The sequence below is a fragment of the Arvicola amphibius genome, chromosome 11 (assembly GCF_903992535.2).
Source record: "Arvicola amphibius chromosome 11, mArvAmp1.2, whole genome shotgun sequence".
NCBI lineage: Eukaryota > Metazoa > Chordata > Mammalia > Rodentia > Cricetidae > Arvicola > Arvicola amphibius.
Genome location: NC_052057.2, coordinates 26750300 through 26893809, shown reverse-complemented (window position 1 = coordinate 26893809; position 143510 = coordinate 26750300). Strand labels below are relative to the sequence as shown.

The 143510-nt window shown below is 41.7% G+C and overlaps 4 protein-coding genes and 1 non-coding gene across 5 annotated transcripts; 3 read left to right on the top strand and 2 right to left on the bottom strand.

The window, feature by feature from the left end:
• The first annotated feature begins 260 nt into the window (after window positions 1-260).
• Trnap-agg lies at window positions 261-332 on the top strand. Its single transcript has one exon. It is a non-coding gene; the product is annotated as a tRNA-Pro (tRNA).
• A 25725-nt stretch (window positions 333-26057) lies between these two features.
• On the bottom strand, window positions 26058-33674 carry LOC119825997 (mitochondria localized glutamic acid rich protein). The gene is made up of 4 exons (XM_038347051.1): window positions 33593-33674; window positions 28607-28710; window positions 28211-28304; window positions 26058-26761 (listed from the first exon to the last, which is right to left on the bottom strand). Exons 1-4 carry the CDS (start codon window positions 33672-33674, stop codon window positions 26058-26060), a joined length of 984 nt encoding a protein of 327 aa, XP_038202979.1.
• Window positions 33675-38236: 4562 nt separating this feature from the next.
• On the bottom strand, window positions 38237-41974 carry Ndufc1 (NADH:ubiquinone oxidoreductase subunit C1). Its single transcript, XM_038347773.1, has 4 exons — window positions 41849-41974; window positions 41110-41213; window positions 40154-40233; window positions 38237-38387 (listed from the first exon to the last, which is right to left on the bottom strand). Exons 1-3 carry the CDS (start codon window positions 41913-41915, stop codon window positions 40174-40176), a joined length of 231 nt encoding a protein of 76 aa, XP_038203701.1. The 5' UTR covers window positions 41916-41974; the 3' UTR covers window positions 38237-38387; window positions 40154-40173.
• A 6225-nt stretch (window positions 41975-48199) lies between these two features.
• Naa15 (N-alpha-acetyltransferase 15, NatA auxiliary subunit) lies at window positions 48200-115843 on the top strand. Its single transcript, XM_038347493.2, has 20 exons — window positions 48200-48550; window positions 75033-75117; window positions 78212-78316; window positions 80265-80422; window positions 81320-81454; window positions 82884-83037; window positions 84528-84647; window positions 87657-87752; window positions 87870-87976; window positions 90610-90682; window positions 95022-95191; window positions 96666-96818; window positions 98017-98145; window positions 99224-99437; window positions 103161-103354; window positions 106149-106257; window positions 108855-108953; window positions 109597-109740; window positions 110961-111058; window positions 114417-115843. The coding sequence occupies exons 1-20, from the start codon at window positions 48497-48499 to the stop codon at window positions 114615-114617; spliced, it is 2598 nt and encodes an 865-aa protein (XP_038203421.1). The 5' UTR covers window positions 48200-48496; the 3' UTR covers window positions 114618-115843.
• A 12196-nt stretch (window positions 115844-128039) lies between these two features.
• On the top strand, window positions 128040-137914 carry Rab33b (RAB33B, member RAS oncogene family). The gene is made up of 2 exons (XM_038348207.1): window positions 128040-128474; window positions 136776-137914. Exons 1-2 carry the CDS (start codon window positions 128226-128228, stop codon window positions 137214-137216), a joined length of 690 nt encoding a protein of 229 aa, XP_038204135.1. The 5' UTR covers window positions 128040-128225; the 3' UTR covers window positions 137217-137914.
• The last annotated feature ends 5596 nt before the right edge of the window (window positions 137915-143510 follow it).

Sequence of the window (143510 nt, the reverse complement as noted above, 5' to 3'; positions counted from 1 at the left end):
GGCAGCGTGAACTTGCCCGCCAAGTGCCGAGTAGCATCCGCCTGCAAAGACCAAGGGGAAGTCGCACTTGCAGGCTAGGGCTCCTAACTTTGTCTGTGATGGAGAGGGACCAGAATGGATGGAGTCTTTCGGCAACCACGGTCTGAATTCACCCTTTCAGGGCGGGTCTGAAATCCGATTCCCCTTCCAACTCAGTCCCTCAGGTCCCGCCCTAAAACGCCTGAATGGTCATAAAATGGATCAAGGACACTACTTTACGTGGCTCGTTGGTCTAGGGGTATGATTCTCGCTTAGGGTGCGAGAGGTCCCGGGTTCAAATCCCGGACGAGCCCAAATTTATGTTTCATGCAACTAAAAATCGTGCCAGGATATAGTTTGCTGTTATACAAGCTCCGTATCTTTAGGAAGACTAGGACTTTTAAAGACCTAAAACTCTGCTACCCCCTGTTACTTGTTAGAAAAGAGCAAAGTCTTACCACGTGTTGGTGGTGCATTCCATACCCACACTAGATAAAGGCTGGCTCATCTCCTAAAAGTTTGAGGCTGACCTGGTTCAAGTGTTCAAGGACGGGGGAGAAAAACAATAACTCAGAAGCCAAAGATCTAACTTTTTCTTGGTTCGGTTTTGTTTTTGTTTTTCGAGACAGGATTTCTCCGTATAACAGTTCCGGCTACCCTGGAACTCAACTGTAGACTAGTCGGGTCTCGAACTCACAGCGATCCACCCGCCTCTGCCTCTCAAGTGCTAGGATTGAAGGCGTGTGCCACCACCGCCCAACTTCAGATTTTTTTTTTTTTTAATTGTGTTCTGTCTTACTATTTATCGGGGGTCGGGGTTGACGCCACTGGAGAGGTCAAAGAACACCTCATAGAAGTCGGTTTTCCGTTTCCACCACGTGAGTCCTTGGGGATGGAACTCAGGTGGTCTTCCCAGGGAGGCAGAGTCAATGAGCCTGGAGCCTGAATAGAAAGAGTGGCCTGTTAGAACACCTGAGTCTAGGGCTCCAACCCTACAGGAGAGTTTATTTAGGTTTAGTCATAGCGGAGAAAACGAGCTGGGGAAAGCTCTTTGTTGTTAGTTTATTTCTTTATTTTGCGGCTATCGGACATGGAATCCGGGTACTCAAGTGAGCTGGTCAATTGCTGCCTCCTCCGCAGCTTTTTGTTGTTGTTACATTTATCTGTCACACGTGTGTGCGTGCATGTGCATGTGCGCGCGCCTGTGTGTGTGTGTGGGGGGGGTGTGTTTACATGTGTGGAAGTCAGAGGAAACTATCGCGTGCGGCCTAGGGATTGAACTCAATCAGCTTGGCAGCAAACTCCTTTAACCAAAGAGCCATTTCCAAGGCCCTACCTTTTTTGTTTTTGTTTTGTTTTTTGGTTTTTTTTTTCTTTTTTTTTTTTTTTTGTTTTTTTTTTTTTTGTTTTTCGAGACAGGGTTTCACTGCAGCTTTTTTAGAGCCTGTCCTGGAACTAGCTCTTGTAGACCAGGCTGGCCTCGAACTCACAGAGATCCGCCTGCCTCTGCCTCCCGAGTGCTGGGATTAAAGGCGTGCGCCACCACCGCCCGGCTTATTTTTTGGTTTTTTGAGACAGGGTGTCTCTATGTAGCCCTAGCAACCTGGAACTCGCTCTGTAGACCAGGCCTCGAATTCAGAGTTCTGTCTGTCTCTACCTCCCATGTGCTGGGATTTAAGGTGAACCACTGCATACAGGCTCTATTTTTTTAAACAGTACAATAAACTATCGCCTGGTACATTTGGGAGTCAGAAAAGTGATTAACTAATAAGTCATTAAATATATTTTCTTGAAGAAAGGAAAAGGTTCTTTGGATGTCAAAGCTTTTGCCCGGTATTCTAGCTATGTAATTTGTAAGGCTTGGTGTAAGGTGAATAACAAGGCCCTTCATATAATAACTTAGAGATTAGAAAATGTTTTGCTGTTTCTTTTGTTTTGATTTTAGGTTTCTCATGACAGGGTTTCTCTGTGTAGTACAAGCTGGCCTTGAACTAAAAAAAAATTCACCTCGGGACTGGAGAGATGGCTCAGAGGGTAAGAGCACTGGCTGTTCTCCCAGAGGTCCCGAGTTCAATTCCCAGCAACCACATGGTGGCTCATATCTATAATGAGACCTGGTGCCTTCCTTGCCAGCAGTACATTATATGCTTAATAAATAAATAAATCTTAAAAAAAAGATTCACCTGTCTCTGCCTGAGTGCTGGAATCAAGACATGTGCCACCATGCCTGGCTTATTTGTTTATTTTTTTAAAAAGAGTTATTTTTTATTTTTATTTATGCATGTGTATCTGCCAGAGTGTGTGTGCACATGAGTGCCGGTGGCCCCAGAAGCCCGAAGAGGCTGGCCTGATCCCCTGGAACTAGTCTTACAGGTGGTTATAAGTCACCCAACAATGCTACAAACTGAATTTAGATCCTCTGGAAGAGCAGCAATTGTTCACTGAACCATCTCTCCAACCTTTAGAAGTTTTCAGCCACACCAGAGTAATAAGCCAATCAGTGAGCCTTCCCAAGCATGAAGACCTTTGTACCTGCATAGGCTGCATACCCTTGAGCTATCTCAAAAGGGAGTAACGTCAAGCTGGAGTTTGAATCACCATACTGGTCTTTGCAAGATGATTTGCTTGTGCAAGTTTGTAGCTGGAGGCTTTTCTCGTCCTACTCAGTCACACTGAACCTGTTTCTCTCCCACCCGCTTGCTGCTCCCCGCAGCCACTTATAAAATAATCATTCAGAGGCTTAATATTGATTGTAATTGCTTGGCCAGTTGCTCAGACATATTACTGGCTAGCTCTTAGATATAAATTGACCTAGTTCTAATAATCTGTGTATTGCCACATGACTTTATGGAATTACCTATTCCCTAGTGCATCTTGCTGCTCCAGTGACTTGCTGCCACCCCTTTGACTCTGCCCTCTTTCTCCCTATATTTCTGCTTGGATTTTAAAATTCTGCCCTGTTATAGACCAAAGCAGCCTACAGGACATCCCACATCATAGTTCCATAGCTAGTTCCTCTGGATTGAAACATTCTCTACTAGATGACAGAAAGATAGACAGAGAGTCATAAAACTCAAGAAACCGCCTGGCAGTGATGGCCTTAAATCCCAGCATTTGGGAGGCACAGGCAGGTGGATCTCTGTGATTCAAGGCCACCCTGGTCTACAAAAGTGAGTTCCAGGATAGGCTCCAGACCTACTGAGAAACCCTGTCTCAAAAATTAATAAAATAATAATAATAATCCCTTGAGCTCTAGTGCAGATGGCTGGGTATGAGGAGCTGCAGGTGAAAATCAAAGTTCAGCCCACCAAGAGGAAACTCTCTGATGGGTCAGTCTTGGACAGGCAAGGCCCCAGACCACAGACCAAAGGCTTCTGCTGTGCCTTTAAACATTTGCTGTTATTATGTTTCTCTAATATCTGGCATGGTGTGAATGGGTACCTGTAATGTAGTGTGTTTATCGAATGGAAACATCCAGTTCTACTGAGCATTTTACCTGTGGGTTATTATAAAGATGATTCCTCCCTAAGCTGTACAGTCTAACTGATAATAATAATGTTGGTTTGTACAGAGTTTTGATAAACAAAAATAAATACAAGGAAATGCTACACAGCAAGGACCTATGAGTTTCGTCTAAGGAGCTGCATAGACCGTAACTCAAGTTAATGATTAAGAAAAATAATTGAGGGCTGGAGAGATGGCTCAGAGGTTAAGAGCATTGCCTGTTCTTCCAAAGGTCCTGAGTTCAATTCCCAGCAACCACATGGTGGCTCACAACCATCTGTAATGGGGTTTGGTGCCCTCTTCTGGCCTGCAGGCATACACACAGACAGAATATTGTATACAAATATTGTATGAATAATAAATAAATAAATATTTTACAAAAAAAAAAAAAAAAAAAAAAAAAAAAAAAAAAAAAATAATTGAGGCCGGGCGGTGGTGGCGCACGCCTTTAATCCCAGCACTCGGGAGGCAGAGGCAGGCGGATCTCTGTGAGTTCGAGGCCAGCCTGGTCTACAAGAGCTAGTTCCAGGACAGGCGCTAGAAACTACAGGGAAACCCTGTCTCGAAAAACCAAAAAAAAAAAAAAAAAAAAAAAAAGAAAAATAATTGAGCTGGGTGGTGGTGGCACACATCTTTAATCCCAGCACTCAGGAGGCAGAGGCAGGTGAATCTCTGTGAGTTCGAGGCCAGCCTGGTCTACAGAGTGAGTTCCAGGACTAGCTCCATAGAAAAATAATTGAGTCCCAGGAACCAAGGTGACTCTAATTCTCTTAATGCTGAAAGATGCAGCCACAGTGTTTGGTGCATCCTTAGCTGAAACAAAGCTTTAAAATAACTTCACATTGGATCAGATGTTTCAATAATAGCTTTCAGGTGGAAAACCCTAGAAAACAACCTAAAGTTGCCAAGGACACATAGCTGAGGTCAAAAACACAAAGCAGTCCAATTGTTACTAGCTGATATACTTTCCTTGCTAGGGTTGGTTGATGCTCAAAGGTGATGATTAATTCCTTGTACCCATTTCTGCCCTCAATCTCCCGATATAAAAGCTATTGATGAATGGGTTTGCACCCTAAGGATTTCAAGTAGATCTGACTGATTCTTTTTCATATATAAAAGTTTAGGTTTGTGATTCCTTTAAGATTCTGTATAAGATTACCTTTCCAGGTAAGTAATAAAGTAATTGCTCTTTTCTTTGTAACTGTAAATGTGAAATGGAAAAGCAGCCATTTGTGAACGGGCAAGATGGGATCCTGTAAACTTTCTGCCCCATAGACCTTGAAACATCAAGCAGTATGACTGCCCACAGTCTGTGCTGAAATTACCGAAACTTTCAAAAAGCTGGAAAGATTAGAAGTTAGCCCAACCCAAAGGCCTTCCTACAGCTTGGTACATGGCCTGTGCATACAGAGAACTAAGTCAGGCAGTCACCCAATCTACACCACTATACCCAACATTGTTCTTTTAACAGGACAGCTGAAAAAATAGTGGGACCTTTTCCTGTCATGTTGGACCTTGTTAATACTTTATTATTGTTATTGTTGTTTTGTATTCTCTTGGTTGCTGAATTCCCAAGGTCAATTTGCATTCAGAGGAGCTTCAGAATACTCACGCAAAATTCCCCCCACATATTGTCTATTTGGCAAGGGAAGGAGGCTCCAGGACTTCGTTTTCTTCTCATGCATCCTCCTCTTTGTGAAAAAAGTTTCAATACATATAGTGCTCTGAAAGACTTATGGGTGTGCACCTCAAGGAACCAGGATGGGGGGGGGGTCAGCCCACACTGCACAGGTACTGAGCTCAGCTGTGAAATTCCTAGGAGTGTTGTTCTCTGGTGGAACACACATCACAACCAACAGCTTAGTTAAAAGATATCGTGTGCGGTTGGTAGCAAAATAAAGAAATAAATGGCTCAAGAGGTTACTGAGTAAGCTAAGATCTTTGCCAGATCATTTGTGTTAGAAGTCACCAGAAGTTCAGGAGACTACAGATAAAACTAACCTGAGCTGTTTGCTTCCCATGGCTTCTAAAAGGGTTTGAGTCCCAGTCATGGAAAGGAAAGGGAGCAGTATACTGTACTAGAGCAGCAATTACTGATGAATGTGAGACATTTCTTTTTTAATTTTTTTGCTGTTTTTATTGAGCTATATATTTTTTTCTTCACCCCTCCCCCCCCCCCATGATCCCCAAGCTACGAATTTACTTAGGAGATCTCATCTTTTTCCAGTTCCCATGTAGGTTAGATCCACGTATGTCTAGGTTCTCCTTGAGTGTGAATTGTAGGCTGGCTTTTCTTTGCTCTGTGTCTAAAAGCCACTTATGAGGTAATACATATTATATTTGTCTTTCTGTGTCTGGGTTACCTCACTCAATGTGATGTTTTCTAGACCCATCCATTTGCCTGCAAATTTCAAGATGGCATTATTTTTCTCTGCTGTGTAGTACTCCACTGTATAAATGTACCACATTTTCCTTATCCATTCTTTGGTCAAAGGGCATCTAGGTTGTTTCCAGGTTCTGGCTATGACAAACAATGCTGCTATGAACATAATTGAGTACATGTCCTTGTGGTATGACTGAGCATCCTTTGGGTCTTGAGGTAGGATGTTTCCTAATTTTCTAAGAAATTGCCACACCGATTTCCAAAGCTGCTGTACCAGTTTACACTCAAATGTGAGACATTTCAAAAGGTGGGACCTGCCATCTCAATAACAGTGAAGGCTGCTTATCCGACTGAAAGTCATGGCTCTTTCTTCAGCGGCACAGAATCAAGCTTGCACAAGGTGGCAGGCATATTTCCAGCGGTATGCGTGTGGTGTTTGCAAGTCCTGAGGCTGACGCCATGTGAACTGCGCTAAGGCCAGTGTTCTTTCCCGTTTCTGAACCTCCGCCGGTAACTGATCCGAGAGTTAAGACAGATAAAGTGCGAAGAGAAGATGTCTGCTACATGCACGGCCTAAGTGCGGGCACCCAACAGGACCGGGCAGCTGCTGAAATGCAAATGAACACTGACCCCGTGTGGCTGGAGAGAGCGACAGAGAGCATAGTCAGTGTCCTGAGAGAAGAACCGCAGGGAAAGTGCCAGTTCGAGAGGTTTACCCTGTGACCATCTGTATCTACAGCTGTTGGGCTATAGTCGGTCTGACTTTATGGATGGCCCAGTGGGAAAAGAACCGGCAGGTGCTGGTTCCACCACCGTGGGGACAGCAGATGTCGGAGGAACTACATAACAAGTTCAACCCGAGTCAGTAGTCTTCCATATGGCAGCCTATAGCTCACTGAGTTTTGGAAAGCAGGAAGTAGATATACTTACCAAACTATAAACCATCTCCCCCCACAGACCGCTGGAGGCTCATTACTACGCTTATCTAAAGTCTGGGAGCCGACACAGGCTGGAAAGTAGCAAAAGCTACCAACATTGCCACCAAGTGTTCTGATATGGTAACCCAAAATGTGAGGCATGTTCCAAATTACAGCATTGAGAGATTAGACGGGGCCTGTACAGGTCAGTAAGGATGCAAATGCATGCTCACCTGTGGACACTGCCACAAGCCCATTGAAAACGTTTTTATTTATATTGTGCAAGCAGTCAATGGGTGAAGCCCGTGGGGTCGTGTCCAAATCAGTATTTCATACAGATACCCCCGTGCCGGAGAATGGAGAGCAATTAGGGACACTCATTTCACAGCCACTGGTGCAAAGGACTGCATTAAGGACCTCAGGACTAATTGCACTTCTGTTCATTTTACAACTCTACTCAGGCTATATTGGTTGAAATAAATAACGGGTAATTGAAGCAGAGGTTAAACGGGGCTGGAAAGATGGCTCAGTGGTTAAGGGCGCTTGCTGCTCTTTCAGAGGACCTGGGTCACTTCATAAAACCAACCTCATGCAGTTCACAACTGCTTGTAACTCCAGCTCCATGGACCCAATGCCTTCTCTGGTCTATGCAGGCACTGAATACACATGATGCCCATACATACACTCAGGCACACACATACATACACGCACACACACACATTAAATAAACAAACATACAAATAAATACAGGTTTTTCCTTTCTTTCTTTCTTTCTTTCTTTCTTTCTTTCTTTCTTTCTTTCTTTAGTTTGGTTTTTAGAGACAGATTTCTCTGTGTTACAGCTCTGTCTGTTCTGGGCCTCACTTTGTAGACCAGGCTGGCCTCGAACTCACAGAGATCTGCCTGCCTCTGCTGGGATTAGAGGCATGCACCACCACCACCTGGCCATAAATAAATATTATTTACTTATTTATTTGCTTTGCTGAGACAGGGCTTCTTTGTGGAACAATACTGGCTGTCCTGGAACTAGCTTTGTAGACCAGGGTGGCCTCAAATTCACTGAGATCCACCTGTCTCTGCCTCCCAAGTGCTGTGATTAAAGGTGTGTGCCACCACCACCTGGCAAATAGATATTTTTTTTAATCCAACAACTAGAGTGTGAACAAAGGTGTCCTGTACAGGAGGGGAAAGGCTCTCCTCAGGGCTGATGAGATGGTTCGTGTTTAAAACACTTGCACTAAGCCTGACGACCTGAGTTTCACCTGCTCCTCTGCCCCCACCCCCGAGTCATATGATGGAGGGAGAGACTTGACTCTTACAAATTGTCCTCTGCTCTCTACCCTCATGCACAAACATAAAAATAAATAAATATGTAATTTGGGGGGATATAAGACCTCACTATGTAGTCCTGGCTAGTCTGAAACTCTCTCTGTAGACCAGGCTGGCTTCAAACTTGCAAAGATCCTCCTGCTTCAGCCTCCTGAACGGTGGGACTAAAGACATGAGCCCGACCATGCCCACCTCATGTCTTCTTTTGTGGGGAGGGGCAGGGTCTTACTGTATAGCCCTGGCTGACTTGGCACTGGTTATACAGACCACACAGCCCTTGCACTGGAGAGCTGCCTGTCTCTATAGCCCTGGCTGACTTGGAACTGGCTATACAGACCACACAGCCCTTGCACTGGAGAGTTGCCTGTCTCTATAGCCTTGGCTGACTTGGAACTGGTTATACAGACCACACAGCTTTTGCACTAGAGAGCTGCCTGTCTCTATAGCCCTGGCTGACATGGAACTGGTTATACAGACCACACAGCCCTTGCACTGGAGAGCTGCCTGTCTCTATAGCCCTGGCTGACTTGGAACTGGTTATACAGACCACACAGCCCTTGCACTGGAGAGCTGCCTGTCTCTATAGCCCTGACTGACTTGGAACTGGTTATATAGACCACACAGCTTTTGCACTGGAGAGCTGCCTGCCTCTCCTCTCTAGTGCTAGCGTGAAAAGTGTACAGGTTCAGTGCACACTCTTTGTTTTTTTTTTTAAATACTTATTTATTTATTATGTATACAATATTCTGTCTGTGTGTATGCCTGAAGGCCAGAAGAGGGCACCAGACCCCATTACAGATGGTTGTAAGCCACCATGTGATTGCTGGGAATTGAACTCAAGACCTTTGGAAGAGCAGGCAATGCTCTTAACCTCTGAGCCATCTCTCTAGCCCCTCAGTGCACACTCTTAACTGTTGGACCATCTCACCACCCTGTAGACAAAAGTGGCTTTTGAGGGGCTGGAGAGATTGCTCAGTGGTTAAGAGCACTGCCTGCTCTTCCAAAGGTCCTGAGTTCAATTCCCAGCAACCACATGGTGGCTCACAACCATTTGTAATGGGGTCTGGTGCCCTCTTCTGGCCTGCAGACATACAGACAGAATATTGTATACATAATAAATAAATATTTTTTAAAAAGTGGCTTTTGAAAGAAGGCACTCCTGGAAGCTATGAGGTTACTGAATGAAAAATGAAAAATCCCTGTACCAGAAGTGGACTTACTGAAAAAAATAAAAAGTAGACTTCCCTGTGGGTTGTCGACCTCTGAGACTCCACATTCTGTAAAGCCATTGATATTGATTGCATGCCAGAACTAGGTGTTAAGGCCCCATTGCAGAAGACAGCGCACACTTTTGCTGCAGAGCAAGGAGAAATCAAGCTAAGATGGAGCTGGAGGCTTTCCTGGTTCTGGAAGGCACTACACAGGCTGCGGATCAAAACTGGTTGTTGACAGTTCAACCAACTTAATAATGGACGCTATGTGCTACACTATTGTCTTACGTTGGGTTTCTATTTGGTTTGTTTGCTGTGACAAAACATCACAGCCAGAAACAAGTTGGAGAGGAGAGGGTTTATTTCATCTTACATCATCCAGGGAAGTCAGGGCAGGAACTCAGAGCAAGAGCTGATGCAGAGGTCATGGAGGGGTGCTGCTTACTGGATTGCTCCTCCTGGCTTGCTCAGCCTGCTTTCTTATACACCCCGGCACCACCTGCCAGGGGTGGCACCAGGTGAAATGAACTGGGCCTACCCAAGGCAATCATTAATTAAGAAAATGTCCTGGGGCTGGAGAAATGGCTTAGTGGTTCAAGAGCACTACTGATGGCTCTTCCAGAGGATGACGGTTCAAATCCCAGCACCCACATGGCAGCTCACAATTGTCTGTAACTCCAAGATCTGACACCTTCACACAGACATACATGAAGGCAAAACATCAATGCATATAAAATTAAAAAGAAAGGAAGGACGGAAGGACGGAAGGAAGGAAGAAAGGAAGGAAGGAAGGAAAAAAATGTCCTGCAGATTTGTCTATTGGCAGATCTTATGGAGATATTTTCTTTTTTTAATATTTATTTACTTATTATGTATACAATATTCTGTGTGTATGTCTGCAGGCCAGAAGAGGGCACCAGACCTCATTACAGATAGTTGTGAGCCACCATGTGGTTGCCGGGAATTGAACTCAGGACCTTTGGAAGAGCAGGCAATGCTCTTAACCACTGAGCCATCTCTCCAGCCCCCGAGATATTTTCTTAATAGTCTCTCTTCCTGTGTCAAGTTGACATAAAACCAGCCAGCACAACTACCAACATTCCAAGCAAGATAAGCCCACTGATTCATTAGTGGCAAGATGATTGTGGTCTCAGCCAAGTGCTTTTTGATTTGATTTAAGGGCCCTCCAACAGAGGGAACTTGATACTGTGTGTGAGGCCAAAAACTTTCAGCTTGGTAGCCCATAGGCTCCAGTAAAAGGAGCCTTCGTTGTGTTGAAGAGATGTGCCTGTCAAAATGCCTTCTAATTTGTGTTCATGCTCATAGGTCGCTGCTGTTATCAGTCTTGGCTGTGGAGAAAACCTTTCTTGGAAACGAGAGATAACTGTGGAGGTATGCAGCTGGCCAACTGCTTACAATAAGTGTCTATTGCTGGGGTACAGTGGCCCAATACTCAGACAGAAACAGAGGCAAATAACCAGATGTTTGTGTCACCCCCTCTGAAGCTAGAAGAGGAACATCAGAGAGGACACAGAAGGAAGGTGAGGGCTGCAGACAAGGGTGGAGTGTCCTGTGGTTATTTCTTCCCAATTTGAACATCCCTTCCGGGAAGGAGAGGGAACTTCATAAGACTCGGGAATCTCAGGAAGCTTACAAGACTCACAAGATGCCCAACTGTAGTGAGGAAGCTGCGGGCAGGCCTGCTTTTCATCCCGCCCGGCTCCTGGCCACCGGCTAGCTTAACCCGAAATAATTACATGGAAACTGTATTCTTTTAAACACTGCCTGGCCCATTATTTTCAGCCTCTTATTCACATCTTGACTAACCCATATCTAACAATGTATGTAACACCACGAATGGTGTCTTACCCGGAAAGATTCAGCACATCTGACCTGGTGGCTGGCTTCATCACATCTCTCTCTCTCAGGAGAGGCATGGCAGTCTGTCTAACTTAGGAGAGGCGTAACATCTGACTGAGCCATCTACCTCACTTCCTTCTTCCTGTTCTGTCTACTCTGCCCACCTAAGGGCTGGCCAATCAAATGGGCCAGGCAGTTTCTTTATTAGCCAATGGGAATCCTCCATCATTTCCCCTTTTTTTGTTTAAACAAAAAAGAAAGGCTTTAACTTTAACATAGTAAAATTATATATAACAAAGCAGTTATCATGCAAAAATTACAGTTACAATATTTATATCTACTTTATCTTTTATCATAACAAAGGAAAACAACTATAACTATCTATTCTTCTTCAGCTCCATCAAAGACTCCAGAAGGACACAATATTACCTAAGTAAATAAGAAATATGCAATTTCCATACTCTAGAAATGATAGAGACATCTCACTGACTGGACAGTCACCCAAAGTTCTTTTGTACTGTTGGGGCATTCATCTTCAGCCTTCAACATGTCCACAAGGTACTCCGGATACCTCCTTGGATAAAACTGTTGTCAACTAGGATGACTTTAGAGACCCCAGTTCTGAAACTGCAGAGCCAGGCAGGAGGCCAAGGTCAAGTCTGAGGAGCAATACCAGACAGGGAAGAACAAATGGTTTTTCCAGAAGCTTTATTTTTAGATATATTTTATTTCCGTTGTTAAAAATTAAAAATAGAAGCCGGGCGGTGGTGGCGCACGCCTTTAATCCCAGCACTCGGGAGGCAGAGGCAGGCGGATCTCTGTGAGTTCGAGGCCAGCCTGGTCTACAGAGCTAGTTCCAGGACAGGCTCCAAAGCCACAGAGAAACCCTGTCTCGAAAAACCAAAAAAAAAAAAAAAAAAAAAATTAAAAATAGAAAAGAAAGAAAGAAATCTCAGCAACCTGTTGGTTCACCAAGTTACACTTGGGCAAACTGTTTCTTTGGTCCATCATTAGTGTCCTCCCTGTCAGATCTACTTAGCTGTTTGTTTACGGCTACTCAAGAAAAGTCACGTGATGCCATCCTTTAAATAATACCAGGTAGGCAAATTTCTGTATGATCCCCTATAAAACTCTGTGTTTGCCAGTAGAACTGACTGCTGCAGGAAAGTTTAGTTTGTAATTACCCGCCTATGGGGCGTGGCCTCTTAGACTACATACTGCGGAGTCCGCCCCTTCTCTCCTTCCGTCTGGTTTCCATTTGCTCATGCGTATTGTTTGGATCCCATCTCCATCCACCATTCAAGCAGAGAATCCCGATTTGTAAGGTTTCCTCCTAAATACATTACTATCTATCTCTCAGTTCTGAAATAGTGTGGGATTTCTTTTAAGCATCCGATTGCTCCGCCAACAGCTGACCTTGACGGTGTAGGTGTGGGGGACTCAGAGGCCATGGAAGCAGGAGAACTGGCCCTGCTCTTTACTCATTTCTACAAGGGGTGAACTCCAGGACAGTGAGGGAAAGCTCACCTTAGTGGCGAGGACAAGGGAGAGCTGGCAAGCTGACCAACTCTGCACCTACCCAGGCCCAGAACCAGGGTGATGTGTTGGCCCACCCTGACATTCACCCCATCTGGGATCTGCTGGAGCATGTGAAGTGTCCGGTCCTGCAGACTGTTCAGGATTTCCACAACACAAAGCAATAACAGGATATCCAAGAGAAGTTCTGGTGAGGCCCAGCATGAACAGCAGAAACTGGAGGCCTCAAACTAGACCAATGACTCTCTGCAATGAACATTTGCAAGTAAAGATATATGGGGGAAAAAACAACCAAAAAAAACCCCTCTGTGTTTGCTAGGGCAAAGAAAAAAGTTAACTTTTCCATAGATAGATAAGATGTAAGAAAATAGAAGAGTCTAACAAAGTAGAACTCAGAGAGATTATTTATTTAAAATCACATATTCACTAGTATTTTGTTGGGGTCCGGTTCTAACCTGGACCATAAATTATTTCTCTTGACCAGACCCCAACATAAACTCTCTCTGGACCGGTGTGGAGGCGCGGGAAATAATGAGACACAACTCACATGGCTTTATTGGGAGGGAGATTCTCAGTGGTCTCCCATGAAGTCCTGAGTTCACATCCTGAAGAATTCCTCTCGTTTATTCTCCAAACAGCTTTTATACCAACACATAAACTGAGGGGGGAGGAGATACACCAGCATTCTGTCTCCTAGGTAACCAGGTGAATGGCGTTTTGTGACCTCTGCTTCTACCTGCCTGCTGAGTATGCTAGCTGTTGCATAGGCCTGAATCAGCATCTCTATAAGGCAACCTCTAAATTTCAAAGAAAGGAGCAACAACATCCTGACCCTTTGTTAGGGCAGTGACAGCCTGTCTGCAGGGCTGCGTGACCACCTCAGGTGGGGCCTATGGCTTCAGAGCCTGGCTGCGATACCATGTAGAAATAATGGGACTACAGTATTTAAGCCGAGACTGTAGAACCTGTTGCTTTCTCTCCACCTCCTGACTGCATCCAACACTGCAGGGTTCACAATGCTACCAGACCTTTGAAGGCGCTTCTTGAATATTAAGATGAGGTTCAACCCCGAAAAACTCACTAGAAGTTGAAAATGTCATAAATCAAAAAGCACTTGGTAAGTTTAAACTAACCACATCACAGCATAGTAACACTGTAGATGTGGTGCCTAGCTGGGAGAGCTGGTCCCCTGATGCCACTCAGTATCTGAAGAGAATATGGTAGTGCTCTTAGATTAACTCCCCCCACAAAAGGAAAAAAAAATCAAAATTATAAATTTGAAAAATTGTTTCTCTGGGATGTGCACCGGTTTTCACGATCACAGTGGAACTGCTGTGTGTTGGGGACCATCTGTATTTCTCTTTGTTTACTTGCTGGTTCTGGTTAACGTTTGGGCTGTAGGTGTAGAGATCATTCACAGGAAAGCCTGGAGTGAAAGAAAAACATGCTGAGCATGTTATTTACAAAGGTAATTTACACTTCACTTAAAACTAGATTTATCTTAGCGGCGATGGTGGCACAACATTGTCAATGTACTTCATCAAATATTGGAAAAGACCTCGGAAAAGGCTAAGTGGTAAGCTATGTTATATATACCATTTGCTTCAACAGAAAGCTAAAGAGATAAATTACCCAAGATTTTTACACTTTTCAGATACTCAGTTCACATTTTGACACTGACATATATTCACAATTTAGTACTGAGTGAAAAATCATATTCCACATGGAGGATATGATTAATAGGTAAGAATATTAAAAAGGGGTGCTATAGAGATGCCTCAGCAGCTAATAGTGCCTACGGCTCTGGCAGAGAACTGGGCCTGGTTCCCAGAACCCACATCAGGTATGGTATTCCCGTTCCAGCGGATACACCGCCTCCTTCCGGCTTCCACCAGAACTGTACCTATGTAGACATAGAGACAAGCAGGCACACTTATATACATATAAATAAAAAGGAAAAAAATAAAATAAAGGAGAGTAGGAAAGATAAGGTTATCTCTGTTTAATTTCATACTCTTGAAAAAATCAAATAAAACAAAATTATTCATCTTTAATTGTAAAATAATATTTGTGTATGCACATTAGGTCTTATCTATATTTTATCTATAATGACATGGTAGAAAGAGTCAACCAAACTGTTTACTGTATCTTATTTTTAAGGTGAGAACATTAAGAATCTATTTTAGTAATATAGTACTAGCCACTAGGGGGAAGAGTAGAACACCAGAAATTTCAGATGTTATCCAGAGATTTGCAATGTGTCTTATAACTAACTGGTGTTAGCTTCTTCTAAAATAGTAGCTCTGTATAGAAGCTCTACTCTATTTCTTGTTATGAAAGGTCATTTTAAAACAAAGTCTATACCCATGCCTGCATATTTCTTTCTAAAAGAGGTGGATATAAGAGATTATATATTTTGTGATTTTGTTTAAACAAAACATTCAGAGATAACAAAGCTGTACAGGCATAAAGCAGATTGGCAGGTGGAAGGACCAGAGGCTCGGGAATTGGGGTTCACAGTATATGCTCTTGAGGAACCTTCCTAGTGATGAAAATGTCCTAACACTGATTTACAGTGATAGTTGCATGGGTAAAACTGTAAACATAAACATATAAGTCAGTGAATTGTGCAACGGACATTAGTGAACTATATGAAGTATAAAATAAGCTTCAATAAAGTTGAACTGGAGTAATGCAAGGATTCCTTCTCTGATGCCAGCCTGTGGTACTGGGGGCCACTCAGATCACCCCCTCACCCTAGCGAAGCTAAGGCTCATGAGAACTGTGGCTTAGACCACCCACTTATTCTCACCAGGACCATTCTCCTACCTTGAGGAGATGGCTCTGACCCCACTGCCCAGCCCCACCCCACAAGCCTATGGGAACATTTCATGCTCAAAGTACTATGGCAACGCACAGATGTTCTGAAGAAAGGGAAAGCCACAGGGAGCCAAAAGGCAGGGCAATGAGCTCTGGAAGTCAGAGCTCTCCGATCCGGAAAACAGGGCTTACTCCTTTGCCTTGATTTTTAAATTTTATTGATTTACCTTTTGGTGTGTGCATGGCCTGCAGGTGTCTGTGCACCACATGCATGCCTGTTGCCCAAGAAAGGCAGAAGAGGGTGTCTGGTCGCCTGCAGCTGGAGTTACAGACAGTTGAGACCTGCTGTGTGGGTACAGGGACTTGAAACCAGGTCCTCTGGAGGAGCAGTCAGTGTTCTTAAGCACTGAGTCATCTCTCAGTCCCAGGACTACTAACTGCTTTAAAAAAAAGTGTGTAAGTGTGTGTGTGTGTGTGTGTGTGTGTGTGTGCATGTGCGTGTCTGTGTCTGTGTCTGTGCCAGAGGGCTGGCTCAGCAATTAAGCATATTATTCCTCTTGCAGACGACGAAGGTCCAGTTTCCAGCACCCACGTGGTGGCTTACAACCATCTGCAACTCCAGTTTCAGAGAATCCAACGCCCTCTTCTGGTCTCTGCTAGGCACACAGAGTGGTGCACAGATATACATGCTTCAAAACACCCATACACATAAAATAAAACAAATAAAATGGAGTCTGGAAAGATGGTGTAGTGGTTATGAGCACCGGCTGCTCTTCCAGAGGACTGAACTCAGTTCAAGTTCTCCAACATCAGGTTCCAATCTTCTGTGAATTCAGTTCCAGGACATACAATGCCCTCTTCTGGCCTGCACAGCCACCGGCACACCCTTGGTACATAGACATGCATGCAGGCAAAATACCCATACACATAATATAAAAGTTAAACAAATTTTAAATATGTAAATAAAAATAAAAATGAATGAAAGCATGGAATTTTCTTTTGTAAGCACTTACAAAATGTGATTTGAATGTAAACCGTTCCCCGCAAGGCTTATGTGTTTGAACACTTGATCTCCAGCTGATGACGCAGTGTGGGAACATTGTGGAGCCATAGTTGGAGTCTTGGGAGAGGAAGTATATTACTGGGGCCAGGCCCTGAGGTGTTGTATAGCCCAAACCCACTTCCTACCTTTTGCTCTACACACTGATTGCTGATACAATGTGACAAGCTGGCCTGCTGTGATAGACTATCTCTCTGGAACCATAAGCCAAAATAAATCCTTTCTCCCCTATATTGCTTTAGCCAGAACATTCTATCACAGTAGAAACTAAGACACGAGAGTATTGCTTGGCCAAAACTCAGATCTCTCTTTATCCCTAGCCCATATCTTACATTCCTGATGATAAAACAGGAAATTACTTCAAGGAAATCTCTGGAGTAAAAGAGAATATGTTCAAATCAATCAAAGGAATAATTTTTTTAAAAAAAAAGTTAATTAAAATTGGCCAAAGGGCAAATAAAATCAAGTAATAACTGATTATTTAAAATCCAGGAGGGGAAAGGAAATAGTTATTCAACTATTCAACTATCCATCCCATCATGTCTGACCCTTGAAGAGCTGTTTAATATTTGTATCTGGGAGAACAACTGGGCTTCCTCTGACCTCTTGTGTCCAGGAGACCCATGAAAGGGAAGGCAGATGACTTCCTGTGGTTTTATTTTATTTACTTTTTTTTTCTTTTTAAGAGCAAGTAGGAGCCGGGCGGTGGTGGCGCACGCCTTTAATCCCAGCACTCGGGAGGCAGAGGCAGGCGGATCTCTGTGAGTTCGAGGCCAACCTGGTCTACAAGAGCTAGTTCCAGGCCAGGCTCTAAAAAAAAAAAAAGTTGCAGAGAAACCCTGTCTCGAAAAACCAAAAAAAAAAAAAAAAAAAAAAAAAAAAAAAAAAAAAAAAGAGCAAGTAGGGCACAGTTGAACTTAGAACTCCATGCTTGTACTTGCTGGGAAAGTACCCTACTACTGAACCATGGCCCCAGCTCTCCGTTAGCTTTTTATTCTGGGTCAGGGTTTTACTAAATTGTTCGGGCTGGCCTTGAACTTAGAATCCTTTTGCCCCAGCCTCCTGAGTAACTGAGCTGGCAAGCCTGCGATACCAGGCCCAGTTTCCTTGTTTCTCTGTGATCTGGCTGTGGAGTCCACTTCAGCTGTCACATTCTGCTTCCTAATAGCCACGGTGACTGAAGGCAGGCCTTGCTGCCTTAGGGTTCAAATGATGCCTTAACTCTTTGTCTCTCTCTCTCTCTCTGTCTCTCCCTCTCTGTCTCTCTGTCTCTCTCTCTGTGTCTCTCTCTCTCTCAGACACACACACATATCTAACAAATAAATGCTTTAAAAATTCAATAAATAAACAAAAATGTAATGCACTATATGGTACTTGTTAGGAAAAATCCTAAGACAAGCTGCTCGGCCTGTACAAAGATATCCAATCAGACCAGATTAAAACACATAAAATGCCCATGTTTAATAGACCGCAGTCCTGGGTGGCTGGAAGAGCCTGGCAAGGGAAAGACAGAGAGCGCACACACAAACACACACACACACACACACACACACACACACACACACACACACACAAATCACGTGTTCTTCTTTCCGGCACAAGCCTAAATACCTTGTGGGGGATTCGTCCTGACCCTTCTCAGGGAGGGGTCAGCACTTGGCAGGCTGGAAGCTGGAGTCCAAGCCAGGGCAACTGCCAGGCCAAAGGCTTCCAATCATCCCAGACTTCTTGGATATAGGGGTGTTGGAGGGCTGGGGTGATGCCCCCAGCTTAATATGACATTTCAGACTATTTGGATATAGGGGTGTGACAAGGAGCTGACGTAATATTTATGATATGGATGCCAGGGACTGGGGTGACGCTTCCAATAAGTACTTATATAATGCAAGTTTATTTTATTTATTGGGGGGACATAATAATGAAAGAGGAAAAGAAATAGATTTCGGTAGGATGAGTAACTTATTTCCAAATACTAAGAATAGCCTCTGAAAAAGGCCAAGACAGAAAAAAGGGAGGGGGATGGAGACAGACTATGGCGGGAATGGTGACTATGGAGAAAATTAAGGTTAGTCCCTTACGGCTGTGCATGTCTGTAGTAAGCACAGCATTTGGGACGTGACCGCAGGCAGGATCACAAAGGTGTTCAAGGCTATCATCAGCTGCACAGGAAGTTAAAGGCTAGCCTGGGCTATACGAAACTCTATTTCAAAAAAGAAAGAGAGAAAGGAAGGAAGAAAGAAAGAAAGAAAGAAAGAAAGAAAGAAAGAAAGAGAGAGAGAGAGAAAGAGAAAGGAAGGAAGGAAGGAAGAAAGAAAGAAAGAAAGAAAGAAAGAAAGAAAGAAAGAAAGAAAGAAAAGAAGGAAGAAAGAAAACTAAGGAAGTGGGCTGGAGGTGTAGATTAGTGGTAGAACATATATGTAGCATGTGCAAGGTCATAGATTCAACTCTTATGACTCCTTTCCCCAAGGGAAGCAAAACAGCCATTGGAACTATAGATTGTGGGTCAACAAATGAACGCTGGCTAATGGGAGCCCTCAGATGGGCAGCTGGTGAAAGCGCTGAGGCCTTCAAGCATGCTTTCATCTATTTTGTTTTTAAATTCTAATTACACTCATTTATCTGTATGTATGTGTGTGGCTGAGCATGTGCCACCGCCCATGTGTGAGGTCAGAGGACAACTTTTGGGAGTTAGCCCTTTCCTTCCACCACGGGGATGCCAGGGCTCAAACTCAGGTCCTGGACGGTGGCAGCAAGTGTCCTTCTCGGCTGAGCCATCTTGCTATCCTCACCCATGTGTTTGCCGCTAGAAAATTCTTCCACAGGAAAAAAACTGCAGACAGTTGAGACGGTGGCCAAGTCTGAGTGCCGAAAAAGGGCAGAGAGATTCTGCTTCCGATTAATACCTGCAAAGAAACAGGAAATTAAGTTTTCGAGAGAAGCCGGAAATACCCCTGCAGCCGAAACCAGTCAACAGGCAAGAAAGAATGAAGACAGTCTTAGAAACCAGGCCTCAGTGCTGTTCTCACGAAATCCTCTTTGGAAGCTGCCAGTCACTGGACCAAAACCAATGTCCTTGCAAGAACTTACGTAAGTTCTCACAGTAACTTCGTGTTGCCGATTTTTCTTGAATGAGTTTTAAGATGTGCTGTGACGCAGGCTGTCTGTTCGGCATTCAGCTTAGGAGAGGGCCAGTCACCCTGATGCGAGGAGTCAGTTTTGAAAATAGCTGGGAACATCTCTCGAGGGACAGTGAAGCTAAAGTAATTCGAGGCGGCAGATGCATTCACATTCGGCTGCGCCTAGCCCGCGGCAGGGGCAGTTCTTACGTAAGCTGATTAGGATGAGCTGCTTGGTGGACTGTTCCGAGCTCTGCTGAGCCCACGCCCTGCATTTGCCCTCTCTGGGTTAGCCGAGGCACACCAAGGGCAGTGGACGAGAGGGAGAACAGAATAATGCATCAATAAATAGCACGCTTCTTGAAAAGGAGAGAAAATCTCATTTGGTATAACAAGCGGGTTTTCTCCTAAGAAGCAAAAACATAGGCTTTCTTCTTTTCTCTGAAAGACTCATTTATTTCTAGTTTATGTGTATTGGTGTTTTGTCTGCAGGCATGACTGTTTGAGGGGGCCAGATTCCCCCTAGAACTGGAGTTACAGACTGTTGTGAGCTGCCATGTCAGTGCTGGGAATTGAACCCAGGTCCTCTGGGAGAGCCGCCCATTCACATAGCCACTGAGCCATCTCTCCAGCCCCAAACTTACTTCTTTGGGCATATATTTGTATTTGTATTTGAGAATTTTTTTAGTTGAGTACCTCTATAATCTGAGGGGTACATACCATGATGTTGGGGAGGGTGCATGTGTGCAGATCAGGAGACAACTTGATGGCATCATTTCTCTCCTACATTTTCATGGCTTCCTGGTATTGAACTTAGGTCACCAGGCTTGCTCGACAAGCACATTTATTCACCCAGTTATCTCGCTGGCTCAGATAATATTTCCAATGCTATTAAATAGGTATGGAGCCTGAATGCCACAAACTTGTAATGTTTCAGTCACATAGCGTGGAAGAGAAGTGAGGTTTTCAGCTGGGAGGTATATGACCATCTCCACACTTTAGGAAGTATTAGTTGCTTTGATATATAGTTAAAATTTGTTTTGTTCTGTGTTTTGGAGACAGGGCTTCTCTGTGTAATAGCTATGGCTGTCCTGGAACTCGATTTGTGGACCAGAATGGCCTCAAACCACTCACAGAGATGCACTTGCCTCTGTCTCCTGAGTGCTGGGATGGCAGGCGTTGGCCATCACCGCCTGGCTTAATTTTTTAAATATTTTAGTTACTTTTTTTGTAGTTGTAACAAAGTAACAATGCAGCATAGGAAAGAAGGGCTCATTTCGGCTCAGGGTTTGAGACTACAGTTTTAGGGAAGTCAGGAAGCAGAAGTTTGAGATGGCTGATCACATTGCAAAAGCGGTCAGGATGCAGAGCCAGTGAATGGTGCACAGGAGCAGCCAGAGCTCTCAAAGGCTGAGTCATCTCTCCAGCCCCATAAACATCTTAATAACACACTACAGTCACTGCAAGACGAGTCAGTCACTGCCATCTTGGTTCAGAACAAATGTAGCCATCAGGTTAACTGGTCATTCTAGTTGGTTTCTGCTTGAGATAGATTTGACTACACCTTAATAAAATTTTCTGTTCCAATGGATGAGCGAGAACATTTCTAACATGTGAAGAGAAGTTCTGGGCCAGCAAGATGACTTACTAGGTAAAGGTGTTTGCAGTCAAAGCTGAGTTCAATTCCCGGGACCCACATATAGAAGGGGAGAACAGACTCCTGCAAACTGTATCTGACCACCACGTATTTAGTGTGTATGTATATGTGTGTGCACACATGCATGTGTGTGTTGCACTACATATATGGAGGTCAGTAAATCTTTCACAGGAATGTGGGTTTTATGCCTGGCAGTGTGGCTTAGTGATAAGAGAGCCAGCCAGGCAGAAGCAAGGCTATGGGTTTGATTGCCAACACTGCAAATAACATTATACTAATTTGTTAGTGTTAGTATTTATCTCGTCAGTGATCGACTCTTTCAGCTAACCTATGAGGGGCTTCAGCTTGTGAAATGTCTCTTACAAGCTCCTGTTTGTACACTTGGTCTCTGGTCGTGGTGCTGTGGGAGGCTGTATAGCCTCTCTGGAGGAAGTGGGTCTCTGGGAAAGAGCCTCAGTGGACCTACATTTAATTGCTGCCCTTTGTACAGTGCTGGCGATTGAATGCAGCCATCCCTAGCCGAATTCTCATTATCCTGGTACATATGTAGGTTTCATTTTGTAAGTTTGACTGTAGAACCATCTTCACATCTGGTATTAGCTACAGGCAGGGCCGAAGACAGTTGAAGGCAATGGGGGAAGTATGAACACAAGGTTTACTGCACGTTTTCAGTTGGTAAAGCTTCGCGTAGGGCACATGAAGTTTTATTACACTATTCCTCTTTTGTCTGAGGTTTTTCTATAATAGAGTATTGAAAGGAGAATTCTGCATTTAAGGTTTGCTTTCTAAGACAAGAGAACTTGTTGTTGTGAACAGGACCTGGTGATGTGTCCTGTTTTACTATGAGGAAGACTTGATGTGCCCGAAGTAGTGGCTGGTCTGGAACTCAAAGAGATTATGCAGTCTCTGCCTCCCAAGTGCTGAGATTAAAGGCTTGTGCCACCGTGCCTGGCTTGCCAAGCATTCATATGTGTGTGTGTGTGTGTTTGTGTGTATGTGTATGTATATATATATATACACATATATGTATGTATGTATATGTATATATAATTTATTTGTTATTTATTTTTGTTCTTTCAAGACAGGATTTCTTTTTGTACCCTAGGCTGTCCTAGAACTCACCCTGTAGACCAGGCTGGTCTCAAACTCATAGAGATCCACCTGCCTCTGCCTCCCAGATGCTGGGACTAAAGGCGTGCAACACCACCACCTGGTTTTATATTTTATTATTCTTATGTATGTATGTATATTTGTATCTGTCTGCACGGATTACAAGCAGCTGTGAAATGCCAGATGTGGGTGCTGGGGATAGACCTCAGGTCCTCTGCAAGAACAATATGTGCTCTTCACCCCTGAACCATCTCTCCAGGCCCAGCTGCCAAACATTCTTTTTTAAAAATATTTTTTATGGTTTATTTAACTTTTATTTTATGTGCATTGGTGTGAAGGTGTTAGATCCCCTGCAACTGGATCTTCAGATAGTTGTGAGCTGCCATGTGGGTGCTGGGAATTGAACTCAGGTTCTCTGGAAGAGCAGTCAGTGCTCTTAACCACTGAGCCATCTCTCCAGCCCCTGCCAAACATTCTTGATTGGAAGCTTGATGATAAGCATCCCAGCTCTTGATGACCGAGTAGCAGAAACCTGTAGTATGGAGAACGGGTCCTTTTTGTTCCATCCTGACCGGCTAGCTTACACCTGAAATAATTACACAGAAACTGTATTCATTTAAACACTGCCTGACCCATTAGTTCTAACCTTTTTTTTTTTTTTTTTTTTTTTTTTTTTTTTTTTTTTTTTTTTTTTTTTTGGTTTTTCGAGACAGGGTTTCTCTGTGGCTTTGGAGCCTGTCCTGGAACTAGCTCTTGTAGACCAGGCTGGTCTCGAACTCCCAGAGATCCGCCTGCCTCTGCCTCCCGAGTGCTGGGATTAAAGGCGTGCGCCACCACCGCCCGGCTAGTTCTAACCTCTTATTGGCTAACTATTACATATTCATTTAACCCATCTCCATTAATGTATATCGCCACTTGACTGTGGCTTACTGGCATGAGTCTAACCAGCGTTTTGGGCAGAAGAATCATGGCGTCTGCCACACTTACCTTCTTCCCAGCATTCTGTTCTGTTTACTATGCCCAACTAAGGGCTGCCCTATCAAAAGACCAAGCCAGTCTCTTTATTTAACCAATGAAAGCAACAGAAATACAGAAGGACCTCCTACACCAGAAACCAGCCCTGAACGCCTAGTTGTGTGATGATAGCCTCTGTCCCTGAATCATTGTCAATTAGTGTCTCGCCTTTGCAGCAGAAACTATCCCAACTAAATAGTGCAAAGAGCTGGGCAGTGGAGGCACACACCTTTAGTCCCAGCATTCTGAAGATGGAGGCAGGAGGATCTCTGAGTTCAAGGCCAGCCTGGTCTACAGAGTGAGTTCCAGGACAGTTGAGACCACACAGAGAAACCTTATATTAAAAACAATAATGACAAAAATAAATTAATTATAAAATAAAGCACTGACTTCTGTGTACTGCTTCTGTGTGTATGTATGTGTGAATGAATGAAGGAGTGTTTCTCTGTATGTGTGTAGACCAAGGAGTGTGTCCCTGAGTGAGTGTGCCAAGAGGAGTGTATCCCTGAGTGTGAGTGCACTTAGGAATGTATCCCTGGGTGTGAGAGCACTAAGGAGTGTACCCCTGAGTGTGAGTACACTAAGAGGCACTTCTGTTTCATCTCAGAGGACTGGTGAGTGAGCACCTCTAATCCACCCACGAGTGTTAGATTTATCTATCTCTTGAAGAATTGATACTGAGACAAATTAGAAGCAAATACAAGGTGCCATTCTTTCCACAGAGTCCTTTAGTTTCTGTGTCTCTGCCTCTTGAATCCCACAGTCATCACCTGCTCAGTGTATTGATTTCACCCGTCTAGTCCTTCCTAATCTAGATGGTTTTACCTAATCATCCTAGGTAAAATTCCCTAGATGCAGATGTTCCGAGCACTGTCTTTGGAAGAACGTTCTCTGGAAAACAGCGAGAGGGGAGCAGGATATAGTCTCTTCCAGGGACCAGCATCAGTTCTGAACCACTAAAGCCCTGGAGCACTGTACTTCAGCTGGCCCCACTCCATGCTGCTCTGATGTCAGTCGTTGGTTATAAGCTGCCTGGACTAAGGGCCAGGCACGGTGGGGGCTGGGGAAGAATGTGAACAGTCATAGCAGCTGGGAGCAAATGCTCCCAGTTAAGGGGATCAAACCAGAATGTCATCAGCGGCCACATGCCCCAAATCTTGCATAACTCCGTGTTATCTAGGACATCTCCCCTACCCCACCTGTCTTCTCTCATGAAACAAGGATTTTCTATGTATTTAGCTAACGATGACCTTGTATTCATGAACTTCCATCCTCAGTCTCTGAGTGCTGGGGTAAAATACGCAGGTATCATTATGCCTGGCTTCACCCCCTCCCTTTCTTTTCTGAGACCGCTCCAGTTATTCTCCCTCCTTCTGACTCCTCTTCACTCATATGGACCACCTCAAAATTCTGGATCGTTCCAGCATGCTTTGCTGCAGATCATGTGTGCTTTCCTGTTCCCCCACCTGGCATGAAGTCCTCTCCAGAACCACCAGTCTTTATTAAAAGACACCTTTGTAAAAAGTCTTGCTCTATTGGGTGTGGGGGCACACATCTATAAGTTTAGCACTTAGGACACTGAGGCAGGGGGATTAGAAGTTAATGGCTAGCCTTGGAGCTATACTGAGTTTGAGGCAAGGACTGTCTCATAAAATAAAGACTTGTCTTTACTGCCATATCTAAAGTGACAATTTCACTCCCAACTAATACTTGCAAGCTCTACCTAATCCCTACGTATAATTTTATTTATCTTATTATCTAGTCCCGCTCTAAGCTATAAACAGTGGCTGGTGGGCGGAAGGCACTCTGAATGTTTGGTGCATGCATTCGTGCACGAATGAGTGCTGGCAGGGTGTGCAAATCCTCAGTAAACACTGCACTGAACCAGAAAAGCTGGGCACCCCCTCCCATCCTCTGCCCCCTTACATAACAACCAAGGAAAGGACAGAGCTCTCCAGAGCCCTGCTCTTCCTGCAGTAATGTTATAAAGCTTGGTTTCTCCATGTGAGGATGTTTGTGTGGCTGTTAATAGGTAAGGCAGTGCACATTGTGAATATAGAAACCGTAGGCCTCATGTGATTGCAGCTCAGGACTGAGCAAGGTTGCCAGGTTGCCAGCCTGGGTTTTGGTCATCCTTTTCCCAATCACGAGTCCCCCTCCCCCAACAAGAAGAAAGAATAGAAACAGTTAAGATTTTCTAATTTTACTTAAATGAGTTCACATCAAACTCAATAATCCGGTCTTACATATAATAAAGAGAAAGGTAGAGCAAAAATCAAAGGGAATACAGGCTGCATGGATACCTTAATTTCTAAAACGTAAAATTTAAATCCAAAGTTAATACTATTTAAGCTCTTTACACAGCCTGATCTTAGAGGGTAGAAAACTATTAAGACATATGAAATACCAAATCCCAATCCAAACATCTATTAGTAAAAGCCAAATTCTTTAAGGTATATTAAATTCTAGAAAGAAGGTCTAAGGTTGCTAAAAATACAAAAGCAACTCTGGAGTTTTGCAGATCAGCCTTGGGGTGAGGCTCCTTCTGCAGTGACCTCGGTGGTTCCTTCTTGTGAATCCTGCTGGGCAGAGGGCTCTGAGCCTAAGGGAGGGCTTTCTTCTAGTTCAGCACTCTCCTGGCAGCTCCGGTTCCCAGCAGTACCCTCACCCTCCTCTCTGGTACAAGCCCCGTCAGCCTGGTCCGCAGCTGCGCTCTCCGCCTCTTCCGTGGGTTCAGGAGCCGCGCTCTCCCCCTCTGCAGAGGATTCGGGAGCCGCGCTCTCCACCTCTGCTGTGGGTTCAGGAGCCGCGCTCTCCCCCTCTTCTGTGGGTTCAGGAGCCGCGCTGTCCACCTCTGCAGAGGATTCAGGAGCCGCGCTCTCCACCTCTGCTGTGGGTTCAGGAGCTGCGCTCTCCACCTCTTCTGTGGGTTCAGGAGCCGCGCTCTCCCCCTCTTCTGTGGGTTCAGGAGCCGCGCTGTCCACCTCCGCAGTGGGTTCAGGGACTCCCTCGGTGGTCTCCCCCGGAGAAGCCTCGGTTATCTTCAGATCAGGTTCCTCTCTCAGTGTGGATGTCTCCTCTAGCGCAGCCTCTGCAGGGACCGGGGAGGTCGGAGACCCTTCTGGAGGCCCTGCTGCAGCCTTGGTCACTTCCTCAGCATGCACCAATTCAGTTTCCTTTACAGAAATTTCTCCGGCCCCAGCTTCTGCCGCATGCTCCTTTTTGCCTTTACGATTTGGTTCATTAAGCAAAGTATTGATTTGAAAAACATGGGAATAAAGTGGAATAATGTAATAAATTTATTTTATTTTAATTTGGGGGAAGGGAATTTTTTTTTTTGAGACAACATTTACTACAGCCTAGGTTAACATGAATCTGCCATGTAGCCTGGGTGACCTCGAATTCCCAATCCTCCCGCGCCAATTTTGCAAGTATTGTAATTACTTTTACTCTCCTAAACCATCATGCTGGCTATAATATTCTGTTTCCTAATACCATAACAAAAAATTAAAATTGAATGCCTGGCCCTGTGGTGCACACTTGTTAGTCCCAGGACTCCAGAAGTGGAGGCCAGTGAGTTCAACCAGCCTGGCCTCCGTAGTAGATTCTGTCTCCAAAGAGCCAAATCAAACCAAAACAAGAACCCAAAGAACCACAAGGAAAAACCTCAAACCAAACCAAAACAACCTCCCGGGCAAACAAAGAAAGCTTACAAAGCAAAACCTGACTCCTGAGTTGTTAATATCCCTGTTCCTACAGTGTTGGCAGTAATTGATAATAATTGCTAATATCCTGTTGCTAAACAGTGACCACAGTGATTGATAATAATGTTAGAGTTGAGACAGAAAAAAAAAATCATTTAAAGTAATTAGCTTGGGGCTGGAGAGACAGTTTGATGTTAGGAGCGGGTCTGCCCTTATAGAGAACCCTGAGTTTGTTGCCCAGGATCTGTTTTTCTTCTCTGGGCTCTGGGGGAATCCCTCTTCTGACCTCTGGGGCTGGGGTGCAGATGGGACAGGACGGGACACTATGATGACAACCAGATATACCACCTGTACTTATTTATCTACATGCAGGCAAGACATACACAAAATAAAATAAATCTTTATAAAAAGTCAAAGTAAGCTGTTTAAGATGAGAAATGGATGTGGGGGTGCGACTGTGAAGTTTCTGTCCCCCCCAGTGTCCATTTCCCAGGCTCGTGGTCTCAGGATGCTCAACTGATTTAATTCATGGGAAGCAAACTTTGAGAAAGACACAGTGGTGGTGCTTGCCAACACTGAAAAAAAAATCAGCTTACAATTGAAAACAATGGTGGGGGAAATGAGAGGTCAAACTGCTGAGACAGATGCTAAAATTATGCTTGCATGAATGGGTGTCTACAGAGTAGAAATAATATTCTCACACAGAGGAATGAAAACTGCCTCTCAGGAGCACACACAGAAAACTCGCTCATTTATCAAAGCTCGAGGTTACCACGATCTTCCTTCCTGAGTGCACCCCTACACATAGCTGTTCTAGATAAAGAACCGAAAGAAAGACCCAAGGGTGGGGTATGTGACTGTCATCCCTGCTCAAGAAGTGGAGGCAGGGGGACCACAGTGTAGGGTCATCCTGCCTGGGATGCATGAGACCTCCTCTTTAGTAAATAAACAAAATAAGAAATTCCCTTTACCTGGAAGTGGCTGTGACTCTGCTTTTGTTTGGTCTTTCACGTCCCTTACGCGTTCTGTATGTCTGCCTTGCTTTGATGTGATAGCCTTGTAAGTCTGAAAGAAAACGCGTGTTTAGCTCTTTTTCTCCTGCTTTAAGATTCGTCATATACATTTCTCTATGCTACCACCATTAGAAGTTTCAGGAACAATTTCAATGCAGCACAGAAACCAACGCCTGCCCACCACTTCCACCAACCCCCTCTTTGGGGAGACAGGATCTGTCTCCATAAGGGACCTTTGCTGGTCTGGAACTCAGAAAGCAGACCAGACCGACCTTGTACGCAGAGTACTGGGATTAAAGGTGTGAGCCAGCAAGCAGGGCACAGGAATTCTTTAGTAGGTCCTTAAACACTTACGTAATATCCACCAGCACTGACGGTCACACCTACAACCAGGTAATAAATCATATTGGACCCAGACGTTCCAGGGAGTTTTCTGGATGACATTCGGCGAAGAGATGCTAGGAAAGCAAATTTAAAGATGGTTACCTTCACCACATAAGAACTGGCATCTTAGCCGGGTGATGGTGGCACACACCTTCAATCCCAGCACTCGGAACGCAGAGGCAGGCGGATCTCTGTGAGTTCGAGACCAGCCTGGTCTACAGAGCTAGTTCCAGGACAGGCTCCAAAGCCACAGAGAAACCCTGTCTCGAAAAACAAAAAGCAAAAAACAAAACAAAAAAAAAAAAAAAAAAAAAAGAACTGGCGTCTTAAATAATTACATCTTTTAGGCATTTTCTCCTCGGGGAACTTGGAACCTATTAACATGGTGGATTTTCACTTCAGCAAACACAGCATTAGAGACAGGGGTAGTAATTCCACCCAACAGCCTCTAGTCTGATTTGAAGAGTGCTTGAGAAGTCTGTCATCTTGCTGTTAGGCACCAGGAAGGGCAGATGTGGATGAGGGGAAAAGACAGAAGAACTAAAGAAGCTGCCCAGCCAAATGAGATGCAAAAGAAATACATTCCTCCTTATGTAGCCAAAACAGACACCATCAGAAATAAATACTTTTGTTTTGTTCTTTTTTCAGTTGTCCACTTGAGAAAGAAGGAACTGATTGCTTTAACAATTAAACACACGTATACCTAAAGATAAAATTTGCATTTAAGGGGCCAGGTGGTGGTGATGCAGAGGCAGGCAGATCTCTGTGAGTCTGAGGCCAGCCTGGCCTTCAAGAGCAAGTTCCAGAACAGCTAGGACTGTTACACAGAGAAACCCTGTCTCAAAAAAAAAAAAAAAAAAAAAAGTGCATTTAAGGATAGGTAGAAGACATGTTTAGACCCTAAACTTTTTGAGACATGATCTCACTACTTAGCTGAGTCCAGTCAAACTCCTGGCCATTCTCTTGTCTCAGCCTCCTGAACACTGGGATTACAGCCACACGACTGGTTTGCAGTGACACTTTCGTTGGTTTAAAAACATATCTGTGATCTAGATGTACATTTCCTAGTCCCAGTTGCTTAGGCTGTAGCAGGAGGGAGTCTGGAACATGCTTTCATTTAGCCTGTATGTGGAGGTCAGAGGACAACTTGTGGGAGTTAATTTTCTCCTCTACTGGGTGGGTCCTGGAGATAAGGCTCTAGTCATCAGGGTTGATGATGAACACCTGTACCTGCTGAGCCACCCCACTGACCCAAATGTCACCACTAAAATAAGCAACTTCCCCCACCAAACCCCACTCCACCTATCTTAAAGTTTGTGTCTAATATATAGGAGGCCTGAGTCCCATTCTTAGCACCAAAAATAAATCAAATCAAACCAAACCAAACAACAACAACAACAAGCCCTCACAACCCTTTCTGACATTTGTGTGTAACTATATGTTTCTTATTGGATCCAGGTTTTTTGTTTTGTTTTGATTTTTAAATACTAGGAGTGAAATCCATTGGTTTCTACCTGCTGGGGAAGCTATGCCCCATGTACTCCAGAAAATTCTTATTAAATAGGAAAAAATAAAGAAAATTATTAGCGATGGGATGTGGTGGCCCATGCTTTTAATCCCAGCATTTGGGAGGCAGAGGCAGGCAGATCAAGGCCAGCCTGGTCTACAGAGGGAGTTCCAGGACAGTCAGGGTTACACAGAGAAATCCTGTCTAGACAAAAACAAAACAAAAAGAAAACTTCAGCAATACAAGTAGACTTAAAAATTATTTCAGCTGAATTATTTAAAATAGCAATAAGAGAACCATCCAATATGAATCAATCAAACATATTTTAGGTTGGGGATTCAGCTCAGTGCTAGAGTGCTTGTTTGACAAGCATAAGGCCCCAGGTTCAGTCCTCAGCTCTGGAAAAAAAAAGATAAAATAACATAAAAATCTTTTTAAAAAAAAAAAAAGACTGTACCACCTCACAGTTTTATTTTTTAAAAATATTTATTTATTTATTATGTATACAATATTCTGTCTGTGTGTATGTCTGCAGGCCAGAAGAGGGCACCAGACCTCATTAAAGATGGTTGTGAGCCACCATGTGGGTGCCGGGAATTGAACTCAGGACCTTTAGGAAGAGCAGGCAATGCTCTTAACTGCTGAGCCACCTCTCCAGCCCCCATAAAAATCTTTTAAAAATTTTAAAAAAACCCGCATTTTAGTAGTCTCATACAATGTGAAAACTAGGATTTACTTATATGAGAAAAAATGATTTTTTTAAAGATTTATTTATTATTTTATGTGTATGAGTGCTTTGCCTGAATGTATGTACACACATATATTATATATATGTGTATATATATACACACACACACACACACACACACACACACCATGTGCATGCCTGGTGCCCTTCAAGGTCAGGGAGGGCTTCAGGTTCCCTGGTACTGGAATCACAGACTGTTTTGAGTCATCTTGTGGGTACTGAGAATTGAACCCAGATCCTTTCAAGAGCAAGAAGTGCTGTTGAGCCAGCTCTTCAGACTATGAGAAAATTCTACCACACGTTTTTTGTTTGTTTGTTTGTTTGTTTTTTGAGACAGGGTTTCTCTGTAGTTTCTAGAGCCTGTTCTGGAACTAGCTCTTGTAGACCAGGCTGGCCTCGAACTCAGAGATCCGCCTGCCTCTGCCTCCCGAGTGCTGGGATTAAAGGCGTACGCCACCACTGCCCGGCCTTCTACCACACGTTATATGAAAATCTACACAATAATCTTGTGACACAGATCTCAGATGTAAGAAGAAAAAGACCTGCAGTTATCACATGTGCTGGTACACACCATAATGCAAGTACTTGGGAGGTTGAGACAGGGGGATTTAGTGCTTCAGACAAGTTTTGGTAGTTAGTCCTGTTTCTTTAGAACAAGAACAACAAAAATCTCTAAAAGTAGACTAATTATAAACAATGATATTTACCAATAGGAAGATTATATGTGATTTATATATTATATCTTGCCTTTCTGGCATTTTCCCAATGAACTACTACAAGCCTAAACTACTCTTTGAAAAGTTACAGTTATTTTGAAAAGTCAAAAAAAGTTACATTTTGCAGCAAAAAGAACAAAATTTAATGATAGTTAAAATGTGTCTTTCAAAAAAAGAAACCACTGAAACAAATTTATTACCAAAGTAGGAAGTACCAAAAAGACATCAATCAATGCCCACAAAGGAAGACAAATTTACGATTCCAGTCAATGCTGGACTGGTTTAACACTAGCACTGGGAGGCAGAGGTGGGAGGATCTCTGAGTTTTAGGCCCCTGGTGAGTTCCAGGACAAACAGGACTACACAGAAAAACCCTGTCTTAAAAAAACGAAAAAACAAAAGCAAACAAAAGCAGTAATTATGACTGTGGCTGTAGCTTAGAACTCAGTGGAAGCAGCCTTGCCTAGAAAAATGATAGGATCGCCCTTAGATTCAACCTATGCTGTCTGTATGCCATAAAAAGTGAAAGTAATTAGGTGAAATAAAGTCAGTGCCCTTGTGCCCGGGACTTTTAACTGCAGTTTAGAAGGTTAACACTAACCACCTTTATTTTGATGGGAGGGGTCCTGGGGAGGGGGTAGAGGCATATAACCCTGTGGTGCAGAGGACTACAGGACTAGAGGGTAAAGATGTCTGCAGTCAAGCTTGAAGACCTAGTTCGGCCCTGGGACCCACTGACTCCTGCAAGCTGTCCTCTGAACACATGCAGCATGCAGGCTCTGGCGTGTGTGTGTGTGTGTGTGTGTGTGTGTGTGTGTGTGTGCGTGCGCGTGTGTGTGGTCAGTGGACTCATCTTTCTTCTTCTCTGAACATCCGAACAGCCTCAGTATCTTCAGCTTAAACTAAACGGCTTCTCCCTACCTCATCGATGGTGAAAATTGCTATCTTAAGAGTTATACAGTGAGGAGAAGACATCTTAACACGTGTGGGGAGACGTCTTTCAAATAACATTTAAAAGAACAGGAGGATAGATAGAAAGTCCTCTCACCCTCCACCACCCACATAGGCCTAATCAAAGCTGGGGAAACAAGTGGACAAACCAAACTCAAAAACCCCTGCGGCTCATGGAATTTTCTGCAGGCGTTTTCCTGTCTTCCTCACTTAAATCCTCGCTCTGGATGCTGCCGTGGATGCCTCAGGAAGTCGGGTGAAGCACAGCAAGAATTAACTTTCCAGCATCCAAGAGCTGGGATTCAGGGAGTGATGGACGAGGGGCGCGGGGCGGGGGTGGTGGTGGGGGGCTCGGAGAGGAACTGCAAACCGGTCTAGATCCGGCACCTACTAAGCACCTACTCTGTTCTAGGCGGCGTTGTTACTCGGTGCTTTCCTCTAGAAAATTCCCAAGAGCTCTTTCCTTGCGCATTCCCTAATCTAAAGGTGATGGAGCTGTAAGCTTCTCAGCAACGTCAGAAGAATGACCCGAGCCCACCCCCTTCGAAGGGATGCTCAGGGCCGGGAGATTCCGTGGTCATGACCACCAGTGTTCCCTGAACCCGGACCTTGACTGGAGCCTACCTGCTGGCGTGTGGACAACCCACGGCCACCTATCCATCCGTTTCTTTATCTCTTGGGGAGCCCAGAGGTTCATTGAATTATCTAAGTGGGACTCTAAGAGTGAGCCAGACGCTCTTAGAAGTGATTTTTCACTCCACATTTAATAATTACAGCCACTGTGATTCTCGCTTAAAAAATGAAGAGACATCACTTGCCGGAGATAAGCGCTGGAACCCAGGGAGTCTAATTTGGATTCAGAGGCGTACCTAGAAAAGCTCCCTATTTCCAAAGTTTCCAAGAACTTCGGAGTGCTTGCCTGAGACCCTCCCTCACTGTTCCTTCATCTCTGGAACAGGCTTCTGTGACTAGGTGCTGGCGGGTTCGGGGTGTTGGTTCCAGCTTGGACCCACGGAGATGTGCGGGACACTCACCGTCTTTCCCCAGTGGCACAGGTCCGGAGGGCGCCCTCCGGGGCAGCGCCAGAGTCTTAGACACAGCCCTTCGGAGATACATCGCCCGACGCGCAGAGATGCAGCCGGGGAGCAAGCAAGCCAGGCTCTGAGGGCGGAGCCTCAGGAGCGCCCCGCCCGGCGGTGGAGTTCCAGATCCCGTGCCTCCCCGGCCCGGGGCACGTGGGAAGGGGTTTGAGTTAGTGGTCTGCACCTTGGTCCGCTTATCCTGCTGTAATAGTGCTGCTGCTTTCCGGCGCCCCTTTCCAGGCAGCCGCTTAAGGGCTGCATCCCAGAAGACATAGGTAACTGAGAAGTGACTGTTACGTGCCTGACCCGCTCTGGTCCATGGAGAAACTCTCCTCCAGGTCACGCTGGACACCGGATTCAGGATTCATTGTGCAGACACGGTTTTTCCTCCAGATGGAGGCCACTTTATCCCACCCACTGCGTTAGCTTTCCTAGGAAAAGGTAGTAGGGAAACTTTACAAGCGACAGGTTTATGACTAAAGGCTGCGTAAGGTTTCCCCCTGGCGATGGCTGAATTCTAAGCGAGCCACTGTTTCCAAGACCTTAAATACAGGGTAAAGCGCTTACCTAGCATGGGATCAATACCCAGCAGCGCATAAAACCAGGCGTGCTGGCGCAAGCAGATAATCCCAACACTCAGGGGGTGGAGGCAGGAGGATCAGGAGTTCAAGATCTTTGGCAACATAGCAAGTTTAAGGACACCATAGGCTATATGAGACCCTGTCTCAAAAAAAAAAAAAAATCGCTAAGAGCATTGGTGGGGGGTGGGGGGAACAAAACTACGAACAGGAAAATTAGGTAAAGGCACTCTGGAGTAGCAAGCGCTTTTCAACACCAAGCCATCCCTCCAGCCTGAGTTGTGAATCTTGGTTTTTCGAGACAGGGTTTCTCTGGGTAGCTCTGACTGTCCTGGACCTCCTGTGTACCATGCCGGTCTCAAGCTCAGAGATCCACTTGCCTCTGCCTGGAATTAAAAGTGTGAACCACCGCCGCTGGGTCAGAGCTGTAAATCTTGCAGGACTGAGTAACGCAGCTGAGGAGAGTTCTGAGACACACTGGATGTGAAACGTTCTGAGTCAGATGGAAGAGGCAGCGCTGGCCTCAAGCTCACGATTCCTCTGCCTGCACTCGTTCAGTCTGGCATACAATCTTGGTTGTATCTGCCATGTATGGCCATCCCAACTGGGAAAGACAGTACTGACAGTACTGGGACATCGTACACCTCCTCTAGATGCTTCTCCTCAAGGCTCAGGTCTGGGGCAAAGGAATTTTCTACTTACTCTTCCACTCTTGTGGGCTTTGGTGGGTTCCTTTTATATTTTGGTGAGCTATTTTTAGAAATACACAAAATAAAACAAAAATCCAAAAAACCCATGCCCTTTGGTTGTCAGATTTGCCTCCTTTCCAGCAGCTTCCGCAGACATTTTAACATTAGCTCTTGCTGTGGCTGACCAGGCTCAGATTCTTCACTGCCCTTGAGAGAATCCTTGACATTTTTAAAACGTCTAGGGTTGGAGATATATTGGCTTAGCTCAGATGTCCTCCACCGAACCTCTGGTTGTTGATAAAGATACCAACTTTGAAAACATTGGAAGGGTCCAGTGCCAACAGTAATTATGATTTCATGGCTTATGTGCTGGGCAATTTTAAAGTATTTCGGTTCCCTGTGTGATGGTGCACACCTTTAATTCCAACACTTGAGAGGGACAGTATTATCCTGCGAGCTCAAGGTCAGCCTGGTCTACACGCTACATACGGAGACCCTGACTCAGAAAAAAAGAAGAATCCTTTCCCAAACGCTACGGAATGCTAGAAACAAGAGAAGGCTTAGTGGATAAGAGCTTGTTGTTCTTACAGAGGACTAGAGGAGGTTTGTTCCCAGATGGTTTACAACCTCTTAAATTCTGAACACACATACACACAAACATTAAAAAAAAGTTAGGAAAATTGAAAAGATTTTTGGGAGGAGGAAAAGAATTTTTTATTTTGTTTTGTTTCTCAAGACAGGGTTTCTCTGTTTAGCCCTCGCTGTCCTGAAACTTACTTTGTAGACCAGGCTGGACCCAAACTCAGAGATTTGCCACCCATCCCTTCCCCCCAGTACTGGGATTAAAGGCATGTACCACCACCACTGCCTGCCTATTTATTTATTTATTTATTTATTTATTTATTTATTTATTGAGACCAGATGTCTGAAACCACAGTGTGGGCTGAGCCATGCCCTGCATTTTCTAGTTTTGGTTGTCTTCCAGTAACCTTCGGTTTGTAGATGTCCATGATTATCACAGGTAGATCTGTGAGTGCAAGGCCAGCCTGGTCTTCAGAGGCGTTCCAGGCCAGCCTGGTCTACAGAGGAGCTCCAGGCCAGCCTGGTCTTCAGAGGAGCTCCAGGCCAGCCTGGTCTACAGAGGCACTCCAGGCCAGCCTGGTCTACAGAGGAGCTCCAGGCCAGCCTGGTCTTCAGAGGAGCTCCAGGCCAGCCTGGTCTACAGAGGCACTCCAGGCCAGCCTGGTCTACAGAGGAGCTCCAGGCCAGCCTGGTCTACAGAGGAGCTCCAGGCCAGCCAGAATTAGAGCTGCACATTAAGATTCTGCATCAAAAACAAACAAACAAACAAACAAACAAACAAGCCAATTAAAAAAATCCTTTGGGAATTTAGAACCAGAAGGATTCTTGCTCAGCCCAGCTCTTGGTTTGAGTGCAAATCCTGGCACTATTTGCTTCTCCTTACCATGTGGGTGGGGGTGGCGGTAGCACTGAGGAATGATGCAGACACATAGTTAGCAAAGCTAAAACTGAGAGTTTTTTTTTTCTTCCTGAGGCTGGGTCTCACTGGCTTCAAGTTTACAATTCTCTTGCATCCGTCTGCTAAGAGCTGGCTTCTGTAGAGTGTTCCCACTATGGTAGGTTCTTCCCTTCACCCACAGCCCAGGTTATCAGGAAGGGCTCCCCCTAGAGTTAAAACGGAGAAAGGCTCATACAAACTAACAGCAGCCTCAAAACCTGACATGCGCAGATTCTATTTACTAAAAGTAAGCTTTATTTCCAAGTTTCTAAAATTGCAGATGTTTCGGTGTTTTCTCGACTTTGTGGAGATAGGAGTTTTTTGTTGCAGGGCTATTACTTTGGACTTGACTGACTTTTTGGCCTCTCGTGTGCTAGCACCAGTTTCCTGCAGGTGTGCTAACCTGAAACACCATGCATTCAGTAACTCGAGGCTCATGGATGTATCTCACTGGGCTTACCTTCAACAGGGGCGTTCACTTTTTTCTTGTTCTTCCTTAGCTCTTATCGTCCTTCTACCTTCAAACCCAGAAGTGTTGGGGATGGAGCTAAAGGGGTGCTTGTGTGGCAGGTGCAGGGCCCTAGATTCTTCACTCATTCACTATAGCAGACACCTCAGCAACAGCAGGTTGCTGTCATACAGCCATGTGTAAAGACCCTTGTGATGACTCTGGGCCCAGCTGGATACTCCAGGGCAATTTCATCAACCCTAATTCCACCTGCGACTTTTTCACTCTCTTTGCCATTGGGTCTAACAGTTAGGCATGTCCTAGCAAGGACTTGACTTTGTTGGACTTCCTTCCTGACAGTATCCTTTTCTGTTCTTGCATTTGCATGAAATTGGTCTACGGTCTCCCGAGTTTTCCCACTCTAACAGGAATCCAAACCGACACAAGTTAAGTTACTACTATATCTGACTTTTCATAGCATTAGCGTAATTATTATCAAATACTACAATTTTGAATTTTTGTCCAGAAGTGACATCAAAAGACACTAGGCCATGCTTTTTCCAGGCCCCCAAATGCATGCCATATCAATTATAATGGACTTCAAAGCAGAAATCATTTTAAACCACATATATATAACTCCTTTTTAACATTTTCATGATACTCGTGATTAAACCCAGGGCTTCAAGAATGCCAGGCAAGGGTTTACTACTGTGCCGTCTCCAGCCTTTTGAGGCAGGACCTTGGTAAGTAGTCCTGGCTAGTTTCAAGGCCACCATATAGAGATTATCTTTACTATCTGACTTACACATCTTCATTAACAAAATATTACTTGGACTCTTTGGCATCTAAGTGTTTCAGTAAAAAAGTTGAGGGCTGGTCAATGTCTTAAAAAAAAAAAAAAAACAGGTACTGGTGGCGCACACCTTTAATCCCAGCACTTGGGAGGCAGAGGCAGGCAGATCTCTGTGACTTCGAGGCCAGCCTGGTCTACAGAATGAGTTCCAGGTCAGCCAGAACTCTGTCTGAAACTTTGTCTCAAAAACAAAAACAAAACAAAACAAAAAAATGAAAAAAAAAAAGGAAGAAATGGAGGAAGGGAAATAGGAAGGGAGGGAAAGAGGAAGATGGGGAAGGAGGGAGGGAGGGAAGAAAGTAGGCAGGCAGGAAGGAAGGTAACTTGGTGCTTTTGCAGAGGATCCAGGTTTGGTTCCCAAGGCCTTTGTCAAGCACCACAGATCCAGCATAGGGTTCTATGAGCACTGCATGTTACGGTACACACATATATACAAGCACTCATACAAACATATAAAAACAGTTAAAAGCTGAAAAGAGGCTATCAGCACTGATTAGTGAATCCATCTCTACACATGAAGAACATAAGTACTTTTATTTGTTTAATAAGTAAAATCCACGTTAACTTGACTGATACATATTTACATACACTTTCCCCTCATATCCACAACTCAGCAGATGGATGAATCCAGAGGAATGGATGCCATCATATGAAGTAGACCTACAAGGAAAAGAAAAAAAAAAATCAGTCCAAGGCACTGATTAGATGTTAAAACCAGACTTCTCTGAATAATTCACCTTAGAGCATCAGAAAAAAAATCTAGAAAATATATCTATTAAATAGAATCAGTACTTGGTTTTAAATTTATATCATTAACACTGAAATTGACAAAGTGGTATTAGTAGAAAAAAAGAGGCAATAAAAAGAGGATTTAGACAATAAACCCTAAAGTGTTACATTTGAGAATTCCTAAAGAAAATGTGTTTTGTGAGTACTATGTTTATAGTATGCTTATTACCTACTAGATTTAATCCATGGGCACCGAGATGTGTGTGTGTGCTGTGCACACATATCTGCACATGTGTGCACGTGAAGGTCTACCGATGCTGGGAGTCTCTGTCAATGGCTTTCCACCTTAGTCACCGAAGTAGGGTTTCTCAGTTGACCCCAGAGCTCACCAGTGGTTAATTAGCAATCTTATTCTGGGGATCCTCTGTTCACCTTCAGAGTTTTAGAATCACAAGTGGTCGCCAAATCATCCTTATATGGGCTCTGGGGATCTGCGCTCTGCACCTCATGGTGGTGTGGCAGTTTTAACCCCTGAGCTATCTCCTCAGCCCATAAGCTAAGTTTTTTTGTTTGTTTGTTTGTTTGTTTTTTTTGGTTTTTCGAGACAGGGTTTCTCTGTAGCTTTGGAGCCTGTCCTGGAACTAGCTCTTGTAGACCAGGCTGGTCTCGAACTCACAGAGATCCGCCTGCCTCTGCCTCCCGAGTGCTGGGATTAAAGGTGTGCGCCACCACCGCCTGGCTTGTTTGTTTGTTTTAAAATAAGGGATTTTTCACTTCATAAAGAGTAAAGGATTTCTTTCAAATAATTTTCAGGAATAGGAATAAAGTATATACATTACATGTTTATATAATACACATAGCATATGCATGTTATGTGTGATACATGTGCACGCACATACGCAGACTCACAAACATCTCTCTTTTAAATTAGAGCATGTAAAATACATTATCTCATTAATATTAGGTTTTACCTGAATTCTTCAATTGGATGCTAGCTACAGTGACAATCATAATGAAATGGGTAAGCAGAAAAATGCAGAATCCATTGCTTTCACACATTCATTCGTTCTACGAACATTAAACTCCTAGAATGACTGGGTATTCAGTGCAGTGCAGTGCAGTGTTGAGAACATAAACATTAATATGATAGATAGGAATTCTGCTCTTACAAAATCCACACTTAAGTAGAAGACATGGCAAACACACACAAATTATGCCAATTGTCCTGAGCACTATGAACACAATGGTGAAGTACTAGTAAAGAAGATATGATTTTAAGGTGATTTTGGTTTTATTTACTTTCTTTGTTTGGGACAAACAGACTCTGCAGTATTGGCATTATAGGTACGTATGACTTCACCCAGTACTAGGGTTATTCTGCAGGTCTGGAGTGCTGGCATACTCCTAAAATCCCAGCACTTAGGAGGTGGAGGCAGGTGGATCCTGGTCTACATAGAGATATACAATAAGACCTGCCTCTCTCTTTTTTGAGACAAGGTCTCTCTGCTTAGCCCTGGCTGTCGTAGAACTCACTATGTAGACCAGGCTGACCTCACAGAGATCTGCCTACTTCTCTACCTCCCTAGTGCTGGCACTACAAAAGGCATTTCTACTATGTGCAGTGGTGAGACCCTGTCACAGCCACAAACAAACATCAATTAACTTCCATAATCTATATACTTTATAAACATACTTACTATATTAATATCTCTAAAGTTTATTCCAATCCATTTCTTCTTTTATATTCCAAAACATCTTCATTATGTTGATTGATGAGCTATAAGATAATGATTAAAACTAGAAATGTAATAATTCTGGTATCTTAAAGAGGAGGAAACCAAGTAAAGATCCTTATGATTCATAAGAGAACTAGGGTAGGTTAAAACAATTACTATTTTACCAGAAATAAAAAGCGAAGAAATTCAAATAGAAAGACAATGGAAAGCATATGATGGCAGAAGAATTTCAAAACATGACACTGTCATTGTCACACATGTCCCAGGCTGGTTGATAAGTAAAATGCTATACTTTTGTGTACCTGTGTGTGTAAATCTATGGACAGGTGAGCTTGCCTGTGTACGTGTGTGTGTGTGTGTGTGTGTGTGTGTGTGTGTGTGTGAGAGAGAGAGAGAGAGAGAGAGAGAGAGAGAATCTACGGACAGGTGAGCTTGTCTGTATATGTGTGTGTATGTGTAAATCTATGGACAGGTGAGCTTGCCTGTGTGTGCTCACATAGAGGATCAGCCCACTGTATCCTTCTGTGCATGCTCTATTCCAGTCTTAGCAGCCTGCCACTGTAAGTGACCAAGCCATCCCTCACCTCTCTGTGTGTTAATTAGAAGTCAGGGAACAGCTACTTTCTTAGAACCACCGTCTGATAGATTATGTAGCTGGAACAATGATTGATACATGATGACACTCATGGGAATCAAAGACCTAATTTCAACCCTTAATGCTCTTGGCAGTAATTAAGCCTTCCATCAGGAAACATTTTTGAGAATGAATATAAAATTGGGGCTGTGGAGATGGTTTTGCAGTTAGGAGCCATGTACTGCTCGCAAAGGACCCAAGTTTGGTTCCCAAGACCAACAACTGCCAGTTCACAAACGTTTATAACTCCAGTTCCAGGGATTCCGATGGGTAGGGTACTCACATAAACCCACAGGAAAACCGAGGTGCCCAAGGTCAGCCCAACTTTCAGCCAGTTAGGTTTGGCATTGACTGGCTCCCGGACGTAGAACTTTGACCGCGTTGAAGCTGAAAAAAGAAAGAGAATATGTATCTTACTGACTTGTAGAGAGGAAAATCTAACATTTACTAGTGTGCGTGTGTACTAGTGCATGAAATTCTCTCTTCTGAGACAGGAGTTCTTGTAGCCCAGGATGGTTTTGAATTCCTGATCACCTGTCTCCACCTCCCCAAGGCTGAGATTCCAAGAGAGCCCCACCATCCCTGGCTTTATATCGTCATTTATACTATATCTGCCCAACCTCAACCTGGGCATAGTCCAGAAAACAAAAGTAACTTGTCCGGGGCCACCAGCAGAGCCACACGGCCGTCCTTGGGGCTCAGGACGACGCCTTCAAAACCTTGTTAAAAAGTCGCTGGCCTTCACAGGCTGGGGAGTGGGAGGACGAGAGGCAGCCCCGGGAGGACCTCCCTGTTTGTTGTCTCCTGGGCATGTTTGTAGAGCCGGGGGCAAAAAGACACAAAATCTACTCTCAAGAGGGCAGGTAGTTTAGAGGAGGGCTGACGGCCGAGGATGCCGAGTGGAGAACTCGGACCGCGGCCGATGAAGGTCACTGCAAGTCGGCCTGAGCCACGACCTCCCTCGAAGGTTCCAGGGTGGTCAGTGCTGGGTGGGAATAGGCAGAGAGCCTGGAGACACTCACAGCAGCTCGGGAACCTGGCCGGGGCCAGCAGCCGCGAAAACGGGCGTAGTAAGGCAGACGACGCCATCTTGCCCTACAGGGTTTGTCCTTCCTGGGCATGCGCGTCGTGTCGGGCGGGCACCGCCTTCTCACTGCGCGCGCATCGCCGGCAGGTGGCGCGCAGCGCAGCGCCCCCTGGCAGCAGAAGCGGGACTCGCAGGTGGGCTAGCGTCCTAGCTTGAGGACAAAGTTTCCTAAAACCCGGAATCAATGGACTGTCCGTAAAACAACCGGTGAAAAGAGGGCTGGGGCGGGGAAAACAGTTTGTCTGGTCCCAGAGCGCTCGTCGGACGTTTCATTGGTGAGCCACAAAACTGAAAATGGAAGTGTTTTGTTGAAGAATAAAATTTGGGCTGAATTTAGTGTTTCAGGTACAGTAAGATAATTCATTGTGTGGTTTACAGTCATTATTTTTTCACTACATTGGCTATGGGATATGCAGTGATTATTAGCATCAATTAACAGATGGACTCAAAGACAAACTTGTCGACTAAGGGAACTTTTTATTTGTAAAGGCTTCAACGGTTTCTAAGATCCATTTATCAAGACAACTTTGATGCCTCTCAATCCTGTGACATAGAAATCTGTTCTTCGGCAGGGAGGGAATACAGGGCTTCCTACATCCTAGTCAAGTGCCTAACCACTGAGCGACATAGCCCCACATAACTTTTTCACTTTTTGAGATAGGCTCCCACTAAGTTGCCCAGATGGTCATGAACTTGATCCTCCTGCCTTAGCTTTTTGAGGAGCTGGGATTATAAGACCTTTGCCACCAGGCCCTGACAAAATTCTTGTAGATGTTACATGAAAGTGCTCTGACTGTTCAGGAGGGGCATCCAGGTGGCCAAAGGATGCGTGGTCTTCGGATTCTGGGTGGAGTGGCTCTGTTAGCCTGTCTGACAAGGTGGGATTGGCTATAAGGACTTGTGTCTACGTAGAACAGGATCCAAACTGTCATGTCTCCAGTAGCATTTGTGTCTGCTACATCTCAACACTATGATCTTTAGCTGTTACTCTCTACCACAGTTTTACATCTGTAACATAAAACCTATTCTGTAGGGTTGTTGGGAAGCTTAGGAGTTATCTGGGAGTAGTAAATACCATTTGCCTATTCAAGACATTTGTAATAAGCAGCTGGAGTTTTTTTTTGTTTGTTTGTTTTGTTTTGTTGTTTTGAGATAGGGTTTCTGTGTGTATTAGCCCTAGCTGCCCTAGAGCTAGTTCTTGTAGACCAGGCTGGCCTCGAATTCACAGAGATCCACCTGCCTCTGCCTCCCGAGCTCTGGGATTAAAGGCATGCGCCTCCACTGCCCGGCTACTTTTATAATTTTATGTGTAGGTTCAAATTGTGATATGTGTGTGTTGGTGCTTGGAGGGTCACAGTGAAGGTCAGAGGCTTTGGATTACCCTGGCTGATCAGCTGGTTTAAACATCTTTATGTCTGTGTTTGGGCCTGTTTGTCAAGAGCAGGACAGTGCCTACAAATACCCTAGGAGGCCAGAAGAGGTCCCTGGATCCCCCCTGGAAGTGTAGTTATAGGCAGCTCTGAGTTGTCCAGTGTGCTCTGGGTGCTAGGAAACAAAGACAGGTCCTCTGCAAGAGAATCAAGCACTCCTAATTGCTGAGCCATCTTTCCAGATCATGATCAGCTGGTCTTTATGTTGCACAACTGACAGAGATTCTGTTTCACTGGATTCAGAATTCTACCTGGTGTCCAAAGGCCCTGTTTAAAAACAGTATAGGTAACGTGATATATTCTCCTTACTTTGTGAGATTTTATTTTTAATTATGTCTGCATATGGTGGGGGATGTATATGAATGAAACTCTTCCTTCGAGATAAGAGAGCATCGTATCCTTTGGAGTTGGATTTATAGGTGTCTGTGAGTCAACTGAAGTGGGTGCTGAGAACCAACTCGAGTGTTTGTTAGGGTAATATGCTCTCTTAACAGCTGAGCCATCTCTCCAGCCTGCAGAAGATACAAACTTGTCCTTAAAAGCCATTTGTTAGGGCTGGAGAGATGGCTCAGTGGTTAAGAGCTCTGGCTGCTCTTCCAGAGGTCCTGAGTTCAATTCCCAGCAACCACATGGTGGCTCACAACCATCTGTAATGAGATCTGGCGCCCTCTTCTGGCATGCGGGCATATATGGCGGCAGAATGTTGTGTACATAATAAATAAAATCTTTAAAAAAAAAAAGCCATTTGTTAAAACCTAAAGCTGCTTACATCCACTATAATAGCAAAATAAGTGTTAGCATTTTTCTATGTATGCTTAGCAGTATTATTTTAAAATCTTTTTATTAAAACAAGTTGTCATGAGCAGAGTGTGGTGGCTCATGTCTAATCCAGCTCTTGGGAAGCTGAGGCAGGAGTGCCTCAGTTTTGAGAGTAGTTCGAGTTTCATAGTGAGTCCTGGACCAGCCTGGGCTAGTATGAAAGACCCTGTCTCTTAGGAAAGAAAAGGTGGGCAGAGAAAGATAATGCATAGTCAAGGTACTTGCTGTCAAGCCTGGTGACTTGAGTTCAATTAGCACGTCCCATTTGATGGAAGGAAGGAACAGATTTTTAAGTTTCCTTCTGACCTCCAGATGGCTGCTCTCGCAAGCCCACATGTGTACACAAATAGATACACTCACATTAAATAGATACACGTATTTTAAAATAGAGGGGAAAGGCCGGGCAGTGGTGGCGCACGCCTTTAATCCCAGCACTCGGGAGGCAGAGGCAGGCGGATCTCTGTGAGTTCGAGACCAGCCTGGTCTACAAGAGCTAGTTCCAGGACAGGCTCCAAAGCCACAGAGAAACCCTGTCTCGAAAAACCAAAAAAAAAAAAAAGAAAAAAAAAATAGAGGGGAAAGGAAATAAATTATTGATAAAAGATAAAAGATATTGTGCTTTGTGGCTCATTTTAAAACCCAAATGATGGCTAAAATGTTACTTTACTTTAGTACTTTAGTTTGTAACCTAGTTTGAGCCTCCTGAACTCATGCTCAAGTAAGCAAACCAGCCCACTAATGCGCTGAATCAGTTGTTGGCTCCCAACTTGCTGGCTTCTTGTCCACTCAGCAGACCGTCAGTTGTATACTCTTTCTACCTCACGCCGCCAGAGCTTGTCCTGACACAACTTTTGCTAGTCTTCAGCGAGTTGAAACAGGAGCCACCGGCTGTCAGAGTGTACAGAACCAGGAAGTCCAGTACCACCTTCACAATCTATGCTAGGGAATTCAGTTTTGTTCTTTTTCAGAACTTTGATCCCTGTGTCCTTTCCTAGTGTATATTTGGGGGAAGCAATGAAGTATGAGCATAGCATTCTCAGCATATTAGGGCTCACTGGACCCCCAGAGTTGGAGGAGGCAGATGAAGATAAAACTTGTTTTGAAAAGAACATGAGCTAATAGCTAATTCTAGTTTGGCAGATGTCTTTTTAAACATCCATTTAAACCATGCTTAAATGCTAAAAACCTTACTTGTGACCTAGGCCAAGGGCGATTTGCGTTAGCAGCTGGAACACAAGTTTTGGCCCTGTTTTTTCCATAAAAAACATCTTACTTGACTGATGTGTCCAAGGAAGGTAGTAAAGAACAAGAGTTAAAATAAGAAAAAAAAACCCATTAGATACATAAGTCCATAGATCAAATTCAGGGCCCAAAGAAAGATGGGCCCTGTATACATGTAAGTTTTTATTAAACAAACATCCCCCAATTGACTATTTTTTTTTTAAGTCTAGGTGACAGGCTTCTCTAATGTTGCTTTTCGATCAAATGCAAGTACAGACTGGCCTCTGGTCTCCCATTCAAGACAATCTTCCTGAGTGCTGTGCTTACTATGGTCTTGAAGTCCTTCTGTCTTCCAGTACCAGTATTGGGATTCCACGTCTGCAGCACTACCCGCAGCTGGAGGAGGTCCTATAACCATAGTAATGGGGAAGGACGGAAGGTCCTCAGCTGCTGTGTCAGATAGCCGTGGGTGTAACTCCCTGGAAGCACACGAGGCAGGCAAAGCCTGGCTCCAGATCAGTTTCTACTGGTCAAGTAGCCATGTTTGGAGTCCGCAGTTTATTACTAGGTCCAGGCTATGTCATTGACTGTGTGGTCAGACTGTAGGTGCATTTTAACTTAGAAATGAATCAGATCAATGTTATAATCAGGCCAGTATTAATCGAACCTTAAAAACCGTTGTTTGGGCCTGGAGAGAAGACTGAGCAGCTATGAGACTCGCTGTTGTTCCAGAGGATCTAGGTGGGTGGCCTACAGCTACTCTCACTCCAGCTCCAGGGTATCTGACACCCTCTTCTGACCTCTGTGGGTACCAGTATCCACACACTTGCATGTGTGGCACACGCACACAAACAGTAAAAAAATGTTAAGACTCGGATGGGGTATTATGTCTGTAATCTCAGCATTTGGGAAGCAAAGAGGGAGGAAGTGAGTTCAGGATAAGCCAGGGCTACTTAGCAAGACAAAACAAGCAGTTGCTATTCAGTGGGAAAGGGATCAACAATAGTAGATGGAGACAGGAGACAGTAAGGGTATGTATGTGTGTGAATGAGATAGAAATATATTATGCACATATATGAAACATAATGAAAACAATTATTGTGTATGATTAACATGCTAATAAAACATTATAATTAAAAAATACGTGTACAATTTAAAAAACAAAAGTCAGTATCTAGTGCTGTGGGTGTGGCTAGCTCAGCGGTAGATGTGCTTGTGCATGAGGCGCTGGGCTAGAGCTCCGACAGGACACACTCACAGAGAAACTATTCATATGTGTCTTTGTATGTGCTGAATTTTCTTTATATGTATGGGCGTTTTGCCTGCATGTATGAATGTGCACCCTGTGCTCACCTGGTGCCTTCGGAGGGGCTGGGAGCTCTACCCAGATCCTCTGCAAGAGCAACAGGGCTCCTATTCGAGGAACCATCTCTCCAGCCCCATAACTTCATTTATTATTTAGTGTGCCAACATGGAGGGCAGGGCACAACTCTGCAGAGCCATTTTTCTTTTTCCATCTTTATGTGAGCTCAGGGATCAAACTCCCGTTACTAGGCTTGTAAAGAGCCTTTACTCCCCACGCCACCTCACCAACCTAATCTTCCTGAATCTTTAGAAAGATTACAGTTCCCTGTCTCAAAAAACCAAAAAAAAAAAAAAAAAAAAAAAAAAAAAAGATTACAGTATTCAGAGACCCTAGAGTTCGATTGCTATGATCCCTCTCTCTTTTTGGTTTTTCAAGACGGGGTTTCTCTGTGTAGCCCCGGATGTCCTGGAACTCACTCGGTAGAGCAGGGAAGTTAAAGGCTAATAATTTGAAAACTACAACGTATCTGTTAAAAAAAAAAGACGAAAAAAGCCAAACTCTCACACATCTTTATGATTCACGATGCACAGATACTACAAGGTCTGCACGAGATAATCACGGGTAAATGGCTCTTGTGACTCAATGGCATGTCACTTTGTAAAGGTTTTATTGTCAACCGTTAGTGAAATGTCTGCACGTAGAAGGGATCCTCTTCACTCTCAGGCCTGATCTCGTTCAGTGAAGTTTGGCCTCTAAGGATCTCTGGCAACAGGCAGTTGAGTTCAACAGTTATAACCCTAGGCACGAACTAGAAGCCAACTCGAGGAGTTTCGTCCCTCAGCTCCTCTACATCAAGGTGACAGCCCGCTCCTCAACCCTGCCTTGACTTCAGCAATGAAATAAACACGTAACACTTCAACCTTCAGAGGCTCCTTCGGCGGTACAAACAGGCCACTTCGGATCTGGCTAACGACCTTTCTTGGCTATCTTAACTACAGTCAACAAAATCACAGATACCCTAGCTAGGCAAGCCCATTTCGTAGGTCGAGCTCTCGGACGCTTTTCAAAGACGATTAAGCCCTCACCTCTTCGGATCGGTTCTCAAGTCCCCACCTCTGAGGCGAAAGGTTTTCTCATCTCACCCTTCGCCTCTGCTCACAATTTAGGCACTTGGGCCTTAACCGACTACAAATCTTCTTAAAACAACTCCACCGGCATTTTGGCACTCGAGGCTCAAGCTATGATTACAGCACCTGGGCGCGTCCACCCCAATGAGTGAAAGAAAGGCCGGTCTAGCGAGAAGGGGCAGAAAGGCTGTCGGCGGCGGAAGCGCCGTTGGCGGCCCTCCCAGACGCTCCGCACTGGCAGGACCGGCAGAGCCAAGCCAGGATCAGCGGTTCCGCAGGCCGACCCGGCCTCCGCCTTCCCGGCAGGCGCCGGTGCAGCGAGGGTGGGGAGAGCGGGTCACCGCGCCTGCGCGCTGGGAGGTGTGACCCGGGTGGGAAAGCCCTCGGCGTCCGCCATTTTGGCTGCCTCTGTCGGTCTTTTCAGTTACCACGTGAACCGCCGACGGAGACCCGTGAGGGGGGAGGTGGCGGCAGCGCTAAGTGAGAAAGGGGAAAGAGGGGGGAAAAAAAAGGAAGAGAAAGGGGTGTCAGGACAGGGCGGCGCGGCGACACCCGAGGCCTAGTGGCGGCGGAGCGGAGGATTCAAGGCTGAAGCGAGCTTGGGAACGGCAGCGGCGGCGGGCGGACAAACGGACTGACCGAGCCGGGCGGTGGCGGGAGCCGCGGGAGGAGCCGGAACCATGCCGGCCGTGAGCCTCCCGCCCAAGGAGAACGCGCTCTTCAAGCGGATCTTGGTGAGTCCGAGGCGGCGGGCGGGCGGCGGGGAGCGGCTCGCTGGGAGCCGGGCCTGTCACTCCCAAGCCCGGGACGGGCGGGCGGGCGGGCACCGGGCCACCCCGCGGGGGACCCCGCCTCGGCCGTGCTGCCCGGCGGAGCGCGCTCCCTCGTCTCGCCCCGGTGGCGCCCATCTCGGTCCGCGCGGCCGCGGACCGCGGGCTTCGGAGGCCTCGGTTCCGGGCTAGGCCCCGACGCCCCGGCTTCCTCGCGGCCGCCTTTTCCCCTCCTCGAGCGAAGGGAGGAGCAGCCTGGCCTTGAGCGGGGCCAGCGGGCCGCACGGGCTTGCGAGTTGCGGCCCGCTCGGGCCAGGGATCCTGCTGGCTGCTCGGGGTGGCACCCGTCGGGAGGAACAGGTGGTGTGGTTGAGGCACGACTCATTCATTCCTTGAACGCGCTTCTCCCTCCGCGCCCGTCCCTCCCTCTTCCTCCCCACCTGGGATTCACCTGTCCCCGCCCGGCCGGGGTCACTGTATGACTCGAGCGGTGGCGGGTGGGGTGGGGATGGAAAAACGAAGGGACCTTTGCAGTCTGCCGCCTCCGTGTAATCGCTTGTGCACTTGGCCCTGCATCCCCTGGGCCTCTTTTGGGGGGAGTGGGGGGAATAAAAACATTTCTTAGTTTGAGAGCAGAGCTGTCCCACCCCGCCACCCTTCTCCGGAGGAGGTGGAACTCATATCTAGGGGGCGGTCCGGTTGGAAGTTCTCGTACAGATTTTACACTGAAGTTTTAAAAACACCGATGCGAAACTTAGCAGAAGGCAATCTCCGAGTCTTCTGAGGTGGCTCTTGTCGACGCTAGCTGTGTTTTGGATGTGTGCAGTTTGCATAAAAAATACATGCATTGTTAATTTCCAGGAGCACTGGATTGAGCCAGTTTACTTTGTAAACTGTGCCCTGAAGTCTTGGAGCTGTCATTAATACATTGTAGCACTTTCTATTGCCGTGGTAGTTTGGTGCTTAATGTGTGGGTCGCTTCTTTTGCACAAACATTTTCTTAGGAAGAAATGAAGTGCGTTGGCCAAATTTAGTACTTGAGTGGCGGTGGTGGCGCAGGCCTTTAATCCCAGCACTCGGGAGGCAGAAGCAGGCGGATCTCTGTGAGTTCGAGGCCAGCCTGGTCTGCACAGAGAACCCCTGTCTCGAAAAAACGGAGAGAGGGAGAGACTAACTTGAATTTTAGAGCGTGTGTTAGTGTTAGCCTTTTAGCTTGCAATTATAATTCACTTGCTTGACAAAGAAATATGGAGATTTAGGTTTTTTTTCTTCCCTTTCTGTGTAACTCAGCGCTTGAGAGCACTTGGACTGCCCTTCCAGAGGTCTTGAGTTTAATTCCCAGCAACAACATGGTGGCTCACAACCATCTATAGTGGAATCTGATGCCCTTTTCTGCCGTGCATGGAAATAGAGCACTCATATACATAAAATACATAATTGTAAATAACCATTTATGTCGAGGTAACTGATATTGCAGAAATATCCATTATAGATAACCAATTCATATTGAAGTAAAATATTAATGGCATTGTTTTCAGACCGTTTGAAGTGAGATTGTAGCATAGTTTTTTTCCCCTGTGTTCTGAGACATTTCTCTCCGTCTGAAAACACACACACACACACACACACAGACACACACACACACACACAGAGACTTGGCAGTAAGTGTTTTTACTCACTGTGCCATCTCATCAGCTGAAGTCTAGAATAGGTGCTATTATTATTTCTGTGCCGGTTATCTAGCCCAGGACTTTGTACATGGGAAGCAGGCGAGCCGTGGTGCCTCTCTCTCTCTCTCTCTCTCTCTCTCTCTCTCTCTCTCTCTCTCTCTCTCTCTCTCTCTCTCTCTCTCTCTAATCTATCTGTTGTTTTTCGAGACAGGGTTTCTCTGTAGCTTTGGGGAACTCACTCTGTAGACCAGGCTGACCTTGAATTTAACAGCGACCCGCCTGCCTCTGCCTCCCGAGTTCTGGGATTAAAGGCGTGCGCCACCAGGCCTGGCTACATTCAATTATTTTAAGACTAATTGATGTGTAGGTAGAACTGTAGCATAGTCTTCTTGCAACGCTTACCCACCCACCCACCCCCTTGTCCCTTTATTTTTCCTTATTTTTATTATGCTGGAGGTTGGAGCCAGGGGTTGGGTTGTCTCCCAACTGCTTCTCCCTCTGTTTATACTGACTAGGGGGAAAATATGGAGAGCACCAAAAATACACTTAAGTCTTTTACCTATATTTAACATATCACCAAGATTACTTTTTCTTTGCATACATATGAAACAAAAGAAAACTATACTTAATGCATCACTCCTTAGACATAAAGATGTTGCCTTGTATGGTTGTAATGCCATTAATAAGTTTTTTTTCTAATATTCAAGTTTTCCAACTGTTAGTGACACCTTTTTATTGTTTGTTTGTTTGTTTTTCTTTTGAGTCTTAATCTGTAGTTCAGGCAGGCCTCCATTTCTTCCGTACTTGGGCAGCAGGTGTGAGCCACCATGCTGATGGAATCAACTGTGTGGCTGTGTATATTCATGTTTTGGGGTTGATTCCCAGGTGTTGTTGCACATGCTAGGCAGATGCTATCACCGAGTAGTATATATCTCCTCTTCTAAAAATTATTTTTATTTTGAGAGAGCCATAAATTCACATGTAATTCTTTGTATATTTTACTTGCTTTTCCAAATATTAATATCTTATAAAATCTTATAGCTGATTGTAACATTGATAATGTCTACCAATTTTATTCACATTTCCCAAGTTAACTTGTAGTTATGTGTATTTAGTTTTATGCAGTGTTATTACAAGTGTAGGTTCTTCTCTATGTCCAAGATATGAGAGTTCTTTGTCAACACAAAGGAGCCTTGGGTTGCCCTTTTAGAACCACATCCACCTATATCCTTTCCATCCTCTCTCTTCCCACCCACTGTCTAGCAACCGTGACTAGTGTGTCTCCTATTTGAGTAATTTTTAAAGAGTATTTATTTACTAAAGAGAATCATAAAGTATATAACTTACAGATTGGCATTTTTTTAGTGCAGCAGAATTTCCTTCTTGGGTTATCTAAGTTTTCACTTGTATCAGTTGTCCTATTTTATTGCAAAGTAATATTCTGCAATATAGACTTAGTAGAATATGTTTAAGAATTTATAGAATTATGGTTCTTGGTTGTGATGGTGGGACAAAAAAAAACCCTTTAATTTCATTGCTAAAACCACAGTACAAAAATTTATTATTTTACAGCATTTTATTAATCGTGTGTCTGTGAATGTGTGTGCATGCCTCATGTCAACACATATATGTATAGGGCAGAGAACAGTTTTCTGGAATTGTGTGTGTGTGTGTGTGTGTGTGTGAGAGAGAGAGAGAGAGAGAGAGAGAGAGAGAGAGAGAGAGAGAGGAGAGAGTGTTTTGTTTTAGTTTTGGTTTTTTTTTTTAATATTTATTTATTATGTATACAATATTCTGACTGCATGTGTGCCTGAGGGCCAGAAGAGGGTGCCAGACCTCATTACAGATGGTTGTGAGCCACCATGTGGTTGCTGGGAATTGAACTCAGGACCTTTGGAAGAGCAGGCAATGCTCTTAACCACTGAGCCAGCTCTCCAGCCCTTGGTTTTGGTTTTTTAAGACAGGGTTTCTCTGTGTAACTGCCCCTACCCCGGTTGTCCTGGAAGTCATTCTGTAGACCATGCTGGCCTCCAACTCACAGAGAGACTTGTCTTTGCCTCCTGAATGCTGGGACTCTGTTTCAACTTTTATAGTGTCAACTCTTCTTTTTTTTTTTTCCTGAGACAGGGTAGGGTGAGGGTGGGATGAGGTCTCTCACATAGTTCTGAGTGTCCTGGACCTCACTGTATAGACCAGACTAACCTCAAATTTTCAGAGCTCTGCCTGTCTCTGCCTTCTGAGTTCTGTGATTAAAGGCGTTCACCATAGTGCTGGGAATTTTAAGCGTCTCTCCCCCACTTTTTCTTGTCAGGTAAAGGGAAAGTAGGGTGTTGTCTAGTGCTAGAATCAAGTTTTGGTAGGGTTGGTGACAGCAGCACTCCTTTCGTTGTGTGTTCCCTACTTAGTAACTGATACAGTACCAGTTCATACTAAACAGGGACTTTCACCCTCAATTTCAGAATGATGAAATGTTTCTGGCTCAGTATTTTAATGGAAAGTGGTCTAAGTATCATTTTGCACAATTTCATACTTTCTACAGTGGGTTTTCCTGGCTTAGTGTAGTTTGTTTGATACCTGCAATAACATCTGTTGCAAATCTGCCCTCCCTTTCTCCCCAGTGCTGTGTTGTGACTAGGCCTGGTTATAACCTGATAAAAGCATCTGCAGAGAATCTCTTGTCTCCAGTTCATCTAGAGAAAAAGGATAACATTTGGTGTTAGAGTCTATGTATATTGTATTATGTGAGATTGTGCTTGGTTACTTGCTAGTCCTTTTAAAGTTTCACATCATTTTAATATATTTTAAAAAATGAAGTTGTTAGAAAATTGTGGCCTCTGCATATTTTTCATGCTGTTCATCTAGATGAGTGGTTCTTAATCTTCCTAATGCTCCGACCTTTTATTGCAATTCATGTTGTGGTGATCCTCAACCATAAAATTATTTTCATTGCTACTTCATAACTGTAATTTTGTCGCTGTTATTCATTGTAATGTAAATATCTGTTTTTTCTGATAGTTTTATGCAACCAATGTGAACAAAGTCATTCAACCTCCAAAGGGGTCGTGACCCACAGGTTGAGAAACACTGATAGAGAAGTTTGCGAATTGTCCTAAAGCTTTTCATCACTCTCTTGGTTTTTTTGAGACAGGTTTTCTCTTTGTAGCTTGTCCTGGAACTCACTCTGTAGATCAGACTGGCCTCAAACCCACAAAACAGCCTGCCTCTGTCTCCAGAGTGCTAGAATTAAAGGTGTGTGGCACCAATGCCCAGCTTTACATCACTTTCTTGGGATCTAGGTTTATGGTAAGAAAGATGTGGCCAACACCCACACCTTTCAGATTTCAGCCCACTGGAAAAGTGAAACCTCCTTCATGCCTAAATAAAATCACAAGCTGGTTGTTGCTACTGCTGCATCCTTCTCTTTTACTCTTTAGATGTTAATGTGAGTCATAAGAAATAAAATCCAAAGTGGGAATACGTACCACTGTTAATAAATGTTGTTTTGGGGTTGGAGAGACAACTCAGCGGTTAAGAGTTCTGACTGCTCTTCCAGAGGACCTAGGTTCAATTCCCATCACCCACATGGCAGCTCATGCCTATGCTTCAGTTTCAGGGGATCCAACACCCTCACACAGATACATACATGAAGACAAAATACCAGTGTACATAAAATACAAATAAGTTATAAATGTTGTTTTGAACTTTAATTTGAGTGATTTGTTTTAAGTTCCAAGGGCAGAATATTTCTTAGAAAAGGGTTAGTAGGAACCGGACAGTGGTGGTGCAAGACTTTAATCCCAGCACTGGGAGCCCTCTGTGAGTTCAAGGTCAGCCTGGTCACAGAGTGAGTTCCAGGTGAGGCTCCAAAGCTATAGAGAAACCCTGCCTCGGGATGGGGAGGAATTGTGGGTTAGAGAGATGGCTCAGTTGTTGAAAACTAGACTCACAACCAAAAATAAAAGAAAGAGGTTAGGAGCTTGGTGATAGTTTGTGATTTACTGAACACCTTCCATTTTCCAGGCTGGGCTCTCAACCTTTCAGAGTAGCCTCCGATTTCTCAGTACTAGATATGGGTATGTGCTACTGTGACTTTCTCTGCAGTGCACTTTTGAGAGTTCTTTCTTAATCTCAAAATCTCAGAAGCTTGCAAAGCAGACTTTTAATTTACATACTTGTTTGTGTATGCTTGCACATGCATGCCCACATACACATGCCACAGTGAGTTGTGATCAGAGGCAGTTTGTGGGTTCCCTGCTTCCACCATGTGGGTTCTGGGGATCAAACTCAGGTCATCAGACTTGGCAGCAAGTGTCTTTACCTGCTGAGCTATCCTGCTGGCCTCAGGCAGATATTTTTATTAAGCAAACAGACTGAAGTTAAATTAGGGTTCACATCTAGAACTAAGAGTCAGGAATCAGACTTTATTTTTTCAGAGCAGTTAGATCATACTTATCTACTGTTTACTATTTGGGGGAGAGGTGTGAGAGGAAAGGAAGAAAAAGGTGTCCTTATAACTAGTGACAGGTTAGTTTAGTTGCTGTTGAAATTTTTATTAGGAATTATTAACAAGGAGATTTCCATATGCACAGGAAAGGTCACCTGCCTTTTTTCTGTTACATCTGCCCAAATTGGAGATCAAACCCATGGCACACACATGCCAGGCTCAGCTATTATTTAAATTTCAGCGTGACATTATTCTAGTTTTGTAGTTGAGTATAGGCAGTTACTTTGAAATTGGTTTCCTTTTTCTTTTTGAAATTGGTTTTAATAATATTTATGCCTATACTACATTCATGTAAACCAGGACTGCTTAAACCTTTTCCACTTGTGATCTCCTTTTACCTGAGAAATTTTATACAACCTCTTAATGGAGATACATAAAGTACATAATCAGATCAGATACTAACTGATCATGAAGAAACATTTATTTATTAAAAAATTTAATGTCATCATTAACATATATTAGCTACACAAGGTAATGGCTTTCATTAAAACAATTTAAGAAAAACCTAAAAAATTTTTACATTTATTTTGCATGTTGGAGTGCATATTACAACACTTATGTGGAGCCATAGGACAGCTTTCAGTTGTGTATTCTTTTATTATGTGGGTTCTGGGGTTCCAATTCAGGCCTTCTGGCTTGGTGTGGCAAGCACCTGTACCTGACCCTAAGCCGGCTTTTATTATTTATTTGTTTGTTTGATTTTGTTTTGAGACAAGGTCTTATATATCCTAGAACTTGCTGTGCAGACCAAGCTGGCCTTGTACTCAGAGATCTGTCTTTGTGTTGGGATTAGAGGCGTGCCAGTCAAGAAAATTAAGACAGTTCTTTGATACACATTAATCTTACCAGTTAGTGAAGAGGAAAGTAGGTTGTAAACTGTAATGACTGTATTTAATTGTGAGCATGACAGTCTAGAATCAACCTAGGAAAGGAGTGTCCCATTTACTTTCTTTTCATTTTCTTTCTCTTCTCCATGTCTGTGCTGATTAAACTCATTTGTCAATTTGTTGAGCTCTATAACCACCCAGGAGCCAGGCCTCTGGGCTTGTCTGTGGGGGATTATTTTGATTAGGTCATTTGAAGAGGGATGATCAGCCTACTGTGGTCAGAACTATTCATTAAGTTGGGATTCAGGCTGGGAAAGGAGTCTTAATGAGAAATTGTCTAGTCCCAGCATTTAGGAGGCTGAGACAGGTTGATCTCTGAGTTCGAGGCCAACCTAGTCTATAAGAGTACCAGGACAGCCAGAGAAACTCTGTCTTGTGTGTGTGTGTGTGTGTGTGTGTGTGTGTGTGTAGTTGTCTAGATCAAGTTGGTCTATGGGCAGCCAGTGGGAGATTATTTTGATTATGATAATTGAGGTGGGAATATCTGCCCACAATGGGTGACATCGTTCCTTAGGCAGGGTTAACTCCAACTTACTGCAAACATGAAAACTAATTCATTTGCTCTGTTCGTGGGTATAATGTCACCAGTGCTCTTGTGCTGCTAGGTCTACGCCAGCTTGACCCAAGCTAGAGTCATTTGGAAGAGAGAATCTCAGTAGAGAAAATGCTTTTACCAGATTGGCCTTTGGGAAATTCTGTAATATGTTTTTTTGATGAACACGGCTGATGTGAGAGGACCCAGTTCACTGGGGGTGGTGCCACCCTTGAGCAGGTGGTCCTGGGTCCTAATGGAAAGCAGGGCTGAGCAAGTCAAGCCAGAAAGCAGTACTCCTCCCTGGGCTATGCATTTGTTCCTGCCTCAGGTTCCTGCCCTAACCTGCCTGTGCCATAAATGGACATTATTTGGGGGAAAAAGATGAAATAAACTCTTTCTTCTCCAAGTTGTTTCTTGTCATGGTGTTTTATCACAGCAATAGAAACTGTGAGACAGTTCTTGCTGTGACTTCCTTGCAGTAATGCTCTGTAACCTGGAATTGTGAGTTAATCCTTTCTCCTAAATTGCTTTTGCCATATTTTATTTCAGCAACGGAATGAAATGAAGACATAACACTAAAGAAATGGATGTGTTTATTTATTTTTACATGAAGAATTAAGTCTTGACTTCTCCCCCATTTCATCCCTTCTCCCTGTTTCCCCAAACAGGGTTTCAGCCCTGAATTTCTGGAACTCACTTTGTCGACCAGGCTGGCCTTGAACTAACAGATATCTGCCTGCCTCTGCCTCCTGGGTGTTGGGATTGAAGGCGAGCGCCACCATGTCCAGCTCAGTTTTCAATAGTAAACAATACTGTATTCTTACAGAAGCAGACAATCATAGGAACTGAAATTACAGTTACATTCCATAGATATTGCAAAGCCATACAGTCCCAGGTCGTATGCACTTGATAATAAACTGCCATCCCAGCTGTTGTGAAGCACTGATGAGAGTTTTCCAGAGGGGAACACTTGGCTCCCTGCAGGATTGGAGGTCTGGAGTGCAGCTGACCAAGTAGCCTCAACTGGACGGGTTACTTTTTAGTGTGCCATCTTATTTCCTTTACTATTTCAGCTTCTGAAAATGTACATAAGATAGAGGATTGATACATACATACATACATACATATATATTGTTCATTAAAGTGTGTTTGTACTCAAAAGGTCCATATTGTCTGATAGAGCATACACGGATAACTGGGTGTTAGGAAGTTTCTCTTCCAGGAAACTGCATGGATCCATTTGCACATTTCTCTTGGCCCTATGTTTAAGTGGAGTCTTCTAAACGTTGTTTGAACCTTCTTTGATCAGGAGTATTTCTCAACCTATTTCTTTCTTACTTCCTTCGTGGTTTTTCTCCAACATAATTATGACCATTGATATATACTTAGCTGTATATTTATCACATCTTTTGCATTTAAAATGTGGATTTTATGATAGGGACTTTGTTTTGTTAATTGCTATGTTCATATTGGGTAATGTATATAGTACATGTGTGCTAAATAAATGTTGCGTAAAACAGGTGTTAAAATAGCAATTACAGTGCAAGAAAAAAGGCTCTTTGGATTGTGTTTGCATGAGTATTTTCAGAGAAGATAGTTGAGCTGGATCCTTGGCATTATAGACTGTATTATTATACAGGGTAATTGTAGGATATTGGGCAGAGCCTGTGTTATTTGTTTGGTAAGACCTTGGAAATTGCATTTATGAATGAATCATAGTATTAGTTATTTGCATGGCCTAGTTTTATAAAAGCATAATAAAAAGGAAATCTTTGTCATTGTTTCATTTTTGCTTGTTTTAGCATTAGAGAAAAAACTGGTAAAGAGGTTTGTTGTCAGGTGTTTGATAAATTAGTCTCTAAAGGGAAAGACTTGGCCATGTGTTTAAAGCTCTACTAGTGATTTTTACACAGCTAGACTGGGGGCCACTACGTGTAGTGTTACAACATGAATATAAAATAAATATAAATGTTCAAATATGTTACTTTTTTTTTCCAAGACAGGGTTTCTCTATGTAGCCCTGGCTGTCCTGGAACTCTCTTTGTAGATCAGACTGGCCTCAAACTCACAGAGATCCACCTGCCTCTATCTCTCGAGTGCTGGGATTAAAGTTGTGCATCACTGGGGCTGGAGAGATGTCCCAGCAGTTAAAGAGAATTGACTGCCAGGCAGTGGTGGCACACACCGCAGAGGCAGGCGGATCTCTGTGAGTTCGAGGCCATCTGGTCTATAAAGCAAGTTCCAGGACAGCCAGGACTATTTCACAGAGAAACCCTGTTTCAAAAAACAAACACACAAAAAAGAACATAGACTACACTGCCAGATTACCTGGGTTCAACTCCCAGTACCCACATGATGGCTTACAACTGTCTGTAACTTCAGTTCCAAGGGATCTGACACCTTCACACAGACATATATGCAGACAAAACACCAATGCACATAAAATAAAAATAAACAATTTAAAAAAAAAGGTTGTGCACTGCCACCACCACCTGACTCAGATGTTATGTTATACTTCCTTTGTGATTCTTTTTCCGGAAATTTAAAAATCAAGTTGAGGTTTTAGGATTGATCAAAGTTGTGAAGTTGATGTAGAAAAGAGAAAAAGCAGTTGATTTAACTTCGTATTGAGTTGAGCCAGTCGTCAGCATTCACATCTAACTACTGCTTTTCTCTGTAGACAGTCATGTTGATGAGTTAGGAAAGTTTGTTCTTAAAAGAACGACATTTTGTAGTTCTGGTGTTAAAAAGTGCAAGTGAAGAGGTTTTGATAGTGACATTTTTAAATGTGATATTAGGATATGGAGGACTTTAATGTTGTGGTTATAATCTTGATTTTTGGGGATTTTGTTGGAATAGCAAGCGTACAGTTAGGTATCTAAACTTTGAAGTATGCTTTGTCTTTCACATAGATTTGTATTAAGGTTGTAATTTTAAAAGACAAAACAGGACTGGAGAGGTGGCAAAGCGGTTAAGAGCATCAGCTGGCTGCTCTTCCAGAGGTCCTGAGATCAGTACCCAGCAACTGCATGGTGGTTCACAAGCTATCTGTAGTGGGATCTGATGCCCTCTTCTTGCATGTAGGCTTACATGCAGATAGAGCAGTCATGCATAAAATAAATCTTTAAAAAACAAAAACAAATTTTAAACCAGTAGTAGTGACACAGTACTGGCATTCTGGGAAGTGGAGGGAGGATTGGCAGTTATAGGCCACCCTGGAATAAATCAAAGTCATTCTAAGTCACTAAGTGAGATCCTGTCTCAAAAACCCAAAGGTTAGGGATGTTACAGAGTGTTAGAGAATTTACCTCAAATTTCCAGTGTCATGATTTCAATCTCTAGCACTACCTCCTCATTTTTTGCCAAAAAAGAATTGAATAAAACACCAAACCAGAAGCAGAACCTAGTGTAATTTGTTGTGTATAGTTCTTTCCCTCCTTGTTAAGATAAGGATTTTAGCTGAGTGGTGATGGCGTACCAAGTAATCTCAGCACTCAGGAGATAGGCAGGCGGATCTCTGAATTCAAGTCCAGAGATCAGGGCTACACAGAGAGATCCTGTCTTAACTCCCCCCCCCCAAAAAAAAGAGTTATGCCACACTTTTTCCCTTTTAAAACTTTATTATTATTATTATTAATTATTATTATTATTTATTTATTTAGGTAATGTCTCACTATGTAGTTCTGGCTGGTCTAGAACTCACAATATAGACCAGACTGGCCTTAAACTCAAAGAAATCTGCCTGCCTCTGCCTCTTGAGTGCTGTGAGTAAAGGCATGTGCTGTCATGTTTAGCCCTTTTTAAAGTTCCTATTTTTAAAGTAAAACAAAAGTTGTGCCGAAGTAAATGATGGAGCTGGTGTTTTCTAAATTTTGGTTTTTGTTTAAAAATGATTTGTTTTAAATGTTTTGTCTGCATATATGTATGAGCACCATGTGTGCATGCCTAGCCTAGTGCTCACGAAAATTAGAAGAGGGCTACAATTAGTTGTAAGTTACCAAGTAGGTGGTGGAGTTGAGGAACCCTAGTCTTTTGCAGTTGAAGCCAGTGCCCTTAGCTGCTGAATTTGGTTTTTGGGATAGTCTTCTGTAGCTCATGCTGGTCTGGAACTCACCATATAGCTCAGGCTAGCGTCACATGTGTAGCAGTCTTCCAGCTGCATCTTTCTGAGTGCTAGAATTACAAGTGTTTGCTGTGTTATGCCTGACTGAGGCTACCCACCTCTCATATTCTCTACTGTGATTATCTTTTGTTAGTATAAGATGAACAAAACTTTAGTTGAGGTAATTTGGAGTATCCATTAGATTTGCTGAGGAAACTGTAGGATGTGCGAGTTTTGATGTTTTATCTTTGTACAAAAGGAGAAATTAAAGTTTGCTTTTCTAAATGCAGAGCTGGGGTAGGGTACAACATAGTCTTAGGATGGATTTTCTACTTTCAAACACTTTGCTGTACCAAGTAACTAAATAGCAAACTTTGTTCCTTCTCCGTGATACTAGGGTCTACTTAAAATGGTATTGTTGGTTTTTCAGAGAGATTTCATTGACTATTCACAAAATCTCCTTTGATTTTCAATGTTTCAAGACTGCATCAAAATGAAGAATGAAGTAAACTGTAGTATTTATTGAATATCCTTTTTGAACCAGGATGATAGTTTTGTTTGTTTTTGTTTTTATATATTGATGGGTCTAACTTAACCTTGCAATATTCCTTTAAAAATTTGTAAGCTAGGTAGTTCTTACAATTACGTTGTTAAAAGTATCTTTCTCATTGCTTTGTATATGTTCTATTTATATCAGGGCATACATGTTCCTAAAAGACATTGTATTAGGAAAGTTCAGAATAAAAACTACAGGGTATGTGGGGAAAATGGACCTGGCACAGCATCACAAATACAAAAAAGGTGGTACATGTCTATACAGTCTTAGCAATCCACTCTGGAAGCCAAGTTCCAGACTTGCCTGGGCTACATAGAAAGACCCTATCTCAAAAATCAAGTCCCCAATAACAGCAAAATAGGACTTTAATAAAAATGATAACATATGGGGATTGATGAGATAGCTCAGCGGTTAAGATGCTTATTCTGTCAGAGGACATGAATTCACATCCAGGCACTCACTTGAGGTAGCTAACAAATTGCCTCTAATTCCAAGGAACTGTACAACAGTCATATAAGACCACGCACACATTAAAATAAAATAACTTTTAAAAAGGTAGCACAGACTTACATATGTAAAATAATTAACAGATACCTAAATACTGTAAGAAAATGGTATATTTTTTTTTCATGGAAAAACACTTCAAGCTAGCTTGTTTTGGAAGTGAGCATCCGAAGGAGTATAGTTTGCCAATTACTGTGAAGAGGTAGGTTTTTTGAAATCTGATACAAGGTAGTATCAGATGTGGGTAGATGTGGCATAGTTTGGCTCAGAGTACGCAGGGTGAACTGAGGTAGCTAGCTGGTAGATGGCTTTGCAACAGTGTGCTGTGCATGCCCACAGGACTTGTTTCAACTGGCTGTTTTCTCTGTCACTTAGTTTTCTGGAAGTTGAAATCCCACAGAAGCAAACACGAAATTTTAAGAGATTAAGACATCTCCTAATATATTAATTCTAGTGGAGCAAATGTGTATGTTCAAAACAAGCTTTAGAGTTTGCTGTTCCCTGCCTAACAACAGCGTAGTGTTGTCAGAGGCCACTAGTTTCCCAGCTGTCCTAACTCAAAGTAATCACACAGAAACTATATATTATATGCAATACTGTTTGGCCAATACCTTAAGCGTTTTTTGTTTTTTTTTTTAGCTAGCTCTTATATCCTAAATTAACATATCTACATTAATCTGTACATCATCATGAGGTTGTGGCCTAGTGGCAAAGTTTCAGCTGGCTTCAGTGGAGGCATCTGGCTCCTGTGACAGCTATATGGCTTTTCCCTGACTCCGCCTACTTTATCCCAGCATTCAGTTTAGTTTTCCCCGCCTAGCTCTATTCTGCCCTGTAACAGGCCAAAGCAGTTTCTTTATTCATTAACCAATAAAAGCAACACATATACAGAAGGACTTCTCACACCATTTTCCCTTTTCTGTTCAAATAAAAAGGAAGGTTTTAGCTTTAACATAGTTAAGTTACATATAACAAAACAGATATCAAGCAAGAATTTTAGTTGCAATATTTATATCTACTTTATCTTTTATCATAACTAAGTAAAACTATAATTATAACTATTTTTCAGCTCTGTCAGACTCCAGAAGTATATAATATTTAAATAAACAGGAAGTGCTTTGTGAGCAACTTCTAAAACTCTAGAATTAACAGAGACATCTTGCTGCCTGGATAGTAGTCACCCAAAGTTCTGTACCATTGGGGCACCTGTCTTCAGCCTGCAGGCTCATAGTATCTGGCAGACTTTTCCATGAAGCAGGAAATTTCAATGACAGTTTGGACTATATTGGCACTTTGTCAGTCACTTTCTTCTGTATCCTGAAGAATGTCTGGCAGACCTTTAATGAAGTAGGAACCCTGAAGTATTGTCTCATCTTTGGGCAAGTTCAGCAGTCATTTCTCTGTGGGTCCTGCATATCCAGTTCATACAGCATAACATCAAGCAGTCCAGGCAAGAGCAATTTCTTACTCAAATGGCTAGCAAACTCCATAAGGAGCCTCTTTGGTGCCCATCATTCTCTTGAAGTAGATTGGTGTTGCCAGGAGCAAACGTGTCTCATTGTTAAGAAAAATCCTAAGTTTTTAAAATATTTTAAATGCCATATTCGGTAGTCTTTGAAAGGTTTGAAGAATAACTATTCATCTGAAATATATCTCTGTACATCTAGAAAACCTAACTAACATGACTACAAGCTTGGCTATTATAGATGACTATTATCCTGTATTTCTTAATTATACATTACATTTTTAAATGAGATGCCCAAACACAATAACTTAATCAAGAGCAGAAATATACACATGACAAAATTGACCTAAAATTTGTATCAGTAGACCAAGACCCATACCAATGCAAAGTATTCATATCTATAGCATTGTAGAGACCATGGACTTTGTGTGGGCTCTTCTGTCTATGCTGGGCCTTGACCCTCTTGTGTGTCACTCCTGAGGCATATTCATATTCTTTGCTATTTTAATTGCTACTGCCAATGTATTTGATAATGCATTTCTCTCTTCTACCCTTCCTCTCTTCTTCTTCTTGAGTTTTAGGAAGAATTTTTCCTTCCTTTTTTTCTTCTTTTTTCTTTCTTTTGTTTTTCGTTTGCTTGTTTTTTTTTTTCATTTGTTGTTTTTTTTGTTTTTTGTTTTTTGTTTTTCAAGACAGGGTTTCTCTGTAGCTTTGGAGCCTTTCCTGGAACTAGCTCTTGTAGACCAGGCTGGCCTCAAACTCAGAAAAATCTGCCTGCCTCTGCCTCCCGAGTGCTGGGATGAAAGGTGTGCACCACTACTGCCCAGCTTTGTTTTTGTTTTTTGGTGTTTTTTTTTTCTTTTCTTTCCTTTATCTTTTTCCCTCCCTCCCTCCCTCCCTCCCTCCCTCCCTCCCTCCCTCCCTCCCTCCCTCTTTCTCTCTTTCTTTCTTTCTTTTTTTTTTTTTTTTTGAGACAGGGTTTCTTTCTGTATTCTTGACTGTCCTGGAACTCAGTCTAGATCAGGCTGGCCTCAAACTCGTAGAGATCTGCCTGCTTCTGTCACATGAGAGCTCCGATCGAAGGCATGTGCCACCACTGCACGACTTGGAAGGAGTTTTCTTATAGAAGAGAGCTTCATTGAAAGGCTGGCAGGAGGTACTCCTGTAGAGCTAGAAGGTATGAGTGGTTTGCCACTGAGGGTCAGTGCTCACGTTCTTCTTTACATGTGACTTTAATAAATTGTATCTGTTTGCTTGCTTGTTCATTTATTTATTTTTGAGATGGTTTCACTGTATAGCCCTGCTTGTCCTGGAACTTGCTCTGTAGACCAGGCTAGCATTAAACTTAAAGATCTGCCTCCTGAGTGCTAGGATCAAAAGGCGCTTGTGGCCACCAACCACCTCAAGCCTTCCTTTTAAGTAATATACCTCCTTTTCTCTCTGAAACTATATGTTGCTAAAAAACTGTAACCTCTATCTTAACAGATATTCAGAGTCGTTTGTGACTTCCCAGTAGACAAAGCTAACTCTTTATGTCAGATCTCCTGTTCATTCTTCCTGTCTGATAGGGGATCTCTCTTTTTGAGAGCAAATTTCAGGTGCTGTTAATAAGTGCAGTATGTGTAGGACCCTGCTCTGTTGTTCTTTGGACAGTTGCCATTGAGTTTCTTTGTCTTAGATATATGTGCACTTATCTGAAAATTCAGGTTTTTAGTTGTTTTATTTATGTTGTATGGTCACCTGTGGTTGTAGTGAGTCTTTCTCTGTGCAGCCTTCCAACTCCCAGATAACCATAGGGAGATTTCTTATTAATTATGAAAACTTGGCCGATAGACATGTTTCTAACTAGCGCTTATAATTTAAATTAACTTACATACATTTCTAATTTACATTCTTTTACATGGCTCAGTAACCTTTACTTTCTAATGCCCATGCTGCTTGTTCTGCATCCTGGCGTCTCAGCCTGCCTTCTTCCCAGTGTCCTCCCTGCCCCGAAAATCCTGCCTATTGGATTTCAGCTTTTTATAAACCAATCCTAGTGACACATCTTCACAGTGTTCAAAATATTATCCTACAACAAATGGTTGATTATATTTGTTCTTTCTGGGCCTGTATTGTTTTAAGAAATTTAATTTCTGTTTATGTATAAGCATGGATATATGTATACCTAATGAATTTATGTGTGTCATGTGTGCATAGGTGAAGTTACGCTCAGTTGTGAGCTGCCTGATGTAGATTCTGGGATTTGGAGCTGTGTCCTTGACAAGAACAGTAAGCTCTTTTTAACCACTGAGCTTTCGTTCAGCTTCCACCTGAACTGTTCTTTTGTAGGATTTGTGGATTGTTTATTAGAGGGCAGTAAATTTCTTAGACTTCATCTTTATTGTATGCTTTTCCTGAAAACAGCAATATTTGATTTAAAATAATCTTTAATTCAAGTTCTGACTGAATTGTTGGTTATAGTTATGTTTTTGTGTCCTGTTCAAATTTATTTTTTGCAAAAATTTCATGTAATTATAAAGTTTGTTATATGGCTGACTTTCAATCATACCCTGAGTTTTGTAGGTAATTCTAACATTATGTAGAAATCAACCCTCTTGCCCACCGTTTCTTCTCAGTTTCTTTCTTTTCTATGTTGTCCTTAAACTCACTTTGAAGCCAAAGCTGGTCTTAAATATATGTTTTTTTTTATTATTCTCCAGCCTTCTAAGTCATTCACTGTGTCACTGTGTTTGACACACCCTCCCCACATGCTTGCTTGCTTTTTGGGGGGGGGGCAGTTTCTCTTAGTAGTTCTGGCTGTCCTGGAACTCACTCTGTACCAAGCTAGGACTTAAGAAGCTGATGCCTGCCTCTGCTGAGCTAAAGGTTATCTTGATCCCATTCATTCTGAGTCCTTTCACGTCTGCCCCCTGTCCCTGTATTCCCCCCCATAATAAAACAAAATTCAAGAGAGAAAAAAATAAAATGAGAAAAAGGGAAGGAATTAAAAATCTCGTAATGGAAGCTGCAGTATGATCCAACAAGTCATGCTGTTCACCCCTTTGTCCATACATCTCTACTTACAAGTGTTCATTGCAAAGAGTCATTGATCTAATTTGAGGCCCCTGGTCTCCACTATATGTTTGATGCTGGGCCCCCACTAGGTCTCTTCCTGGACATCTCACTAGCGCCCTGTATTGTGGACATCCTGCAGCTTTGGGTCTGTGGGCAGGTCCCTTCATGTGCTCCAACAGAACATAGATGGGGTGGATGTTGGGGCAAGTCAAGTCATAACCCTGGGTCTTGACCTGGTCCTGGGCGCTGTAGGGTTGTTGGTCTACCAGATGGGAATTGCAACAGCTCTTTCATGGTCACAGTTTTGGGGCTGACTCACCTATACTTGTGCTAATCGTGTTGGTTCTATTGTACTACCCTGACAAGGGGTCAGGAATAGCACTCTTTCTCTCTCTCTTTTTTAACTACTACTTTTTCTTTTTAAAATAATTTTCATGTACAGTGGTGTTTCCTGCATATATACTGTTGTGAGGGTGTCAGATCCCCTGGAACTGGCATTTCAGACAGTTATGAGCTGCCATGTGGGTTCTGGGAATTGAACTGGGTCCTCTGGATGAACAGCCATCTCTCCATCCCCTATTTTTCCTTTTTTAAAGATTTATTGGCTGGACAGTGGTGGTTCATTCCCTTGATCCCTGCACTCAGGAGGCAGAGACAGGCATATCTCTGAGTTCGAGGCCAGCCTGGTCTACAGAGTGAGTGCCAGGACAGGCTTGAAAGCTACACAGAGCAACCCTGTCTCGAAAAACAAAAGCAAAAAGGTTTATTAATATACTGTTTGCATATGGGTGTTTTGTCAGCATGTACATCTGCACACCAAAAGAGCCTCCAGCCTCCTTTCACTTCTTCTTTCTTTCATCTTCTTTTGACTCTTGACTCTTCTTTCAAATAACATAATTTAATGCCAAAAAGAAAAGAAAGACTTGGTGAAATCTGGCATGTTTTATGTTGAGTGTGAATGTAGTACCAGAAAAAGCCTGAGACAGCTGTCACTCTTAGTTCTGCTGTTAGTAAAATTGAATCTGTGGCTTTTCACTTTTGAGCTCCAAACATAGAGGGGGGAAAAAGTGGCTCACAGCCTGGCGGTGGTGGCATATGCCTTTAATCCCAATATTCAGGAGGCAGAAGCAGATGAATGTCTGTAAATTCAAGGCCAGCCTGGTCTACAAAGTGAGTTCCAGTGCATCAGAACTGTTATATAGGGAAACCCTGTCTAGAAAAACCAGAAAAAGAAAAAAAGACCCCAGATTCTACAAAAGTATTGGTGTGAAATTTCCACAGATCCTTCTATATTATTCGGGGACTATATACTTGTTGCTTAAGAAATATTAAGATGTGCTGCTCATAATGATGCACACCTAATCTCAGGGCTAGGGAGGCAGAGACAGGTGAATCTCTGAGTTTGAGGGCAGCCTGTTCTAAATACTGAGTTCTAGGTTAGCTCCATGGTGAGGCTGTCTCCAAATATGTATGTGTGTGTATATATATATATATATACATTTTGTATATATATATATGTATATATATATATGTATATATATATACATATATATATGTGTGTATATATATATATATTCATTTTGTTTTATAAACTGCTAATAACATTTTATAAACTGTAATTAGAAGAGTTAGAAGATGTATTTCAATTCTACAGTTTTTTTTTGAAACTTAACTTTTAAAATATGAAAACTTTGTGTTGGCCTCAGAGAGTGGTCCAGAGAATTAAGGAGACTTGAAGCTTTCGTGTAAGGAACAGTTAAAAGAACAAAGATTTTTTGTTGAATTAAGCAGGGTGAGAGAGGAGAAACTCTAAAATCTTAGACTAAGCTAGACTCAGTTGTGAAGTTAAAAGTTTAGATCAGTTTTAGTACTGTTTAGATCAGTTCCTAAAATTATTTTGCTAAATGCTGGCATTAGGCAGGAGCTGTGGTCACTTTCAACAGATGAGATTTAAGATCTCTTCAGATTAAAGGATACTCTAAAATATAATCTTGACTTGTTAAATCTTCCTTTGGTGGGTCTTTTTTGGGGTGGTCAAGGTCTCACTGTGTGGCTGTGACTAGCCTGGAACTCAGGGAGATCTGCCTTCCTCTCTCTCCTGAGTGCTGAGATTAAAGGCATGTACCTCCATACCCAGTCTTAAATTCGCCCACCCCACCCCTGAGACAGTATTTCTCTATGTAACAGCTCTGGCTAGCCTGGAAATTGCAGACCAGACTGGCTTTATATTTAAAGAGATCTGCCTGCCACTGCCTCCCAAGTACTAGAATCAAAGACATGAACTACCATGCCTGACTGACTGACCGTCCGTCCGTCCGTCCGCCCGCCCGCCTGCCCATCAGTCCGCGTCCTTGTGTGTGTGTGTGTGTGTGTGTGTGAGAGAGAGAGAGAGAGAGAGAGAGAGAGAGAGAGACAGGGTTTCTCTGTGTAGCTTTGGAGCCTGTCCTGGAATTTGCTAGCCTTAATCTCAGAGATCCACCTACCTCTGCCCCCGAGAGTTGGGATTAAAGGCACGTGCCATCACCGCCTGGCCAATGACCGACTTTTAAGACTTATTTTGATGGTATATGTAGGAGTGTTTTGCCCGAATGTATATAAGTGCATGCAGTGACTGTGGAGGCCAGAAGAGGAACTTCTGATCCTCTGAAACTGGGGTTACATATTGGTTGTGCTAGGAACTGAACTTAAATCTGCAAGAGCAGGAAGTAACTTAACCACTGAGCCATCTTTCCAGCCCGCATTGTGGGTTTTGATGCCCTGTTTTCAAGGCATTATACTGCTGTCATGTCATAAAGATAGTGGACATATGAGTAAGTCTTAGTTCAATATCTCACCTCTTCATGGCTTCTTTTTATTACCATCCTATAGCCAAGTTGAGATTTTCCTGTTTGAATGTTGATGATTATGTTCAGCAGATCAGTTAGGTTTAAACTGCAAGTTCTAACTCTTATGGGATCTGATTCTAATGTCAGTTCATTTTTGAAAACCCTCTTGTTTCTGCTTTGGTCTATTGCTCATAAGCCCCTCCTCACCTCATGGCCATACTGTTCTTGCAGCTCAAATTCCTTAATGTGAATAGGATCAGATTTAGGCACACGGAGTTTAGGGGTAAACCGCTTTGTATGGTTGCTTTCACAGTTCTTTTCTTGTGTTCTTTCTGAGTTGTTGGTCCTTCTTTTCATCCTCTGGCTAGAAAGCTTGGGCTTTAATTATTCTGCTGTGTGGTGTACTTTTGAGAATGTGCTTCTGGCCAGAGGTTAATTCATTTTTTTTTTTTTTGTTATCAAAGAAGTAGCTTTTGATTTCTGTTATTTCCCTTTTCATTTCACCGACTGCATTGCCTTTATTATTTTCCTCTGCTTGTTTGTTTCCTGCCTGCTTTCCTTTTTTTTTTTTTTTTTGCCTTTGCTTTCCAGCAATTAGATTGTGATAGAACTTTTGTTTCCTTTCCTTTCTTTTTTCTTTTGAGGCAGTCTCATGTAGCTTACACTGGCTTCATATTCTATAAGGTAGTATTATAGACATATGCCACCATAGCTGGTTTCAGTACTTTTTCACTCATTTTGGTCTTTATTTTTCTCTGGTATTGTTATACTTGGTATTGTTCCCACAGGTTGTTGGAACGTGAGTTTCATTTACTTTGAACTGTTTAAGCTTCCATTTAGATAGTTTCTATTAGTATGACTTCACATTGTAGTGGGAGCTGGACGGCGGGAACGCGGCCCGCAGCTCGAGCTGCTGGCAGGCTCACATTTTCTGTAGTGTTTTTATAATCACAATGGCTTCAACATTACTGTGATGTCTATAATATTTTTAATTTCTATAGGTAACTATTTTCTGATTGTGTTGAGATTTTCTTTAATCTTTATGTATTATATAATAGAAACTTCGTTGAAAGTCTTTGCTGCCTCCATCATTATTTCTGAGTGTTGCTCTTAATTTGTTACTCCTGCAGGCTCTGGGTCATTTTTCTGTGTCCTGTTTCTAGTAATACTGCCTTCCCTTCATAACTTTAGATACAATGGACAGTCAGTTGAATGTGTGGATTCTGTTGCCTTTAATAGGATTTTGTTTGGGCAGGCAGCTTTTGTGTGGGGTAGGTGGGGGGTGCATGCATTAGTTTGTTCTTTTCATGGTTGTCTTTATTATTTATTTAATGTTTAATTTTTTTCGAGCCAACATTTCTTGGTAGACAGGCTTTGTAGGCTTGTGCTGCATTGTAGTTGTCCTTTCCCTGGCTTAAGTATGGTGTGGCCCTGCAAAGATTCCTAAGGATGTTTCTAAAGGTTGCATCTGTTGACTGACTTCCCTGTGCTGCCCTTTCCTGAGAGTCTAGCTGTTCAGCAGTTTTTTACACTACAGCTGCTTAGATTGTACACTGCTGAATGCATTCTTTTTCCACCCCTAATCTGCAGTCAGGAAAATGCCCTTAGGCAGAAAAGGGGATTTACCTGCTTCTGAGACCACAGTCCTGTGCTGTTTTTGGTTCAACAGCCACTAACAGATATTTTCAAATTTGCTCTACACTTTTATACTTGGCATGTGTCTAAGCTGATGGCAGTTACTCCTGTACATTTGGGAACAGATAGCTGAAGAGTGTTATATGGGTGCCAGAGATGAGATTTTTTATTGTTTATTAGAATAGTTCATTCTGTTTTATTATGCCTTGTTTTGCTCTTTTTTTTTTTTTTTCTGTAGCATAGTTTTTAGGGTTTTCAAAACAGGGTTTCACTGTGGAACAACTCTAGCTGTCCTGGAACTTGCTTTGTAGGTCAGGCTGGCCTTAAACTCACAGAGATCCACCCATCTCTGTTTCTTCCTAGTGCTGGGATCACACGTGTGCACCATCACACCATCTGGCTGGTTCTCAGTCTTTTTAAAAATAATAGCACAATAATAAAAATGAGGTAATCTGTGTTCTGTTTAATTTGTATTTCTCAGATGCTATGTCGAATATCTGTTAAAGGTAGTTTGCATGTTTATTGTATGTGTGTGTACATGCATGTTAATGTCTTTAAGAGAACTCCACTATATGATAAAAATATGCAAGCTAAAATATGAGCAGTTTTGCCAGGCACTTTAATTCCAGCACATGGGAGGCAGAGGCAGGTGGATCTCTGTGAGTTTAAGACTTGTGTGGTCCACAGAGTAAGTTCTAAGACAGCTAGGACTGCTAACACAGAGAAACCTTGTCTCAAAAACAAACAAAAAACTCATTAAATATTTCTTATTGGCCACATGTATATCTTTTCAGGTAAATTTTTTCCCCTTTTCTTTTTAGAGTCAGGGTCTCCCTGTGTAATAGTAGCTAGCCTGGACTTGCTATATAGACCATGCTGGTCTCAGTCTCACAGAGATCCACCTGTTTCTACCACCGAAATGTTGGGGCTAAAGGCACACACACCACACCAGCAAATTTTAATTGTTTTTATTTGGGGAGGGGGCTTTTAAAAATTACATTTTAATGTAGACCCTAGCGTGTGTGTGTGTGTGTGTGTGTGTGTGTGTGTGTGTGTGTGCACATGCATGCATGAATGCTTTTATAAAGACTGGGGAAGAGAGCCTGAGGTAAATGCTCAGTAGGTAAAGCGCTTGTTATCCAAGAATAAGAGCCCTAGACCCATGTAAATACTGGATGAGAGGTAGCAGCCCACCTGGCATTCCTACTCTTCAAAGATGGCCCCAGGGGGGTCCCTATTTTTTTTGCATTTTAAAGGTTTATTTGATTATAGAACTGGATAGTAAACAAGGTGAAATAAACTGGGTGGTGTGGTGGTGCATGCCTTTAATCCCAGCACTTAGGAAGTAGAGGCAGGTGGTTCTCTGTGAGCTCGAGGTCTACAAAAGTTCCAGGACAGCCAAGGTTACACAGAGAAATCCTGTGGGTTGTATATGCAAGTAGGTCTGCATATTGGAGAATAGAAAGCTACTCTGTTGGCTTAAGCCAAAAATAAATCTCTGGGGAATAAACTGGGCATGATTTATCCATCATACTAAGTGTTTGGCAGTAGAAAAACAGTGCTTTCAGTAGCAGGAAATGAAAAAAAAATACATTAGAAAGAGTGAGTGCAGAGTTCATTCCTGAGAACTTGGGGCGTTCTCTGCTCTACAGACTGAGTGAGCGAGCAGCCACAGAGGCTTGGAGCTACGACTTATGACAGGACATTTCTGCTATATTTCAATAACATAAAGAGCAGAGAGAGCAAAAGCATTGTGCTGCTTCTAGGTGTGCAGAGATACAGAGTTGGTGGTGGGAAGATACTTAACCTGAGCAGTGACAAGAAGCTATTTTAAAAAGACCTCTCCTACATCTTACCAAGCCGACTTAGAGCCATGCAAAGTCCCTCTTTGCACGTCTAGGAACTCAGAGCAGGTTCATGGACTATATGCTTAAGACATGGCCTATAAAAAAGCCTCTGGGTAAATGGGAACAACTTTTGAGTAACAATTACAGTGACCCAAGAAGTAGAAACCTGGTCGAGTTATAGACCTGGGTGACCCACACAGATAGTTCCACCATTGTTTACCAGAGGATAGGGACAAGGCAGGTTTAGTGTCTGTGCCCTACCTAAGTGGGAAACTGGAAAGAGATAGGATTGACTTGGCTCCCCATTGACTGCACAGAATAGGAACACCTCATCCTACACACTGACAAGGGACTGCAGGGCACACTTTGTGGCCCCCCCCGCCAGCTCTGAGGCAGGATGGGCTGTGTGGAAAATGACCTAATCAGGCTCAGGCAAAGACCACATAGATTGTCGTACAGCTACCTCATTCTCTTTTCCTTCTTTAAAAAAATTATTCTTTCTTTGGTATTTTCATATATTAATACAGTGTATTTAGATCATATATATCTTCTCAACCCCTCCTTCAATTCATCCTGTAGCATCTCCCTCCCCTTCCCACCCCCCTCATAACTAGCTGAGTCTACTTAGTGCTGCTCCTGTACCCTGAAGCAGTCAATCATGGGCCCAATAGTGATGTTTAACTGCTGCTCCTCAGCTAGATGTGGAACTTGAGTAAATCTTTTTCCTCTCCATGCTGGAGTGTTGACTGGTTTAATCTTGTGCCAGGCAGCTTTATTTGATATCTAGCTTCAGTTTAATGAACACAATTATTCTGGAACTAGGAATAGGTCTCCCTGCTAAGTGTTGATCATTTAAGGTTATTTTGTTATATTTCCTTTATCTTCCCTCCCCTTCCCTCTCTCTGACTTGTTTTTAAGATTTTTGTTATGTTTTGTGTTTTTGAGACAAGGTCTCATGCTGTAACCCTTGTGTATATATATCATGCAGGTTCAAACTCAGATCTGTCTGTCTCTGACTCCCAAGTGCTAGAATTAAAAGAGTATATTATTTTAATGATTATTTTTTATTAATTTTTTTGTGTGAGTTGGGTGGAGAGGGAGAAGTGAATGCAGGTGCCTGTGGAAGCCAGACAGAAAAAAAAACACCGAAAAGAAATTCCTTACATTATATTGGATAACAAAGAAGGTTGAAAACTAGCCTGGCGGTGGTGACTTACACCTTTAAACCCAGCACTTGGGAGTCAGAGACCAGCCTGGTTTATAGAGTGAGTTCCAGGGCAGCAAGGGCTACACAGAGAAACCCTGTCTCAAAATCAGGGGGGTGGGGGGAGAAGCTTGAAAGCCGCAAGAGACAGATATCAAATTAAATATAAAGGCAAATAATAGAATAGCAGTGGATTTCTCAGCTCTGAAAATCCAAAAGGCACAGACCAATATATATCAGTCTGAAAGACAATAACTGCTGATCTAGCATAGTCATCTTCATAATTGAAGGAAAAAGATATCATTAAAGGAATTTACTTGATCACTTTTAGTGGCACTGCAGAAAGTATTTAAAGGAATCCTAAACATTGGAAAGAAAGATAAACACATCCCAGAGGACTCAAGATGCTGCTAGAACCTAAATAAGGATTAGGAAAATATCAAAGAAACCAGTGCAGCACAGTGACAGGCCTAGCTCTTGAAATCTTTTGTTGTTGTTGTTGTTTTTCGAGACAGGGTTTCTGTAGTATGAGGAGGAGCGGGCTGCTTCCCGTGGCCCGACTGGTTTACACCGGGGCTGGAGGGCTGCTTGTTGTCTGGGCTAGCCGAGGGCTAGCTTATGCCCGAAATAATCACACGGAAATCTGTATTAATTAAATCACTGTCTGACCATTAGCTCTAGTCTCCTATTGGCTAATTTTTACATCTTAATTTAACCCATTTTTGTTAATCTGTGTATTACCACAAGGTTGTGGCTTACCGGGAAAGATTTAGCATGTGTGACTTTGGCGACTCCACGGTGACTCTCTCCGCCTTTTTTTTTGTTTGTTTTTTGTTTTTGTTTTTTAGCATTTTGTTTTGTCTGCTCCGCCCACCTAGGGGCTGCCCTATCAAAAGGCCAAGGCAGCTTCTTTATTCAACCAATGAAATCAACACAAATACAGAAGGCCCTCCTACACCAGGTTTCTCTGTGTATCTTTGGCTGTCCTGAAATTAGTTTTTGTAGACCAGGCTGGCCTCATACTCAGAGATCTGCCTGCCTCTGCCTCCCAAGTGCTGAGATTATAAAGGCGTGCACCCTCCACCCCCAGTTTAGCTCTTGAAGTCTAATGGTTTCATTTTCTTACTAAAAAGATGCAGTTAGCAGACCAGGTTACAAGACAGAATCAAGCTGTTTGTTGTCTAAAGGAAATCTCACTGTGGAGAAGAAACACACTGTCTTAGTTTGAAACGGTGGAATAAGTTTTTTTTTTTTTTTTTTTTTTAGTGGTTGAATTCAAGTCACAGTTCTCTGTGTAACGGCCCAGGCTGTCCCTGACTTGCTCTGCAGCCCAGCCTGGGTGGGTTGTCAGACAGAGAAACTCTGACTAGATTTTTAAAAATTAGCTTATGATTTTTCAAATCTATATCTTTCATCTTGTCCTGCTTTTAATTTTTGTGTTTAAACATTTCAACTTTTGGTGATAGATACAGCTTTGGGTATGCTAGGCAAGTGCTCTGCCACTTAATTATGTTCTCATCCCCTTTTGGTGAGTATTTAGGGGGACTTAGAAGAATCTGAAAATAATATTCTGTTTAATAGCATAAAATTTAACAATGAACTTAGAAAGTTTTTGCATTTATTGTTAAACTGACATACTTTCTTTTTTTTGACAGAGATGTTATGAACATAAACAGTATAGAAATGGATTGAAGTTCTGTAAACAAATTCTTTCTAATCCCAAATTTGCAGAACATGGAGGTAAGGACAAATACTGTGTACCTTTAATTAGATTTGACATAATTGAATGACTGCTGGCTTCCCTTACTTTGCTGTTACCCAGCTGTCTTTATTTTCCAGAGTATACCATTAACTCTTATGAGAAGATAAAACTTAATAATAAATGAATCTTGAGTTAAATACCAAGAAAATGATTGCACATTCAGTTTGTTTTGGTTTCTTCTTTTCAGTATTAGCTCTTCTAGTAGAGCTAATGGAAAGGCAGAAGAGCCCATTTAGGCCAGATGCTTGTTTTAGTTAATATGTTCATAAGAACATTTTACTTTAGAGCTTGCAGCTTGAAGAGTTTTATTCTTTACCATAAGCTGTTCAGAATGTGACCATTTAGTTACTTATTTATATTGTATCTTAATTAGCTTACCACTGAGTCATGTTTAAGACATTTGTATTTATGTCCAGATGTATAACTTTTGTCTGAATAATGATGGGTGGTTGGTTAGATTCTTATAGAACAGTTGGTGAGTATGTGACTAAACTTGTAAAGAAATAAATGGAAAATAGCATTTTGGGGGGGGTCTGATTTCTATAGATTTGGGAAACATGACTCATTTAGTAATTAATTGACATTGTGTATCGAGGAGGGGAGAATGACAGTTTACTCTAAGTTTTCATCATTCCTTGTATCTTGTTTCCCTATGCTTGAGGTTATACTTATGCTGCAGTTTGGAGATATAATCAATAGAGTAAAAATACCTAAACTGATCTTCATTTCTTATTGATAACTAACTTCAGCCAGGTGGTAGTGGCACATGCCTTTAATCCTAGCACTCAGGAGACAGAGGCAGATGGATCTCTGTGAGTTTGATTAAGATATCCTCCTAAAAATCACTTGTAGGCTGGGCAGTGGTGGCTTTAATCTCAGCAGAGGAAGGTGGATCTCTGTGAGTTCGAGGTCAGCCTGGTCTACGGAGAGAGTTCCAGGACAGCCAGAACTAAACAGTGAAACCCTGTCTCCCCTCCTCCCTTCCCCTACAAAGAAAGAAAACCTATCTTCAGTTGTTATCTGGATAGTAGGTTCTTTTATATTCCATTTCTCAAGTATGTGTTCTGGTAATGGAACTCCTAATTTCATCATGGTAGTTTCATTATCAGAAAAGTGTCTTATCTCATAATTTTAGAGCAGTTTTCCCTCTTTTTTCTAAAACATTTTAGGAAGAAAGAACATCTTCATATCTTAACAGACTGAAATTAGGTTGAATATGAAGTATCACAAATTCACTGGAGATATTTTTAAACAGATAACACCTTTGGGCTTTATTTGTTAGTTTGTGAGAACAGAGTTCATGCTGATTTTTAATCCATGGCACTCCTGCCATCTTCTTCTAAGTGCAAGGGTTACTTGTGTACACAACAGCATCTGGGCCTATTCATATCTTTATTTTTTCTTTCCTATAGTTTTTTTTTTTTTTTTGAGACAGGTTTCTTGGGTAGCATTGGCTGTTCTGGAATTTGTCTTGTAAACCAGTCTGGCCTTGAACTCTCAAAAATCAAAACGCATCTGTTAGGATTAAAGGCTTGCACTACCACCACCTGGCTATATCTAAAATTTGATCTTAAAAATTAGGCAAATCCCCAGGTGGTGGTGCTTTTAATCCCAGCACTCAGAAGGCAGGGGTAGATGGGTCTCATAGGGTTATGTATTATAAAAATTAGGAATACTTTCCTTTTTTGAAAAGTTTACTATTTCCCATAATATTCTTTTTAAAAAGTAATCTACTTTTGCCATGCAGTGGTGGTGTACGCTTTTGATCCCAGCACTTGGAAGGTAAAGGCAGGCGGATCTCAGTGAATTTGAGGCCATCCTGGTCTACAAAATGAGTTCCAGAACAGCTCGGACTGTTAAACAGAGGAATGTTGTCTTGAACCCCCCCCCCCCCCCCGAAAAAAAAGAAAGAAAAAAAATCCTATTTTTTAAAATTTTTACTTATGTGCATTGGTGTTTTGACCACGTGTTTGTTTGTGTGAGGGTGTCAGAGGCCCTAGGACTGGAGTTATAGACAGGTGTGAGCTGCCATGTAGGTGCTGGGAATTGAATCCCGGTTCTTTGAAAGAGCAGTGCTCTCACCTACTGAGCCATCTTTCCACCACCGCTGTACTCCTAACCGGTGATTGGAAATGGTGAGCTTCTGACATGTTTCACTGTGTTAGTCATAGTAATCCTAAAGATTCAATAATAAATTTCTGAAAATCAGAAATGTAGGGGTTGTGTAGATGCCAGTGGGTAATGTACTTGCTAAAGCAAACATAAGGATCTGAGTTTGAATTCCTCTAAACCACAAGAAAAGCCAGGCAAAGTATTGTGCACCTTGTAATCCCAGTACACTTATGGGGAGATAGGAAGCAGAGAGGAGAATCTCAAGAAGCTGGGAGGCCAAATATTTTGGCATATACACAACTACAAATAACAATGAGGCGTTGCCTCAAACAAGGTGGAAAGCAAGGACAGAAATCCAAGGTCCTTCACTGACCTCAATACGTACAAACGCACAAGTCATAAACACACACAAAATCAGAGCTGTAGATAATTTATGTGTGCTTTAATGAAGAATTGATTTAGCCTTCATATAGCTTAGGTTCATAAAAATGAAGTCTGTTTTCAAAAATTTCCTGTTTTAAAGGACTAGGTATATAGTCAATCTCATGAATTTCCCTAAGAGTACCAATAGAATGGTCATTTCTAGATAGTCTGCCTTAGTCAGATGTTGGTGCATTTTGTGTGTTTTTATCTTTTTGTAGATCAGTCTGGCCTCAAACTTAAAAGAGGTCTGTCTGCTTCTGCCTTCAAGTGCTGGGATTAAAGATAAATGCCACCATGCCTGGTGAGGTTTTTTTCTTACATTTATTTATTTAAAAAAAAATCTCCGAGAGCCTGTAAGAGTAGAATCTAGAGGTTTTTGCTTACTTGCCTTATTGGTTTTTGAAAGTACTTTAATTCTGTACAGACCTAGTAACGCCTTATTATTCTTGAAATGTTTGTAGTATTTGCATGAAATTATAGTTATTTCTTATTGATTACTTTCTTCTACCTTCTTTTTTTTCTTTGTTATTAAACCAGAAACCCTGGCCATGAAAGGATTAACGTTGAACTGTCTGGGAAAAAAGGAAGAAGCTTATGAATTGGTTCGCAGAGGTTTGAGAAATGACTTGAAAAGTCATGTGTGTATCCTTTTGAAATGTGTTTAAAGATTGAGTAGGCTGTTTTAACATAAGAATACAAATGGAATCAAGAAATGTAGATCCCTATTACCACTTTTTATTAAAGTGAAAACCGCAACTATCATTCAGGAAACTCCACCACCCCCCCCATATACCCACTACATTTTAACAGTACATGTTAGATATTGTATCTATGGAAGCTCTTCTCATATTGGGATGGGATATTGCTATGGCTTGAATATTTATATCTAAATTCACATGTTGAAGCCCAGTCATCAGAGTGATGGTATTAGGAGTAAGGTTGTCTAAGGTTGTCTAAAAAGTGGTTAGGGTAAGAGGATAAGAGCCTTCAGGAATAAGATTTGTGAAAAAGTCCCTTTGGCCACATGACGATACAGTTAGGATATGCCATCTGTGAAAGAGAGAGCCAGACTCAATAGATAATGGGTATGCAGAAGTAGTATCAATAGCAAATTTCTTTCGTTTATAGATTACCTAGTTTAAGTAAGTTATTATATATTACTTATGATAGCAGACTAAATGGTCCAAGACAGGTATCATGTTGATTTCATTCATCCATGACCATAACTTTAGAGAGGCTAATTTGTTGTTGTTTTTGTTCTTTGAGACAGGGTTTCTCTGTATAGTTTTGGAGACTGTCCTGGAACTTCCTCTGTAGAACAGGTTGGCCTTGAACTCACAGAGATCCCTCTGCCTCTGTCTCCCAAGTGCTGGGATTAAAGGCGTGCACCACCACCTCACGCCTAGAGAGGCTATATTATAAGGAATATTAAAGAACCATATACTGTATATAGTATACTGAGTAAGAGCAGAGTGTAATGAGCTTCACTTGGACCTGACACCCTGCTCAGCCTCTTTCTGTTATCTTAGGCCTCAGTTTCCTCATTTGTGAGATGGGGATATTCATACTCTCCTGGTAGTAGTGACTTAATATATAACAAAACTTGTCTTCTGTTTAAGGGATTGATAAGGGCTGTATTTGAGTAGAAATATATGGTGGAAAACAGAAAAAAAAATGTGCTTTGGTAGTTTTCAGTCTCTATCAACGATATACGTGTTTCGTGGGCTAGCATGATTTAAGATCTGAATTATTTCGCACATTTCCAAGTGTTAACAATCTGTTAGGACAGTTCAAGTAAAGTAAATTGTCTGTTGAAGGAAAGTGCTAGATAGCTCTAGAGAGCATTTTGAGAGTATATAGAACTTGGATTTTCAAAGAAGGACTACTACTAATCCTGCAAAGCAGAAGTCTGTCAAGAAGAGTGATCAGAGGACCAAAAAAGAAAGCCAGGGCTAACAGTGTAGTTTAGATATAGCTTTCTGCTCTGGTTTTACTTCCTCAAGAGGCAGAGGCAGGCAGATCTCTGTGAGTTCAAGACCAGCCTGGTCTAGAGTGAGTTCCAGGACAGGTTCCAAAAGCTATAAAGAAACCTTGTTTTGAAAAACCAAAAAAAAAAAAAAAAAAAAAAAAAAAACCAAACAAAAACAAAAAAAAAAAAAACCAAAAAAAAAAAAAAGTGGGTGGGAATCGGTAGGTTTGAGTGATTGGTGATACAATGAAAAGTCTATACTAGGTGAGGTAATGATCTCCTTTTATAGTTTATTCTCATTCATATCCCCCCCATCCTCCTTTGCCCCGGCTATCCTCGGACTCTGTAGAACAGGCTGTCCTTGAACTCAGAGATCAGCATGGCTCTGATGTGCACCATCGTCGTGCCCAGCTATATAGTATTCTTAGAACCAATTCTTCATTCCCTTGGGTATCTATTTCCTTTAGTAAACAAGGTTTCACTGTGTATCCCTGGCTGACCTAAAACTCACAGAAGTCTGTTTTTCTCTGCTTCCTGAGTGCTGAGATTAAAGGCTACCACACCTGGCTGGGAATAGTATTTCTTGACATGCAGGTTGTATCCTTAACTAAGTCCCTTTAGGTTGGCATGTTTATGGCCTTCTTCAAAGGTCAGACAAAAAATATGATGAAGCCATTAAGTGCTACCGAAATGCACTGAAATGGGATAAGGACAATCTTCAGATCTTAAGAGACCTTTCCTTACTACAGATTCAAATGCGAGATCTTGAGGGTTATAGGGTAAGTAAAATATGTTTTTTATTTTATAAGAAAAAATCTTGTTACTTAGGACTTATATTCTGATAAAGAAATTTTTCTTTCCATTTTTTGAAAGAAATTTAACTGGCTACCCCCTTAGTGATTATACCTGTGATTGGAATAGTTAGATCTTAAAAACAAATCATTTTATTGTGAGATAGAGAAGGAGTACTGTGTAGGTTGTTACTCATTTTGTAAAACATTAACATCCAGATAGAATGTTATTTTGTAACTATATAGTCTTTTGTAATTTTCTGTAAAGTAAGTTTTTAAATTTGTGTTGTCTCTTTATATTGAGCTTTAATACAGTTTAGTAGCTTCTCTTTAACCCTTAAATCAGTAGTGGCTTTTTTTCTTCTTTAATATTCTGTTTCTTCATGGTTGTTAGTGCTTGTCAAGCTGTTTTCTTTACAGGCCTTATAAACATTGAGGGTGTACTTTCTAAAGAATTTCATTTGCTAATTTTGTTGAGTAGATCAGGAAATAAAGAAGGATATCTGGTATCAAGTTAAAAAACACTGTAAGATTAGCTCATTTCTTTGTCTCTATACAAGTATATAATATTAGATGATAAAGTTTTTCGAAAATAGTTACCAGAATGAATCATTTTAAAACAGATTAATGTGATCTCTTTTGTTTGTTTTTTTGTTTGGTTTTTCGAGACAGGATTTCTCTGTCTAATAGTCCTGACTGCCCTGGAACTGACTGAGATCCGCCTGCCTCTGCCTCCCAAGTGCTGGGATTAAAGGCGTGTGCCACTACTGCTCGGCCAGTCTGGTTTTCTTAAGGCCCTGCGGGCTTTGTGTGCTAGTTAGTAAAGAAGCATTCCGTTTAACTGTAAACCTAAGCATAGGTTTTGTTTTCTTCTGCCCCGTGAAGGAAACAAGATACCAGTTGCTTCAGCTTCGACCTGCACAGAGAGCATCATGGATTGGTTATGCTATTGCTTATCATTTATTAGAAGACTATGAAATGGCAGCAAAAATTTTAGAAGAATTTAGGAAAACACAGCAGGTAATAAGAAACCAGCTTATTGTATCTGATTTTAAGTATAGCTAAAAGAAGTTTAGAATTTAGTTAGCATTTTACTTGGAAATAGCTTCAGTTTTGTTCTCAATTGAAAGAAGTAGTAGAAAAAACTATAGGAATGTACTTTAAAATCTTTGTGGCTAATATTGGCGCTTACATTTTTTTTCATTAAGCTGTTGGAGATATGCTTGCTCTTTTACATATTTCTTAGTGCTCCTCAGGATTACTGTAATTGTTATAACTGCAGATGGTCTCACATAGTATCACAATTAGACTTATTTTAAGCTGTAGTACATAGTGAAGATGGTCTTAATTTTTTTCTAATAATTTTTTTTCAGTTAACGTTGTCTGGTTTTAAAGCATACCTGTCATGTAGTGATCATTTCTCTGGAGTCTATCTGAAATAATTTCAAAGAGTTTGTATTTTCTGGGGCTAGAGAGATGCTTCAGTGTTTAAGAACACTGACTTGCTCTTACAGAAGGCCAGAGTTCAATTCCCATGGATACATGGCAGCTCACAATTGTCTGTAATTTCAGTCCCAGGGGACACAACACCCATGACAAAATACCAATGCACATTAAATGAATGAATGAATGAAGTTTATATTTTCTGCTGTTAATTATTATGCTGAGCATCCAGTAATGTTTTTGGAATGTTCCTGAGTTTGGATTTGCTTGCCTTTCCTCATTGTTAGTTAAAACTACACTTTTCACAGAAATTCACAGACTAATGATGGCTGCTTAGGAGTTCAGCCAATCAACTGGTACATAATTTATCCATTCTATTTTATTACTGTGTTAGGGTGGTATTTGCAACTGTAAATTTGTTTTGCTTTTTATTTATGAACAATCTAAGACCAAATAGCTCATCTGTCATCAGGTTTTGACCACTAGCCTTTTGCATTCACTGCCTGGTTCAACAGTTAAAATAGCATCTCTGAAATAGAGATTCTCTCACTTCCACTATATTTTTTTTCGAGATTTCTTATTTGCATTTTATTGCTGGCAGATTCCCCCTTTTTGTTTTTATTTACTTACTTATTACTCATTCATTTATGGTTTTTCAAGACAGTGTTTCTCTGTGTAGCTTTTTGGAGCCTGTCCTGGAACTCACTCTGTAGACCAGGCTGGTCTCGAACTTAAAGAGATCTGCCTTCCTCTGTATCCCGAGTGCTGGGATTAAAGGCATGAGCCACCATGGCCCGATTCATTATTTATTGTATACCAGAACTTGTGGGTTATTTTAATCAGTTTATTATGAGCTGCTATTTATTTAATATTTCTTAAACAAATATTTAGGAATTTTAATGTATTGCTATTAACCAGGTATTATCTTTTTATTTAGGGTGTGTAAATAATTTTCCAATACAAAAATAAAATTCTTATTGTTAGCATTCCTTGTGTCTACATGCAGACATCTCCTGATAAAGTGGATTATGAATATAGTGAACTCCTTTTATATCAAAATCAAGTTCTTCGGGAAGCAGGTCTCTATAGAGAAGCCTTGGAACATCTTTGTACCTATGAAAAGCAGATTTGTGATAAACTTGCTGTAGAAGAAACCAAAGGTACTTTAAAACTACATCATTGTAACTTTTAGTTATAGCCAAAAATGGGCTCAAAATTCATATTTTCTGCTGACAGTCACACAATTCAGCTTGCTGATGATGGGAAAATGTATCATTCATGAATTTTATAGAATTTGTGTTCTCATCATATGTTAAGTGATGAGCATTGTTGATTAAAGAGGAAAATCACAAAAAAATCATTTAATAAAGTGACATTGGTAAAATGTTTGTTTTTGATTGTCTTTAAAGGGGGCTATGCTTTGCCCTCTTGGCTGGTCTTACACCCCTGGGCTCAGTGGTCCTTATTCTCTAGCTGGGAGTAATTGATACTACAGGGCTAGACTAACACCCAGTGTGAGCATTCATTCTGCAAACTACCCCTGTATTGAAAATACAGGGCTCGAGATGTAGCTCAGTTGTAGTGCACTAGCCTAGCATGTCTGAAGCCTTAATTTCCAATTTCCAGTATTACAAAAAAAAGGAAAAGAAATCCCTACAGGATTTGGTCAAAAACACAGGAGACAATTGTAATTTTATAAAACAGCATTAATTATTTTAGAAACAACTCATTGGAAAAATTACTGTGTAAGTACTATATGTCAGATTTTATTTTCAGTAGTACATATTTATAAGTTAGTTCTTATAAAATACGTAGAGGAAGCTGGATGTAGTGGTGCGCCTCTGCAGTCCTGCACTGAATGGACTAAGGCTGGGTCAGGAGTTTGAGGCCAGCCTGGATTCTAGAGCAAGAGTCTCAGTCACCTCTCCCCCAAAACAAACAAAGAAAAAAAATACAACCGCAAAAAAAAAAAAAAAAACTAGAAAGATTTTTCAAATCTCTTTATGGTTATTTGAGTTTCTTTGAGAAAAATAGAAAGACCATGAATTCTATGTGGAAAGGAACCAGATTTGGATTCTTTTGTGATAGAAAAGGTGGGTCTTTAAAGAACTGTCTTCAAATGCTGAGACATTTATTCCTAGGCTGAGAAAAAGAGAACTTTATAGTTCTTATTCATTTGTTGATTGACTGATTGATTGACTGATTGATTGATTGATTGATTGGCGACCAGGTCCCTCTATGCTGTTAGAGGTCAGCCTTTCCGGCTGCTGTGTTGACATTCTGCTTGGCTTTATTAAAATTGGGGATGTTGCGTGCATTGTAGGATGTTTTACAGTATTCAGAGCTTTGTCCTGTTAGAAGAGCAAGCTAAATGTCTTTAAATATTGTCAAATATACTTTGTTTGAGACCCAACCACATGTTGGGGTTCAAAGTCTATTATAATACTCTGCAAGACCCTTTACAAGTTAAGTTACACCTGCTTTAAAATACTGAAAACCGTAGTGACTTGATAATGATAAACATGACAGGGAAGCTGGGAACTCAGAAGAACACTATCCACTGCAACAATTCAAAATGAGGCTTTGAAGAGAATTTTTGAGGAAAAATTTTCCTCAAATATTTTAATTTTTACCTTTTTTTTTTAAATAGGGGAACTTCTGTTGCAGTTGTGTCGTTTGGAAGATGCTGCTGATGTTTATAGAGGGTTACAAGAGAGGAATCCTGAAAATTGGGCCTATTACAAAGGCTTAGAAAAAGCACTGAAGCCAGGTAGTGTTATTTATAGCCACTGATTGCATCCTTTCCTTTTCTATTTTGCGGGGTTGGGGGAGGGTGTGTGCAAGACAAGATTTCTCTGTGTAGCCTTGGCTGACCTGGAACCTTCTTTGTAGAGACAAAGCTGACCTCAAACTCACAGAGATCTGCTTGCCTCTGCCTCCTGAGTGCCTGGATTAAAGGCGTGCACCATCACAGCCCGTCCCCCCTCCCCCCCACGTCCTTTTCTTAATGTATGTTTTATTAACTATTTGTCTATTTCTAAAGTGCAGCTAGAAAAGTAATTGTTAGGGCTGTACAGAATCTAGAGCCAGGCACACCTTCAGCCAGTACCTAGGAAGTGAATTCCAGGCCATCCAGGACTATATAGTAAGACTATGTCTCAAGAAAACTAACCAAATAAGAAGAAACAGGAATTAGTTCAAAGTCTAACATGCTAACTTTTTTTAAGTTCATGTTTATAACTTCTGTACTTGAGAGGATGAGGTAGGAAAATTTGAGTTTAAGGCCAACCTGGGTTGAAAAAGTAGGTTCAAAGCCAGATTTTACATGCTGATACCCAGAAATAACAGCAAAACAAGAATAGATCTAAAATTTAAATGGACAAGTATACTTCTCAGTTATATAAAAGATTGAGAATATTCTGAAATCTACTTTTACAAGATGATAGAATTGCTAGAAAATGGCCAGTGAGATGACTCAGTGGGTAAAGGTACTTACAAGCCTAGTGTCATCTTTCCTTAGTACCTGGGACTCACATGGTGTAAGAAGAGACTTGACTCCCAACCTGTAACCTTAAAATGTGTATAGTGGCATGTAAATGCATGTGTGTGCTCCCTCCTCCCACACACACCATACTACACTCAAATAAGTAAATGCATAAGTTTAAATTTTTGTGTATATGAATAGGTTTGCCTGCATGTATGTGTGTGCACCACTTTTAGCATGCCTGATACCCATGGTGGACAGACCCCCTTGGGCTGTAATTAAAATGGTTGTGAGCTGTGCTTGGAATCAAGGCCAGATGTTCTGAAAGAGCATCTTAACCATAGATAGAGCCATTCTTCAGCACCATGAATTCTTTTAGCTCAAAAAAGAAACTGCCAGGCACAGTAACACATACCTTTAATCCTAGTGTTTAGAAAGCAGAGGCAGACAGATTTCTGAATTTGAGGATAAGCTGTCTACATAGTGATTTTTAGGCCAACAATGGTGACATAGTGAGGCCCTGTCTTAAAAAAAGAAAGAAAGAAATGAAAAAAGGATTTGAAATAACTTCTTTCTTGTAAAAGATCTTACTGTGTCTTCCTGGCTGCCTCAGATTCAGAGATCACCTGCCCCTGCATTCTGAGTACTGATATTAAAGGCATGCACCATCATCACTCCCAGCCAGAAATAACTTCTGGGGGAAAAAAAGATAAATGCATACTAACTTTGAAATCATGAAAGTGAAGTGTGAATTTTCTTACTGTAATGGGCCTGTCTTTCTGAGAGAAGAAACAATTAGAACCTCTGGTCAGCTGTTGTAGGCAGGGCAGTTCGTACAGCTGTATGGATGTTGGCATGCTTCACATGCATCATGGTTTTGTGATAAATTTCCATCTCTCTCTCTCTCTCCCATAAATGGACTGAAAAAGCAAGAGAAATCACAACATCAGCAGCAGCCTTACATAACCTATGTTCATTAGAGTATAAGCTGACACACAGGGAACAAAGCAGGTGAAGTTTCTAAAGTGTGCAAAAAGAAGAAAGGTTTAGGGGCATCTGCAAGCTGGGAAGCCTCAGCATGTACTACTATTAGAGAGTTAGATCTTCCAGATTCTGAGAATAGAAATGATAACCAAAAATAATATGTTAGCTGAGTGTGGTGGTTCATGCCTTTAATCCACATCTTAGAAGGAATTGTTGGGTGAATTTGAGGCTTTGCAGAGTAACCTTGCCTTGAAAAAAAACAAAAGAACAAACACCACATGAGAAAACTTCACCCACACAATCTGGTTTTACTGAATTCCTTTTAAGGCTGGTGTAGTGGATCATTCTTGATGTCGTTACTACATATAGGAGAAACCTTTGCTGGTGATTACTTTAACCAGGAACTTATACTTTCATAAGAACTTCATCATTCCATGTTAGATAATGTGGATAATCTAAGACAGGGAATTATGGCCGTGAAACATAGTTACAAGAAATATTTATTAGAAATCTGAGAATGAAAAGCCTACTTACTGAAATAAAAATCTTTTAAGTTACATTATTTGAAAAACCACACATATGTGTGTATGTAGGAAGAGGGATGTTGGTGGATGCCAGAAGAGGGGTTTGGATCCCCTGGATCTCCAGTTACAGACAGCTGTGAGCTGTCTGAAGTGGGTGCTGGGATTTCAACTTGGAGAATTCTAGATCACAGATCACATTCCTGAAGTAAAGATCTGAACAGATCAGATTAGGACACATCAAACAAACGGAAATGGTAGGTTAAACTAAGGACTGGCTTTCTGCTGAGAGCAAAAGAAAACATAGAATATGAAGACATGGAAATAAAGGACAGATCCACACGCTCCAAATAATCAAAGGAGAGTTAGAGTGGAAAAGCTCAGGAAAGCCATGTGCAGTAACTAAGTTTTTTTTACAGCGGAGTCCTGAGATTTCAAATTACTTACTTTGTATAGCTAATAGGCTTTTAAAATATGGAAATAATTGGAAAAACTTAAATGATTGTTGATATAGTTAATTGACAAGGTTACACATAATTTTCTTGTACAACTTTCCCTTTTGTTTTTCTGTTTGAGACAGAAACTTACTATGGAACTTATTGGCTTGAAATTTGCTGTGAAGACTAGGCTGGCCTCAAACTCAGAGATCCACCTGCTTCTGACAGATTAAAGGTGTATGTCATCACACCCAGCCAATTGTAATTTTTATTTAGAAAACTTGTAATTGGGTAGAAATATGCAATTTGTAATTACATATAAAAAGAAAGTTTTCTCTACTTTTTTTTTTCAGCTAATATGTTTGAACGGCTAAAAATTTATGAGGAGGCCTGGACTAAATACCCCAGGGGGCTGGTGCCAAGAAGGCTACCATTAAACTTTTTATCTGGTAGGTAGAGAATTGCAAAGGAAAGAAAACACTGTTGTGATTTAAGTATGAATATGTATGTATATGAAGGCCAATGTAAGCATTGTTAGAGTTGTCATCAGACTCTTTTTCTTCCAGGAGAGAAGTTTAAGGAGTGTTTGGATAGATTCCTAAGGATGAATTTCAGTAAGGGTTGTCCACCTGTCTTCAATACTCTGAGATCTTTATACAGAGATAAAGAGAAGGTAAAGTCAACAACCATGATGTGTTCGTTCTCTGGGCTCGGTACTACCTGTTTTGTGAAGCACTGTTAATTAGTCTCCTGGCTTCTGGTGGGAATGCTTCTTCTATACCCTTCTTTTATAGTCTATTTGCCTTTTGGTGCTTTAGTGACTTCAGTATTTGCTTTCTTTCCTTTAGCTCATATTAACCTTTTTGGGGGGGGGGGGAGTTTAAGACAGGGTTTCTCTGTGTAACATCCCTAGCTGTCCTGGAACGCCTTGAGCTCACAAAGATCCTCCTGCCTCTGCCTCCCAAGTGCTGGGATTAAAGGTGTGCACCTTCACTGGTTGGCTAACAGTAATTTTTTTCCCAACCTTTTTTATTGTTAGAAGTCAGAAGTGATTTTCTTTTCTTTTCCTTGAAACTAAATTTTAACCTTGTAATCCTCAATTTTTATTCAGTAAAAATGTTTTGTCAGAAGATTTTTTTTTTTTTTTTTTTTTTTTTTTTTTTGGATGCGTGGTTTGTCTGTATAACTGCTCTGGCTGTCCTGGAACTCGCTCTGTAGACCAGGCTGGCCTCCTAACTCACAGAGATCCACTTGATTCCTCTGGGATTAAAGGCATGTGTCACCACTTTCCAGCCTTCAAGTGATTTTTTTAAAAAATATTTATTTATTCTGTATACAATGTTCTGTTTCTGTGTATGCCTGAAGGCCAGAAGAGGGCACTAGACCTCATTACAGATGGTTGTGAGCCACCATGCGGTTACTGGGAATTGAACTCAGGACCTTTGGAAGAGCAGGCAATGCTCTTAACCACTGAGCCATCTCTCCAGCCCCCTTCAAGTGATTTTTAAGAGGGTATCTTAATCTTTATATTGATTGCTTCCTTGCAACAACAATGTCACCAAGCTAGTGTTAAAAACTTGAAAGACATTGAAAAGAACTAGAAAGATGAACAAAATTATGGATGCACAATGTACATGTAATTGCCTGTCTTTTGTGGAAAAGCCCAAGATACGGGCTTTATTGATTTCTCTTTTTTTCTTACATAGGTCACATCTATAAAATCTAACCTATTCTAATTTTGGAGCAGTGAGAATTGTTTGTGAAGCAGTCTTACGTATACAATTGCACAATTTTCTTCTAATCTTAAATAATATAATTATAGAAATAATTTTCTACTTGTACTAAGTTTATATAATATTGGATTAAATTCTGCATTATGATAGTTCTTTCAGTTGTTACTAAATGCATCTAATTTAAACAGTTTGGGGACATCATATTCCATCTTGGTATAAGTGTGTAGCCTGACTTGGGAGGAGAGCACAGGTATACCAGAGAAACCTGGCTGTGACCATGCTATGCCTACAGTCTACTCACAAGGAGAACTATAATAATCTGTTTGTGGGCCATTTAAGAGTTTTTGTAGTAACAGAAATCATTAAGAATGAATTAATCAAATAAATCTTGTTTTTTAAATTTTGGTTTTAGATTTGGTGCAGATATTGCGCTGTGTTGCCCAAGTTGACTAGAATAGGTGGGCTCATTTGATCCTCTTACCTCAGTTACTTGAATAGGACTACAGACATCTACCACTGTTCTTTGCTTAAATTAGGGAATTAATGAAATAAAAGTACTCCATGCCTCTGAGGAAGCCAGAAGTATAGTTAAAATTTAGGAGAAAGTACAACCTGGACAGACAGGTATTTTCCTGAACTTAAAGCACCCTACTTTGCTGGGCTTCAGGGTTAGTGGTATTTCTCCTGAATTATGAGAAGATTCATTTACCAGACACTTAGAAAAATGCCTTTTTCGATGTAGAAAAAAGACTGTTTCCTGAGTAAATTGGGAGCATGGGGACCATGGGAGAGGAGAGAAAAGGAGGGGAGCAGAGAAAAATATATATCTCGAAAACAATAAAAAAGAAAGAAAAGAAAGAATTCAAAAAAAAGAAAGAAAAGGAAAAATGCCCTTTTCTAACCTTTAGTTCTTTTTATTTATTTGAGACCAGGCTTCATGTCACAAGTTTTCGGCTTGCTACATAGTTGGAGCTGACCTGCATCAAACTCTTGATTCTTCTGCCTCCACGTGCTGCCATCATATGCACGTGCCACCATGCTAGGTCATGGCATTTAATTCTTGATCATAAAGAACAAATGATGACTGTTGGTATTCTTTACATGTTTTAGGATAAAAATTAATTTAGATGTAAGTTACCCATAACATTGTTTCTGTCCAACATTCACCAACTGCTGGTTTAGTTGATGATTCTCTTTTTTCTATCAGGGAAAGGGACTTAGTAATAAGGTTTTAGGAGATTGAGTATTAATGTGTACCTTCAGTTTTAGTTTTTTTTATTATTTATTATTTTAAAGACAGGGTTTCTCAATATAGGCTTGGCTACTCTGGAACTCATCAGCTGATCTTAAACGCACAAAGATCCATTTGCCTCTGCCTCCTGAAGGCTGGGATTAAATGTGTGCGCCACCACTGATTGGCTGAGACTTTGCAGGGTTTTGTTTAGAGGTTAAAATACTCATAAAGGGAGGAGATATGTGTTGGAATATTTATTTAGTCCTTTATATAAGGAGCACATTTTTCACAAGAGCAGTAACTTTCTTTCATTAAAATGTGATCGTGTTTGTACTCTAGGTGGCAATTGTAGAAGAACTAGTAGTTGGTTATGAAACCTCTCTAAAAAGCTGTCGCTTATTTAACCCCAATGGTAAGTACATCAGTTTTTAATAGACTATGAAATTATTCAGGTTAGTCTTCTTTATTTTGATAGGAAGTATGATGCATTTAATTTATTATGATGTAGTTCCATTAATTGCACACCGTGTTATGATATTAAGAATCATTAATTTATTGGTATGAAAGCTATGTCAGATTTAAAGGATCTATAAAAAACTTGATTGAATAATACAATGAGCCTCTATTTACTCATCACTTGGCTGTAATAATTTTAAATTCGTGTCTAAACATTTCATCATAACCTAACTATTCCCCTCTATTCTTTACTTTTCTTTTTCTTTTTTATTTTTTCAAGACAATGTTTTTCTGTTTAGCCTTCGCTGTCCCAGAACTTGATCTGTAGACCAGGCTGGCCTCACACCCACAGAGATTATCTGTCTCTGCCTCACGAGTGCTAGGATTAAAGACATGTGCCTGGCTTTCCCTCTATTCTTAACATTTTTTAAAAAAAATTATATTTATTATGTATACAGTGTTCTGTCTGTCTGTCTGTATGCTTGCTGGCCAGAAGAGGGCACCAGATCTCATTACAGATGGCTGTGAGCCACCATGTGGTTGCTGGGAATTGAACTCAGGACCTCTGGAAGAGCAGTCAGTGCTCTTAACCTCTGAGCCATCTCTCCAGCCCTCTCTCTATTCTTAAATCCAAAGCTTTACATTATTCCATGAATTTTTCAACATATCTTAAGTACTTTATCTTTTTTAAATATTTATTTATTCTGTATACAATATTCTGTTTCTGTCTATGCCTGAAGGCCAGAAGAGGGCACCAGACCTCTTTACAGATGGTTGTGAGCCACCATGTCGTTGCTGGGATTTGAACTCAGGACCTTTGGAAGAGCAGGCAATGCTCTTAACCGCTGAGCCATCTCTCCAGCCCCTCTTAAGTACTTTATTTCAAACAAAACTATAATATCATTTCAACCTAGTGGCATGGTTTTGTAATCCTGTCTACTCAGAGTATTTGAGGCAGGAGATTTTTTTTTTTTAAAGAAATTGAAGGCCTCTGCACAAGTGAGATCTTGTATCAAAATTTTTAAAAAAGAAGGAAAAAGAGGGCTGCTGATACAACTCAGTTGTAGAGTATTTGCTTGATGTGACTTACCAGGCCATGGAGTTCAACCTTAAATATTCCATGCCCCCCCCCCTCCAAAAAAAATCACAAACAAACCTGGATGATATCATCATTATCTTTACAAATTAGTACTTTCCTGAATACAGAGATAGCTCAGTCCATTAAGTATTTGTTGGCAAGTGTAAGGACTCCCCCCACCCCCAGCTAGATTTCAATGCTCATATTTAAAAAAAAAAAAAAAGGCAAGGCCTGGTGGCATGTGTTTATGTTCCCGTGCTGGGAAGGATTTGCTGGATAGCATGCCTACCCTAATTTACAAGACTTGGGTCTCAGTGAGAGATCCTATCTTAAAAACAAGGTGTTTTGCAAATTAGAAATGACACAGTACTGTCCTTTGTCCTCCATATACTTGTGCATTGGGTCACACACAAATAAGTGTACATGCACACAAAGTAAATATGTCTTTAATTCTTAATCACCAGTTTACCATCATATTTTCAGTTGTCTTACGTTCTGTCTTTCCCTCCCTTCTAATTTAATCCCTTCTTCCTTTCTTCTTCCCTTTCTTTTTTTTCCGTTTCTTTCTTCCAGATTTATGAGATAGGGTCTTTATAATCCAAGATATTTTAGAACCCATTACAGTTGTCTTAGGATTTTTCTGGCTGTGATAAGCACCATGACTAAAAGTAACTTGTGGAGAGAAGGGTTTGTTGTAGTTTATAACTCCCAGGTCAAACACCATTACTGAGGGAAGTCAAGAAGGAGTAGGGTAGCAAATAGCTTGGAGGCAGGAACTGGAACAGAGGTCATGGAGCAGGGCTGCATACTGGCCTGCTTCCTAAGGCTCAGCCTGATCTCTTACGTACTACTGCACCACCTTCCTGGGGGTAGGAACACTGACAGTGGACTGGGCCCTCCCACATTGGTCACTAATTTAAAAGATGCACTACAGGACTGTCTGCAGGCCAGTCTGGTGGAGGTATTTTCTCACTTGAGGCTTCCTCTTCCCAAATCATGCAGTTTGTGTCAGGGTGACATAAAAGAGCCAGCTCAGCAATATTCCTTCTTTAGTCTCCCAAGTGCTTGAATTATACCACACCCAACCCTTTCCTTTTGTTTGTTTGAAGACCTAAGTAATTCTTAAATTTGGTTGTTGTCTTTTATGTCTCTGTTAATTCATGCTTTTTTTTATCATCTCTTGAACCTGTGATTTTTTTTTTACTGGAGAATGAATTTTCTTAGCCTAGATTTTGATGAATATATTATTATATATATATTTCTGCCCTTAGAATTTTTTTTTAAATTGGTAGTTCGGTGTAGAAGTGGATTGTCTTCTGCTTACCATTGGCCACATAGAAAGTCTGGTTCATTAGTTCTCAACCTTCCTAATGCTGTGATCCTTTAATACAATGCCTCTGTTGTAGTGATCCTGATCAGTCCTTAAAAATATTTTGATGCTACTTTGTAACTGTAATTATGCTACTGTTATGAGTTATAATTAAATATCTCTGTTTCTTAAAGGTCTTAGGCAACCCTTGTGAAAGGATCATTTGACCCCCCAAAGGGGTAGTGACCCACAGCTTGAAATCGCTCATCTAATTCTTTAGTTACAGTACAGATCAAATGCTGGTCAGTAGCACATGTATACAGCTAATGTCTTCTGCCCAATAGGGGCAGGTAGAGAAACATGTCTGTTGCTCCAGAACTCTCTAATAGACAGTCTCTAGCTAATTGTTTGATGAAGGTTGATTATTTGGATCTCCCCTTCTCTACCTTTCCTTCTATGTCTCTCCCCCCTTTCTAAGCTGAGTAAGCCAAAATGATTTTCTTCTATCAGTAGGCAAATACTGTTATTTTAAAAGCTAAATTTTATTTCACTTATTACTTGATTTCCAAAAGTTTCATCTTGTATGGAGAAAAACAATTTTTTTTCTCTTATGCTGTACTTTGGTTCTTTACCAGTTTTCAAAAGGTTACACTGGTTCTTTGCATCCTCAAACTTGGCAAGTAGTTTTATTTTAAAAAATATGAGTTTAGGACCTGGTGATTTCTGAGTTTAGTCTCGGATTGCACATGGTAACAGTACTGCACTTACTTGAGTAAGTTGTCCTCTGGCCTCTACATGTGCAGCGGAGCAGGCACACACCCAGACATACGCACTCTCAACAAATAAGTATAATAGATGTTTAAAAGAAAATAACTTATATATAGGCATGCCTGGTATTTATTTATTTAATTATACGTGATTCCATCTTTCAAGTGCTGTGGTGGTAGGTGATAACTTAGTCACTGACAAGAGCTTGAGCACTTAACCCTGTGCATTTCCACTGAAGATCTGGAATCATTTTTCCCACAGAGTTCTGGCTTCAGTAGTGGAATAGCCCACCGTGGGACCTGGGGTGCACATTGCTAGTAAGCTGGCCATTGTTTCTAGGTCTCAGATTAAATTTTAACAGTACTTTTAAAAAGGCATACCATGGTTTCATTGGTTAATTGTCATGATATTCCTTTGGTTATCAGCATTTTTCTACATATTTTACAAATGTGGAAGAGGCTCAATGACATGCCCACGAATATGCAGCACTTGTGTTGCAGATCTATCAGATGGGGAGTTGGTGAGTTCCACTCCTATTATTTTCCACTGAGCCACTCTATTTTTATTAGGAAAATAATAAGCATATAGAGTTTTAAATCAATTACAGTTTTCAGGTTATAGAAATTTATATTTACAGAATTTTTGGTGTGTGAATTCTATGTTTAACTTTCACATATTCTTATATTAAAATCACATCTTTAAAAATTACATCTTGTACTAACATACAGAAGAAATATTTTGTCTTTCTTTGGAAATAGCTTTTATTCAGTTTTTATAGTAATTTTTACATATTCAGCATAATATTAAGACCTGAAAATGTCACCAAAAATAAAAATGTCCACGTCATCAAATACATATGTGGGTTAGTGTATTACTTAGAAACTTAATTAGGCAGTTACACTTTTCTTTTTAAAATCTTACTATGTGCAAGGTATTATGCTAAGAAGTGCTTAAGATACAGAATAGAAAACATGCTTTGGTAGATTATAATGTGCTTAGCTGTAGATTATATCTAGATACATACATAAGCTACTTTAAAATTACTTTCCTTATCAATGGAGGGACCAATATAGCGGAGTGGATATTCTCTTAATGTTTGCGATAGCTAATCTTGATTTTCTTTCATTTTTCCCTTTCAAGATGATGGAAAGGAGGAGCCCCCAACCACGTTACTTTGGGTCCAGTACTATTTGGCGCAGCATTATGATAAAATTGGTCAGCCATCTATTGCTCTGGAATACATAAATACTGCTATTGAAAGTACGCCAACATTGATAGAACTCTTTCTTGTAAAAGCTAAAATCTATAAGGTAAAAACCTTTACTTCCCCTGTTTTTGTAAGGTCATAATTTTTGTTATTTTACAGCTTCTAGATAGAATAAGTAAAAATATCATTCTGTGAGAACTATCAGGCTGGTTTGTTCTTGGAATTGTCATGGTTATGTTTATTTCGTCATTGGTCTAACTATACAAACAATACATAAGAGTGTGTATGTACATGCAAACATGCACACTCAGACTCGAGCTCACATTATCACTGTAACGTTTCTGCTAACAGTTAAATATGTTCACATGTAAGCATCTGATGTTAATTTATTTTGAATATGATGAAATTTATTTTGAATGTACATGTTACCATTTCTTGACTCAGTTCCTGAGCTATGGATCTCCTGTTACATGCGCTGACATCTTAAAGTTGCCTCTTTATCTTATTTCCCAGTATATCCAGTAATCAGACATTTTAAAGATGTTATTGTAAACCAGTAATATATTTATTAAGAAAACAGTGGAATTAAATAGTATTTCAAAGCAATCCCTCTTTACTGTACTGAATCAAAAGCTTCATACATACTATATAACATTAACACTAACTTGCATCCACCTGCAAGGGTTTTTATTACTGCATTTATTTTCTTTGAAGCTTGGTCTTTGTAGTCTAGGCTGCCCTCAAAAGTGGGACTTCTGCCTCAGCCTCCTAAATACTGGGATTACCAGTGTACACACCACTCTTCTTTGTCCCAGAACTTTAAAAACATTTCTAAAATTATATTTATTCATTTTGATGGATGTGGCACATGTGTGTATGTCAGAGGACAACTTAAGCAAGTTTTCTGTTTCTATCATATGGGTAGAAAGGTTTGAACAGGCTTGGGGGCAGTTTCTGTTTACCTACTGAGTGAGCCATCTTGTTTGCTACCTAACCCAAATGTTTTTTTTTTTTTTAAAGATTTATTTATTTATTATGTATACAACAACATTCCTTCCATGTATGCTTGCATGCCAGAAGAGGGCACCAGATCTCATTATAGGTGGCTGTAAGCCACCATGTGGTTGCTGGGAATTGAACTCAGGACCTCTGGAAGAGCAGTCAGTGCTCTTAACCTCTGAGCCATCTCTCCAGCCCCCTAACCCAAATGTTTTAAAGTCAAGTTTTACTCAGTTTTGTGGCTTTACCAGAGTATTAGATAAATGAGTTATGATTAGAATAGTAGGGGATGTCCATTAATTTCTTTCTGACCTGGGGCTTGCCTGTTCTGCGAGGCTAACTGGCTGGTGATGTCCAGGAATCTTGCTGTCTTGATCTCTTCCAGAAATAGGATTAGAGATTCAAGCTACCACAACTGTCTTTTTTACATGGGTGCTGGGATCCAAATCCAGGTCTTGAGTCAGAAGAATGCCTGTCTTTACTTTCATTTGTTTATTTTAATTATTTATAGGTCGCAAACTTCTTAACCCAATAAAATTATCATATTTACTGGTTAATTTTGTTTTTGTACTTTCAAGCATGCTGGGAATATTAAAGAAGCTGCCAGGTGGATGGATGAAGCCCAGGCCCTGGACACAGCAGACAGATTTATTAATTCCAAGTGTGCAAAATACATGTTAAAAGCCAATCTGATTAAAGAAGCTGAAGAAATGTGCTCCAAGTTTACAAGGGTTTGTATGACTAATGTTCTGGAACTTAAGCAGGACATAGTTGACTTTGTACTTTTACTTTTCTCTCTTCCAAAGTCAGTACCAGCCTGTGTATCTGTGAGCCATGTGCTCGCCTGGTGCTCACTGAGGCCAGCAGTGGGCGTTGCATTGCCTTGAACTGGAGTCAGAGATGGTCTGGAGGAGCACTCAACTCTCTTAGCCGACTGAGCCACTTTTCCAGCCCCCAAAGTTTGTTGTCAGTTTCACAGTTTTCCAGATATTAAATTACCGTATTAGAGAAAGAATAGATACGTTAGATAAAATATTTCCTTTTTGGTTTTTTTGTTTTGTTTTGTTTTTAGAAACAGGGTTTCTCTATAGCTTTGGAGCCTGTCCTGGAACTTGCTCTTGTAGACCATGCTGGCTTCGAAATCACAGAGATCCGCCTGCCTCTGCCTCCCGAGTGCTGGGATTAAAGGCGTGCGCCATCACTACCCGTCCAAATTAGTTTTAAAACTGGTTTGTAGCTGGTTGTGGTTACATAAACCTTTAGGCCCAGCATTCTGGAGGCAGAGATATGCAGATCTCTGAGTTTGAGGCCAATCTAGTCTACAAAGGGAGTTCTAAGACAGTCAAGGTTATTCAGAGGAACACTTTGTTAAAGAGCCAAAAGAAAAAAGCCAGATGCCTTTAGTCCCAGCACTCAGGAGGCTGAGGCAGATGGATCTCTTGAGTTTGAGGCCATACTGTCCTGCGAGTGAGGTTCAGGACAGCCAGAGTTAACAAAGTAAAGCCCTGTCTTGAAAAACCAAACCAAACAAAAAAAAACTGGCTCATAGTGATTAATGTTGAGAAAGTCTTAGGGGTGGGGGATGGGCCTAATATTTCATTACTTATCTGCTGTATAATGTTATTATTATGTTCATCACTTGCCAAATTATCACCTCTAATGCATAGAAAGAGAACTCAAGCCAGGTGGTAGTGGCACACAACTTTAATCCTGGCACTCAGGAGGCAGAGGCAGGCAGATCTCTGAATTTGGGGCCAGCCTGGTCTACAGAGTGAGTTCTAGTGATGGCAGGACTGTTACACAGAGAAACCCTGACTCAGAAAATTATTTCAGAAATTTGATCAGTTGGCCATTATTCCTTTTTAAATATTATGATAACGTGATGTATTTGGTGGGGATTGTCTGGAATCACTATGTGATTTTCATCAGGAAGGAACATCAGCAGTAGAGAACCTGAATGAAATGCAGTGCATGTGGTTCCAGACAGAGTGTGCCCAGGCATACAAAGCAATGAACAAGTTTGGTGAAGCACTTAAGAAATGTCATGAAATTGAGAGAGTAAGTATTTTACATGTGTGAGCCTCTCCTTTTGTTTGGTTAGATCTTGAAGCCTTTCATATACCACTCCCCCACATTTATAATTCACAGCATGTGATTTTAGAATGACTAATACCATATTTCAGGTTTTAAAAATGAAAATATTATGCACTGTATTTCTAGCCATCCTTTGTATTATCTTTTATTTAAGAATCCTTTCCAAAGAGTTTAGGAAACTTGTGTCATGATGATGGTTTTAATGCAGTTTGAACGTTTGAATTGCTTCTGCTTATTCCCTAATACATAAAAACTCATTGATTTCCCAGTCCTGTTCATTGTGTTTTTAATTCATACCATCTACTCTTGATAAAGATTTGATCTTTTAAACTTATCAGTGCTTGGTTGAACTGTGAGGTTGCTGATTTCTTGACTTATTGGCTGCTTGATTTTTATTTATGTACAAGCAGCAAGCTACATAAATAGAGTTCAGAATTAGAGCCTCAACAAATTACTGATACTATGTGCTGTAATCCCTGCTATAAGTTTTCTAAATAATACCACTATAGTATATGTGCCAACTAGCATCATTATATATACTAGTTAGCGGGCAGTTTGTCAGAATGGTTTCACTTTAGTATAATTAAGGAAGAAAGAACCTAGTTAAAGCATTATTATCCCCTTTCATTAAATTATTCAGTTCCTCTAGTATGTTCTTTGCTAGGTGGTAGCCAACTGTAATTTTAAAAATCATTTTCTTATTTTTCATTTTATGTTCATTGGCGTTTGGTCTGCATGTATGTCTGTGTGAGGGAGTTGGAGCGTCTGGAACTGGGTTTACAGACAATTATGAGCTGCCATATGCCTGTTGGGAATTGAATCTGGGTCCTCTGCAAGAGCAGCCAGTATTCTTAACCACTGAATTATTTTTCCAACCCCTGCCAAGTATATGTTTTTATATGCGAACTGTATCAAATGACTAACTTTCTTATTTTTATTAATTTTTAATTCTATTGAAATAGGTAGTTCCAAGGTTTTGCTTTTATTGTTTTCTTAGACAATGTTATACTCCAGTATGATAATAAAAAGATAATTTTGTTAGCATTTTATAGAAATCACCGATGACCAGTTTGATTTTCATACATACTGTATGAGGAAGATTACCCTTAGATCATATGTGGACTTATTAAAACTAGAAGATGTACTTCGGCAGCATCCATTTTACTTCAAAGCAGCAAGAATTGCTATTGAGATCTATTTGAAGCTTCATGACAACCCTCTTACAGATGAGAATAAAGAGCACGAGGCTGATACAGGTATAACATTCAAAGATTTATCATTATTGCTACTTGTGTTTGTAGGTACTTATGTTTGTGAATAATGTAGTTTCCCCCACCCCCATCAATTTTATTGAATATCTTGGTGGGAGGTTGTTATCCAAGACTAAAAAATGATGGGTATTTTGTAAATTTGTCTAAGGAAAATACCACTTTATATTTCCAAAATAAATTAGACATTTGGTGTTTGGTTTTGATTCGAGAGTTTTGTTTCAGTGGCGACTAAGGATCCAATCCAGTGCTTTTTCCTTACTAGGTATTCTATTACTGAGTTACTTTCCCAGCCAGAAGCTTAATTTGCAATTAGATGTTTATCTAATGAGGTTGAATTACCTAAGTTTCACATTTAATATCATATTTACTCAGCTAACTATAATACCATAATTTCTAGCCATATAAATAGTGTGCAAACTCCATTAGTGTTGACTCATTAGTATAACTTGGTACTCCTTTAAAAAGAAAATCTAGTTAGATTTATTTGATGCATGCATGCGTTTGTGCGTGCATCAGTTCTGTCTTTCCGCCATGTGAGTTCCAAGAATCTAACGTAGGTTGTAAGACGTGGCAGCAAGTGTCCTTACCCACTGAGCTACCTCTCTTGCTGCTTCTTTAGTAGTAATTTGTAATTAACCCAGTAAAAGATAGACCTTTTTTTGAACATTAAAATACATCTTAGAATTAAACTAGAAAAATTTCTCAGGAAAAATGGTTCACACCTGTAATCCAAGAAAGTTGTGGTCAGTCTGGGCCATAGAATGAAAACCTGTCATTAAGAGAAAAAAAAAAAGTTGTTTTGTCTTTTCGAGACAGGGTTTTCCTGTGTGACACGGAAAGACCGAGTTTGCAAACTTGTATAAAATAAAGGCTCTTGGCTTTTATGTATGGGACTTGGTCTCCTTGTTGATTTTTGGGGGACTTCACGGATTTGGGCATAACAAAGTCTACACATATCAACATAATTTTTTATTGTTTTTTCTTTTGAGATAGGATTTTATAATACTCAGTATTCCTGGCTATTCTGGAACTCACTAAATAGGCTGCAAAGGGAGACTGTCTGGAGAAAAGGAAAAAACAAAACAACAACATAAACATAAGAGCATTTATTTGCAATGGAATGATTTCACTTCTGCTAGTGAAAATAGGAGTCTAGCTGGACAGTGGGTGGTGGCACACACCTTTAATCCCAGCACTTGGGAGACAGACAGCTGACTCTTGAGTTTGAAACCAGCCTGTAATATGAGCAAGTTCCAGGACAGCCAAAGCTAATCAGAGAAACTCTGTCTTGGAAAAACAAACACACGCAAAATGAGAGTCTAAAGTTCTTTCTCTCTCTCTTTTTTTTAAAAACATGGTTTCTTTTCTTTTCAGTCCAAATTCAATGTGATTCTGCCTATACAATTCCATTGAGAACTTGGTGGCCATTTCTGTATTTTGTTACTAGAGTCCACCTATAGCTTTACCACTTTAGCATCTCCTTCTTGTTGTTTTCTTCACTGTGAATGGTCTCTGTGTTCTGGATTTTAATGTCGACATTTGCTTTTGTTTCAGCTCCTTGTTACTTTAGATTCTTTCTCTTGCATTTTTGTTACAGCAAGAAGTAGGTGTTACACTCAGTGCTTTGATTAGAAAATCACTTTAGCTAGGTCTCTTAGTTTATTTGATATGTTTTGTTTCACTATTGATGTTTCCCACTTTCTTCACTTTAGCCTGCTCTTCCTCAAGGCTTCTTTTTTCTCTTTCCACCTCTTCCTTCCTATTTTTCTCTCTTTTCTTTACTTGGGGGTCTTACTCTAATACCCTTGCTAGCCTGACTCACTGTCTAGACCAGGCTAGTCTTGAATTTATAAAGATTGCTTGCTGCTTCTACTGTCCAAGTGTTAGAATTACAGGCATGTGCCACTATGTTCTGGTCAAAAAAAAAAAAAAAAAAAACCCAAAAAACTAAACAAAACCTGAAAAAATTATGTCAGAACATTGTCTTAGAGTGTTATTTAATATGTGAATAATATTACTATACACAAAATAAAGTTGGCTTACAATAAATAAAAAACAATTAGGATCAGGGAGTGGTTAAGATCATGTGCTGTTCTTGGAGAGGATTCAAGTTTGGTTCCCAGCACCCATGTTGGGTGGCTCACACCCTGACTCCAGGGTGTCTGATATTGTCTTTTGGCCTTTATATGCACCCAATCCCTCTACATATATATACTTTAAATAGTTAAGTTACTAAAGTCTTGTGGGGTAAAAATTAGAGCCTGGTGAGATAGCTCAGCAGTTAAGAACACTTGCTACTCCTGCAAAAGAGATTGGTTCCTATGCCCACTCCTGTTTTAGGGGCTACAATGCTCTCTTCTGACCTCTAAGGGCACCAGTTATACACATAATACACATAACAGACAATACATCCTGTCTTAGTCATTGTTTTATTGCTGTGAAATGTGTCGAGTAACGTGGTGCTGGTGTGTGGGTTCAGGCAGGTGTGTGAAATGAAGACTCAAAGTCTCTGCTTCTGCAGGGGGCTCTGTGAACTGAAGCTTTTTTTATTTTTCCCTGTGTTTACACTTTAGCTAGTAGATTTCTAATGGAGGAGAATCATCTGTCTATGTGTTACTTTCATTGGTTAATAAAGAAACTGCCTTGGCCCTTTAATAGGAGAATATTAGGTAGGCGGAGTAGACAGAACAGAATTCTGGGAGAGAGAAGGCAGACGCTTCAGGCAGTCGCTATAGTCAGTCACCATGCTTCTCCTCTCCAAGACAGACACAAGTTAAGATCTCTCCCCATAAGTGACCACCTCGTGGTGCTACACAGATTATTAAATATGGGTTAAAGCAAGATGTGAAAATTAGCCAATAAGAGGCTGAAACTAATGGGCCAGGCAGTGTTTAAAAGAATACAGTTTCTATGTAATTATTTCCGGGTGTAAAGCTAGCCAGGTGGCGGGATGCAGCCCCACCGCTCCATCTACAGATTTCCATATCTCAAAACAAACTGAATGAAGCTTCCAAAAGTACAGTGCCATGTGCAAATACCTGATTGATGAGGAGCCACAATTTTATGGATTTTCTCTTAACCAAGGTTTGCATTAGCTTTGTATCCTTGGGAAACTCTCAGACAAGATTTCCATAGGGCAACAAATGATGGATTAAAGGCTGGATGCTAATTTCAGAGCTAGGCCAGGTATGGCTCAGTGGGGTTTCATGGCTAGGAGAGGTTTCTTGCTTTCTCTCTGGTACCTGGTCAGCTGGACATTACTCCCCAGTAAAATACACTGACCAAGATAAGTATTATAAAAGAAACATTTAAGGGAGCTTGCTTCCAATTTCAGTTTATTACCATCATGGTGGGGAGTATGTTGGTAGGCATGGCAGGCCTGGTAGTGGAATAGTTGAGAGCTATATCCTGATTCTTGGGAAGCAAGCAGAGAGAGAAAGAAAGAGGGGGGAGGGGCACTAGTCCTGGCATGGGGATTTGAAACCTCAAAAATACCCCCACCCCTTCAACATGGCCTTACTCTCTAATCCTTCTCACATGTGCCACTCTGATGACTAAGCATTCAATTGTATGTGCCTGTGGGCGCCATTATTATTTAAACCACCACACACCCACATCCATCACATAACATTTTGAAAGTGTCTACGGTAGTTGCAATGACTTACTTGGCTAATATGTTTATAATTCTATTAACACTATTTCCTACAGCAAACATGTCTGACAAAGAGTTAAAGAAACTACGTAATAAACAAAGAAGAGCCCAAAAGAAAGCTCAGATAGAAGAAGAGAAAAAAAATGCAGAGAAAGAAAAGCAGCAGAGAAATCAGAAAAAGAAAAAGGATGATGACGATGAGGAAATTGGAGGCCCCAAAGAAGAACTTATCCCAGAGAAACTGGCCAAGGTATTTCATTGTCGTGCTTAGCACAAGTGAGTGAGTGCATGGCAGGCTTTTGGCAGATGTGTGTGTGTGTGTGTGTGTGTGTGTGTGTGTGTGTGTGTGTGTGTGGCTGTGCTTATAGAGGTTAGAGGACAATTTGTGGAAAGTCAGGCTCTCCTAGCTACCTAACAAAGACCCTATCTGATAAAAAAATTTTTCAAAGTCTTTATTTTTTAAAAACCAGACTCTGATATGTGGATTTTAACCATTGAGCCCAAACCTACCTACTTAAGAACACTTGAGTTATTTTGATTAGTAGCCTATCTTACTTTTGACCATAGGAATCCTAGTCTATAGGGGTAATAATTGTGTAACTCGTTGTGTTAAGTGGGTAGAATAAGCATGTTTTAGTGTCACTAATCACTTGAAATCCAAATCTTTTTTTTTTTTTGCTGCCTTATGTAAGATAATTAGTATATGAAATGGAGAGTTGGAGAATACATTTAGGATTATATAGGACAAGTAGTCAGTACCTTCTCTTAGACATAGCAGTAGCGGTATAAGAAAGAGCAGTATAGGGCTGGAGAGATGGCTCAGAGGTTAAGAGCATTGCCTGCTCTTCCAAAGGTCCTGAGTTCAATTCCCAGCAACCACATGGTGGCTCACAACCATCTGTAATGGGGTCTGGTGCCCTCTTCTGGCCTGTAGGTATACACCCAGACAGAATATTGTATACATAATAAATACATAAATATTTTAAAAAAAAAGAGCAGTATAATTTGGCTCTCATATGGGAATAGTGAATGTTTTTACAGTTTGTAACTACTGGGAGAGAACAGTGGTTTCTGAGCTCTCTGCAAAACAGAACTGCTATGCCAGGCCACCTTTGGAAGGTTTCCTGAGTCTTGGCTGCAGTATTGTTTTTTTGTGCCCACTGTCACAATGTGGGCTACTGATTGTTAGAACTAGGGTTGTAGAGTTTCAGAACCAAGTGTTTGTATATGCATTGTTGAGAGGGACATAGTAAAAGGAACCGTTCTCACAGATTGTTCTTCACTCCATAGTATTATTACCTGCTAGGAACCTAAGACCCCTATCTTCCTCAGAGATGCCCTTATACAGTAGCATTCACCTGTATCTGGTAGTGGCAAGGTCAGATTTCATCAAGCCATGATTATTAGTTGTAACTTGAAGGCTATTTTAGAAATTGCTGCCAAATCTGGGTAAATAGCCAAAAGTGCTGTGTGTGTGTGTGTGTATCAGAAATTAGTGTTAATCAACTCAAGATAACATAGAAAAAAAACATTAAATCATCAGTAATTCTACCCATCGAGAAATGGAAAACGGTGTGGGTTTAGTTAATAAGTTTGGCTAAATCTGAAGTTTGGTCTTTTTGAGACAGGGTTTCTCTCTGTAGCTTTGGAGCCTGTCCTGGAACTAGCTCTTATAGACCAGACTGGCCTCAAACTCACAGAGATCCGCCTGCCTCTACCTCCTGAGTGCTGGGATTAAAGGGATGTGCCACCACCACCACCTGACCAATCTGAAGTTTTGGTGAAAGCTCATTTATTGAGCAGGGGCTCACTCCCACTCAGGCTATCTCAAGCTTATGGCAATCCTTCCTAAACTAAAGTGCTAGGATTACAAGCATGAGCCATCATACCCAGCATACAATCTTCAAATTTATAAATTGCTTTGAATTTTAATCTTCATAAGACATGCTGTATAGGAGTATATCTTTCTGTCTCCCAAAAAGTTTAAACTACTTTAGTATGAGGTAGTAATCTGTATTCATGAATTCTTCATGTACTGCTCATGTTTCTCTTTATACTTTCCAAGAACCATCAATCTGAATTTTTCTTCTACAGGAGAAAATTATTTCTTTTAGATTTATTTTATTTTATGTGTATGAGTATTTTTCTTGTGTGTATGTCTATGCACCACAGGCGTGCCTGGTGCCAGCAGAGGTAAGAAAAGAATGTTGGACCCCATAGATCTGGAGTTTTAGCACATGATTGTAAGCTCCCATGTGTAGATGGAGGCTGCTCTTAGGTTTCCTGGCTGCCCATGCCCTGAATAATCAAACAAATTATATAAATTACAGCATTGCTTAGTCATATTCCTAGCTAGCTCTTATATCTTAAATTAACCTATTTCTATTAATATGTGTATTGCCACGAGGTTGTGGCTTACTGGAAAGGTTCTGGCTACATCTCCTTTGGCAGCTTCATGACGTCTTCTTGACTCCGCCTTCTCTCTCTTCTTCCAGCTTGACTGTATTCTGCCCTGCCATAGGCCAAAGCAGCTTTATTCATTAGTCAATAAAAGCAACGCATATACAGAAGAATATCCCACATCACCCATGTGAGTGCTGGGAACCAATTCTGAGTCCTCCGCTAGAACAACAAGTGCTCTAATTACTGAGCCATCTCTCCAGCACCTAGTCAGTCTTTTTAAAACTGCTCTTCTAGAGGACTGGTACCCATTTCATGGTGTACAGCATTCTGAACTCCAGTATCAGGGCATCTCAGACTCTTCTGGCCTTTAAGATCATTGCACACGTGTGATGCACAGGACACATGCAGACAACACCAATATACATAAAAATAATAAAAATTTTAAAAATAATTAAAGAGTTCTAAAGTTGTAAATTGCTTTTGTATAGATTATAGGAGGTTAAGATTTGACGGTGTATATCTGGGTAACTGGTAAGTGCTTTTTTTCTATTTTTTTACTTTTGGAAAAAGAAAACAGGAGTTTAAGTTCATATTCCTCCAGAATCTTACTACCTTTTGTATAATGTCTTCTTTTTTGTTAGGTTGAAACTCCATTGGAAGAAGCTATTAAATTCTTAACACCGCTCAAGAATTTGGTGAAGAACAAGATAGAAACTCATCTTTTTGCCTTTGAGATTTACTTTAGGAAAGGTAGGATATTAGGGTACAGTGGCCCTTCTACAACTGATCACTACATTTTGTAGGGTTAGTGTCACCAACCACTGTTGCATTTCTTGGCAGATGCCAATATAGATTGCTTATAGAAATGCATGCTATGCACAGAAGTTTATGAAGAAATAGAGTGATGTATTTGTCCTCTTAGAGAAACCAGAGCCCAACAGCAGATACACACCTAGCTTTAAGTTAAAGATAGTAATCACCCCATGTATAATTCGAGGAAAGAATTTAGAAATTTGTAAATAAAAATACTTTAATATAAATGTAAAGCTTAGAATAGTGGATAACACAGTTAAATATCAGATAATTTTTAGCTGTTATGAATTGATGTCATAGGGCTGGAGAGATGGCTAAGTGGTTAAGAGCACTGGCTGCTCTTCCAGCCTGAGTTCAATTCCCAGCAATCACATGGTGGCTCACAACCATCTGTAATGAGATCTGGCGCCCTCTTCTGGCGTGCGGGTATACATGGAGGCAGAATGTTGTATACATAATAAATAAATAATAAATCTTAAAAACAGAATTGATGTCATAAATGGAAACTAATCTCTGAACTAGGTCTTAATGGATAGTTCATGATTCTGAAGGAAAGATTATCCACTATAAACACTAAAAGTATCAACAGTGTTAGTGTCAGTATTTTTGGAGGGGCCAGGAGATTGGCCTTGTCATTCACAGTTTGAATGTTAATGTGTACACACAAATACACAGACACACACACAGTTTCATAGTATTGAATTTATGTAATTCAGATCATTGGAAAAGTTTATTACGGTAGTATGAATTGAAGTGAAAAGAAGCTGTTTATTAATAAGATCAGACTAGGACTGTTACATCAAAAAGTTGTTGTCATGAAGCTAGGATGAGGTAGTCCCAGCTCCTTGGAAGTTGAGGGAGGAGATTTGTGGCCCATTAGTTCAAGGCTCGCATGGACAATACAGAGACTGTAATGTAACTTTTATTTTTGAAATGGGATGCAAAACAGTATTAATTGATTGTTTATTTGTTTATTGAGACACATCCCTGTGTTTACCCTGGCTGGCCTGGAACTTAGTATTTAGATCAGTTTAGACTTGAACTTGGCAGCAATTCTCCTCCTGCCTTTGCTTCCGGAGACTGGGATCATGGGTGTGTCTTAGCATGCCCAGCTATTAACATATTTGTAAATTAATATTAATATATTTATATATAGTACAGAAATGGCTAGGAAGAAATAGATCAAATGATAACAATTGTTTCTTGATAGATTTTTTAAGTAGTTAAAATTTATCTTAACTATATTTATTTTTCACAGTTGAAACTTTGAAAATAAGTCTTTTTAATCAGTAATTTTTACATTTTTGACCACTAACACCCTTTTTTTTAGATGGGGATAGATAGGTTTCACTATGAGCCAGGGCTGGCTTGAAACTCATAGCAGTCATGACTCCTTTGCTTCTTGAGTCCTGGGCTTAAGGGTGCACCACCATACTTGGCTAACCTAGTTCTTTTTAAAAATTAATCTTACAGGGCCAGGATCAGGTACCCCTAGGCTGGACAGTTGAGTTCCTACCCCAGAACCCATTTATTTAGGAAAAGGAGAAAACTGACTTCTACAATTCTCTGACCTTCACAAGCACATTCAAAATCATTCAGTCAATACAGTTCTTAGTCCAATGTAGCAACTGCTCCTGTAATCTCAGCAATAGGCTCATGAGTTCTAGGCCAGCCAAAACATAGTGAGACCTTGTTTCTAAACTGTAAATAAAAAAAAAAATGTTTCTAGGTGGAGTCTCCAGATACAGTAAAGTTTCCCTGTTTAAAGGGGCACTGAAGGGCTCTGTTCAGTTTGCTTCTTAGCTGTGTTCTAATCTCAAAAAGGGCCTTAACATCTAGCAGTGGTATCTAGTAGATAATGATAAAGAGCATGGCAGGAATTTTAGTGTTTTATGAGTTTTGGGGCCATGGAAAAGGAATTGTTTCAGAAGAACTTAAGGTTTTAAACTTTGAAGCATGATACCAAATTAGGGAAGTCTCAACAAAGAGGTGACGATCAAGAAGACTCAGCGTAAGTTTCTGTTTAACAGGTGGAGGCACCGCTGAGACTTGGGAAAGGTAAGCAGATGGGAATAGGGATAGTGTAGCGCAATTAGAAAACATAGACTGGGTAGATGTATCCAGAGGTGACAGAGGAGTCAGAGATGTATTGGAATAGTCAGGTGGAAAGGGAACTTTGTGCCACAGAACACAGGAAAGGAGATAAAGAGTTTTTCTAAGTAATCGGACATGTCTTTGTTTTAATAAAAGGAAGCTAGAACTGAAATGGTTTGAAATTTTGTTTCTCAGTTTATATGATACTAGTTCCTATATCACAGACTGTCGTATAAGTTCTGTTTTGTGGAATCACTTGAAGAATGGCATACGAACATAACTGATATGTAGCCAATTAGAAGGAAAGTGTTTGCTTCCAAGGATGTTATTGAGTCCAAATTCACTTTTTGTGTTTCTAAGATCCGTGGCCCTTCCAGGAAAGACAGCTTACTTTATCAAATTATCAACATATTATGTTTTGTTTTGTTTTGTTTTTATAGAAAAGTTTCTTTTGATGCTACAATCAGTAAAACGGGCATTTGCTATTGATTCTAGTCATCCCTGGCTTCATGAATGCATGATCCGACTCTTTAATTCTGGTAAGTTTTTATTCCCATACTGCACAGATTTGACTAGTAGTGAGTATGGGGCTAGAGGATGGCTCACTGGCTCAGATTTTGCTGCTGCTCCAGAGGACTTGGATTTGATTTGCAGGACCCACATTAGACTAATACTTCTTAACTCCAGCTCTCGGCCATCCAGTGCCATTTTTTGGCCTTCAGTGCCTAAATCAAATACACATGGTATACACATACATAAGTAAAAGCACGGCAGACACACATGCAGCAGAATACTGAGAATACTGTACACATAATAAATAAATTTTAAAAAAAATTAAAAAAATAAATAAAATTGGCCAGCAGAGTTTTTTACTGAGGAAAATCTACTAACTGTTTTCAAATGTATAGTGAAATAATTATAATTTATTTACTGCCAATTACATAGAGTTTTGACACATAGTAGCTTTTCCTTAAGGTATCTTCTAGACTACTTCTCACCCTCTTTCAAGTTTATTTTATAGCACTTCCCACAGTTCTTGAAGATAAAGGTTAGTGAAGTTGGTCATATTTCATTTTGCTTTAATTAGTAAAGGCTCCTTGGGTGTAGAGGACAACGAACTATTATAAGCTTTATCAGAGTATCTAACTGCTAAGAGAGTTGTCTTCTTAATTCATCCAACAGTGTGTGAAAGTAAAGACTTACCTGAAACAGTTAGAACAGTATTAAAGCAAGAAATGAATCGTCTTTTTGGAGCAACAAATCCAAAGAATTTTAATGAAACTTTTCTGAAAAGGAATTCTGATTCATTGCCACATAGATTATCAGGTAATCACTTAATTTGGTCTGTCTAGTATCCTTCTTGTAGCCTTCTTGAGCAACTTTAGTGCTTTAATGTCACTGTTAAGGTAGGGTATGTATTTTGCTCAAAATGGGAATGTTCACTATACTTTATTTTGTGAAACAGAATTATTACAGTAAAACAAGATATGTTGTTTTCTACTAGTTCAGAACCAACATAAGTACAACTGATTTGGGGGGTAAAGTTTCACTGTGTACACCTGCCTGACCTGGAAGTCAAGGTGTATGTAGACAAGGCTGGCCTCTAATTCACAGAGATCTGCCTGCTTCTGCCTCCAAGTGCTGGGACTAAAGGCATGTGCCACCCAGAAGTACAATTGAATTAAATGGGTTTTATCTTGAGTACCCACCCACCCCAAAGTGAATTTAAGTGTCTTATTACAATACTGTGTAGTCAGAGCTTGTACTCTTCTCATGCTTCCATTATTTTGATTATAAAGTTCATTTAAGGTGATTTTGATTTTTTAAGCTAATGTACTTATCGGGCTTGGTAAGCTAAACACCTGAAAACCACCTTACATTTCAGAAAGTTTGAATCAAGAAGAATCAGTCACCATGAACTGGGTTTTGTTAGTGTGCTTTTACAACTGTTGTGGTACATACTATTCATTCCCAGTACACTGGAGATAGAGGCAGAAGGATCTCTGTGTATTCATGGCCTGCCTAGTCTGCCTAGCAAGTTCTAGGCCAGAGCTATGCAGTGAGGTCTGCCTCAGACAAAACAAAGCAAACCTGGCTAAGCCCTAGAGCTTTGTATACTGTTGTGGAAAGCTGAATGCAAGCTTTGTCTCATGCTTTTTGTCTCATTGCCGTTCTTCTCGCTGTCTTTCCCACATGAAATTATTGAACCATTTCCCCTTCACTACCATATTACTGTATTTATTTTAGTTGGAATATGATTCATAGTCTTCATTACACCAAGACAAGTATTAGAGTATTTGTATTGCTCCATGTTTTTGATTATGCATAGTTTACTAACATTGCATGGATCTCTTACATACCTTAATCCTTTCTCCTAATTTAGACAACCTAACCCTCTCAGGGTGTTGTTATAATAACAGTGTCTTACATGGCTATAACATGTAGCTGCTTGAGCATGCCTTCCATTTTATATCTGAATGAGTAGATGCTGAGACTCTGTTCAAGGTCCCTAAACTAAGACACCTCATTTTTTTTCTTTCATTTAGCTGCCAAAATGGTATATTATTTAGATTCTTCTAGTCAGAAACGAGCAATAGAGCTGGCAACAACACTTGACGGATCCCTCACCAACAGAAACCTTCAGGTAACAGGGTGATGGAGGACTCTCATTGATTAATAAAGAAACTGCCTTGGCTTTTTGATAGGGCAGGATTTAGATAGGTGGAGTAGACAGAACAGAATGCTGGGAAGAAGGGAAGTTAGGCAGACGTGATGAAGCTCCGGCCCAAGATGGACGTAGGTTAGAATCTTCTCGGTAAGCCACCACCTCATGGTGCTACACAGATTATTAGAAATGGGTTAACCAAGATGTGAGAATTAGCCAGTAAGAGGCTAGAGCTAATGGGCCAAGCAGTATTTAAATGAATACAATTTGTATGTTGTTATTTTGGGAGCTAAGCTAGCCGTGTGGGAGCTGCGCCGGACGAAAAGCAGCTGCCCGCTCCTTCTACAACAGGTTTACTTATTTCAGGAGTAACTACTCTTTTACTTCTCACTGAACATTTTGAGGGGCTGTGTGTGCATGTGTATTTGTATTCTTGTGCAAAAGTATACCAGGTTAGTTGGTACTTAATAACTAGTTTCATGTATATAAATTGAAATAACTTTACTTAGAAATATGTTATGATAAAATTACGTGTCCTCAGGCTAGAGAGATGGCTCAGCAGTTAAGAGCACTGCATATTCTTCCAGGATACCTGGGTTCAATTCCTAGTACCAACATAGCATCTCACAAATGTAACGTCAGTTCTAGGGGATCTAGCACCCTTTTCTGGCTTTCATGGACTCTGCGCATAAAGGTAAAATACCCATTTGCCCATGCATTTATTTAAAAGTAAATAAATCTCTTAAAATCTAAAAAACAAAACAAACAGTTCTTTTTGGATTTCAGTTATATTTCAGGATATCTGTATATCTTACAACCATTACAGTAGTCTCAGTGAGGATTCTGATACATTTAAAATGTACTTAAAGCCAGATGTAGTGGTGCATTCCTTTAATTCCAGCATTCAGGAGACTGAGGCAGATCTTTGTGAATTTAAGGTCAGCCTGGTCTAAATATTGAGTTCCGGGACAGCCAGAGCTGCATTAGGTGAGGCCCTGTTTTGAAATATAAAAGATCTTCTTAGCATAGTCCAAGTTAAAAATTTTAAAAACAAAAGCAAACTAAATTTTAGAGTAATATCTATCATGAGAATATGACATTGTTAATTCTAATTTCAACTATAAAGAAAAGGCAGCTTGGGCTGGAGAGATGGCTCAGTGGTTAAGAGCACTGGCTGTTCTTCTAGAGGTTGTGAGTTCAATTCCCAGCAACCACATGGTGGCTCAACACCATCTGTAATGAAATCTGGTGCCCTCTTCTGGCGTGTGGGCATACATGGAGGCCCATGTTGTATGCACAATACACAGAGAGGGAGAGGAGGGAGGGAGGGAGGGGGAGAGGGGGAGGGAGAGGAAGAGGAGGAGGAGAAGAAAGAAGAAGGAAAGAAGAAAAGAGAAAGAAGAGAAAGAAGAAAGACAGCTAATATTATATTATAGTTAGTCCATTAAAGAGCATATTTGGCCTGTCCCAGGCTGTTAATACCAGCACTTAGGAGACAGACAGGTAGATTTCTGTGAGTTGGAGGCCAGCTTAGCCTACAGATCCGAAAAAAAAAAAAAGAGTGCTTGCTGAAAGAAAGCTTAATGGTATTTAGTCAATACAAATGGAGGCAATATATCTTTTCTTTTAAATATTTATTTAATATTTTCTTTTAAATATTTATCTCTGTGTGCATTGATGAGCATGCGCATTTGTGAGAATGTGCATTTTGGAAGATCCCTTGGGTTTGTAGTTTCAGGCATTTCTTGGACACCATCTTGTTACATGAGAGATCAACTGGGAGCTGATTGCTCCTCCTCTAAACTACTAAGTTAAGAATGAAAGTTTTAGAACTCTTGGTTGTCAAGTAATGCACCATTAGGGTTAGAGTGTGAATATAATGCTTTTTTCTATTTTTGGCAAAATTTTTGGCGTGCCTCGTATATGGAAACCAAGTAGTTTTGTCTAACTGAAAAGAAAATGTGAGGGGGCTGGAGAGGTGACATTTAAGAGTACTGATTGCTCTTCCAAAGGTTGAGTTCATCCCCAGAAATCACATGGCAGCTCACAACCATTCTGGCGTCCTTTTCTGGCTTACAGGCATATCTGCAAACATAATACTGTATACATAATAAATAAATCTTTAAAGGGGGGATGTGGGAAATGCACATAACATGAAACATTTTAAAATGCAGCTATAAATATAGGGGATATTGAAAGAAATGTGTGTGAGAGAGAACGTATATTTCTAATCACTTTGTACTGAACATTTTTCTGCTTAAATTCTTGGATGTTCTTTAAGATTGCTTTTTTTTGGTTTTTCGATTTTTTTTTTTTTTGGTAGAGGTAGTTGAGACAGGGTTTCTCTATGCAGTATGGTTATGTGTAGATAGGCACCAACCATATGCATGCTATGTGTTCTTGGAGGTCAGAAGAGGGTGTTGAATCTCCTAGAACTCAAGTTAGATGATAGTTGTGAACCACCAAATGGATGGTGAGAGCCAAACCTGAGGCCTCTGCAAAAGCAACAAGTGCTCTCAACTACTGAGCCCTCTCTCCAGCTTCAAGATTACTTAGTTTGAATTTAGAGTTTAATAGCAGGATTTGATTTTGTAGTTTGTTGAGAGTAGCCTTGGCTGGACTAGAACTCACTATGTAACATAGACCAAACTGACTTTGAACTCAGAAAGTTCCACCTGCTTCTGCCACACAAGTGCTGGGATTAACCATGGGCCACCATGACCGGGCCAGTATTTGATTTTGCTGGCTCATTGCTTCCCCAAAAGAAGGAAAGAAAATTTCCTAGATGTCGAAGTTGGCATTGACATTGTAAGTTTAATGTTTATACATAGGGCCAAGCTAGTCTGTGGTGATGTCGTTTCATAAGGCTGTGTACTTGCACAGAGTACCCCTTTAAAGAACACTACTTTAGCTGGGTGGTTGATGGCACATACCTTTAATCCCAGCACACGAGAAGCTAGGGTTGTCTGAGATCGAGGCTAGCTTGGTCTAAAGAGTGAGTTCCAGGACAACCAGGGCTATAGAGATAAACCCTTTCTTTAACACCCCTCTTCCCAAAAAAGAAAACCAGACCAAAAAAAAAATGCACTTTTTAATACCTTATGTATTTAATCAAATGTACACATTCGTCTCTGTTTAATTTGGGTATAAACCCTCTATTTCTGAAGAAATGGTTGATTTAGGCCTTGAAGGCCATCCTAGTGGGATATATAAGCAGGAGGAAATGCTTTTGTTTTGCTTAAATGAGCATTTTATTCTTATTTTGGAAATGGTTGAAGTGTCTCCTACTAAGACCTGTTGTGTGCAGATTTCTAACATGACCTTTTCTTTTCTTTAGACTTGCATGGAGGTGTTGGAAGCCTTGTGTGATGGTAGCCTAGGAGACTGTAAAGAAGCTGCTGAAGCTTATAGAGCAAATTGTCATAAGCTTTTCCCTTATGCTTTGGCTTTCATGCCCCCTGGATATGAAGAGGATATGAAGATCACAGTTAATGGAGATAGCTCTGCAGAAACTGAAGAACTGGCCAATGAAATTTGAACATCATTAAACAAGCAAATGGAATGACTTTGGACCATATCTAGTGTATAATATTTTTGTCACGCACCTGCTGCATTGCTCTAACTTACACAAAATGAGAGGAGTAAATGTTCTTGCCTTCAAATAGTCTTTTACGTTTTTTATCCTGCTGAAAACTATATATAAAATGTCTAACATTACAGGATATAGGTTCAGTTTCTTAAAAATTAAAAGCTGCTAAAATTGAGGGGTTTAAAAAAATTCCATATCCTACTCCTACCTTCCCTGCCCATATTTTTAAACTAATTTATATAAAATCTGGAGGCTATTACAGCTAACATAGCAGGTGTGTGGCAGAAATATTACTTTCAATTTGTCTTGTGAGATTTTACTATATCTCAGACAGCATAAATGCTGTTTTAGCACTGGATTCTTTCACTGAGCACAAAGAGTTGTTGGGGCTTTAGCATCTGACTGATTTTGTTACGGGGTTGATTCTTGACCATAGGAAGTATGCAATGTGAATCACTTTGTACAGAGCCATCTACAACAGACGCTTGGTTGTAGAGACTGGGACACATAGCTACCAAGCAGATTATATGAAACCTAGAAGGTGTTCAGTACGTGTGTTGTTTCCAAAATTTGCTGTACATGATCAGTTTGGTGTTCTTGTACCACAGTTTTTAACCGAAGGAACCAGTTGGAACAATCTCAATTTTAACTAAAACTTGAAGAACTAAAATAACAATGCAGACCTTTAGCATTGTTTTTGGCCAAACTTGTTAAAACTGTAATGCAAGAACCAAATGCACTGTGATGTGGCACCAACTAATTAGCAAGCATGAATTTTTCACCCGAGAGTGGAAATAAAAAAGAAAATCTACCATGGCTTGAAGTTAAAGAGCAGAACTCCTGACTACCATTCTATGACTGATCAAGAGACTAATAGCTAAAAACCTCAGCAGGCCTTGTTCACGATATGCAGAAAAAAGTGCTGCAGTTTAGATACCTCTGGAACTTTTCCACAGTGTCACAGGTTTGTAATACTTGAAGCCCTTCATTTCTAAGAATATATTTCTTGCTCAGTTGTTTCAGGCAAGCCCAAGACTTTGTAATTTTTAAAGGGCCCAAGTTTTTTTTTTTCAATAACAGACCAGCTTCTTTTTCCTGCAGTTACAAATGTAATTTCTTTTTTGTTGTCAAACATAAGGTACCAAATATGATGCAATAAATTGTTTTGAAAAACAGTTGTGTGAATATTTCCACTAATCCGAGTTGGGCTTCTGTGAAATACACAGGTGGAAACAGAGGTTGCAAGCCAGAGGCAATGAAATGCATTGTAGGGCTAGTACGGAGGGGAGCTTTTTAGTGTGGGTTAAATGATGGTGTCAGGGAAGTTCCAGAATGAAGTAGAACGCTGCTCCTTTGTTCAGATTTCACTGAGGGCTAGGATTGTGGCAGGTCCTATAAATGTAATTCATAATTTGAAAAGAAAACTAAACACGACTATCTTGATTGGGAAAACGAGCCTTAAATACGTCAAACCTGTACACTGAGAACTTGCCTCAGGCTCAATATTCTCTTAATGTTTGCAAGGTCTGAGCAATTAAGTTTAAGTAAAATTAATTAAGTGTATATAAAATCAAACTTTTGTAGTATTTTAGTTATAGATAGTTCATACGCTAAAGGGAGTTTTCAGAAGATCAGATCCTTTTGTCTCGTAGTACATGATCCGCACTCCACATCCCAATCTAGCGGGTTAGTGGTGCAAAGATAATCTCAGTCTGGACTGCAGTGCTTGCTCTAACAGCCCTGTCTCAGGAGCATCTTCACGGATGGATGGATGGCAAAAAAAAGTAAACTTTAGAAATACTTCTCCTGTGAGTGGCAATTGAGGCTCTGTTTGGAATAAACACTAGTGTTACCTCTGCCACTAGTTCAGTGTTGGAGGAGGCACCAGCCATATAGTAGGCGTGTATGTGTGGTTTTGTTTAAACTCTACTGTATATCACAATGAAATCCGTCTATTTGTCTTGACAATGTTCAAACGCTGTAGATTGTCTTAGGATGAATATTCAGAAGTACTCAGAACTCTAATGCAGGTGCCACCGGAGAGGAGCTAAGTTCCTATCATGTATATTGTATTCCAAACCAATTTTACTGAAACTATTGAATAAATCTTTTATTTTCCTTCAGGTTTACTTTATAGTGTATACATTGTCTGGTGTCAAAGGACCTTGACTGGGTTCACCTGAAACATTGTACTGTACTCTCTGAGTACATCAACTGGATGATTTCCCATTTACCCAATCCATATTCAGTTAATTTCCAGTGATACTGTGGGGGAAAACAGGGTTAGATAAACAAGTTGGAAAAATGCAGTGTGATGTTGTAATCTAAACAAGTGCCTTATGTTTATTGCTAAAGAACTGGTGTTATCAACCCTTTTAATAAGGGGTTCCCTCGGCCTGTATTAATATAGGAAAGTAAAGATCCTTTTGTTTTTCTTTATATTCACTATTGTCATTTCTCATTGAAAAGCTAAACTGACTAGCTTAGTTTACTTAGCTTTAATTAGATAGTTGAGTCATTTTCACTATTTTTTCTGTATTTATTATGCACAACAATAAAATGATCTCTAATAGCATGACTAAAAGTAGTGCCGATGTCACTGGAAAGCTTTCTGGGTCTTCTTAGGCCCTGTTTTTTTCACCATGATTGTGCTGCATACTCTCCTGCTCTCAGAGCTATGAAATGAGAGCTGAGACTGAAGAGCTCAGAGCCGTGGTCCAGAGTCAGGTGGGTTGTAACAAACTCAGACGTCGCTTCTGGACAACTGGTGGGACTATTTCTGTTGCCATGCATAGCATCCATTTGGGGAAAGCTTAAAAAGTAGAGTATTGAACATGGTAGGTGTTTCTTTGAAATAATACTGTCCTTGAATTCTGAAGATCATGATACTAAGAGTTCCACAGCAACCATTCTGATGGAAGGAGCCTTCCTTTTCTGCCTCATGCTCCTGATTTTTTAATTGAAAGATTATCAAATCTAAGACACAGATCCTGTGAAACAGCTGTTGCACCACAGGAAGCAGAAATGGTTTCAGTTTTTGCTGGTTGGAAACTACAGTTAGCAGCAATAAAAGTTTTTGGAGGAGGCTTTTCCTTCTACAGCTCAGAGATGGATATGGAAAGTATAGTGAGATTCTGGAGAGCACTGTGCTTAACAAAGAATATCTTATGTATACTCTAGTTTGTGTAACAAAATGAGTACGTCCACATACTCATGGTATACTACTAAAACAAGCAGAGTGCATTCCTATAACCCCAGCACCTGGGAGATAGAGTTGAGGACCAGTCTGGAAAGATAAAAGCATAGGGAAAAACTATAAAAGAAAGAGTCTGAAAGTCTCCAATTTGTTAGTTCATGCAGTTGGCGCTGAGGCACCATTTTGGGATGGTAGCCAGAAGAAGAGTTTGGTACAATATAAATTAGAATTTACTGATACTGTAACCTCAGTGTTCTATGTACCTAAACCAGACTGTAGCCCTTGTTTCAAGGCTGCGTATGCCGAATGTAAGGATGTTATTAGCAGTGCAGCAAAATCATTCCAAGGTCTTTCTTACATTTTTTGGGACAGTATCTCACTATGTACCCCTGTTTGCCTCAAACACAGAGGTCTGCTTCACTCTCCTGAGTGCTGGGATTAAACACGTGTACCACCATGCCTAGCTATGAAGGCTTAAAAAGATGGGGGGGCACACTTATGTGAGTGCATGTGTGGCATTTAGGACAACTTGCATAGGAATCTCACCTTCCACCCTTATATTTCAGGGATCAAACTCAGGTTACCTGGCTGCATGGCACATCTACCTGTTGAGACATTTAATTGGCCTGTAAGTGAGGCCTTGATTTCTAGTTCAAGAACCTGTATTTCTCTACATGTTGGAAATCTCATTGTAATGTAAAGATGTCTGGCCTCTCTGAGGACAAATTGTCTTCTCATTTAGGAGTAAGGAAGTGAGGTAATTTTGAGAGTGTTGTAGATCTCGAGTTGTTTTCAACTAATGATGCTTGTCTTCTGTGTTTACCTGTACATGACTGGCACGGGAACCCTGTGCTGTCTCTGGTTTTCCGTTTGGTCCTGAATGAATTTGTCCACCTGTTTACTTTGTAATTAGAGTTTTTCAGGACACACGTGTGGCTACACTGGTCTTCAAAAATGGCTTTTCTTAGGAGCTCAACACCTGCCCTCAAGTAATCATATTATTGCTCTGTATCTTTTAAAATGAAAAAAAGTTGCCATTTAAATTAGATGGTAACAGGACTATCCCCTGGATTCTGGAATACCAAATACTAATAACTTCCGTTGATTAACTTAGTAAAAAAAAAAAGTGAGAGTACTAGACATATTTAGGAACGTGTATTCAGCATTACTTGTTCAGAAGTTCATTAAAAAGGACCTAAGAATAAGCCAACTGCTTCACTTGTTTTTGTTTTTTTTTTTTTTTTGTAGTTTGAAAACTTTAAGCACTGCATTGAACCCGCATTTTCAGCTTCCTGCAAGAACCGTGTGAGTGAAATGCCCAGTGTAGCATGAAGTTACATGACTCGTGCTTTGCTTCGGATTCCTAGGAATCCATGTTTAAATTTGTTTTATTATATATTGTGTGCAAACTTGCAAGAGTCAGTCTTTTCTCCCACCGTATAGGTCCCAGGATTTGAACTCCGATTATCAGGCATGGTGACAGGTGCCCTTACTTAGTCATCTCTCCAGCCTGTAAATCTATGGAAGTTTAAAAGACGTGATGCCGAGAAATGGTGGCACATGCCTTTAATCCCAACACTTGGGAGGCAGAGACGAGACAGGCGGATCTCTGGATCTCTGAGAGCTCAAGGCCAGCCTGGTAGAGCGAGTTCCAGAACAGGCTCCAAAGCTACAAAGAGATGCTGTCTGAAACAAAACCGAAAAAACCCCACGGTGACAGCCATGCATAATTGCCTCACAGAATATAGGAAGTGAACTTGGACCATCTGCAAGATTTCAAGTTTCCTATTCCTTGTCTGTGGTTATAGAAGATTCATCTTGGTCCTATCTATTGGCCATAAGTAATCATCTCAAAATTTTACAGATATTTATTGATGTTAGTCCTTTTCCCATGTGTAATCGTTATCAGTCAGGTGTGCCTTTAATCCTAACACTGAGGAGGTAAAAACAGGTGAATCTCTTTGATAGTTTAAGGATAACCTGGTCTACAGAATGAGTTCCAGGAAGACCAAGAAAGAGTACACAGAGAAAACCTATCTCTGAAAACAATAAGAAAAACTGGAAGTACAGAGATTGTGACTTCTCTTATACTAAGTAAATGGGCCCAGAATTTTAACTTTGTTAAGAGCTTTCTGATTGGTTTTCCATCCACACTGTTCTGATAACTTCAGTCATGTTTACTATACTGGGATACGAGTTGAGAACAAAGAAAAAGCCAGCCTGTTAGTTTACTGCATTGAAACAACTTTAAATTTTCCCTAGACACAGCACTTCTAAGTGGACATTGTGCAGATCCTTGAGCTTGAAGAACTTCTGTGATTCAAGGTCAGCCTGGTAAACAGTAAGCTCCAGGACAGCCAATACCCTGCCTCACAAAAACAAATTACAGTAAGGCAGAAGGTGGGTATGGTCGGGTGGGACATCAGTTAAACTTAGGACACAGAAGCAGGCCTAGTTAACAAGTCCCAGGTCAACCAATGATGCATAGTGAGAGACTGTCTCAAAAACAGTCCCCCCAAGGCCGGGCGGTGGTGGCACACGCCTTTAATCCCAGCACTCGGGAGGCAGGGACAGGCGGATCTCTGTGAGTTCGAGGCCAGCCTAGTCTACAAGAGCTAGTTCCAGGACAGGCTCCAAAGCCACAGAGAAACCCTGTCTCGAAAAACCAAAAAAAAAAAAAAAAAAAAAAAAGTCCCCCCACAAAAAGGTGGAGAGTGATAGAGTATACTTGACATGGATCTCTGGCTCCACATCTAGGTACACACGTGCATGTGCACTCCTACACATGTGCACACCCATGAACATGTACTTACATACACTGTACACAGATTTTTAAAAATGAAAGATGCAATGCAACTGATACAAAATATCCCAGGAGGGAGTCAGGTCAAGAACATCATAAGGAAACCCACAGAAACAACTAACCTGGGCTCATAAGAGCTCACAGACTCTGGACCCACACCTAGGAAGCTTGCATGGGACCGACATACCCACTACGTATATGTGACAGTTGTGTAACTTGATCTATCTGTGGGACTCCTAGCAGTGGGATTAGGGCCTGTCCGTAATACTTGAGCTAGCTTTTGTGATCCAATTCTCTATGCTGGGATGCCTTGCCCAGCCTTAATACAAAGGGAGGAGCTTAGTCCTACCTCAACTTGATATGCCATACTTGTTGACAACCATGGAAGGCCTGTCTCTGAGCAGAAACAGAGGAGGAGTGGATGGAGGGGCAGCAGAAGAGAGGTGGGAGGGGACACTGTGGTTGGGGTGTAAAATAAATAAGTAAACTTAATTTAAAAAAAGTAATGAACAAAAAGCAACAAAATACGGCTGGGGAGATGGCTCAGCAGTTAAGAGCACTGGCTGTTCTTCCAAAGGACCCTGGTTCAATTCCCAGCACCCACGTGGCAACTCAATTGTCTGTTTCAGGAGATCTGGCACTGTCACACAGACATACATCCAGGAAAAACACCAATGTGCATAATGTAAAAATAAATAAAAAATATCCCGGGAGGAATAATAAATACATGAATGTGGATAGAAAAGAGGAAAGGAAGTTTCAGCCAGAAAGAAGTATGAGAACAGGCTTGGCACAGGAATGGGTAGAGTTCAGAGGATGATCTTGTACGTCTGATCTCCCGACTCCACCTTCCAAGGTCTGTGATTACAGTGCATCACCATGCCCAGTTTTATGTGGCCCTGCAAATCAAACTCAGGACTTTGTACATGCTCTGTAGGCACTGTACCATCTGAGCTACATCCACAGCTAAATAGGTGTCTTGAGTTTTTTAGTGATTTTCTTTAAATCAACTATTTTTTTTTGAGAATATTATTTTAAGGTGTGTTGCTTTCTGTTTATGCTGCATTTGACTAACTCTGAAGCTGGTATTATTTGCTGGTCTAAAACACCTGATGGTCCTAATAAAGAGCTGAACATCCAATAGCAAGGCAGGAGTAAAGATAGACAAGGCTACCAGGCAGAGAATATAGAAAGAGACTTCTAGGAGGAGAGCAAGGAGAGGAAGATATCAGGGGCCAGCCACCCAGCCAGCCACGAAGTAAGAAGGAATGCAAGATACAGAGAAGTTAAAAAGATAAAAGCCCAGAGGGAAAAGGTAGATGTGATAATTTAAGAAAAATGGGCAAGAAACAAGTCAAGCTAAGGCCAGGCATTCATAACGAAGAATAATCCCCCATGTGTGATTTATTTGGGAGCTGGGTGGTGGGCCTCTCAAAAAAGCCAAGAGTAAAAATTCAGAAATAACTATTTTTGGTACTAGAGACAATTCTATGCCTCACACATGCTGAACACGTGCTGATGTGGGATTCTACTCTGTATGCTATGAATATGTTTTATTACCATTGGTAAATAAACTGCTTTGGCCTATGGCAGGGCAGAATAGAGCTAGGTGGGAAAACTAAACTGAATGCAGGGAGAAAGAGGGCAGAATCAGGGAGGTGCCATGTAGCTGCTGAAGGAGAAAGATGCTATAGAAACCTTACCAGTAGGCCACAGCCTTGTGGAGATACACAGATGAATAGAAATGGGTTAATTTAAGATGTAAGAGCTAGCTAGAAATATGTCTGAGTCATCGGCTAAACAGTGTTGCAATTAATACAGTTTCTGTGTGATTATTTGGGTCTGGGTGACTGGGAAACCAATGTGCAGGCTCTGTTTACAAAATGGCTCCCAATGTTGGGCAACATACATCCACATAAAGCCTAAGAAAACTTATCAAAAAGGGCTTCTAGACTCACAAAAATGGGAGTGAACTGGAACTTCTTGGTAGCTGTATTTTTTTCAGAAAGGTTCTGTTTGCTGACAGTGAGCAGAGGCCCGACTTCTTTAAGAGTCGGCTTCCTGGTTTGTGCTGGTGGCACAAATGGCTCTGGTTCTTTTGTGAGGTCTGGCTATAAGCATTTAAATGGGTTTGTGAATAGAGTGCTACAAGTTGATTAATGGCCACATAGACCAGCTGTGTCCCTGGAGCTGAGGTGTTGAACATACCTCTTCTATGTTGTTCTGGGCAGAGCCAACAGGCAAAGCTGCAGTGTTATTCCTAGCCATGCTACTTAGCATTTTAAGAAGCACTCCTGGTCAAAAAAGGATTACAGATATTCAATAAAGACAGATTCAGGGGGAAAAAAAGACCTCTAAATGGATCATACTATTGGATAAATGTACATGGGCTTAGGAGAGACAAAAGCAATAGTAAAGATAGTCATAGATTAAAGAAATAAAGATAATAATATTGAAAAAGTAATAGAATAAAAATATAAGCCATGTAAACATGCAAAATACACAGAGAGTCTGGATTATGTGTATTATTGTATTTTCTTTGGAGTTTTTGACTGCAGAGAGACATTTGATTCTGAGGACTGCTAAGCTAAACAAACATATATGTTTTAAAGGTATTGACCAGGCGGTGGTGGCACACGCCTTTCATCCCAGCACTTGGGAGGCAGAGGTAGGCAGATCTCTGTGAGTTCGAGGCCAGTCTGGTCTACAAGAGCTAGTTCCAGGACAGACTCCAAAGCTACAGAGAAATCCTGTCTTAAAAAATTAATAATAAAGGTATCTTGGCTTCAAAATTTGAGTCTAAGGATATGTTACTTTGGAAAAGAGGTTCTGCTTTTATTTCTATAGAAGATAGGAATCTGTGGATTCCTTCCAGGCTAATGTGGGTTTGATGGAACAAGACTCCCCCTGAAAGGTCTCCGTGAACCCTATAAATACTTTGCCCAACAAACAGCAGGAAGCAGTTAGAAGAAAAAAACACCCAAATTCTCAAAAAAATGGATTATGGTGTAGGCCCATATTTCTGTATGGTGTGACTACCAGGTACAAAAGCCATAGGCCAGATCTGAGGTGGTCACGTAGCTCTTCAGACAAGCTGTCTCTGCCTAACAAATATCAGGATGTTTGGTGCTCCTTTGTAATTTGGAGGATATCTTATAGAGATGCTAATTCAGGCATCTAACATACTCGGCAAACAGGTACATGTGGACGTGACAAAAGGCCATTCACCTGGTTGCCTAGGAGACAACCTAATGTATTTTCCCGCTCAGTTTATGTGATGGTATATAAGCTGTTTGGATAATAAACGCGGGAGATCGTCAGGCGATCGTCAGGAGAAAAGATCCTGAGATGCCCTTCAATGATGACCGTGTAAGTTGTGTCTGATTATTCCTTGTGTCTCCATACCAGTCCAGTTAGGGAAGATAGTTTTCTGTGTTGGAGCAACACGGGCTTCAACATTATGGATGTTTGACTTTGTTTAGAGTGTTGGTTAAAATTTTTTATGGATAATGGTCAAGAAAAAAGCTAAACAAAGAAGATTAGATTTAGAGTTCTTGTTTTGATAAGAAAAAAAAGGGAAATGCTGTGGGATAATGCTCTTGTGCCCTGTAAAGATTTGTCACGCATATTGGTAAACCAATAAAATGCTGATTGGCCAGTAGCTAGGCAGGAAGTATAGGTGGGGTGACCAGACTAGGAGAATTCTGGGAAGAGGAAAGGCTCAGTCTGTAGTCGCCACCCAGATGCAGAGGAAGCAAAATGAGAATGCTGCATTGAAAAAGGTACCAAACCACGTGGCTAAACATAGATAAGAATTATGGGTTAATTTAAGTTGTAAGAGCTAGTTAATTATAAGCCTGAGCTAACAGACCAAACAGTTTATAAAATAACATCCTATGTGTATTTCTTTGGAACTGAATGATTATGGGACTGGGCAGCACAGAAACTTCATCCTACATGTGTTCTACCATTCAGGGTGATATTACTTTGATGGAGGAGGGTCATCTGTCTATGTGTTACTTTCATTGGTTAATAAAGAAACTGCCTTGGCCCTTTAATAGGACAGAAAATTAGGTAGGCGGAGTAGACAGAACAGAATTCTGGGAGAAAGAAAGCAGAGTGAGGCAGAAGCCTCAGGCAGTCTCCATGCCTCTCCTCTCTGATATGGAAGCAGGTTAAGATCTCTCCTGGTAAGCCACCACTTCGTGGTGCTACACGGATTACTAAATATGGGTTAAAGCAAGATGTGAGAATTAGCCAATAAGAGGCTAAAACTAATGGGCCAGGCAGTGTTTAAATGAATACAGTTTCCGTGTAATTATTTTGGGTAAAGCTAGCCAGGCGGCCGAGAGCCGGGCAGCAGGAAGCAGTTCGCAGCTCCTTCAACTACTTTACAGGTCTAAAGATGGCAGTGGGAAGAACAGAACATCCAATCTGTGTAGCCACCAGAGGGTGTGAGTGGAAGGCTTAGCAGCCATCCCATCATCCTATTTTGGAGAAATCTTTCTGTCTACTATGTAAGTCCACTGAAAAAAAAAAGAAGCGAGTTTAGTTATTCATAAATGTTACTCTAAGGCTGTTGACATTTTTAAGACATTTTCTTCAGTGTTGGGGATCAAATGCAGGACGTTATGAGGGCAGTGCTTTACCACTGAGCTATGTCCTGGCTCTGTGTTGGCATTTTAACATTTTCTTCACATATATGTCGTGTTTTTATTTGACATTATGTGGACACATTAGGTATGCTGTCATTATGTCGACACTGTTAGGTATACTGTTTGTTTATTTGAGAGCAGATCTTGCTAAATTCAGCAGGTTGACTTTGAACTTGGAGTCCTCCTGCCTTGCCCTCCAAGGATGTGGGTTTCTGGCTATGTGCCACCTAGCTTGGCTGACAAACTTTATCAGATTTTTTTCTTCTTTTAACACAATATATTGAACTCCATGCCTTTTATGTGCCAAGCATATGTTCTACCACTGCCTTGGCATTGCCGATATGATTTTTAAAAATCTTTGCTATTTTATCTATATGCATATATGATTCAAAAACTTTGCTATTTTATCTAGCTGCATATCTAGGAATGTTTTCAGAATTAGAATGCCTAGGCAAAACCCATGACTTTTTTTTTGAGACAGGGTTTCTCTGTAGCTTTGGAGCCTGTCCTGGAACTAGCTCTTGTAGCTTAGGCTGGCCTTGAACTCACAGAAATCTGCCTGCTTCTGCCTCCAGAGTGCTGAGATTAAGATTAAAGGTGTGCATTACCACCGCCTGACCCTTTTTATTAGGCGGGGGTGGGGGGGTCTGGTAAAGCATGGTCCCTCATCATTCCTATCCTTTAGAACAGGACTAGCCATACCAAAGAGTTTCTTCATGAAATCTGAAGTCAGCCTGTCAAATTCTGCACCTCACTTTCCCCTATAAATTCCATCTATTTGGCCAGATGTGGTGGAACATGACTTTAATCCCAGCACTTGCGAGACAGAGGCAGGAGGATCTCTGGGAGTTCAAGGCCAGCCTGGTCTACAGAGTGAGTCCCAAGATATCCAGAGATACATAGAGGTTCTGTCTCAAAAAAAAATCCATTTATATTTATTTGTGATATGGTCAGTCAGGGTCTGGCTGTATATTTGAGGCTGAAATGAAAGTATGTATGTAGCCCATGCTGGTCTTGAATTTATGATCCTCCTGCCTCAGTTGCTCTAGTGCTGTTCTTATAGGCACCCACACCTACACCTAGAACTATTTTATAGAACTTTAATCCTATCTAATATAATCTAACTTCCCACTCTTCTTAATTTGTTTTAGCCCTTCCAAGTTCTTGTTACCAAGGCCCCTATATCCTTAATTTTTCTAGATGTTTCCTTCACCAGCTTATTCTAACACACATTTGATCTTCTTCTATTAACACAATTTGCTTAGAATATGTAAAATCTGTAGTCATGGTTCATCTGTTGGTTCGAGTCCCTCAGCACTAGACAGGAGGTGGGTAGATATACATCTACTACTGTCCTGGTCACATTAGAAAGGAGCTGAGATGGAATTAGAGAGATGGCTCTGTGGTTCTTCCAGAAGGTCAGGGTTCAATTTCCAGTACCCAAATGGCAACTCACAACTGTTTGTAACTCCTGTTCCAGGGATCTGATACCCTCACCTAGACATACATGCAGGCAAGACACCGATGCACGTAAGATAAAAATAAATAAAGAAAAGAAAGAAGGGAACTGAGAACATGCTGTCCTGTCTTCTCCATCATCATCCTTGACATCATTCATCAGGTTAGCTAAGCTGGGATCCTACAGGATTTGCTACTGCCTATGACACCTTCATTTACTGCCACTTTCCTGTCAAGACAGAAAGTGAAGTCTCTGAGACTTGATATGACAACTCCCACATGCAACTATGAATTAGGATTTTGTTCTCTCTCTCTGGCAGATGTTACTAAGTGCTGCTGGGTTCCAAAGCCTGAATGGTACTTCAATCATGGCGTCAGCTGTGCTAAGTAAGGTGTGGGGGCTACTAAGGTCTGAGGGGCCTGTTAAAAGCCTTGGCTGGCCAGGTGGTGATGGTGCACGCCTTTAATCCCAGCACTCAGGAGGCAGAGGCAGGCAGATCTCTGTGAGTTCGAGGCCAACCTGGTCTACAAGAGCTAGTTCCAGGACAGGCTCCAAAGCAACACAGAGAAACCCTGTCTCGAAAAACCAAAAACCAAAACCAAACCAAACCAAAACCTCTTGGCTGTGTTGGAGCTCGCAACGTAGCCCAGGCAGGCCCTGAACTCACAGAGATTCTCCTGCCTCTGCCCCCGAGTGAGGGGATTAAAGCCAACCCTGAGGGCTCCGGCTTTCCATCCTTCTTCCTCAGCTCCCTCCAGCAGGCACTCTAACGTGGACCACCACGCCCAGCTGCGTAAAGGGTTTGGGTTTCTCAAGAGTCCCACAGTGATCTTCTCTACGGGAGGGGGGAATATTTAAAGCAAACAAGCCTTGGGCGCCAAGCTCCGAGGATAACTTCAAGGGGCCATGGCGGCGCCGGGAAAGGCTCGGGTCCAGCGGCTGAGCAGCCTCACATTCTCCTGCCCACGCAGTTCCACTCCGCTATGGAGGGAGTCTGAAGGAAGCGGCGAGCGCACTGCCGGGAGGCCTCTCGCGAGACAGCATCCGGGCCGCACCTCCTTCCTCCCCGCTGCCTCTCTCCCCGCCCCTGAGGAGCTGCGCCGCTTCCTCTAGAGCGGGGGACAGCGGACGTGGCGGGGCGGGTCCAAATCCGGAGTGTCGCACACAGCGGTTCCCCCAGGCGGACCTTTGGTGCTGCGGTCCAGCCAGGAAGCGCCGACTGCTCTTTCCGGATACACCGCGCTGGCCGGGCGGAGAAGACCGGAGCGGAGCACCACACCTGGGAGGGGGGCAGCGGCGGGCGGGGCTCGCGCACGCGCGCTGCGGGGCCTGCGGGCCCTGGGGGAGCCCGCTGTGCTGGAGCGCTGCCCGAGAGCGCTGTCGCTGAGGTGGCGCCGTACCCGAGGCTCCTCTCCTCCGCCTCAGCTCGGAGAGAGTCGGGAGGATGGCTTCGGAGGTGGAGTCGTCGCTGGAGGTCAGCTTCTCGTCCAGCTGTGCGGTGTCAGGGGCGTCCGGGTGTCTGCCTCCCGCCCGCTCCCGCATCTTCAAGATCATCGTGATCGGCGACTCGAACGTGGGCAAAACGTGCCTGACTTACCGCTTCTGCGCCGGCCGCTTCCCCGACCGCACCGAGGCCACCATCGGGGTGGACTTCCGAGAGCGAGCCGTGGAGATCGACGGCGAGCGCATCAAGGTGAGCGGGTAGCGGCGGGGAAGGGGGCCACGCAGGGCCGCCCCGGCTTTGCAGGTGTCTGGACCGCACCCTGGCTCTGTGCAGGAGTGCGCGCCCCGAGTGCTCCCACGCTGGCGTGGAAAGTGCGTTTGTTTGCAGTAAACTTCTGAGACAGCGTCCTCCTCCACCTCTAAGGAGCATCAACTTTACCTGGGGTATCTTGTGTTTTAAAAAAGTACGTTGTGATTTGGTGTTAGGCAAATGCAGTGAGCCTGTGGACCGCACTGTCAGTGGTGTGGTCAGTGGTGTAGGGGAGTCACCCCTCCCCCGCATTGCCTACGTGAGAGTTATGTGCTGGGGAATATGATGACCAAAGGAAACTCTTAAGCATAGAAAGCTCAAGTTATTTCTAAGAATTTGTTTGAGCATTGCATAAATGCATAAGTATTGTGGAACTAAAGCCTGTTGCATTGGAGACAGTTTCTGCATGATAACCTATTTAGGAAAAAAAAAACCTATTTTCTCATTGAAGCATTATATATGGGATGATTCTTAAATGGGTTGCCGAAATCCCATCTCTCGATGCAAGCACAGACCCCCTCCCGGGTGGCTTCCGAGACATCAGACATCGTAATCATAGTAGGGAAGGCCAAGACAGCCAAGATTGGGATGGTGAAGCGTTCGCCTGCTGAAACTGCAGGATAAGCATCCGTGACAAGTCAGGGACCTCCTCATGGCGTAAACCTTGACACTATTGCAAAACCACTAGGTTTACTTAATTCTGAGAAGTGGGAGTGGGGAACTACCGTGAGACCCCCATCTCAAACTAAACAAACAAATCAACCCCGCCCCCGCCCCCTCTTCCTGCACGAAACTGAGAAATTCCCCTGACTTCCTTAAGCAACTGCTTTCACTTTGCTTTATGTTGGGGATCATCTACTTGGGACAGGTTTGATTTGTTCCTCCTACCCTTTTATCCTTGAGGCATGAGCTTTCTGTTTCTTTACTCCCCTCTGCTCGCTGCCCTCAAAAAGCTTTTACCCCTAGTAAAGATAAGGGGAAATCTGAGTCAAGAGACCACCTTTTCTAGGCCCCTCTGCTTTCCGTTTTCATCTATCTTACATGTGTGGGTGCACGTGTGTGCAATGGGGGTGAGTCTAGTTTCTATATGTTCATGTCAGTCTTCCGAAGTTGCTCTCCATCTTGCGTCTTTGAGGCAGTCTCCCAGTGAATCTGCAGCTCCCTGATTCCATGAGACTATCTGACTAGCAAGTTCCAGGGATCCTCCTGTTTCTGCTTGGGCTGGGATCGCAGGTGCTGAGGGTCCAAATTTAGCTTGGCAAGCACTTTCCCGGCTGATTGTATTGTTCAGGCTGCCGGTAATTGGTCGTTTGGGTATCCTGTATGTAAAGGAAGATGTATATAGGGTGTAGTTCGGCGATAGGGTCTTAATAGGGTGCACAAGACCCAGTGTGTGATCCCCAGCAGAAGCTGAGGGAAGAGACTGTGTGCATGGCAAGAAGAGCTAGATGAGCAGGAGGTGTTTTTCTTTTGTTGTTGTTGTTGTTTTTTTTGTTGTTTGTTTGGTTGGTTTTTTTTTTTAGCAAAACTTGGTTAGGTCTAGAAACCGGTGGTAGCAGAAAAGAACGAGGCTTCTAGTGTGTTCACGTTTAGTCTGGGTAAGCAGTTGTAGGAAGAGTTACTCAGGCTTCGAAGCTCAGCTAACCCAGGTGCAAAGTGTGAGCCGATGAAAAGCGTAGGGCTATGGTGTGGCTTGAAATTGTCTTCCGAGTTCATGTGTTGGAAACTTAATTCCCAAGTTCCTAAGCCAATGAAACTTGGAGGCAGGACATTTGGGAGGTGATCGGGTCCTTTGGATTTATGAATGGGTTAATCCCTTCACAGATTAATTAGACTGATCTGTTGACTGGTTAAGGGATTAGTTCATTCATAAATTAGTGGATTAATCTCATTTATGGATTAAGGGGTTATTGGGAGTGTGGCTCTCGTCACCCATCAGGTGTGAACCAAATAAAACAGGCCTCCATTCTCTAAATTATCCAGCCTTGGAAGGGTTTGTTACAGTGACAGAAAACAGATGAAAGTATGTGGCCTGTCATGCTTTTTGTTTTACTTTTCTGTGTTTTTTTTAAATTATTTTTTTTATATTTATCTATCTTTGATTTTCAGAGCCTTTTTTAAAATTAAAATTTACTTATATTTCTTTTTTTTAAAATTTATTTATTTATTTATTATGTATACAATATTCTGTTTATGTGTATGCCTGCAGGCCAGAAGAGGGCACCAGACCCCATTACAGATGGTTGTGAGCCACCATGTGGTTGCTGGGAATTGAACTCAGGACCTTTTGGAAGAGCAGGCAATGCTCTTAACCTCTGAGCCATCTCTCCAGTCCCTACTTATATTTCTTGTGCATTGGCGTTTGCCTGTATGTATGTCTGAACTGGTTACTGCATGTGGGTGCTGGGATTTGAACCTGGGGCCTCTAAAAGCACAGCCAGTGCTCTTTTTGTTTATTTGTTTCAAGACAAAGTTTCTCTGAATAACAGCCCTGACTGTTCTAGAACTCACTTTGTAGACCAGGCTGGTGTCCTGAGTGCTGGGATTAAAGGCATGGGTCATTAGCCAGTGCTCTTCACCACTGAGCCATCTCTACCCGAGACAGTCTTTCTATGTAGACCTGGATGGCTTCTAACTCACCTGCCTTTTTTTTCTTTCTCTCTTTCTTTCTTTCTTTCTTTCTTTCTTTCTTTCTTTCTTTCTTTCTTTCTCGTTCATTTGTTCGTTCTTTCGTTCTTTTTTTTTTTTTTTTTTAGATTTCTTTATTATGTGTACAGTGTTCTGCCTGCATGTGAGCCTGCAGGCCAGAAGAGGGCACCAGATCTCATTACAGATGGTTGTGAGCTACCATGTGGTTGCTGGGAATTGAACTCAGGACCCTGTAGAAGAACAGTCAGTCTAGTTCTCTTAGCCTCCGAGCCATCTCTCCAGCCCCCATGCAGTGTTTCTTAACCTGTGGGTCACAACTCCTTTGGGGAGGTGTCAAATGACCTTTTCATAGGGATTGTTGAAAACATCAGAAAATACAGATATTTACATTATTTAACAGTAGCAAAATTACAGTTATGAAGTAGCAATGAAAATAATTTTATGGTCAGGGTCATTCTAGAATATGGAGCACACAGTTAGCATTTGATGAGCATTTGCTCAGTGATAAAGTCAGTCTTGTTAGCCCTGAACTATCATGGGTGAGCATGGCAACATGCTCAGTTATTATACACACACACACACACACACACACTATCATGGGTGAACGTGGTAACATGCTCAGTTTTTACACACACACACACACGCACACACACACAAACACACACACACACACTTTATCTCTCTCCATCTGTCCACCTATTCAGTGCATCTGACAGCTCACCTTAGTGTCATCTGCTGGAGAAGTGTATACTGGTTGTGGTAGTGGTGGTGTTAGGGCTTGGATCCAAACTCTTCCTGTTAGGTGGAGTGCTCTACCACTTCCACAACTAAGCTACATCCCTGGCACTTAAAAAATATTTCTTATATTATGTGTACTGGTGCTGTCTGCATGTATACTTGTGTACCATGTGTGTACATTGCCCACAGAGGCATTGTGTTCTCCTGGAACTGGAATTACAAATGCTTTTAAGCCAGCATGTGGATGCTGGAAATCAAACCCTGGTCCTCAGGGAGACCAGCCAGTGTTCTTAACCATTGAGCCATCTCTCCAACCCTGTATGCCTTTTTTAAAACAAAGGGTTTCACGTACCCAAAGCTGACTTCAAAGTATATATATATATATATGTATATATATATATATATATATATATTCAAGGATGACCTTGAACTGTGTGTGTGTGTTCATTTATATATGTGTGGAGGCCAGACGTTGGTTAGATGCCTCCCTCAGTTGCTCTCTACTGCTGTGCTCTTTGAGATAGTGCCTCATCTCCCCTACCTAACCTTGAATTTGTGAACCTCCTGACTTTACCTCCTGGGTGCTGGTATTACAGACATGCCCCCATGGTTTATGCAGTGCTGGGGATTGAATCCAGGGCTTTCAGTGTGTGTATGATGGGCAAGCATCTGTCCCCATCCCTGTGTATATTAAATCTTTTTAAAACCTTTCCTTAAACTGGGTGTGGTGGCACACGCCTTTATTCTCAGCACTGCTGAAGCAGAGATAGGTAGATCTATGTGAGTTAGAGGCCTGCCAGAGCTACATAATGTGAGGCTGAGCCGGGAGGATGGCCTTAAATTCAAGGCTAGCCTGACTACTTAGTGAATTGCAGACCCTCTTGTCCCAGAAAACCCCCCAAAAATGAGGCAGACATGATAGCACACCTTTAATCCCAGCATTCACAGATCTGTCCAAGAAGGACTCCTCAGTCTGTGTCGCTAGGCAGCTGCACTGTGTGTCCACGGCCACCAACAGCTTTAAAGGGTCTTCCTTTCTACTCCAGACCAGCCCGAGCTATATAGTGAGAGCCTGTCTAAACATACACATACAAAAGAAAGGAAGCAAAACCCTGAGGGTCTGTGCTTGCTGATTTATTTCTGAGTGCTATATACATAAACTTAAAGAGGAAAATCTCGTTCGAGAATTTGGCAGCTGAATACAAATGAATTCCTTAAATAAAAGTGCATTTGACTTTCAGATTGGCTGTCTCAGCCTTAATCCATATACTCCCTCCTTGACTGTCTAGCTGTGTTCCTCTCTCAACAGTCATTTTGCCCTGGCAGGGGCTTCAGTAAAGTCTGATATTTTGAGATTTAATCCAGTCTTTCATCAGGGATTAGCAGTCACTACTTAAATATGTCAGTTGCTTTCTTGTTTATAGCGGGAGAAGAGAGCAAGATGTTTATATTAACTAAGGAAAAACAATCACTGTATCTCCTTCCCATAAATCAACATATTAAACACAAAGAATGCTAGTCCAGTGTGAGGAGTAGCAGACTGTGACAGTCAGATGCTCTGCTTCCTGTTTTAGGTGACATGCAGCTTAAGAATGAGATTTGTATTTTCTCTGTGCTGGGGATGAGCGCAGGGCTTCTTCATTGCACAGCGCACAAGCTGTGGATGAACGCAGGGCTTCTTCATTGCACAGCGCACAAGCCAGCAGTCCTGTCACTCAGCTATGCCCCAGCCATGTCTTTGTATGACTGGAGAGAAAAAGTATGAGGTTTCATGATAAATGAAAACTACAGAATCTACCAGGTCATCCTCATATAATCTTTATCTTTTACTCCTTAGATCCAACTAGCTTTCTACTGCAATTTTTCATATTACTCCTCTCATCAAAATCCTAGCTGCAGTATTTCTTCCAAGCCTCCCTTTGAGGAGATAGAGATCTGCAAAGCTCAGTGATGGAGCACTTGTCTGGCACGTTCAGGACAGTGGGTTTCACCATTGTGAGCTAACCTATGGGGGCTATGACCCAGGCTTGGTCCTCTAAAGTGCAGCAAATGCTCTTGTCTGCCGAGCCAGCTCTCTAGCCTCTGAATCTTTAAATTTAAGGGCAGGGTATTGCTCAGTTGCCCACGCTTGTCTCAAACTCTAGATGCATCTGTCCTAGTCTCCCGAGTAACAGGATCACAGACAGCAACACACCTGGCTGAACTTTGGATTGTATTTATTTTTAGATGCTTTAATTTTAAATTACATATACTTAGTGTCTCTGTGTGTGCGCGTGTGCACGTATGTGAAGTGTGTGCGATTGTGAGCATGTAGAAGTCAGAGGATAGTTTGCAGGATCTGGTTTTCTCCTTCCACAGTGTAGGTCCTGGGATTGAACTAAGGTCGTCAGACAAGCACCTTTCCCTGCTTGAGCCATCTTGCCAGCCCCTGAATACAGGATTTTATTTGAGACTTGGTCTCACTATATAGCTCTGGCTGTCCTGGAACTCACAAAGATCCACTTGCCTCTGTTGGGATGAAAGGTGTGCACCGCCATGCCAGGATAGAATCCAGATACTTTCGAGGGTTTATTAGTATCTTATCTGACAAATTCAGAATTGTGGGATTTCCTGAGTAAACAAAGTAGGTAACTTAAATAAGGTAGTGTAGTAGATAACTTGTCAGCATTGTCAGTGTCAAGGGAAATTCAGCAGTGGTGTTGAACCTGTAAAAGGTCTTATCTTGTCATATAAAAATGACATCTAGAGGCTGGAGAGATGACTTAGCAGGTGAGAGCACTGGCTGCTCTTCCAAAGGACCCATGTTTGGTTCCCAGGACAGTGACTGGTAACTGTCCAGTTTTAGAGGATCTTATGCACACCCACGGTACACAGGCATCCATGCAGGCAAAACACATAAATACACATAAATAAAATCTTAAAATTTTAGAAACATTCAAAAAAGAATAAAGCCAGAGGTAGCAGTCATGTGATATTTCCAGTTGGTAGGATGCCAAACTTACCCTTAACTCTGTATTGTGCTTTCCTTGTGAGGTTGTTTTTACTCTTACAAAATACCTGTTCTTGCTGGGCAGCGGTGGCGCACACCTTTAATCCCAGCACTTGGAGGCAGAGGCAGGAGGATCTCTGTGAGTTTGAGGCCAGCCTGGTCTACAGAGCGAGTTTCAGTACAGGCTCCAAAGCTACACAGAGAAACCCTGTCTCAAAAAACCAAAAACTAAAACAAAACCAAAAATGCTTGTTGTCAGGCAGCAAGGGGCAGAGTGAGCTGTGACACATGGCATGTTTTAAATGCTCTGCTGTGTATGTTCATGATCGTGTGTGCACCTGTGTGTGCAGGCATGAATGGAGGCTAGAGTTCTTCCTTAATTGCCGTCTTCCTTAGTTTTGGGGACAGGGTTTCTCACTGGCAACTGAACGGTCCAGCTAGTCTGGCTGGCCTGCACACTCAGAGATCCTCCTGTCCTTACACCCATTGCTGGGGTTCTAGGTGTGACTGATCCACCCGGCTGTGAGTACTGGAGACAGAATTCAGGTTCTCATATTTGCAGTGTCATAGCTGAGGTTTCTGTTGCTGTGAAGAGACACTATGACCATGGCAACTCTTGCAAGGAAAATATTTAATTGAGGTGGTGGTTTACAATTCAGAGATTTCAGCCCATTATCATGGCAGGGAGCATGGCAGTGTGCAGGCAGACATGGTGCTGGCTATATCTTGATCAGAAAGCAACAGGAAGTGGCCTGTGACACTGGGCAGGATCCTGAGCATAGGAAACCTCAAAAGCCCGTTCCCACAGAGACACACTTCCTCCAACAAGGCCATACCCATCTCAACAAAGCCACAACTCCTAATAATGCCACTCCCTATTAGTTTATGAGGGCCAGTTACATTCAAACTACCACATACAGCAACACTTTATTATCTCCCCAGACCCTCTTTTTTCAATTTCAAAGACAGCAGCTTTCCTGGAATGCCTTCTTCCCAGGAAGGCTGGCAGTGTGGTATTGGCTCAAATTCTGCTACTGTCTCCCTAAGTACCAAGAAAATCAGAGAAATCAAGACTTGTAAGTACCTTACATTTCTACTCTGGATATTAGGCTTATATTAGGACAAAGGAAGACTGTTAAGAAACTGGAGAGTCCGGACATGCTGGTAATTGCTTCTTCTAATCCCAGAATTTGGGAGTCAGAGGTAGGTGGATCTCTGTGAGTTTAAGGCCAGCCCTGTCTACAAAGAGAGTTCCAGGACATCCAGGAGTACACAGTAAAAGACCCTGTCTCAAAGAGAAGAAAAGGAGAGGAAAAAAGAAAGAAAAACAGGATAAAATGAAGAAATTTGGATTTAAAAAGCTGACAGACTTAAAAGTCAGAACTGAGGGCTAGATGGATGGCCTAATGGCTAGAGACACTTGATCCCTGCACCCCAAAGTGTCAGTGGAGAGCCAACTCTTGAATTGACCTGACCTGTGTACACTCATCATGGTGTGTGTGCACCTGCATATATGCATGTGTGTTCATGCAGGATAAACATTAAAAACCACACATTCAGTACATTTGACTCAGCGCTGGCCTTTCATAGCTCTAGGCTATGAATATTCTGATGGTTTATGTGTTGTATATTTTCCCCTCAATCTTCTTTAAAAAATAATTGTTAAGACTTTACCCGTTCAGATTTTATAATCACATTTAGTAGTCATGTGGTGATAATCCTAGGATCATGCAGTCTAGACCCCACAGGTAACACAGAAAAGCCAAGCTCCCAAGCGGCAGAGTGTTCGGGGCCAGGTAGACGTGGCTAGGCTGCTGTCATTGGACTGAACGTGTCGACCTTGCTTTCTGTTTCCCGCGCTCCAGATCCAGCTGTGGGACACTGCAGGACAAGAGCGGTTCAGGAAGAGCATGGTTCAGCACTACTACAGGAACGTGCACGCCGTCGTCTTTGTCTATGACATGACCAACATGGCCAGCTTCCACAGCCTGCCATCTTGGATCGAGGAATGCAAGCAGCACTTGCTGGCAAGTGACATACCTCGCATCCTGGTTGGAAATAAATGTGACTTGAGAAGCGCCATTCAGGTGCCCACAGACTTGGCACAGAAGTTTGCTGACACACACAGTATGCCTTTGTTTGAGACCTCGGCTAAAAACCCCAATGATAATGACCACGTAGAAGCGATATTCATGACATTGGCTCACAAGCTGAAGAGCCACAAGCCACTGATGCTTAGCCAGCCCCCTGATAACAGAGTTATCCTGAAACCCGAAACAAAGCCCGCGGTGCCGTGCTGGTGCTGAGTCACAGGTGTGCCCATCACGGGTCTGACTGAGTCTGAAGTAGTGTAATTACGTGTGTAAGATTAACTCTTCAATATCATGGCTCATCCTGCTGGTCCTGTTGTTGCGCTGCCTTTTGTATTTTCATCCTCTTCCTAAGTTTGTCACTGTGACCGTTCAAGGAGAAGGCCAATTTATAGCTGGGATGGAAAAGGAAGCAAAGACGGGACGACCAGGTCTTCTTTCCGGTCCCAGGCCTCCCGTGAGCATGATGGGACCTCAAGGCTCAGTGTGGTGCCCACGCCGTGTTCCTGGACTGGGAAAGAAATGCCGTGTAGAGCACACTTACTGCGCGGAGCTAAGGGCAAATAGCGAGTTACTGAGGTGCTTTTTGTTGTACTGTGGCTTCTAAGTACTAAAAAACTAATCAAATAATCCAGACAGTTGTAATGGGAATTTATTTTAGCCATGACTTTTAATTAGTTGCAAAGCTGGTTCCTGGTGCCCCTTGTCCTCCACCTGTAGTGAGTTGGGTGACTCAGGGCTGGATTTAGTCAGTGTCTATTCTGCCAGAGCTCTGAAGGCACACCTCAGTTCCTGAGTCTACGTGGATTCCTCTCATAGTAGTGTTGGGTTAGTTTTTTTTTTTAAATGTTTGCGTTTTATGTCCACAAACTGTTCCTTTGGACAAAATGAATTAATTTTTTTTTTTTTTTTTTTTTTTTTTTTTTTTTTTTTTCAAGACAGGGTTTCTCTGTAGCTTTGGAGCCTGTTCTGGAGCTTCCTCTGTAGACCACGCTGGCTGCAAACCCACTGAGATCCACCTGTCTCTGCCTCCCGGGTGCTGGGTGTACACCATCATCTCCTGGCTTGAAAAATATCTCAACTGTCCCTCTGTGGTGAAAGAAATAGTTTAATTTTTTTTGCCCTAAATTTAAGACTTTGCACAAAGAACAGTGCACATTTCCATATGGAGCTCTTTGCGCAATGTTGTGAAGCTGCATTCAGCCTAAGTGTGCACATCCTCATTCTGACAGCTGGCAGCCCTGGGCAGTTTTAGAGGAAATTAAGGCAAAATAGATTTTACTTAAATGTTTTCAGAATGTGGGAAACAAAGCACTCTGACCTAGTTTCAGATTTTTGTTTTATTATTCTGAAGGTCCCAGTTGGAAAATTCAGTTACAAAAGCAAAATTTTCTATTTAGTAAATTAAGTGAAAGTAAAACCTTTACGAAATGGTTGTCCAGTTTTAAATACTAGGGCCAGGTTGGCTCTACTTGCATGTAGAAAGATTTTTCTTTTTTTCTTTTTAAATACAGGGTCTCACTTTGTAGGCCTGACTGGCCTGGGACCAGGATGGCCTCCGACTTACAGATATCCACCCGCCTCATCCCCCAGCCGCTTGGGATTAAAGGCTTGTGTCACTAGAACTAGCCTACTACAGTTTTCTTGATCATGCTATAATTAAAGATTTAGCCAAATTAACGCTGACTCGGGAACTGTTTTTCTAGTGGAACAGAACGGCCGCAGTGGCTGGTGGCGGTGGCCGTGCTCACAGAGCGTGTCTGCTCCTTGTTTGCAATACTGTACCGCTCAGGGAGCAGAGAGGCTTTCTAGGCGGGCGCCTTCTTCCTACTGTTCTCGGATTGTTTCTTCAACACTATTAATAACTATTTCTCTTTTTAAAGTAGCAGACTGTTTCTTTTTTTTTTTAAGGAGTTAGTGAGCTTTCTTTACAATTCTGTGAAAAGCATTATTTTTCCACTTTAGTATTTATTAATTAAAACATTTGTATCTCATTTGTAACGACCCACTACTTTAAGTTTCTAGTTTCTTATTTTAAAAAGATACTTATCAGGAGAGCAAGATTGGGCCTTAGATGTAGCCCAGGGTGTTGGAAGGCCCTTCACTGACTGTAGACCTGTGTCCAGATGGTGGTGAGCTGACCTCTAGTTACTAATTGTTTAAGCACAAATCATACATTTTGTATCTCTGTGAATTTATTTTAACTGACATTTACTTGGAAGTATCAGATGTTTTAGAAAAATCTTTATCTGAGAACACCAAAGCGAACTACTTTCGGATCTGTTGTGGTTGGCTGCAAACCACGTGATTGTCTGAGTTGCTCTTCACGTTTCCTCAGCAGGCTCGGTAGTTTTGCTACGAAACATGTGCCACTCTTTCATTTCTCCCTCCAAGTACAATAAATCGTCTTTGCCATGAAGAAATGGTGTTTTGGTTCCTTTGTTTTCTGGGTTGCATATAAAATTAAAGAGCATATCTCCTCCCCTGTCTGCTGTGGTTTTTAAGGAAACATATATATCCTGCAGTTCCTTAATTTGAAAATCCAAAATATGATATTTATTTCCGCTAGAAACTCTCAGATTTTGGATCATTTTGGATTGGGAATTTTTAGATTTCGTGTTCTCAACCGGTGAAGTTGGTGTAGATGACGAGAAACCAATCCAAAGTCTAAAACGTAAGGTTCTCGAGAGTCCTCAGTGCAGACAGCACATGCTCTGAAAATGGCCCGAGTGTGTTCGCAGGGTGCACGCAGGCACTAGAGCTGGAGAAGGAAGAGTGTGTCTCAGGCACAAGACTGTCCCCCAACCCCTCTGGACAGGGCAGTGGTCGCTTTTCAGGGGCTGCTGCTTCCTGCTGGCCAGCTGCATTTACCTAAGTCAGATGCTGAACTGCATCCAGGCAGAGCTGGCATCCTCAGACACTGTATCTGCATGTGTGTGTGCAGCAGCAGATGGTGTCAGATCACCTGCAGCTGTGGTTATAGGGGACTGGGGACTTGAGTCTTCTGGGTCATGAATTGGCCATGTTCTAGGTTTGCTAGAGCTGACACATACTAATTCACTTGATTTATTGAAATGATCTCGTCTCTCCGTTGCTTACCAAGGTCTTACTCTGTGCTGCAGTGGCGGTAGGCTGTGGAGTTACACAAACCTTCTTCGAAGAGCTTGAAATGTAGGTAAGGGCCTGGGGAGATGGCTCAGTGGTTAAGAGTGCTTTGGAGGATCCCATGCTGGCCTGACAACCACCTATAGCACAGCTCCAGGTGATACGATACCCTCAGGGCTCCACAGGTGCCTGCATACCCATGGCATACAACGACATGCACAGACATACAGTAAATGATAGGTCAGTGCATGGATGGCACATTAAGGAACAAATCAGACTTCCTCTCAGGACAGTTTAACCAACAGTGAGCCCAAATGTGAATTCCCCACTTCTCTCTGTGTGTCTTCCCTCTGTAGTTTGTGATTTCTGACCTGTCTGTAGCCTGTGTGTTGTGTGTCTGATCTGCCCCCATTGCCTGCCCTGTGTTGCCTGTGTGTTATGCCTGTCCCTAGCGAAGGGCTTTGCTCTGTATTTATTTAACAGCACAGGAAACATAGTATGTGAAAAAAAAATGGGGCTTCTTTTTTTGTTTTATGTGCATTGGTGTGAAGGTGTCAGATCCCCTGGAACTGGAGTTAAAGACAGTTGTGAGCTATCATGTGGGTGCTGGAAATTGAACCCAGGTCCTCTGGTAGAGCAGCCAGTGCTCTTAACTGCTGAGCCATCTCTCCAGCCTAAATGAGGGCTTCTTTACAGAACTCTTCAGCAGGTTTACCTGGAAAGAAACTGCTGACCTCAACTGACTCAAAATAGCACTCAAAACCTCCCACGTTATCAACCGATATCATGTTTCCAGTATTTTTGGTGGATATTCATTTTGTTTAAGGTTGCTTTCAACCTGTTGGCTTATTTCAATAAGTGATTAACACACACACACACACACACACACACACAGTATTCTGGCTCATGGAAGAATACATAATTTTTTAAGAGTAGAAATACGCATTTAGCTTAGGTTGTAAAAGCTGATTGCATGGAAAATCCAAAGCATATTAAGATTGGTTACATTGGCCTGGAGAGATGGCTTAAGGTTAAGAGCACTGACTACTCTTCCAGAGGTCCTGAGTTCAATTTCCAGCAACTACATAGTGGCTTACAACCATCTGTAATGATATCTGGTGCCCTCTTTGGCATGTAGGCACACATGCAGGCAGAACACTGTGCATACAATAGATAAATCTTAAAAGAAAAGATTGGTTACATTGTTCTCTTAGCCGGGCGGTGGTGGCGCACGCCTTTAATCCCAGCACTCGGGAGGCAGAGGCAGGCGGATCTCTGTGAGTTCGAGACCAGCCTGGTCTACAAGAGCTAGCTCCAGGACAGGCTCTAAAGCCGCAGAGAAACCCTGTCTCGAAAAAACAAAAAACAAAAAACAAAAAACAAAACAAAACAAAAAAAAAAACATTGTTCTCTTAAAGGCAGGTTAAACAAGCCGAGCACACAGTAGGACAGTATACACAGTAGGACAACAGATGAAACACGTAGTCTTAAATGGCCTCCAGGCAGATTATTAACTTGACTGCGAGGGCTAGCAAAAGTTTAGTCTCTTTGTAGGCAAGAGATGCTTTCAGAAAGCATCTCACCAAAGGTAAGTAGGACTTTCGTCACAGGGGATAAGTGTGATTGATTGGATAAGTGTATGCCCGCGGATGGTATGCAGGGTGGAGGTTGGATAAGCGTGTGCCCGAGGATGGTATGCAGAGTGGAGATTGGATAAGCATGTGCCCGAGGATGGTACGCAGAGTGGAGATTGGATAAGCGTGTGCCTGAGGATGGTACGCAGAGTGGAGTGGTGCCAAAGTGTCACAGTGGCAAGGATGTCTGAGTGACATTCTGAGGTCCACGGGAGGAATTCTCTAAGTGAAGGGGAAGAAGCACCCTGGTGATGGCTCCAGAGGAGCTGGCTTCCATACAGTGGTTTAGGATTGTTGGGTACTGGTATCAGTCTAAAGCAGGCCTGGGATGTAGTTGGCGGAATGCTTGCCTAAGGTGCTCAGAGGCCTGGGGTGGGGAGGGTAGAGCCCCAGCACCACACTCAATAGGCATGGTAGGATATCTCTGGAACGCCAGCACTCTGGAGGTGGGGGCAGGAGGATCAGTTCAGAGTCACCCTTGGCAACCTAGCGAGTTCAAGGCCAACAGAGACTACATGAGAGCCTACCTAAAAAATAAAAATCAAGAAAAAGGTGAAGCCGGGCGGTGGTGGCGCACGCCTTTAATCCCAGCACTCGGGAGGCAGAGGCAGGCGGATCTCTGTGAGTTCGAGGCCAGCCTGGTCTACAAGAGCTAGTTCCAGGACAGGCTCCAAAGCCGCAGAGAAACCCTGTCTCGAAAAACCAAAAAAAAAAAAAAAAAAAGAAAAAGGTGAGAAGCAGCTCAGAAGGAATTTGTAGGAATCTGGCTCATCTCGTAGGACTCACAGGGACACTGAAGTTGACCCTGACTTTCTGACTGAGCCCCACACAGAGTGTTCTCCAGTTTCCTGGCTCAGTAGGGAGGAAAATGGTCACTGACCGTTTCTGATGTTGGATACTGCAACATCTAAACAGAAATAAACTGACGGGCAGTCCCAAGGTGAAATTTCTAGAATGGACTGGTGAATGGTCTGGCCAGTTGGGGTTTGCCCTAAGGCCGTCATCTTCAATAAATCCATGGACAAATAAGGCAGTGTTCACATTTCAGGAGAGAAGGGATTCGGGGTAAGGGAGTAAAATGAGTAGAAAGCCAAGTGGTGATGGCGCACACCGTTAATCCCAGCACTTGGGAGGTAGAGGTAGGTGGATCTCTGTGAGTTCGAGGCCAGCCTGGTTTACAAAAGCTAGTTCCAGCACAGAGTCCAAAGCTACAGAGAAACCTTGTCTCGAAAAAAAAAAAAAAAAAAAGAAAAAGAGAAAAAGTGTAAGTAGCTGTGCTAGTCTCACAAGACCATTTGTGTGTTACCGTAAATGGGTGACAAATGCGATCACTTAACAGAGTAATGACTAACGACGTCATCACGCTTATGCTGGGAATTCTGTGGCACTGAAGGGTATGTGGAAATGAGGTCACGGTGACAGCTGATTTACTGTAATAGCCTAGAAGACAAAGCTTTAACTGAGACGCTGGCAGAGGGCACGACGTACACCTATAATCCCAGTGCTGGCGAGGTGGAGGCAGGAGGATCAGAATTCAAAGGTCGTCGTCCTCTACACAGTGAGTCTGAGCCAGCCTGGGCTGAGCGTGTGTCTCAAAACTGAATGGGTGAATGGATGGATTAATAAAAGTCCAAAAGGTTGATAGAACTGTGCAGTGGTACTTGTCTAGGGTGCCTGAGGCCGTGGGTTTAATACCCTGTGCCCCAACACAATACATACACAAAAGAAAAAAGAACAGAAGGATTTAGAGGATGGGGGCAGCTTTCATAAT

What these genes read in the sequence shown, in the direction of transcription:
- Naa15 (XM_038347493.2), top strand. Translation starts at nt 48,497, where the DNA reads ATGCCGGCCGTGAGCCTCCCGCCCAAGGAGAACGCGCTCTTCAAGCGG. An exon ending in CAAATTTGCAGAACATGGAG is followed by an intron (nt 75,118 to 78,211) that starts GTAAGGACAAAT and finishes TTATTAAACCAG; the next exon opens with AAACCCTGGCCATGAAAGGA. An exon ending in ACCATTAAACTTTTTATCTG is followed by an intron (nt 87,753 to 87,869) that starts GTAGGTAGAGAA and finishes TTTTTCTTCCAG; the next exon opens with GAGAGAAGTTTAAGGAGTGT.
- Ndufc1 (XM_038347773.1), bottom strand. Translation starts at nt 41,915, where the DNA reads ATGGCGTCGTCTGCCTTACTACGCCCGTTTTCGCGGCTGCTGGCCCCG. An exon ending in GGCCAGGTTCCCGAGCTGCT is followed by an intron (nt 41,214 to 41,848) that starts GTGAGTGTCTCC and finishes TTCTTTTTTCAG; the next exon opens with CTTCAACGCGGTCAAAGTTC. An exon ending in CGGTTTTCCTGTGGGTTTAT is followed by an intron (nt 40,234 to 41,109) that starts GTGAGTACCCTA and finishes ATTATCTTATAG; the next exon opens with CTCATCAATCAACATAATGA.
- LOC119825997 (XM_038347051.1), bottom strand. Translation starts at nt 33,674, where the DNA reads ATGTATCTCCGAAGGGCTGTGTCTAAGACTCTGGCGCTGCCCCGGAGG. An exon ending in TGTGCCACTGGGGAAAGACG is followed by an intron (nt 28,711 to 33,592) that starts GTGAGTGTCCCG and finishes TTGCTTTCCTAG; the next exon opens with CATCTCTTCGCCGAATGTCA. An exon ending in TCAGTGCTGGTGGATATTAC is followed by an intron (nt 28,305 to 28,606) that starts GTAAGTGTTTAA and finishes GTTTTCTTTCAG; the next exon opens with ACTTACAAGGCTATCACATC.
- Rab33b (XM_038348207.1), top strand. Translation starts at nt 128,226, where the DNA reads ATGGCTTCGGAGGTGGAGTCGTCGCTGGAGGTCAGCTTCTCGTCCAGC. An exon ending in TCGACGGCGAGCGCATCAAG is followed by an intron (nt 128,475 to 136,775) that starts GTGAGCGGGTAG and finishes CCCGCGCTCCAG; the next exon opens with ATCCAGCTGTGGGACACTGC.